Below are 120,719 nucleotides of genomic sequence, written 5' to 3'. Positions count from 1 at the left end.
ATCCCACTCCAAAAGCAATTTCCCAATTTCCAAAATTTTTGAAACATATAAACATTCTCAATCAAATCCTTGACTTGTTCAAAATGAACCCCAACATAGAAAATCTAATCTTTGCACATGCATGTAGGAAAAATAACTTGTCCAAGCTTGAGAAAATCTTAACCTTGGATCGACTCCCTCTATTAATGGTGGTAGAAACGGTCGATCCTCGTACTGATATGTGGGTTCCTTTCTCCTGAAAATCTACTAAACAAAACTTAAATTTTACTGTTTTGCACACTGTTTTTCTTCATCCACACAGTAGCCAGGAACATCGGGTGTGAAAACTTTGAACCAAACCTTTGCATAACAAACAATTCTTTATTGGGTGTCAAAGAAGTTGGGAAGAAGGATGTACCGCTTAAAGTCCAGCTATTACAAAGTCAATTGGCAAACCATCAATGGCTTGAGAACTTCATTGTACACAAAGTATGTGAGTACTTGGCCACAACTTATGCAGCTTTTATAAATCACTATATTTACAGCTTCTTTGTTCAGCAAAAAACTGTACACAAAACTCATTAGGTCACAGTTTGAGTGTGTTGGATCTTTGGTTGACATCACAAATAAAAATGCACTGGATATCCATAGCCTTGATCTAAAAAATGTAGACCATTATGTAATTTTTGTATTTTTGGAATTTAATTTTTCATAGTAACTGACCATCACTTTTTCAAAATAATACAGATTTTGTTGCCAACTCTATGGAAGAAGAAAGCTCATTGGGTGCTCTACATGGTTAATATGGAGCCTTTATTTTTCTGCATTGATATGTGTGATTGGGTGTCATGTTGTAACAGAAAATTTGTCTTTCTTTAGTCGGTTTCCCACTAAAGGTTGGGTTCTAATGTTTGAGCAATCCTTCGAATCATGATTATGCAATGATATTTCCCTGTCATGAAGCAAGTATGATACGTTAGTTCATATTGAACTGTGGTAAATCATTTGGTTTTTTTAAGCTGATCATTCTGGAACACTAACTTTACTTATCTACTGTAAGTTCCATCCCAGCCCTTAGAAACTCATCAAGTAATTTGTTGACGACTTTGAATATCTAGAGTATTATCACATATCATGGTTACTGCAATTTTTTTGTATATTTGGATGTTGAATGCAGTACTTCTCTTAGGGCTGGATAAAATGTAATTTCTTCCTCATCTTTGAGCGATTCTGTGAAGCATAGTGGTGGTCTAGATAAGTTCCAACTAGATTGCGCATGTGTAAGACATTGGATGTTTTAGATAGCGAACCATGAAGCTGGGTTCAAGTTCCGCTAAAATTGGAGCTGTTGGTCAATGTTGGCCTTTTAGATCTATATATTCGACTATGGGTCTGCTAGTTTATATCTTATGGAAGAGGATAAAGCGAGAAACCCATCCTCACACTACAAACAATGATGCTTGGAAAAAGTCACATCGGGCAATGTCAGTGAAATGAAGATTAATTTTCACCGGCATCCAGAGAAACACCGGACCGGTGAAAAGCAACCTTCACCAACACGTGGCGTTAGGATGTCTTTGGCCTTTTACTGACGTTTATATTTCAAACGCCTTACCAATGTCCAGCTCTAGACATCGGTAAAAAGTACTTGTATTGACGTCCAATCCATAGATGTCATAAAAATGAGCTAGTTTTACTACACAAAATCATTCTCGCATCAATCAAATTTTTTGCCGGCAAAAAGTTTCCGATGTTCGACCAATGCGTGGGTATAACTACACTTTATCGATGTGTTACCTCCAGCAAAAAAAAAAATAATCATTTTTGTCAAGAATGTTCTTTCTCCCACTTGTATGGGAAAGCTAAGAATACAATTTACTGGTTCTTTTCATGTGGATGATGACAAATTTTGTTGTTTCTGCAGGTGCCATTATGTCTTCTGTCCATCTTGAAGTACACGAAAAAAATGCAGATGGCTTATTTACATGACAGACAGCCAGGAAAATGCTTTTGGGTCCCTTTAAACCAAGTAATTTCACATGATGAGTTCTCAAAAGTTGCAAGTGGAGGATGATCTATCGTTGTAGTATTATTAAACACCTTAGAGCATATGTTTAGAGTCTAGACAAGAAAGAAAGAGGTGAACACTTTTAAGGAATTTTTAGAAGTAGGTTTTTTGGTCCATCTCATTCCTCAAATGCGGTACTTTATTTCGGGAAGTTTATTTCATTGCCAACACACACACGTTAAAATAGCAAAGCTACTATTTTATATTTTCGAAGAACTGCTGCAATTTTAAAACAGCCACTGGGTACATTTGTAGGTCATGTTTAACATTATTGGGTCATACCAATCTATACAGGATCACCACCGATCTGAGCACTTGAACGTATCTATAACATTACTTATGAGGCCAGAATTTACTGAACGTCACACTTCTCCAAATGATAAAGATACTATCAAATTGATAGGAATGTCAATAAATCCAATTTCGATCAGATGTTTAGTTGAACTACTTCAAGGAAATGGGTAAAGAAATAACATTTGATTAATACACCAGATCAGATTTGTATTTAAGATATGACATCGGTTCAGATTGTGAATTAAGTAAATATTCTGATCTGATTTAATAAAACCTGTATTTTTTTATATAAATCCATATCGAAGGTCAATTTGAACATATTGTAATGTGGTTCAGATTTTGTTTATCGACTTTTACATATCTGATAGAGCGTTTATCGTAAAAAATATATCTGATTCATATACGGCCCATTGCCATCTCCAAATGGATGTAGTAGACAAAGAGTGAGAGAACTGCACAAGCATGAATGTTGCAACAAAAAAAACGTTTTCACCTTGTTTAAAGGACTGAAAAAAATGGTCAACGTTAATGTGGGAAAAGTAATGAACCATTTCCATAAACTTTTATAAGGTTCTTAAATATGATACCCACGATTCAATGAAAGCTGGGCATTGGCCAGGCCAGGCTGGCCCAAAGCTCCACAAAATCGGGATCAAGTGGTCAGAAGCCTAGGGGGTTGCTTAGTTATCGGACCGGGTCCAACCGTCAACTTTATACCCATGGGGTACCCGATTCAATTCCACCCATATTTGAAACCCTTAATATTTTATATTTTAATATATAAGAGACCTTTAATAATGTGCTAAGAGTCTTTAAGGGTGTCATTGATGATACATGAAAAGTTTTTAAGAGAGTCATCCAACACCAAAAGTTTGTAAGTGAGCCGATTGCTAGTATCATATGCTGAAGAATATATATATATATAAAGCGAGAGAGAGAGAGAGAAAAAAAAAGAGAACATAATAAAAAATATGAAGAGATGAGTTCTAATATATATATATATATATTAGAACTCATCTCTTCATATTTTTTATTATGTTCTCTTTCTATATATATATATATATATATATATATATATATATATATAAAAAGTACGTTTGAGAGAAAGAGAGAGAACATAATAAAAAATAATAAAAAATATGGACAGATGAGTATATATATATATATATATCAAACCGAGTTGAGCCCCACTACCCGACTTGGACCAGCTTGGCCTGGCGAATTATTTTAATCGAGTCGGCCCAGATGTCAGAAGACCTACCCAAGCCCGGCTCATCATGAACCGGATGTCGAACTACTCATCGGGTATCTGGCCGGTTGCCCACCTTACATTTTAAAGTATGGCCAACATCCAAATGCTTTGGATCCTTAGTTATCTGTAGCTTTTGTGTTCAGCAGTAGGAAAAGGGAAGACATTAGTAAAAACTCAATTAGTTGCTTTGAACATCATGTCAGATCATCTGCGTTTGCAGTAGAAGAGCATCATGTCAGATCATCTGCGTTTGCAGTAGAAGAGCTGAACCATTTCCTGATATTCTACGACATTTAGACAATGTGTTGCTTGTATGCAGTGCTCTCATCATGGTCATCTCAATGTTGTTCATGTCTGACGACCAATGACATCCCAGTTGGAAGGCGTTGAAAAGAGCATGCCTTGTTGGCTTCACATCACATGTATAACAGCACACAAAAAATTTGGGCTTGTTTGGCTGACCGTAAAAGCTGAGTTAAGCAACTCTTTTCTCCCGTCACAAAAAGAACGTTTTTTTTGTCTGCACGTACAAAATGCGAGAAATAACTCACCCGTTTAAAACTTTAAAAATATTTAAAAGAAGACACCAAATAGAAAAAAGAAACGTGAAAAAGGCATTTTTTCACGTTTTTCATTTTAAGCGTGTTTAATGTCAAATTGCTTGTTTTTATTTTCTAATTTTTATTTGTTGCTTATTTACTTACCTTTTGATGTTTGTGTTATTACTTTCTTATTTATTTTATTTTTTCCTGATTTTTAGGACTTTTGAAAATCTTTAAAAATTTACCATATTGGTTCTTTTCAAGCTCATTGTATTATACCCAACTGTCTAAAACTTAAAAATATTTTTTATAAGGTTGAGACCAAGTTTTTTTGCAAACAAAACTCAGTTTCATCCATGTTTCTTACTGCCGTCAGCTATTAGGCTGCATTTGATTGCAAGGAAGAATTTAACGTGGTAAATTTTTCTGGAAAAAAAAACAGGATGAAATTTAACCCACTTTCGATTTGAGGCCCTGTTTGATTGCAGGAAAGTTTTTTGCAGGGTAAAATTAACTGTGTTTGTTGCACAAGGTAAAATGAAAGAGAGACTTTTTGGTGACCGTTGGAAGATGTGGTTTTTTTGTTTTTCTCTCCATTTTCACGTGGATACACTCGCATTTCTCTATATACCAACAAAACATTAAATTAACAAAGTCATCAGTCATCAAGTTATTTAAACAAACAAATCATTTAAGGAATAAAAGCTTCATGTCAACACCCTTTAACATACCCACATTGTTTTTGCTCACATTCTCTCTAAAGCTGAAATCTCTTCAATTGAGCACCGATGTTTGATAACTCATCATCATCTAACATACTGGACTGTATTTTTAGCCCCTCCATTGAAAGGGCTTCAATTTTATCCATTGCACATGGTCAGTGACCCAATGACGAATAGAAAAAGAGAGAACGCAGAATAGGGAGAGAGAGGTTGGCGTACCTCAATTTCTTCGAAGGACAACAGCGATGGCTGGAGGCAGAGCGGCGGCGGTGGTCCGGGTGAGTAGTGGACCTCTGCTTCCGCCTTCCTCCTCTGTTTCTCCCTTTCCCCTCTGCTTCTCCCTTTCCTTTTCCCCCCTCTGCGTCGTCTGGTCGGGAGCCGTCGAGCGGGTGAAAGTTCACCCGCTCAAAAGTCGGACATGTGAGGTCGGACTTTTGAGCGGGTGAATTTTCACCCGCTCGCTTTAACGAAAAACGGGTGAAAGTTCACCCCGTTTGATACATCGTGAGTACGGGCGGGTGAAATTTCACCGCCCGTACAGTTTTCTCCCTTCCCTCTCGTTTTACCTCTGCAATCAAACGCAGCCTTACTGACGACTTTCTCACTTTTACTCATGTTTTCTCACTTTTACGCAGTGCTTGGAAAAGTCTTTATAGCGGGCTTAGAAATATTTGATGAAGCTCATTTCCCCATGAGATGAAGTTCGTGAAGGCCAAAGAATTGAGTCTCTACCTCCCATGATTATGTTCACTGAGCAACTTCACCTTTCGGCGTTGTTATTTCCGGCAATCAGCCTTCAAATGCAGGAGGCAGAAGACAGTGTGGGGTTCTTCCACACCATCATTTCCTATTTTCAGCAGCCTGAACCACCTGTGAAACTTGTCACTCGCTGAAGTTGTATGCCACCTAGAAGATGTACAGTGAGTTGAGCCAGATCCCACCCATGAATAAATGAGTGGAGCTGGAGTTTGAAACTCGAGTTATAAATTAATCGAGTTCGAGTAACATGAACTCTCATTTAAACTTGACTCCGCTCGCATCTTCCTTATTTGTTAATCTTTAGGAGCATGTCAATATTTTTTTGTAAATTATAACCCTTTTTTTTGTTTTGATTTTTATTTAAAGCTATATATATATATATATATATGAATCAAGCGACAAGCTTAAACAACTCACCCATAAAGCCCAATTCAATCTCCTAGCAATTTGTCTGGCTCCGCCCCTATCTGTGATGAAGTCAACCAAGTGCCAGGTAGGCCATTTACAAAATAGCTGTTTCCTGCTTTAATTGATTGTAGTACCAATAGTCATCAAACTCATGGGGGACCTCTTGGGTTTGTTTTTGAGAAAGCTGAGTCCAATTCCACAAGAGAAAAGGCTGGGATTTACAGAGGTATTAACAAGAGCAGTCAAAGAACGCACAAATAACAGCTTAACATGGTTCACCAAACAAGAAAAGGGCCTACGTCCACGATGCAGGTACTCTCTAAGTCAATGAATTGAGAGAGATACCCATGTTCTTCTTATTGATGTAATTTTTTTTTAGTTCACATTTTTAGGAAATATTGCATCAATAACCTGTTAAATATCCTTGAGAGTCGGTTAGAGTGTTTCTACGATATTGGGAAGTTGGAGTGTAGGTCTTTTACTATTATCTTATTTTGTTTGAACTAATATTGTAATTCTTGTTACCGCCAGTCCTAATCTCTTTAACTTTGAGATTAGAGTTACGTTAAAGATAGTTTTCGAAGTTTCTCTCTCTCTGGTCATAACATGGTATCAGAGCCGAGGGTTCTCTAACTTCAGCGGCGATCTTCTTTTCTCCGGTGACTGCTATTCTTTTTCTGATGACTTGGCGACTTATTTCCCTCGTCTTCTTCCCATCGCCTCTATCTTCCTCTTAATACACCAGCAGGAGGGTGGTAAGAAGATAAGATTTGATTGAGCTGCGTCAAGGAGGACCTAATCATGCCTATGTGGAGAGCATCATCAGATCCTCAAGTGGATCGTGTAGTGCAGAGTTGATTTGCAGATCATGGGTATGAAATCTGTTCGTTGATGCTTCGTGTGTTGTGGACTGCTGCTGATCGTGGGTCTGTTAGTTGATGTTTGGTGCGTTGTGGATTGCAGCTGATCGTGGGTATGAAATTTGTCATTGTTTGAATTGTCCTTGTCTCTATGTTGTGCATTGTGGACTGCTAGTCTTATGTGGGACAGCTGAATTTTGGAGTAGCATAATTGTTGGCAGATTTACAGATTGGAGAAGCATCAGCCTTATGTGATTTACAGATTCTCCTTTATTGCCTTATCTGTGATATTCCTATGATATTTGTGAGTAGAGTAGAGAAACGTTTCAAATTTGTGGTTAACTAATACATCCTATATACTTATATGGACCGTTAGGATTTCTTTTTAAATTTTTATGGCTAATAGTAGTACGTAAATCCGAAGGTTCTACTGAATACAAAATGACTGAAAATTCCTTTTCTTATGAAACCACAATCAAGCTTAATGGTTCCAATTATGAAATCTGGTCTAAGGTGTTCATGATGTTTGCGGTTAGTCATAGAAAGAAATATGTTCTTGAAGAAAATTAACCTACTGAAAAAAGGGTAAATATGCTGCGCGGGATGAAGACAATAACATTGTGATGTCGTGGATTATAAACAGCGTAGAGCCTCATATAGCTCCAATAATTGTATACCACACCAACACCAAAGATATGTAGCCTTTATTGAAGAAGACATATTCGCATGCTACTAATGTTACTAAGATCTTACAAGTAGAAAAGGAATTATACAATATACAGCAAGACTATCAAGACTTGTCCCAGTATTTTGCCAAATTGACTGCTACATATGAACGGTTAAAAGCTCTTTGTCCACCTTGCCAGCATTGCTATGCATCACATTTTGAATCCGCTATGGTGGCAAAATTTCTTTCGGGATTATCTTCAAAGTACTATGTGGCAAAGGCACAAATTCTCACATGCAGCAATGAACTCTCCGACTTAGCAGATACATATGATAAGTTGAGTTGTCTTATAGTCACTCTCTCTCAGCCTACACATGACACACCCATCCCTGCACTTGTGGTCTCAAGAAGACGTGGCCATAGTTCTTATGTTGGAGCTAAGGTACATGGTATAGGCCGGGGTGCGAGTCGTGGTAGATTTCAGTGCACTTATTGTTGCAAATTAGGTCATTTAGAGGACCAATGTTGAAACAAGCATCCTCATCTCCATTCCGCTGGTCCACGAGGATGTGGTGGAGGGAGAAACACTGCAGGAAAAGGGTCTTCTTCATCTCATGCAGCTACCTCATAGACTACAACATCTATGGTTGATTCACTTACTTGTTTTCCTATACCTACAATATATTCTCTTAACTTAAGCAGTGATTAATATGATCTTGTTAGAGATCCTAATCTAATCTACATCTATCAACAATGCTGTAATGGAGTAGGCAAACTTATTTTGGTTTCATTGTCGAAAGTATTCACACTGAAAATGCTTTTGAATTTAAATCTTCTGTTCTACTTCAATTTTATGTCAATCATGAAATTCGACCACAATATACTTGTCCCCACACGTCCCAACAAAATGGTGTTGCCGAATACAAACATCGGCAACTCTTAAATGTGGCCCGCACCCTCATGCTACATTCTCATATGTTTGCCTACTTTTGGGATGATCTATTCTTATTGAATGCTATCTCACTAACAGTTTGCCCTCGTTTGCCATTCAACAAAGCATTTCCATTCAAATATTATATCCAGATCGAACATCTTAAGCCCAAAGAAACGAATTTGCTGCCTAAGCCATCAACTGTGTATTTACTGTACATTCTGCCAATCAAAAAGAATATCGCTGCTTTGATCCCTAGACCAAAAAGAGATTATCAGTGAGATGTTACATTCTTTAAGTCTCGTCCTTACTTTTTCTCTCTAAGTCCCACTATGTCTGAGATGCCAGTTTCTATTCCTCTTCTTATTCTTTCAGTGCCACTTGAGTCTATTCCCCCCTATCCACCTATGTCATGTGAATGTTTCCTTGATACTCTATTAGTCTACACTAGCCATCAAAGTCCCTCTCCAAACCACCCACCAGCATCTTCTTAAGAGGCAAGTTCCACTAATAAGACTGACTCAGGCATAAATGATGACTACTCCACAGATGATCTCCCTATTGCTATTCGCAAGGGCCAGCGACAGTGCACAATGCATTCGATTTCTAACTCTATCTCTACTGATTATTTGAGTATAAGTTTGGTACAGTTTGATCGAGTTATGTCTAATCACATTATCTCGTCTTCTCACCACCAAGGCTTATTAGATTCACAGTGGAGGCAAGCCATGCAGAAGAAAATGGATGCTCTTACTTTTGAGGAGACTTGGGACTTTGTGGATTTATCGATGAATTGCAATGTTCTTGGCTCCAAATGGGTGTTCACCATCAAGTATCATTCTTTCAGTCAAATAGTTCAAAGCATGTTTTGTAGTTAAAGGATATACACAAACTTACGAGGTTGACTTTTTTGAGATTTTTTCGCCTGTGGCACAGTTAGACACTATTTGACTGATTATATCTCTTGTTGTCCAGCATGATTGACCTCTATTTCAGCTTGACATGTTTTTTTATATGGAGATCTCTTTGAAACGGTCTATATGTAGCAACCACATGGTTCTGAACGACAGTGAGAGCGTTCCAAGGTATGCAAACTAAAAAAGGTCATTTATGGACTTAAATAGAACCCCGTGCATGGTTCCATAAGCTAACTGAAGTTACATCTAAGTATGGATTTCAAAGATCTCAACTTGATTACTTGTTGTTTATCAAATGAGATACATCTGGTATAGTGATATTGATTGTGTATGTTAATCATATTATTCTCACCGGAAAAAGTAATCAAGAGATAGCTCAGACAAAGGAATTTCTATAGAAGCACTTTGTCACAAAAGACCTTGGTCAACTCCATTATTTCCTTGGTATTGAAGTGGCTTGTAGTTGTAAAAGGGTTGTAGTGTCTCAAAGAAAATATGTTATTGATCTTTTGTAGGAAACATGTTTATCGGAGGCCAAACCTGCCACACTTCCTATGAATCATCGAGTTTATATTCACGATGATGAATCAAAGACTTTTGATTGTAGATCTTACAGATCTCTGATAGAGAAACTTTTATATTTTACTGTCATTCGACCTCACATTAGCTTTGCTGCGAATAAGCTAAGTCAATTCATGGAAAACCCCATAAAGTTCATTGGGAGGTTGCACTAATTGTGGTAAGATAGTTAAAATCAACTCCGAGAAAGAGGTTATGGTTCAAAAGGAGAGAATGTATTGACATATAAGCATATAGTGATGCTGATTATGTAGGGTCTGTAAATGACAGGAAGTCTACTGTATGTTTTTGAATTTTTGTTGGATGTAATCTTATTTTTTAGAGGAGCAAGAAGCAGAATGTGGTTGCCCGATCTAATGCTGACTCTGAATGTACGGCTATGGCTCAAACTATGGTTGAAATGTCATGAGTCAAATTAGTGCTTCTAGATTTGGGCATTTCAATGAATATCTCAATGAAGATGTATTGTGATAACAAGACAACAACTTATATTACAAACAACCCTACTTTCCATGAGAGGACGAAATACAATGAAGTAGATTGTCATTATGTTCAGGACTTGGTCCAAAAAGGAGTTATTAGCACTATTCATGTCTCTTCTGAAGATCAGGCAACTGATAATTTTACCAAGGCTCTTCCTATAAGAGATTTCTTGAGAGGTTGTAACAAGTTGAACATGAATAATATATATGCTCCAACTTGAAGGGAAGTATAGTTCTTTTAATATGGTCTTATTTTGTTTGAACTAATATTGTAATTCTTGTTATCGTGAGTCCTAGTATCTTTAACTTTGAGATTAGGGTTACGATTTCGAAGTTTCTCTCTCTTTGGTCGTAACATAATCAATCTCCTAGATACACGTAAATTATTTACAAAAAACTGTTCCACACGGCCTCCTTTTATCTTGCTCAACTACAGGTTTGTAATTATCTCCGTCATATATTTTGTTCCATTTTTATCGCCTTCCATTTTCATCTTTAATTCTTCGATCGTTGTCATCTTGGCTTGGGCTGGGATTCGCCTTCTTCTTTAACTTCCACACTCCCTCTCAATCTTATCTCTCTGAGATTAAGATTGTTTCTGAGAGTAACAACAACTTTTAAGGCCTTAGTCGATATGTCGGCAACTTGCCATTCTGATCAGACAAACTTCACCTTTATTTTGTTTGCTGCCACATTTTCTCTAATGAGGCGATAGTTTATCTCAATGTGCGTGGTTCGAGCAATGAACTTTGGTTGCAGTTAAAAATTTTGCTCCTGATTTATCACTCGATAACATAGGAGTGTCCATAATGATGCATCAAGACCAAGTTTGTTTTCATTTAAATAATAACTGGGTTAGGCAGAATAAAAACTAAGTTCGCAATTGTCACCTATAATGAAAACTAAATTTGGGGTCGTCACCGATAGCTCAAAACTCACTGTTACGTTAAGCTAGGGAACCAGGTTGCCGCAAAACCTGGCTTTTATGTAACTGGGTTATGATTCTTATGAACCCTTGACATCCAAACACTACGTAAACCGTTATAATCTGGAACATGAAAAGATCATACCACAGTAACTTTAACCTAATCACCAACGAGAATATACTGCATGGTTTTCCTAGTTAAAAGCAACAAATGTGAATAGTCAAGTAAAAAAAAAAATGAAAACCATCACTTGATAAGCCAAAAAATAACTTACAATTTTGCTAAAATCAGACACCCTATAGAAATTAGTATGTAAACATAGTCGTAAGAAGATGGAGCTGTTCAGGAAGCACAACTTTGGCCACAATTGCCTTCACTCTTATGCCTGCTCAGCTGGCTTTGTACAAATAATATCTGCTTAGCAATCCTTTGAGCATCCCTCAAACAGCACAGAGAGTTTGTATAACTGATGGCATTATAATGCAATGCAGATTGCAAATGACAAAATAGTTCCCGATACAATCTTCCTATCTCACTGCTACGGTCCTTAAATTCATCAATGAAGCACATAGCCGAAGACCTACTTAGAGAGCAAGTTTTGTAATGGCCAGTTCTATCGGAGCCTGTCACGCCATTTTCTTCATGGCAGATGAATTTTACGTCAGAAACTCCACCTGATAAAGTACCTCCTGCTTTACTTTGCACAACTGATTCTAATTTCTTGGCCATTACAGAAGCCTTGGCAATACAAGTGGATGGCAACTGCAAAGCACAAAAGAATGAAAGATTAACTATATATTTTCTGGCTTCATGTAATTTACTATCGTTGCAAATTTTCTTCCTTCTTTTCTTTCCATTCTAGAAGGAATTTCAAACTTTAGCCTCTCAGTCAACGGCACAACTCTACCATCTAGCCCATCAAACCAAAAAAATCACTGTTAAGAGACTATCAGGATCCTGTCTAGGTCAAAATACTGGAAGTCACCTAGTAGGCCTGCCAAGTTTATCATGTCTGATCAAATAGGAAGAATTTACATGAACACACCTTATGTAATGATCTGGTCAAATAGGAAGAATTTACATGAACACACGTCATGCAATGAAATGGCACTTGGTACCCAAGCTTCTCATATAGGCAATACATGGATTTTCTTTACTACCTAGAACCTCAGTCTTATATTCTTCTATTGATACGAGACAAAGAAGGACATACCCATAAAGTTAAAAAAAAAAAAAAGACCATGCGAAGAAGCCTGGAAAGTCTAGAAATTAGAGAAAAAATCTTTACTGCGTTATCTCACACCACTATTACTGCAAGACAACAAACAATTCAGTCAACAATATAGACCTTCTCTGAAAAAGTTACGTTCTATGTTTCTAATAAGGATGAACAAGATGCCGTAACATTTATGTCTGTGAGAAAGTGTGTACATGCATATGTCCTGCGTGCGTGCAACTGTGATTGAGAGAGAGAAAGAGAGTACTTATTTAACCAATAAAGACTAGAGTATAAAAAAATGCATCATAGAGCTCATATTCCACGAAAAGCATTAAGAATCAAATAAGACTATATTGATCATGGTTGAATTTACATAATTTCTTACACAGAGAAAGCAGTTTCCAACTCAATGATGCCCACTTCCGTCTCTCCAAAGAGTAATGACTCAAAGAAAAAATTGCTAACAGAAAAGAGAAATTTCAAAATCAATACGAAGTCTGTTATATAGTGGGTACCAGAGAATGAACAATGTAAGCTAATATTAACATGGACACTTGTAAACAGGTGACACACCCATGTCGACACAACCTGACAAGACTGCAGAGTGGGGCTACCAAACAAGTTGCTTTTTCTTTTCCCCTTTTCATGCTAGCTTGCTATCTGATTTGCCTATTATTGCAGCCGATTATTTGATTTTTTTTCTTGTGTATGTTGCCAAATTTTTGCATTTGCAGTGACTTTGAATGTTGAATTACTGATTATTCTTTCTTGTGCAGATTTGTATGTTCAGCCGATTACATATTTTTTCTTGTGTATGCTACCAGGTTTGCCTGATTGTTGCACCGGGCAGTGACTGTGAATGTCACATTATTTTTCATGTCTACTTATTCACTGGTTGTTATCTAGTAGCATTCTTAGGGTCTTTGACCTGCTATTTATTTCTTATTTCTCTTGATGAAAAACTGCAGACTAGAAGTTATTTTTGTTTATGCAAGCATGTAAGAAACTAAGAAGTTAAGTGTTCCATAAAGTACTCAAATTTTCTTAACTGTATGGTCATTCTGTTAATATGCTTTAGACCTTGAAAGTTCAAGTGTTTTGTTACACTTAGTATTTATATTGTTTCATTCTTTATGTAATTTGTTTGTGTTTTTGCTTTAATTTTATTTTCAAGTTTTTCTTATCAAATACAATGGCTGATAAGGGAAAGGCAAGTACAAGCACTCGTATAGCTAGGTCCAATGGCACGGTATCATTGCTATAATTAGAACAAATCCTTGTTCACCACCTTGGAGGGAGGTGACAATCGAAGAAAAAGCTAGTGGAGGCAGCAGCAATATGCTTTTTGTTTGCAATTTAAATCATGGACAGTTTGGACAATTTACTAGATCCTATACACATGCTAAAACACCTCTTGCAAATCTGTGGCTACGGAATTACAGGAGTTTGAGGAATTGAAAACGAACAAGACACAGATGATTTGAAGAAAGCTTCAGTAAAATTAAGTGAAGTACTTATTCCTCTTAATATTACTTAAAAAAGCGCAAATGTTTCAAGGAAAAGAAAGATGAGCTTGGGACTGTGGACTAATAAGACAAAAGAAGGAACATTCAAAAGTACAGGGAGGGTAGACATGGATAGAATGATTGGCAGCTTTTTTCTTTTTGCAAGTTCAGCTCATTCCAATGTAGCCAAAAGTCTTTATTATGAAGATGTGGTTACAAGTTTTGCTAATAACTATTTTTCTGGTTGTGTCTTCAATCTCAGAGAAGTTGAGAAGAGTAATTATTGCATAAGAAACAGCAAACATTGAAAACTTATTAAAGCAGATTTATTTATTTATTTATTTATTTATTTATTTTATTTTTTATAGAAACAATATGGAGCCTCCCTCATTTCTGATGGGTTACTGATATACTAAGGTGGCTACTGACAAATTTTACTGCTTTTTCATTTCATGGGCCAAGTTCTTTGAACTGCATTGATGCATCTAGGGAGTAAAGATGTTGAGTATTTGAAGGGGTTGTATATACGAGCAATAAAAAGTAGGTGGAAGGCAATGCTGTGCAAGTTATTACTCATAATACTCTAGTTTACAGTCTTACAGGGATGAGTTTAGCGAATGATCCCAAGTCCACAGTATAATCATATATTATAGTCACCATGCAGCATGTAGCTTAAGTCTAGCACTCAAAAGTATTTGCAACTCATTAAAAGAAGATGCAAATGTGTATAATTTGTCTTATATATTAAAGAGATCGACCAAGATGCCAAAAACATGTGAACTTTTTAGAATTCATCATGCTCTCTCAATATTCAATAAGCACTATGATTTAAAATTGTTGAAGGTTGTGGATTCGTTTTGCTTCATGAATAAGATAATTAATCCCACAAAATATGGTCGTACATAACATAAGTAACAAATACGGACCAGAATCTCATGCCTCAAAAGGCGAGACTTGGATAACCCTTCAAACTAGAAAGGAACCTCTGTACTTGACCAAGTCATTTGCTTGCCAATCATTTTACCACCTTTAGTAGAAGGCAAGAAAGAAAGCGACAAATAAGAACACAAATGGAGACAATGGACTAACCTGTGCAAGTGAAGCAACATTAAGGCCAAAGCTCCTGCCTGAAAGACCAGGAATCAACTTGTAGAGAAAAGTGATTTCACTTTCACCATTGTTACCGTGCTTTTCAGTCTGGTTTCTGCCAAGATTGACTATTTCACAAGACTTTATCCTTGTCAAGTAGGACATATGATATACCCCAACAGAAATAGGCAAGTCACGCTTAATGTCTGCAATTTCTGGATAGTGTGTAACAAAGAGGACCATGCACTTTTTTTTCTTGAGAATATAATGCAATGTTGCATAAGCAATTGCAAGACCATCATGCGTGCTTGTGCCACGACCAAGCTCATCGATGATTAAAAGAGAACGGGATGTACAGTTATGAAGTATGGAAGAAGTCTGACTGAGTTCCTCAAAGAAAGTACTTGAGCCATGTTGGATGCTGTCAGAAGCTCCCATTCTGGTGTAAATTGCATCAAGTACATGCAACTTGGCTGATGCAGCCGGTACAAATGAACCAACCTGGATATATCACAACTCACAGGTTTATGTCGGAGATGGACAGTCTGCTAAATATCTTCAACCAGTAACACCAACAAAGCATATACAGTAAGAACAGAGTGACGCCCATGCATGATCGCAGAGAGAGAGAGAGAGAGAGGTCTGGAATGCACCTGATGAAATACTGACATCTAATGGACTATTTAAGATGCACTCTATCTCCAGAAAGAAGTACCAGCATAAACAACAAAAACCATTATCAAGGGCTCATTTACATAGTTAGGCACATAGATACGTCTGAACAGCAGAAAAGCTAAGTATATGCTTCATAGTTTATACTTAACAATATTTTCCATATGCTTCATAGTTTCTACTTAACAATATTTTCCATATTTTCTTGGACAAACTTGGAAATTTTATGGGGGTTTACCTCTATCAATAAACTTTTTAGAATGAGGTAAAAAAACAAAAAAAGCTTTGTTCTTCTCTTTTTTTCTCTTCAGAAAAATTACCACTTTAAGAAACCAAAATTTTAAGTATTTCATTTTAAGAAGATGTGTGGTAGTAGTGTGGCTAAACCACAAAGGATTGTATGTGAACCTCGACTGCATGTATACTCTACATTGTATGCTCTTATACATGTATTGTTCCATATGCTTGTGATTTTCTCTCACTAAAGGATTGCATGTGAACGTAGAGTATGGACTTACATTTAGGGTTAGGACTGTTAAAATATAAATCCTTCACCAGCACGTTGAAGAGGAGTCTCTTAGGATTCCACCTCCTTGTAGAATGTGTTAAGATATTTAATGTCCTTGTAACATGTGAAGAGTCTCCTAGGATTCTATGTTGTAGTTAATATCCTTGTTATATGGGAAGTCTCCTAGGATTCTATGTTGTAGTTAATATCCTTGTAATATGTAAAGTCTCTTAGGTTTCTATGATGTAATTAATGTCCTTGGAGCTTGTGAAATCTCCTAGGATTCTACGATTGGAGACTCTTAGAATTCTGGAAATGGGATTATAAATAGAGGCCGTGCAAACCATTTTGGCTAACAGATATTGTTTCTTCTTGTTTTCATTCTCTCTCTCCCTCTCTCTCTCTCTCTCTCTCTCTCTCTCTATCTCTATCTTCCTGCGTGAGTGCTGTTTTCTGGTTACAGATATTGGTGCTAGATTTCTATCATGGTATCAGAGCGCCAGGTTACGTTATCTCTACCAAACGAAATGCCCAAACAGGTCTGATCTGGTTAGAACTCTTTTTTCATCTTGTCTCTATCCTGAATTTACTTTTCTCTTGCGCAATTCTTGTTCCTTTTTCTTTTTGCTTACCCAAGGACACATCTTGTTATATCGTGTCTTCTTTCCCTCTCATCTTCTACCTATATACCATTTCTTTCTGCTGTCATGGAAAACCTTTCGCATTCTGGTATGTCCTCAAGTTTTCTTCCTCACCTTATTACCGAAAAACTCAACCATGAGAATTATCTGATCTGGAAAAGGCAAATCATGCATTTCATAAGAAGTCAAGGCCTCTTTGGACATCTCGATGGTTCAACAAAGGCTCCACCAATATCCGTCTTACAGGAAATAAAAAATGAGGCAGGAGAAGTTATTGTTGTTCATGAAGACAACAATCCTGAACATGCTATGTGGATGAGACGTGATCAAAGTCTGGTTGCGTATATTTTGTCCACTTTATCTCAACAAGTGTTACTTTCAGTTTCTGATGATTGTACTGCAGAAGAATTATGGGAAACCCTTGCTGATACCTTTTCCCAAATATCAGAAGCTCGAATTATGTACTTAAAGAAAGAATTTCAGAATTTGAGTAAAGGTTCAACGTCTATCATGGATTATTTGGGGCGTATTAAGGCCGTCGCAGACCAACTTGCTGCCTCAGGGAATAACATTTCTGATAAGGAAAAGGTGCAGCAAACCTTGAATGGACTTGGGCATGATTATCATGCTTTTATTACAGCTCTTGAGGTCCTTCCTGTTCTGCCTTCCTTCAACGAACTACAAGGTAAACTTCTCCAACATGAAATGAACATGAAAAGAGTCATTGAAAGGACTGATCAAGGGAACTCCCAAAATGTGTTGGCTATGAATGTAAAGTTTGGTAAGAGCCATGGGAACTCCAACCATGGTGGTCGTGGCATTCTACCAACACCACATAACCAAGGTATGTCTCCTTTGGATACTTCAAGAAAAATACCAATTTGTTTTCAGTGCAACAAGAAAGGACACATGAAGGCACAATGTTGGTTTAATCCTCAAAATAAAAACAAATGGGTAAGACATCATTATAAACAAGGAGGACAAAGTTCTAAATCCACCGCTGAAGATATGCAACAGCTATTGATGACCGCATTCTCAAAGATGACTATAAAGCAAAATGAGCAAGGAGAATGGTTCTTGGATTCAGGTGCAGCTACCCATGTGACAGGAAATGCAGGTAAATTGACTAACTTATCCCCTCATTACGGTAGAAGTTGCATTATAACAGGTGATGGAAAATCTCATCCTATTACACATATTGGAAATGCACATATTCCATTGTCATCCTCGTCTCTATCACTGTCTAATGTTGTTCTTGCTCCCAATATCAAAAAGAACATCATATCCATTTCTAAACTCATTGATGATACAAGCTCTTCTGTTGAATTCACACCTTCTTCTGTCTATGTCAAGGACCTCCAAACGAAGAAAATGTTCGCTAGAGGGGAGCGTCAAGAGAATATGTACGTCCTCAAGGAATGTCTACCCAAGGATTCATCTACTTTTGATATAGGATTGAAGACATTTTCTCTTTCTCATAATGCGTCATCAGTGCCAAGTTCTTGCCATTTTCAATCAAAAGTAAGGGGCCCTAACCAATTTTTGGAGTCTGATTTGTGGCATAGTCGGCTAGGACACTGTGGTCGACATTTCATTGAAAAACTTGTCACAGATAGTCTCATTCCAAGATCAAGTTTACCTCTTACTTCAAGTGTCAAAAAATGTTCAAGTTGTGGACTTTGTAGGAGTCATGTTTTACCTTTCCATAATATAAATCAAAGGGCTTCCAAACCTTTTGAAACTATTTTTTCTGATGTATGGGGGCCAGCCCCTATTGATTCCATGTCTGGGTCAAGATATTATGTCTTATTCATTGACTCTTACTCACGTTTCACCTGGATTTACTTCATGAAACACAAATCAGAAGTACCTCACATATTTCGAAACTTCTATGCCATGATTCAAACTAAATTTTCATCCAATGTGGTGCATTTTCAATGTGATGGAGGGGGAGAATATTCCTCACTTGATTTTATTGAATTTCTACGTGAAAAAGGGATAACTAGACAAATTTCCTGCCCTTACACACCACAACAAAATGGTGTAGTTGAGCGAAAACATCGACATATAGTTGAAAGCGCCATGAGCATGATGCATGATACTAATGTGCCCATTTCCTTGTGGACTGAAGCCTTCCATACTGCTGTATACATAATAAATTGTTTGCCTATGACACTCTTGATGTCTAAATCGCCATATTTTACACTCTTAGGCAAACAACCTGATTACAAGAACTTGAAGGTTTTTGGTTGTGTATGCTATGTTCACGTTGATGCTGCCTTGAGAAACAAGTTTCAAGACAAAGCTATTCAATGTAGATTCGTTGGATATGCTGATGAATATAAAGGTTTTCGATGCTATGATCCAACAACTAAACGTATCAAAACTTCAAGAAATGTCATTTTTGATGAACATAGTTTTGATAATACAAATGAAATGCCTATGACCATTGAATCTTATGATCCCTAGACCAGTACACAGTTATTCAATGCAGATCCTGTTATAGAAAATGATGTGCCTCAAAGTGAAGATTCAGAGAGAGCAATACAACCGTCGGATATGGCTCAAAGTGAAAATCAAGAAGATCCAACACAATCATCAAGTCATAACGAAAACAATAATGAAGAACAGAGCAACGATGCACATCGGTATTCGGGTCTTATCTACAGTCGACGACTAAGGGACAGAGATGCTCACAGTGAAGAAGACAACATGCCCCACCTTAGAAGATCCCAACGCATTCGTCATCCCATTCACAGGTGGGTTAGCTATGATTCTTTATCACTTGATTTTCAGTTATTCATGGCAAAAGTTGGCAAGGAGGAAGAACCTACTTCATTTGATCAAGCATCAAAATCACATCATTGGAGAAAGTCTATGAAAGAAGAAATGGATGCCTTGCATGAATGTGGAACATGGGAGATCGTTCCGAGGCCACACGAAAAGAACGTAGTGGGCTCCAAATGGGTATACAAAATTAAATACAAACCTGACGGCAACATAGAAAGACACAAAGCAAGGTTAGTAGCAAAAGGGTTTACACAACAATATGGAGAAGATTATGATGAGACATTCAGCCCTGTGATCAAAATGGGAACAATTCGCGTGATTATATCATTGGCAGTTGAATATGGATGGAGACTACATCAAATGGACGTGAAGAATGCTTTTCTTCATGGTGATTTAAGGGAGGAAGTATATATGGAACAACCTCCAGGATACACGAAAGGAGACTCTCATGCATGGGTTTGCAAACTAAGAAAATCTATTTATGAACTTAAACAGGCCTCACGTTCGTGGTTTGACAGCTTCTCTTGCAAGATTCAAGAATGTGGTTTTCGGAGATGTCCTCTAGATCACTCTCTTTTCATTTATCGAAAGGAAAACATATTTACTTTACTTCTTATATATGTTGATGATATTGTTATCACAGGCAATTCAGAAAAAGACATAGAAGAAGCTAAAGTTTTGATGATGCAAAACTTCAAAATGAAAGAGCTTGGTGATTTACGATTCTTTCTTGGAGTGGAGATTGATAGGCACAATAATCTCCTCACATTGACACAACAGAAATACACGTTGGATCTGCTGAAAAAGTCAGATATGTCTGATTGTAAGCCTGTTGGAACTCCTAGTGTTCTAAATCAAAGACTAAGTGCTCAAGATGGGGAGTTATATGAAGATCCTACGCAATATCGAAGTATTGTTGGGGCACTTCAATATCTTACATTTACTAGACCAGATATTATATATGTTGTGAATCAAGTATCTCAATTTATGCATGCACCTAGAGATACTCACATGGATGCTGTCAAAAGAATATTAAGATATCTTAAAGGGACAGCAGGAGATGGCTTAGTTTATGGTAAGAGTGAAAATATAACTACTGGACATCAACTTATGACATTCACAGATGCAGATTGGGCTGGAGATCCCGATCAAAGAAAGTTCATTTCTGGTTTTTGTATTTTCATTGGACGTAATCTTGTGTCTTGGAGTTGTCGAAAGCAAAAGGCAGTAGCAAGATCCAGCACTGAAGCTGAATACAGATGCATGGCTGCAGGTACTGCTGAAGTTACATGGGTTAGACATTTGCTAGAAGACATTGGAAAAAAGATTAAAACATCAATGTTAATGTGCGATAATCAAAGCGCTATTAACATTGCCTTTAATCCCGTACAACATGGTCGAACAAAGCACATTGAGATTGATCAACACTTTGTTAGACAAAAGGTGGAAGACAAGGAGATTCAGCCTATTTATGTTCGTACAGATGAACAAGTTGCCGACTTATTTAAAAAAGGATTAACAAAGGAACGATTCTGGTTTCTAAAAGGCAAGTTGTACATGGTGCAAAACCATGCACAACTTGAGGGAGGGTGTTAAAATATAAATCCTTCACCAGCACGTTGAAGAGGAGTCTCTTAGGATTCCACCTCCTTGTAGAATGTGTTAAGATATTTAATGTCCTTGTAACATGTGAAGAGTCTCCTAGGATTCTATGTTGTAGTTAATATCCTTGTTATATGGGAAGTCTCCTAGGATTCTATGTTGTAGTTAATATCCTTGTAATATGTAAAGTCTCTTAGGTTTCTATGATGTAATTAATGTCCTTGGAGCTTGTGAAATCTCCTAGGATTCTACGATTGGAGACTCTTAGAATTCTGGAAATGAGATTATAAATAGAGGCCGTGCAAACCATTTTGGCTACGGCTTCTTCTCCTCAGTTTCTTCTTGTTTTCATTCTCTCTCTCCCTCTCTCTCTCTCTCTCTCTCTCTCTCTCTCTCTATCTCTATCTTCCTGCGTGAGTGCTGTTTTCTGGTTACAGATATTGGTGCTAGATTTCTATCAAGGACATCATGCGTCCTCTTTAATGCAGGAGCTATTCATTTAATATTAGATAATAGATATAGTTTGGATTGGATCCATATTGGATGCGTATATTTGCTTTATTTGTCTATTTTTTTTATTTGTTTGTTTATTAAGTTATACTAGGACTCATTTAGAATTTAGATGGTGGATGGATCCAGTGTGTCTAGGAAAGCCTATTTATAAGGGACGTGTGACTCATTGGGAGTTAGTGAAGGTTACTGAAAACCCTAATTTACTTAACCACAAAGGATTGTATGTGAAACTCAACTGCATGTGTAATCTCCTATTCCGGAAGTAGGAGTGACCCATAGACAGAAACAGCACCACCGATGGAGTCGTTCCTACTGGCGCAGGAGCCCGACAGCCCTGAGGGCCGGCATAGAGACCTCCTTCATCTATTGGTTCATTGTGCTCTTAATCAGCCCATCAGATCTCTCAGATTCTCCTTTTGATGCTTCTCTCCCCCATCCTTGGCCAACTGTTTTTGTTTTGTTTCGTTTTTTTTTTTCTTTGGTGGCCTTCTTCATTCGTAACCAACGGATTCTGGTTTTCATTGGATTTTCTCATCCTGTGTCAATCAGCTGCTCACTCATTTCCAACATACGATTATCACTCTCAAATAATCACCTCATCATTGCAGCCAATATTTGATCCGGTTGTACTTGGCTTTCCTTATTTGCCTTTTCCATCCATGTGTACCTTTCTACCATACATGCTTGACGATCACGTATATCTTCCATGGACTCGAGCAAGTGAAGCATGCGATATCTAAGACTATATTTGGAAGTTTCTTTTTCTCCTTCCTCTTTTCTGTGTTTCTATGCAAAGTTTAACTTTCACATTTGTGATAATGTTGCATCTGATTTTGCATTGGAAATGTGAGTGCATGTGTGTGTGTGAACCCAAACCAAAATGGAATATGTAAAGTCCATACAAAGGGGCTAGTTTTACCAAATCTCAACCAATGGGAAACTGTAGATTTTGTTTAGTGTTGAAGCATGTCAAGTGGGTTTCAGGACCGGGTCTGGATCCAGACCCGATCCATCGTGTAGCCCTTGTTGGGCCTTACTTAAGGGTTGTAACCCTAATTTTAAGAAATTAATGAAATCTTAAGAGAGAGAGAGTCTGGTAGCTAGTGTGCGCCAGTTCCTCCTCGTCCGTGGTTTTTTCCCTCGTGTTGAGGGTTTTTCCACGTTACATCGTGTTCATCATTTTCTTTGTTCTTGATCTACGTGTTTCTACATGGTATCAGAGCCATGAAGTTTCGGCGTGATTGATTCACGTTTTTTTTTTTCTTGTCAACGATACTGTTCCTTGACCATCGCCCGACGGTGCCAATCAAGTGTCGTTACTGTTCACTGCCCGACGTTGGTCCTCGCTTGACACCGTGGAGTTCCGGCGTCTCTTCCAGCGACGCACTCGACACTGTTGGCGCTTTGGCGACGCACTCGACGTCATCTGGAGCTTCGGCGTTTCTCTGTTTCGGTGACTCGCTGTTTCTGTCTTCTTGCCGTTGTAATGTTCTGGTGGACTCAGGCGAAGGCTGCTGTGTCCGACGGTGCACCTTCTGCGCCCGAGAGTTTCTTTCTCTTTGCCCTTCGTAGAGCATCGCACGGGACCGCCGCTGTCGCCTCTGCCAGCGCCTAACGTCGCTACTCTGTGATCTGCTACTACCGCCGCTGCCACTGTCGCCGCCGCTGCTGCTGCCACCGGCTGCCTCACCCGATGTTACTCCATCGCCCGACAGGTTGTTTCTGTTCTGTCCCTGTTTGGCTGTGGTGGAATTCCTGTTTTTTGGCCCGTGTGTTCCCTCTTTTGCTGTCTGTGTTCGGCCGCTGCTGCTGTTCCTTTTTTTTTGCCTGCTTTGTGAGACAGGTCTGCAATTATGGCAGCCTCTTCCTCGTCGACCGTCAACACTGATCAGAATGAAGCAGTGGCTTATAGAACCGCGAGTATTCTTGTTCAGGTCACTACCATTTGCCTTACTAAGGAAAATTATCTTAAGTGGGCTGCCGCCATCACCATGGGAATAGCTGGTCGAGGCCGTATTGCATATGTGAATGGGAGTAAGGTTGAACCTGCTGCAAACAGTAATGCTTGGGATACTTGGTATCTTGAGGACAACCAAGTGAAAACTTGGATTGTAAATTCAGTCTCGTCTGATATTCAATCTCTAATTCTTCGGAAGAAGACTGCGAGAGATATGTGGATCATGTTGGAACAAATGTATGGCCAGAAGAAGAAGAAGGTTCGTGTGTATCAACTGATGAAGGATGTATATGCTCTCAGGCAAGGGGATCTTTCGGTCGCCGATTTCTATGCAGCTCTTAAATCCAAATGGGAGGATCTTGACTATCATTCCGAGACCACTTGGCACTGTCATGATGATCAGATGCAGTATGTTGCCAAAGAATGGGAGAATAGGATATTCCTGTTCTTAGCAGGGCTAAATGACGACTTTGAAAATATCAGGAGTCAGATTCTTAACTCTGAAGAATCCTTCAGTATTGAAGATGTCTACTCCCGTGTTGAAGCTGAAGAATAGAGAAAACTTGTTACCCCGGCGGGGAAGAGGGATCACATACCTTATAATGAGAGATCTGCACTTGTTAGCCGTGGTCCGGGTAGTGCTCCCAAACTTGCACTCATTACAAGAAGACTGGCCATACTGTGGATTTTTGTTGGGATCTTCATCCAGAAAAACGGGGTAACAGGGCGAGATCTTCTAGTGGGAAGACGCCTGTGTCAGAGGATACCAAGTCTAGTGGAGGCAAGGTCTCCATTTCTGCTGAACAGCTTCGTGAACTGCGGCGGGCCTATTTGGGTCGGATCGATGTCAATCCGACCGAGACATCAGATGAGACGAAGGCTAATCATGCTCTTGCCATTGTAGGGGATAAAGGTAATTCCTACTTGGGAGAATGGATTGTTGACAGTGGTGCTACTCACCACATGATAGGTAATCCTAAATTGTTTCATGAGTATAAGTTGGCTTCTGGAAGAGAACGTGTATCTCTCGCAGATGGTTCCTCTACCTCTGTGGCTGGTTCCTTGTTGGACAAATTTTATGTGCGAGGAGCATTACATGTCCCTCAGCTTCCCTTAAATCTCTTATCAGTTAGTAAACTTACTAAAGAGCTGAATTATGAACTCATTTTCTCTGCCAATCGTTGTGTTTTGCAGGACTTGGTGACAGAGAAGAGGATTGAGATTGGTTTGGCGTCTGATGGCTTATATTGTCTTCCCATATGCGTGGCCACGGCTCTTATGACAGCGATCAGCAAGACAAAAAAAAGAAGAGAAGATTGTCTTCAGTCCTTTTTGTATTGGCATGAACGCCTTGGGCATTTACCTTTTGGGATTTTAAAGCAGTTGTTTCCCGATTTGTGTTCCAATCTGAATTTGTCTTTGATTTCCTGTGATGTAAGTCAGTTTGCCAAACATGTGAGGGCTTCGTACCCTATTTCTACTAGTTGTGTTAATGAAGCTTTTTCCTTAGTTCATTTTGATGTGTGGGGGCCTTCGGGAATTCATATCCGTCAAGGGTTTCAATATTTTATTACTTTTATTGATGACTTCTCTAGAACCACCTTTGTGTACTTGTTAAAAGATCGCAGTGAGATACCTCAAATCATAGAGACATTCATTCTTCTTGTGCAAACTCAATATGGTGGAAATGTTAAAACTTTTCGATCGGATAATGCCCGTAAGTATATGTGTCAGTCGGTTGAGGATTTCCTTCGAAGAAGGGGGATTGTACATGAGACGTCCTGCAGTTATACCCCCCCTCAGAACGGGGTGGCTGAGAGGAAGAACCGCCAGCTTCTCAATGTCACCAGAGCCCTTTTGTTTCAGCGAAATCTTCCCAAACACTATTGGGGTGATGCAGTTATTACTAGTGTATACCTCATCAACCGCATGCCCAGTCGTGTACTGAATGGTTGAACTCCTCACTCCTTACTTCCGGGAAGTCGTCAACCTTTTCTTCTCCCCCCTCGTGTGTTTGGCTGTGTGTGTTTTATTCATGATCACAGTCCCAATGTTAAGAAACTTGACCCTCGGTCTATCAAGGGTGTGTTTGTTGGGTATTCTTCCACTCAGAAAGGGTATAGATGTCTTGATCCTACCACTGGTCGAGTTTATGTTACAAGGGATGTTACCTTTTTGGAACATGCCTCTTATTTTTGTGAGAATCCTCTTCAGGGGGAGAAGTCTGTGGTTAGGGAAGAGTATTCTCAGAGTCAAGAGATTCAATTTACAGAGTTTTTGGATTATAAGAAAGAAGAGCCTATCACGGTTGTTGATATGCCGAAGAAGGAGAAAGGGTGTAACACCGGGACTGAGAAGGAAGACCTTCGGTTGTTTGGACAGGTCTACTCTAGACGAGGTGCTCGGACAGAGGAGGTGACTTGTGGTGCGAAATCTACTTCCAATCCCAATGCCACTCATTCCCTGGATGAACCAAGTCCGACCTTGAAGACTCAAGATGAAGTTGAAAAGGAAAATGAAGATCTTCCCATTGCCCTGAGAAAGGGTGTCAGGTCATGTACTCAACACCCTATTGGTAATTTTATATCTTATTCCAGACTTGACAAGGATTACAAGTGTTTTGTTTCTTCTCTTTCTTTGGCTATGATTCCCAGGACCGTTGCGAAAGCTCAAAGTGATTCCAAGTGGGCTGATGCTATGAAAGAAGAAATGGAAGCCTTGAGAAGAAACATGACATGGGAGGTTGTGTAGATTCCTGAGGCGGCTCACTTGGTTAGATCCAAATGGGTGTATACCATCAAGTACAAACCAGATGGGAGTGTTGAAAGTTACAAAGCTCGTCTTGTAGCCAAGGGGTTTAGTAAAAAATATGGAATTGATTACCTAGAGACTTTTGCTCCAGTTGCAAAAATGAAGACAGTTAGAGTTGTTATGTCCCTATCTGTGATGAAGGAGTGGAGGATGTACCAACTCGATGTTAGGAATGCTTTCCTCAATGGTGATCTCGAAGAAGAAGTGTACATGCACATGCCCCCAGGATATGAAGAACCAGAGAAATGTTGTAAGCTGAAAAAGGCACTATATGGCCTCAAGCAATCACCTAGAGCATGGTTCGAATGACTCAGACGAGTGATGCAACACCATGGGTATAATCAAGGAAATGGAGACCACACTCTATTTGTGAAGAAAAAGGAGGGCAGGGTCACTCTTTTACTTGTCTATGTGGATGACATGATTGTCACAGGAGATGATGAGGCGGAGATCATCAAGTTAAAAGTGTTACTGGCTGCTGAATTTGACCTTAAAGATCTTGGCAAACTGAGGTACTTTCTTGGCATTGAAATTGCTAGATCTAGAACTGGCCTGGTGCTGAACCAAAGGAAATACACATTAGATCTGTTGGAGGAGACTGGTAAGCTGGGGTGCAGACCTGCTTCTACCCCACTTGATGTTGGACACAAGTTGAGCCTCAGAGATGGAGGGCTGCTCTGTGAAGAAGCTAAGGGAAGATATCAACGTCTGGTTGGAAAGTTGATTTATCTTACTCTTACAAGACCAGATATCACTTTTGCAGTGAATGTACTGAGTCAATTCATGCATGCACCTACTGATGCACACTTGAAGGCTGTGGACAGAATCCTGTGCTATTTGAAGAGAAATCCTGGCAAGGGACTCTTGTATGTAAAACAAGAGACTGTAGAAATTGAGGGCTATTCCGATGCAGACTGGGCAGGTTGTGCTGACACTAGACGGTCTACCACAGGGTATTGTGTCTACTTGGGAGGAAACCTTGTTGTTTGGAGGAGTAAGAGACAAGATGTGTGTTCTCGGTCTAGTGCAGAGGCAGAGTATAGAGTCATTACTATGGGGGTGTCAGAATTACTATGGCTGAAAATATTACTGACTGATATCGGAATAGATATTGAAGGACCTACGAAGATGTACTGTGACAACAAGTCTACAATCAACCTTGCCAACAACCCTGTACTAAACGACAGAACGAAGCATGTTGAGATTGACCGCCACTTCATCCGTGAAAGGATTGATGCTAAAGAGCTAATCTTACCTTACATGAAGTCTGAAGATCAAACTGCTGATGTTCTGACGAAAGCTCTGTCCTCGACTACATTCGAGAGAAATGTATCCAAGTTGGGCATGTATGATATGTATGCCCAACTTGAGGGGGAGTGTTGAAGCATGTCAAGTGGGTTTCAGGACCGGGTTTGGATCCAGACCCGATCCATCGTGTAGCCCTTGTTGGGCCTTACTTAAGGGTTGTAACCCTAATTTTGAGAAATTAATGAAATCTTAAGAGAGAGAGAGTCTGGTAGCTAGTGTGCGCCAGTTCCTCCTCGTCCGTGGTTTTTTCCCTCGTGTTGAGGGTTTTTCCACGTTACATCGTGTTCATCATTTTCTTTGTTCTTGATCTACGTGTTTCTACATTTAGCAAGGTCCACTGACCACAAATCATCAAGTTCCAACATGCTTTCCTTTTTTTTTACCTCAAATATTCAATTCTAGCAGCAGGCAATCATATACATCATTTACACGATTCGATTTTTCAAAAACTCAAAAGAACAACTTAATGCACTCACTGGCTACATATTTTATTATCCACATCTATATGTATGTGCCTGTGTGTGCACTCATGAGAGAGAGAGAGAAAGAGAGAGACTAGTACTAATTGAACGCAGATAACTATTGAAAAGATGCAAGCTGTATTGAATCAAATCTGAACCCACACATATTCCATGGAACTAGCACAGCAGATTCTTGAGACAAAAACCGAAAATGCAAAATTCCAAAAAGACAATAAATTGAATGTCAAGGATAAGGTCTTATCAGACAAACTGCATACAGTCAAGAAATGCAAAATTCCAGAGACACATAATACATTGAACATTGTCGATGCAGAGGTCACATGAGAGAAATATCAGTCCCCAACCTATCATCTCAATTTAAGCAATAATTGACACCATATTCACAATAAGGCTAGGATTTTTAAGATCTTATATCCTTCAAAGGAAAGAAGTTTTTGGCAGCATATTATACAAGTCCAGAGTAAGGGAAGAATTGTCCTAGCATTTTGTATCGATCAATTTACACACCAAAAAGGCCCAGAATAAAATAATCGGGGAAAATAGGCAGAAGCAAGTAAAACCACAAAGCAGAATCTGAATTGACAAATCAGACAAAAATATGGAAAGCAACAGCAACAGACATAATCCGGTAAATTTTGGAAAGAACTATGCAGCAACTATTACTATCATATTATACCTGGGCCATGAGGGCAACCAGAGCAACCTGGCGAATATAGCAACTTTTCCCACCCATGTTGGGCCCAGTAACAATCTGACAGAACTCTCGTTCTTCATGCAGGTCAGTATCATTTGGGACAAAACAATCCTGCAAAGTAGACTCCAACACCTGCAATGATAAGCCAGAATGATATACCATATAGCCAACAGTTTCACTATGAGATACCTAACTACAATAACAGGTCAGGCCGACTTCATATGCGAAGGTAAAAAGGTTACATCTTCAGAGTTATGGTATAAATGTAACATACCCTAGTTTCTCAAAGAGTGGCATTCAATCTCCAACCGTACTCTTCCAGAGACACAAATATGATATAGAAGCACACCATCTTTGTTAGGACGTCTATATGTATGTCATGAGGAAGCTGTTATACTGGATCTGGATCCAGACTCAGTGCAATTAATATTGCAAATTTGCAATACTGTTTATTTTCTAAATGAAAACTTGGCATTGTTCATTTATTATATAGAAAAAAGGGTAAAATTAGAATTTCACATAGCTATAGAGGTAATCTGGAATATATATGTCTAGAGAACCCTGACACAAAGAACAACAAAATCTTTGAGAGCATTTAATATATACATATATACAGGAAAAGTGAAATCAGCTGGCTACCTCAGTGGCTGGATAGTGTTTTTTTTTTTTTAAAAAAAATTATGCCGCTAAAGCCTGTCCTAAAAAGTGCATTCCATTGCTAAAAACAGAGGAATATATATGTCTAGAGAACCCTGAGACTAAGTTAGAGAAACAAAATACTAGAGGGCATTTAATATATATATATATATAACCAAAAATCATCACAGAAGGTGCATTGGCCACAATTCTTGTTTGGCAACAGTAATTCCAGGCATTTAGCAACAGCTGTTGGTGGTTTTAACGACAGAAAATTAAAAAGAAACTCATCTAGCAATAGAGGTAGCCAGCATATTTCAATCTCTCTCTCTCTCTCTCTCTCTCTCTCTATCTATCTATCTATCTATATATATATATATATATATATATAATATATCAATCCAACAACTCTCTCAGCTGTTCAGCTGCAAAGGAAGATAAAAGATACAATGATAAGAATACAAAAAAAAGAACATAAAAATGACAACAAACTACTTAACAGTTATAACCCACAAACTGTGGGTCCTTTGTTGATTTCCTTTATTCCCACTACAGTACTGTTTTGTCTTTATTTTTGTTGTATTTTCTTTATCATGGACTCTATACCCAACAGGTTCATACTCTCAAAATTTTTCTGCCACTAATGATCTCAGAAAGATTGAATAAATAAGAATTGTCAGATTTGAAAGAATCAAATCATTCCCTTGATAAAGGGTCAAGACCTGTCTAGACACCTGGAATGGTGCTGCTAGGGCAGCTTCTGAATATCATCAGGAATAGAAAGATGGGAAGGCGGCACATTGATTTATGTTAAGAATTAAGAGTCTTTGAATACATGACATGGACGAAGAAGGATCAATACATTGTTGCCCGTCTTACATCCACTTTATCAAAGATTCACAAGAGGCGTTTGTTGGTGTGCCATATGAATGCACAGCCAAAGAACTATGGGAGAATTTAGTCAAGAGTTATTCTACGATTTCCACACCCAGAATAAAATAATCTCACTAGGCAGGACTAATTTAACAATAAATTTTTGTACACAATGTCAAAATTGTTGAGGATGCTTCTGGTGAAACATTTGCCATGTTCTGTGGGCTTCTATTGCATATTTTTCAACTTCTCTAAAAAAGGAGGAAACTTCAAAAACCTTTCACTACACAAACAATGTGGCATATTTAGAACCCTGGCAAAAAATTAACAAATAAATACAGTACTCTCAGTATGCCTACCGGATGACGACCAGAAAGAATGTGCAACTGAATTGGTTCATTCTCTTCCACGAAAATAGGCCGCACATACCCCTGGTTAAGGACAACATTAAAAAACAAAAGATTACTTCAAAATAAACAGTCCACAAACAGCCTTAATCAGAATAGATAGCATCAAAGTAATGTACTGACATACACGTTTGTGAGACAGAGCTGCAAGAGAATATAAGCAATCCAATGTAGCCAGAGCATGCACTGCAGCACAAAAATCAGCACAGTGGTCCTCAAACTGTGCCAAAAAATTGTCCCATGCTGCTTTGCAGGCAACAGCAAGTTCTTCCTTTGCAAGTGCCAATTCATCCAGAGCAGCAAGGACTTCTGGAGGATGATAGCGTGTCAGCTTCATCGTGCTGCTGACCTTCACCCAGTTTGGAGGAACACGAACATTTGATGGTAGCTTCAAGAGAAAATATATAAGAATAAGTTCACTGGACTGAGTTCAGAGTCTCATATGCTTAAGATCACATGCTGCACTATCAACCTTTACAGGCAAGACTTTGATGATTGATCCAACCAGCATTGTTAAAGGTGCATGCTTCATGCCTAGAGTATATACCTCAGAGCAAACTTCATCCAAAGGCGTAAGGGTGAAATAAAGTCTTTCCTGAGGCATGCACCTCACCATGGAGAACTGCACACCTCAACCAGGAGTACACCTCTTACCTGAGGTATATGCTTCCAGCAAAATGTAAAAAAGGTTATTAACATTCGCCCTTAAAAAAAAAAAGAAAAATCATTTGTTACTTTTCCCTCTTCGCCCCTTTCCCTTTCCATACTGTCATCACTGGCCTCAGGCGATTGCTAACCAGCTGTCAGCACCCTCTCTTTCTCTTTTCTTGCATTTTTTGAACTAGGGTTATGCCGGACGAGTGTTATGGTTGATGGGATGTCTCGTCAATAGTCGAGGTTGACTGACAAAATTTTATGCAGTAGGCTGCTGTGACCCTATTTGTGAACTTGCATTGTGGTTAGGCAAGCCTGATCGGCGATCCTGGTGAATTTCTTACCTTAGGTTGGCATTCTGGCATTTGTTTTTGTCTCTGATAACTAGCATTATGCTTGCAGACATGGGTCCACCAGTATATCATGTTCCAGCCTCACACATTGACCCCACTTTGGTTCATTCCACATTCTCCACCACCTGCTGTCTTCTTTTCAGCACCAAATCCTCAATTATGTGCATTGTTAGTTAAGTAGATAGAATACTACTTCAGGTAATCTTAGTTATATTATCTTAATTACTGTCCAATCATTATTGAGCATAATTAAACTTTGCTGCAGCAGGCAAAATTTGTGCAAAGATATATGCTTTAAAAAAAATATGGATGAGCAAGGATGGGTTCTACCTCCATAATTGCAAATTTAAATTGAGTGAGTGGTTTTGGGATTTTTAATATCTGCCTTTCAGAGTTCAGTACCCTGGTTATGGTTAAAATCATAGTTCATGGTTTTGTTGCTCCTAGTATGCTACAAGGTAAAGGTACTTCTGAGTTTGGAAGCTCAAATAGTGCTTGGGGATCCCTTTTCACTCAAGTATAATTTCAGCTGCTTATTTTTGTTGAAGATCTGCATATTAGCTGTGTAATCTAAATTGTTTTTTTGCATGTCTAAAGTGCCCATGCATTTCAGTTTGTTGCTTCATTATTAGTTGAGCCTAGTGCAAGTGATTGCCTGCAAAAACTTAAATGTGAAGGAACAGAGAGGGAGTATGTGTTTTTTCCACCTTTTCTAAATCCTTTTTTTCCATGATCTCAAGGGTTTTTTTTTTTTTTTTGGGACCCTTTGTTGTCTGTTACAGTTACTTTTTCCCTTTGCATGTGGATACTCATGAATAGCAAAATTATCCTACCTTCATATTCTTGGTAACTCATCTTAATGGAGCTTTCTTTGATTGACACATTGCAATACCATTTCCAAATGTCATGTAGTTCATAGTTTGACTAACTTTAGGTAGTCTGGAGTATTTTCTCTTTAGGAATTAGGACAGAATTAAACTTGGGATTAGTAGACAGATTCAAGCTAACTATGAACAATCCACCTCATTGCTATGACCAAAAAAGTTCTTGAAAATGCAAGAAATGGAACTTATAGAAGATTTGAAAAAGACTGGCATGAGTTAAAAGTGTTTTTTAAATTACTATTTAGTATTTACTCGTTATTTTAGTTTTTTTTTTTATTTTCCGTTATATTATGAAGATTATATATTTTACCATCTTGATTAGCACGCTTACGCTTCAATGCCTTGGAGCTTATGCCTCACTTCATGATAGGCTCAATGCCTCACATCACCTCCCAATTGCCAGCTTTGGATTCAATCATATAACATATAAAAAGGTAGTGGCCAAAGGCCACAAAACCACAACCATTATCAGAGGCTGCCAATCAATCCTGTAAAACATACATGTACGAATACAGATGCACATAAGAGTGCACAAGAGCAGACATGCACACAGAATTAGTTGAGAATGTTAACAGGCCATATAATAGACAGCAAATAAGGATATTCATACGTGCCCATCGTACCTCAAGCAAGTGTGTAGACCCTGCAACACTTGAAAATTCCAAATTACGCATTCCAAGTTGTTTACGAAACTGAGTAATTGATGCATCCAATTTGTGTTTACATGATGCAACAGTTGTTTGACCTTTGTTAACCTGAAACCTCAGAAGATGTCAAAAATGTTGTGATAAATTGTTAATGTGCCAGTTGAGAAAGACAGAGCGAAAACCTACCTCAGGGAATTGCCCAGAAGAAACAATGAATAAATTTTCCATATCGCCCTTATCTGCTGCATCCTTGTTCAAGACAGTCAGGAGCTTTGCAGCATGTCCAGTTACACGTGAAGACGATGCTATTGAAATTAATCTCCTTAATAAAGAGGATTTGATAGCTCTTTGTTCGTCAAAATTAACATCCTCCAGTAGAACCTGCTGAAGTTGTTTGCCAGCAGATAACAGGGAGAGGAGAACTGCAATAAACTGTAACTATTCGTTATGCAAACACAAGTTAAATTTATTCTAATTTGTTATAAGTTTAATGATAAAAAATAATGTCCTTCAAAACAAAAACAATAATTTTTATACTTAACTTGCATGAGACTTTGAAAAGAAAGAGATGAAATATCATGCTTTGGAGGTAAGACCAAGCTAAAGAAGATGAAATTATCAAAAGACTTTCCAGAAATCTCATGAAAACCTGATCAAGCAAGATTTTGTAGCTCTTTAACTTTTCTTTGATTACTGAACTTCACAGGCATTTGCAAGTCCCAAAAATGTCCAAAGAAAACAACAAAAATGATGTCAAAATTGCAAACAAGCCATATCAGCTTTTGTCTGAAAGGAATAAAGCCAATTAAACACTGAAATCATTAAAATCATGTTTCTCTGATGTAAAAGCATGAGTCATGGGTCAGTCAAGTTTTTGTACATCAAATCAGCTGATCCTTTGTGCACTCAAGAAATCAGCCAATGTGTTGCAATCAGATGATTAAAATCATTTCCCACTAAACAAATCATACAGATCTCATATGCAAGGCATGACACTAGAAAACACTGTAACGTATGGAAAGAATTACTTCCACTCAGTAGTCCACAGCACAGAATGTTTTTCCATTCCCAAAGATTGCATTCTGAACAGAACCAGTTTTAAAAACCACTTGATACTTGATCCTAGAAATTTTTAGGAAATGAATGTGTGGGAAATCAATTGCGGTTTAAGAAATACGGATTCTTGATTTCTGTCTTGAAAGGTATAAAATCTCCCATTTTTACTGCGCAAAGGTAAAGCAAAGCAACATCGTGTCCTTTTGATAAGCCCACAAACCACTTGCAAAGCATAGGGCTTTGCTCATTTTCATTAAATTAATGCCATCAATTCAAAGATGTGAGTACTTTGTTCCATGTTTCGCTTTGCAAGAGCTTCTTCCTTAAATTTCCATTGTTTCTTGAAAATGCGGTTTCAAATGATCTCGCATGGCAATCGTGCACACTAGTGAGAAAATAATCAACAGAAAATCATCTACAACTAGTGTTAAAAAGATTTATCCGTGGATAATCGGAGATCTCTCAGTTGAAACACCATTTAGGTAGGATGCATGAGAATGTGACTCCATACATTGGGAAAATAATGCCTAGGACTGTAAATTTCTATTGTTGCTTGAAAATGTGGCTTCAAATGACCACGCATGGCAGTCGTGCACACTAGTGACTAGTGAGAAAATAATCAACTGAAAATCATTTGCAACTACTGTTAAAAAAGACTTTTACATGGAGACCTTTCGGTTGAGACACCATTTAGCTCGTAGACATGAAAATGTGACTCCATACATTGGGAAAATAATGCCAAATCTATGGTTACTTGAATATGTGGCTTCAAATGACCTGACATGGCAATTGTGCACACTAGTGAGAACACAATCAATAGAAAATCATTTGCAACTATTTTTAAAAGAGAATATCTGTGGAGATCTCTCAGTTGTAACACCATTTAGCTGGGATGCATGAGAATGTGACTCCATAAACTGGGAAAATAATGCCAAGGACTGTTAATTTCTATTGTTTCTTGAAAATGTGGCTTCAAGTGACCTTGCATGACAATTGTGCACATCAATGAGAGAAAATCAACTGAAAATCATTTGCAACTATTGTTAAAAAAGATCTATCTGTAGAGATCTCTCAGTTGAAACACCATTTAGATGGGATGCATGAGAATGTGACTCCATACATTGGGAAAGTAATGCCAAACACCAAGGCCACCATTTGTGCAAGAAAAATGCATGGACATGATTAATGCTCTACAAGTACGAATATTGGAAAGAGATACAGACGATGCAAAAATAGACTACTGATGCCTCGGAAGTGGAGGATGAGGTCAATTAATGTGAACCTGAGCTGCCTACTTTCAATCCTATTGATGCTAGTGTAAGATCAGATGTAGCTAGTTCAAGGGCAAAAGGAAAAGGAGTCATGTATGCAAGAGGTAGTTTTAACAGAAATAGAAGATAAGGAGCAAGTTACAAGTTTTGTGCTAGAGCATCGAGTGGCAAATTGAGTGCTTCTGTCTCAATCAAAAGCTCTTTCCCTTCCTATATTGCTCCAAGTTTTCAACCTAAAATTTCGACACTCCCAATGACATGATAGAAGATGCAAATAATGCAGTTGACACATGGTTCTATGATGGATTTATTCAATTTAATGTGACAAACTCATTTCACTTCCAGTGTGGGAGATGCAATTACTTATATAGTCGCTAGCATAAATACCCTTTTATTGATAGTTGAAAAGCAAAAATTCTGGATGCAAATGTGAAATAGATAAATGCATATTGTGATGAATTGAGCTTGAATTAGAGAGTGTCATGGTAGATGGACCGATATGAGAACAAAAATACTGACAAATTTTCTTGTATATTGTCCTAAAAGAATTACGTTTTCGAAATACATTGATTTGTTAGATTTTCCAAAGACTACTCATGTTTGTTTTCCTGCTTTTGTCATGTTTTTAATGATATTAGACCTGGGAATATCATGCACTTTATCACAGATAATGCAGCAAATCATAGAGCTACAGGAATAGGTTTCCCAATTGTGGTTATGGTGGAATAGGTTTGTCTGTGATTACTTAAACCTTAAAACTTTTGCAATCAAAGTCTTTGGTCAATATGCAGTGCAAGTATGTGCTTAATGTTGAATTTAAGAGAACTAATCTTTGATTAACCTCGAAAGAATCCCTAACTCCTCTTTATATAGACTAGAGGAGAGGGAAAAGTTACAAGAAAGTCATTAAAAAGAAACATTATTACACAAGTGCCCTATCAAGCCTAATACTGAATATAAACACGTCTTAACACTCCCCCTCAAGTTGGAGCGTATATGTCAAACAAGCTCAACTTGGAACAACAACTTTGGAATGGTCCTCTTGCAAGAGCTTTAGTAAAAATATCAGCAATTTGCCCTGTAGTTGAAATATGGGAGGTACTTACAAACCCCTTTTGAATCATGTCTCTGGTATAGTGACAATCTACTTCAACATGCTTGGTTCTCTCATGAAAAGCAGGATTATTAGCAATAAACAGAGCAGCTCTGTTATCACCTAACAATTGCATAGGAAGAGGCACTTCCACAGTAAGATCCAACATCAGAGATCTAACCCACATAACTTCAGCAGTAGCCTGAGCCATAGCTCTATACTCAGATTTTGCACTTGATCTGGCAACCACTGTCTGCTTCTTACTCTTCCATGTGACCAAGTTGGATCCAATAAACACACAAAATCCAGTAGTGGATTTTCTGTCAAGGTGACATCCCGCATAATCAGCATCAACATACACAGATATAGTGAGAGATGTACCATTTTGAAAGAAGAGTCCCATTCCTGGTGAATTTTTTAGATACCTGAGAATCATCATAGCAGCATCCCAATGGACTTTCTTGGGCTTATCCATAAATTGATTCACTCTGCTGACAGCATAGGCAATATCAGGTCGAGTAACAGTGATATATAGGAGCTTCCCAACAATCCCACTATATTGTCTAGCATCAACATCTTCAGTATCATCATCATACAAGCGAGTATTGATGTCCATGGGTGTAGAGGCAGGTCGACATCCTAGCATACCTGTCTCTTGCAAAACATCAGTAACGTATTTCCTTTGGCACATGATAAGACCGTTCTGATTTCTGGCAAACTCAATACCTAGGAAATAGCGTAGCTCACCAAGATCCTTGGTGACAAAGTGTCGTCCAAGGATGTCCTTGATGTTGGAAATCCCCTGAATATCATCCCTTGTAACAATGATATCATCAACATAGACAAGAACTATCACTGTACCTGTAGAAGTTTTCTTGACAAAAAGGGAATGATCGGCCGAAGAACGTCTGAAGCCCTCATTCTCAATATTCTCTGATAATTTTTGGAACCAAGCTCGAGGCAGACCATAAATGGCCTTTCTCAATCTGCACACTTTCTGACACTCCCCCTCAGCAACAAACCCTGGTGGTTGCTGCATATACACTTCTTCATGTAGGTCACCATACAGAAAGGCATTTTTGACATCAAGCTGTGATAGAGACCAATTCTTGCTGACTGCAACAGCGAGAAGAACCCGTAAAGAAGCATGTCGTGCCACAGGAGAGAAGGTATCATAATAATCAACCCCATAAGTCTGAGTATAGCCTTTAGCCAATGTTGTAAAACGCGTATCATAAGCCGTATCGGTCGGGCTTTAAGATACGCCGTATCGTAACGTATCGTAACGTATCGTAACCGTATCGTAAATTTTTTAAAAAAATTATTAATAAATCAGAAAAAATTTAAAAAAATTCGGAAAATTCATAAAAAAAATCAAAAAAAATTAAAAATAATAAATTGTTCATAGAAAACATGTTTGAGACGCGTTCATCATTCATAAACATCAAAATTCATAACAATAATACAATATCATTTAACAAAGCATAAGGCCATAAGCCATAAAGTGATAAAGTCATAAATGATAAAACATTCAATCAAGTGTTCAACAACCATAGATTCATAACGCTTAAGTTTTTGATACATATAAAATGAAAGCACTCTTGACTTGACTCTCATTCATGATTCATCATTCATAATCTTCATCATCTTCATCTTCATCTTCTTCTTCTTCTTCATCGTCAAGAATTGGAAGATCTTCACCAACATATTCAGCACCAGCACCAGCAGTAGCAAACTCTCCTTCATCAACAAAGCCTTCTGTTGCTTCAACTTCAAGGTTGAAGCATTCAAGATCTTCATCATCAAATATTGTAGTTGGTTCTTCTTCAATCCATGGCTCTAGATCGTCAAAATTTTCCAAGCTGATAGGATCGAACTGAGATGTGTGCTTCCTTGCTAATGATTTTTCTAATTCTCTACATTAAATAAGAGAAAATTTGTTAGTATATAATTTCATATAAATATATTGTACATAAAAATGTAAACATTAATTAAGGTATATGCCTATATTACCTTTGTTTCAACCTCATATTATATCGAACAAAGACAAGGTCATTCAACCTTTTATGTTCGAGCCTATTCCTTTTTTTGCTATGGATATGTTGGAACACACTCCAGTTCCTTTCGCATCCACTAGCACTGCATGTCTGGCTGAGGACTTTGACTGCAAAACGTGCTAGGTTTGGACAATCAAACCCATACCTATTCCACCACAAATCTAAACAAAAATATAACAAATCAATGTGAAAGTTTTAAAAGAATCAAATGTAACAAATGCAAAGTAAATTAAAAATTTCTATGTATTTACCTGGACGCATCGTTGTCCTGGCTCGAACGGCGGCAGGTAGTCCCATGTTCCGAAAACAACTATCATATAGATCCAACTCATTGTGCACAGCATCTTGTTCTGTAGAATCTTCCACTAACACATTAATACAATCTAACAAACCATGCATGACTTCTCTGTCCTTCTTAAATGTAGGAGAAAATCTAATTGCAGGATTTAGATAATAAGCTGCTGCATGAAGAGGTTGATGAAGCTGTCCAGTCCACCTTTTATCTATAATCTTCCATATGGGCATATATAATTTTTTCTTTTCCTTTAAGTTGTCTCGAATTGCCTCTTTTGCTTTGTCCATAGCCTCATATAAGTACCCTATAGAAGGTCTGTCCTCGCTGTCAGCCAACCTGAGAACCTTAACTAATGGAACACAAACCTTCAATAGCTTCACACATGATTCCCAAAATACGTTATTGAATATAATATCCACAACTAAAGAAGCATTTCTTTTATGAGCATGTGGATATGCAGCCTATTCTTCACTAGCAAACATCTGTCTCAAAGGAGTTCTTTGTTTCACCACACTCTGCACAGTCAATACATTTGTGGCAAATCTAGTTTGTGCAGGTCGTATTAATTCAACTCCTTTTGTAAATTTTCTCATCAAACTCAATACATATGCATGATTATAGATAAATTTTGTTACCTCTTGACATTGGTCAATGGCTGATTTCATATCATGCATCTCATTAAGATCTTGAAGCATTAGATTAACACAATGAGTGGCACATGGACTCCAATAAAATGTTCTATACTTTTGAAATAACAAATCTCCTGCAGCTCTATAATTTGCAGCATTATCTGTAATAAACTGTACAATGTTTGCAGGTCCAACTTCTTGTACAACATTATCAAAAACATTGAATAAAATCTCAGCAGTCTTAGGAACATCAGACAAGTCAAGAGATTTCAAGAACATTGTACCTTTAGGGCAATACACAAGAAAATTTACAAGTGTTCTTGACCTTGTATCAGTCCAACCATCTGACATAATGGAGCAACCTGTTTCCTTCCAACATAATTTCAACTCATCGCAATGCTCAGACACTTCTTTGACTGTATCCTGAAGAATTTTGCCTCTCAACTGATGATATGATGGCATTTTGAATCCGGGGCCTATAGAAGCAATTGCATCTGCCATGGCTTGGAATTGAAAAGAATTAGCTGCATTGAATGGAATACAGGCATCATAAAACCATTTCCCTACCTGCTTTTGTGCATGATATAGCATATCTTTAGATGTCATAGCAGCACGAATCTGCGGCTGACCACCTGGGCTGGTATATGAAGGGAAAAAACTCTTAATAGAGCCAACACTAGACCTACCAGTAGGAACTCTACCACTAGGTGGTCGCATACCACGCCTGGCCCTAACATCTGTTGTGCCTCTCCTCTTCCTTCCCGTTATGCCAGATCGACCTCCTTCATACATAATCCCTTTTCCTCTACGATCTCTACCTCTTGAGGTCTCCAAATCTGTTCTTAGACTGCTATCGTCTTCATCATCACATTCATAAGCTTCATCCTCTTCTTCTTCATCTTCCAAAGGCACATTATAGCCTACATCTGCATCTTCAATTTCTTTTTGTATTCTCTTTTGACGTAAAGCATGAAGCATATCTAAACATTGTTGACGCACAAATGGAGGCAAAGGTTTGTTTGGTCCTCCAACACAAGGAGACGCATCTTTGGAGGTCCCTGCCAAATGGTGTTTCATTCTAATAATCCCTCCTGAAAGTGTATTCCCACAGAAGCCACATTTGAGTTTCAAACGGTTATTCTCCTTCACCCTTTCGCACCATTGCCATGTAGGATCCATATCTTCAAAAAAAAAACGAAATCCTATGGTAAACTTAATGAAAAACACTCAAAGTCTTCAAATCTACGATTATACGGTAAAAAATTAAGAATACATGGTAAGAACATGAGATTTCATACCTTACGAAGAAGAAATGTCTGAAATGAAGAAAACCCCTTTCCTTCCCACGAAAATCAAGCACCCACGCACAAATCGACCGCTTAATCTTCGATTTGACGATGAAAATCAAGTTCTTCACGGTCAAAATGAACGATCGCCCTCCCTCACGGCACTATCCAAGCGTTAGAAATGAAGAACGGAAGAAAAATTTGAAAAAGAAGCCGAATAAGTAGGTCTCGGCCCCCTTTTGCGTTTTTAAGCCGTATCGTACGATACGGGGTGTATCGCCCCGTATCGTACGATACGGGCCCTGTATCGTACGATACGTGCGATACAGGGCCGATACAACCCCTTTTTACGATACGAGGGGTGTATCGTATCGTTTTCTTCAAACGATACGATACGTATCGTACGATACGGGGTCGTATCGTACGATACGTACAACATTGCCTTTAGCAACCAGGCGCGCCTTATATCTCTCAATGCTGCCATCTGCTCTGTATTTAACAGTAAATACCCATCTGCAACCAACAATAGCTGCATCAGATGAAGGAGTAACTAGTGTCCATGTGCCTCTAGACTGAAGAGCATCCATCTCTTCTTGCATTGCTGCGGCCCATTTGGGATCAGAAAGAGCGTCCATGGGAGTCTGTGGAAGAGCTACAGCCGACAGTCCCTTGACAAACTGTCGGTAAATAGGAGTGAGTCTATCCATGGATAAATGACCAGAGAGAGGATGCAAAGTGCAACTGCGTTTGCCTTTCCTTTGAGCAATGGGCATATCAAGTTCATTAATATGAGGACTAGGAGCATGCTCTGGAGAGTCCCCTGTGTCATCATCACATAAAGAATTGTCAGCAAGATTTGTGTGTTCAGGAAGTACCTTGGGCGTGCTGGGTGAAGGCACAGGAGCACAGTGGGCAGGTTGAACAGGTTTAGTGCGACGTTGGTAGATAGCCCCAAAACGCGAAGCAACGGGTTGTGGATAACTCATGAGAGGTAAAGGAAGGTGGACTTCGTCACTAAATTCAGGCACCCTCAATTGAGTTCCATTTGGAGAGAAATAAGAGGTTGACTCAAAAAATGTAACATCAGCACTCACATAATATCGACGAGTAGAAGGATCATAACAGCGATATCCCTTTTGAGTGCGGGAATAACCAACAAAGATTGTTTTGATAGCCCGAGGGGATAACTTATCTCTCCCAGGACCAACCAACTGAACAAAGGCAACACATCCAAAAATACGAGGTGCAACAGAAAACAATTCTCTGTCAGGAAAAAGAACAGAGAAAGGAATAAGATCTCCCAACACAGATGACGGCATGCGATTAATAAGATAGCATGCTGTAAGAACAGCATCTCCCCAGTAAGAATGGGGGACATGGTTGTGTATGATAATGGTTCTGGCGACATCAAGAATATGGCGGTGTTTTCTTTCAGCAACCCCATTTTGTTGAGAGGTATAGGCACAAGAAGTTTGGTGAATGATACCCTTATCCCTGAAAAATTGTTCTAAAGAGGAAGCATAGAACTCAAGAGCATTGTCAGAGCGCACAATCTTGACACAAGTATCAAACTGAGTCAGAATTTCATTGATAAAATTTTTTATTACATGACCCGCTTCAGATTTGTGTTTCATAAGAAAAACCCAACTAACACGACTGTAATCATCAACAGCAACAAGATAATACCGATGACCCTGAAGGTCAGGAGTACGACTCGGGCCCCAAACATCAAAATGAAGTAACTCAAACACAGAGTGGCTACTTCTACTGGACCGCGGAGGAAAGGATGACCGATGGTGTTTGCCTAACTGACAAGACTCACATTGAAAAGACGACTTATGAGACAACTGAGGGAGAACATGCAGCAGTTTCTGAAACGGGAGATGTCCAAAACGTAAATGCCAAGTATAAGCCGAGGATGAGGACGACCCCGACGAGGTAGATCCAGCAAAGGGAAAGGAATGCACTAGCCTGTAGAGACCTCCCTGTTCACGGCCACTGCCAATCACCCTGCCCGTCAGTGAAGAGTCAAATATAGCACGACAATTTAATTCTCTGGTAATCTGACTGATAGAAAGTAGGCTATGGGGGAATTCTGGTGCATGAAGAACGTGCTGCAGCGGCAATGATGAAGTAAGTTGGACCTCTCCATGTCCAACAACTGGTGAATATTTTCCATCTGCGAGAATAACCGAACGACCAGGTGGAGTAGGGACGTAAGAGGTGAATTGGGCCTTATCCCCACAGAGATGTGTCGATGCACCAGAATCAATAAGCCAATCTGTAGTGTCAGTAGCAGAGCAGACTGTACAGGCAGAATACATACCAGATGAAGAAGCACTCGCAGCGGTAGGAACAGTAGAAGTGGTCGGACCAGGGGCTTGATGGGCGCTGTCGCCAATCAAGTTCCTCAACCGAGAGAGAATGTCATCTACATGCAGCTCACTGGAGGAGGCAGTGTGCTGAGGCTTAGGCTGCTCAGGAGAATCAGTAGATACAGTCTGATTTGCAAAAGCTGGACGGCCATGTTTCTGCCAACACTTATCCACAGTATGACCAATGCGGTGACAAAACTGACATACAGGGCGCGAAGGGGTATTGCCACGGCCACGGCCCCCTCGTCCTCTAGCAAAAAAGGGTCCACCTCTGCCACGAGTAGCAAGCATAGCAGAAGTGGTATCAGGAACAGTCGATGCAGAGATCGGAATTCTGCTGAGCCTACTGTAAGCCTCATCAATAGGAGGAATCAAGGGACTAGTAAGCATTTGGTTCTTTGCGGATTCATAAACAGAGTCTAAACCAGAAAGAAAGACCCCTACCATAAGCATATCTCTGTATGCCTTTTGTTGTTCACACTTGCATGCGGGAAAGTAGCTATTCAGTCTCTCAAACATGGACTTGAGACTAGAATAATAAGTGTGAAGAGGTCGGCCATCTTGTCGCATCTGATGAATATCATGATGAAGCTGCATAATGCGCGTTTCATTTCTTGCCTGTGAATACGTGGCAGCAAGGGAATCCCACATATCCTTTGCACTGTCCTTGTGCAAGACTTCATTTGCAATTTCTTGAGAGAGAGTACCAACAATCCATACCATAACCAACGAATTATCTTTAAACCAAGTAGTATATTTTCCTACCTTCTGTACGGGCTCGGGCTCCAATATGAGATGTTCCTTCTCATGAGCGATCAAGGTTCTTTTTACTTGCATGGCCCACATCTCGTAATTACCCCCATCCATTTTGGTGATAATGCTGGAAAATGGGGAACTCTTCATCTCTCCCGACGATACAAAGGAAGAGGTATTAGCGCCACTGCTAATTTCAGACATCTTTCAACACAAAGGAGGAAACCGAGCCACGGAATAGGATGTGCAGGCAAAAAGAATACAATCACATATCGAAAGACAACATGCTGATCATGAAGCAATATGCAGTTAACGCATGTAGCAATCCATAAGTCTGATCGGCTGGAAGAGGCAACAGCAGAGCTGAACGAAGAGAGATACCAGAGACAGCGCTGAGAAGAAAATCAGCGTGCAGAACCACGGGCAGAGCAGCGGCGGAGCAGCGTGCAGTGGAGGAGCAGCGTGCAGAGCAGCGGCGGAGCAGCATGCAGAGCAGCGTGCAGCAGAAAGACGCTGAGAGGGAAAAAAAAAAATCAGCGTGCAGGCAGAGCAGCAGCGGCAGGAATTAGGTCAGGCGGCAGGCAGCGGCAAAGATGACAGCGACGGGGGGCGGCGGCGAAGATGACAGGCGAAGCAGCAACGGGCGCAGGCGTTCAGTCTGCTGGGCGGAGCAACGGCAGAGTGCACACTCGGCGGCGGCGCAGGCGGAGCAGGCGGCAATGGGTAGGGCGACGAGGGGCAGCAGGGATGGGTCGGGCGGCGGTAGCTGACGCCGATCAGGCGGCGGCTGGCGCCGCTCAGTCGGCGACAACTCGCTGAGGAGGAGACGGCTGGTGCTCTGATACCATGTTCAATTTAAGAGAACTAATCTTTGATTAACCTCGAAAGAATCCCTAACTCCTCTTTATATAGACTAGAGGAGAGGGAAAAGTTACAAGAAAGTCATTAAAAAGAAACATTATTACACAAGTGCCCTCTCAAGCCTAATACTGAATATAAACACGTCTTAACACTTAAGAAATTAAAGTGGTCATCCTACAAATGCACACTAAGAAGAGAAACAGACTAGAACATAAAAGATTGAATTGCCTTATTTGTGTTTGATATAACATGAAATTGAGACAAAGGTAGTACCTAATGTAGAGTTGTTTTATAAGTTGATTGTTGACCCATTAGTATTACTTGTTTTATAATATACATTAACAAGTTTTCCTTTACTTAGGCACTTAGAAAGAACTTCAACAAGAAAGTGTAGAACTCGAATCGATCATACCAAAATGATGCAAATCAATGATAAGAACGAAGATGAAAATAATGAATTATCATATGTACTTCAATTGGTATGCACAAAAAATAAGCCGATTCAGCAGCTTTTTGTTCAATTTCTCGTGGAGTAAAATTCTCATCAATAAAAATAATGAATTACCATATTTTCAATGGTTAGTTGCATTGAACACGTTGACTTTGTGATGTATAAGATTTTAACTAATTGTGTTATGAGATTATGTTATGTTAAATTAATGACTGTTCATTGTTATGTTTATGTGACAAGTTTTTTATAGAAAACATATTTTTCTGAAGACATGAGTAATTTTTGCATTAGCATACGACATTGCCACGGTGCCCAAGAAAAGGTAGTGATTACAGTCTAATAGTTTGAGTTGATTACCTAAACAGCATTGAGTTTGTTACTAAGAACTGCATACAAAAATATTCATTTGTTACCTCAGCTGCACTAACTGTTCGGTGGAGAATTCTGGTGATTCCGCGTTGAACATCAGGTGCCCTGCCTAGTGCCCCCAAAACTGATGCAATTAGATCACCAAACCCAGTCTGGCGGCTTGTGTTACTTGACATCGTCTCACCAAAATCAGTTACACCGCACGAGGATCCACATGCCCTCAAAGAGTTGGCAATTTCTGAAACTGCATCAAGGCGAGCTGATATCGCGTTTTTATCACATAGTGGATGTGTTATCTGTAACCAATTGATATTCCAAATGAAAACACTAGATAAACAATTGAATATGAAGACAACAAATCATGTACAAGTTAATTTGATTGTGGAGACTGCTTCACTAGCTTGGAAGCTATGCCACATTGACATGGATGCAGTAGATAGACTTCTGCACACCAATCAACCAAGTGCATTCTAGTGGTTCCTGTAAGTATTGATGTGATGTATATGATATGCGTGCAGCACCTAAAAGGCGGCATCCAACCATAGATGGCTATGACATATATATATATATATATATATATAACTTACCTAAAAGGCGGCATCCAACCATAGATGGCTATGACATATATATAACTTAGGTTCTTTCCTTTTTTTTGAAAAGGGAGGGGGGGGGGGGTGCGCGGCGGAATGCTATACCATTGTTGACATACATTTAAAGCCAAAAAGCTTTTATTTTTCATTCCTTACAAGTTCTTTCTACTCATTAACAGCTTCTTAGATTGTAAGGGACCCCAATTTTCACCAGCACTAGCAACAAGGAAAAGCTCAATCACATACCCAGCGTTTCAGAAGCCTAGCACCAAATGCAGTAAGGGTATTGTTTACCAGGTGCAGCAATGAACCATTTTCAGAGCCATCAAAATTGTTCCTAAGTACCTGCATAAACAAGTTGCAAGGCTATTAGGTGCAGAAAGACTGCACATTGAAAAGCTATTCCACATAGGTACTTATGTAGTTATGTTATTAAAAGCACCAGGGCAACCCAAGGGCTGAGTTGAGTGCAACCCAGGTGATGATAAACCTCGAGCCTAAGCAACACTAGTCATATTATGCAGTTCTGAAAGAAACGATAAGCTCACAAAATGAAACATTAATTTCTAAACTTGAAGAGAACTTGATTTATTTCTCAATGGAAGACCTACCTATGTCAACTTAAAATAAAAGAGCAATTAAAATGCATGATAAGACACTCAACCAGACACTCCATAACATGATAACAAACATAATTAAGAGTTTGAAAGAGAAAATTTCAATAAAGATAGACAATTAAAAAGTTTAAAGGTTGTACAGCATAAAAAGAGTATGTTCACAATCTAAAATCAGTAGTTGCAATCCTTTAAAGCATGCAAAATCTTCTAATTTCCTAAACTGTCTACCTCTAGTTTCTAGACATTAAAAGCCTAATCTAAAGGGTAAAATTGCTTTAAAACAAAAAGAAGGAACATAAGTCCTCAACATAATCACAGTGTCCACGTTAATCTTGCTCAACGTAAAACAGCCTACTAGTGTAATCTTAAACAAGAAATTTTTCTAAGAACATAAAATTCTAAAGCATAAAAATATATAGAAGTATATATATATATATATATATATATATTAAACCGTACCTGTAGTTACAATACATTACATGCACATGCACATAAAGGTACACATATATACATCTATATTCTAAGGCAAACTACAGGCAACAAAGAAAAGAATGAGGTAAAGAGAATCTATATAATACCACACAAACTATGAAACTGCAACTATACATGATAAGCATAGAAACGGCTAGATGCAAATTGCATGCAACTTCAGAAAGATTGAGGAAAAGAAAATTTGAAAAAAAAAAAAAAGAAAAAAAAAAGTGGGAATAAAACTGCCTCAGACAGCCAAAATTAAGGGGGGGAAATGAAGAAGAAAAGAGGGAAAAAGAAAAAAAAATTAGGTGGTTGAAGAGAAAAGGCCTAGTCTCTGAGTCCCCGTATGGCTATAAGTGCCCTAGGCAAAAGTTAGAAAATGATAGCACATATCTTATGATGAAATGCAGGAAACCATCCAGTTGCTCTATGAAACAAATAAATGCACTTTTCTGAAAGTATAAAAGAAAAGGTTTCTATGAGGTAAGGGGTCACTAAGACTTAGATATACAAATGAATAAACTAATGAAATCAGGTTAATTGCTTTAAGAAAACAAAGACTATTTTATGGAACCAAAATGAAGAAACAATTAACAGTAGAGACTTAGAATGAAGCTAGACTTGACAAAGATATTCCACAAAAAAATTGAACAAAACAAAAAAGAAGAAGGAAAACTATACAATTTTATACTTTCATGCTCAATTAGAACGCCTTGAAACTCACAGAATAGACCAAATCTCCCAAATTTCAAAAATAAAAAATACCTCAAGTTGTTGAAGGGTGTTAGACGATAATGACATCTCAATGCTGCTAAATAGTGGTTGAAATGTTGCTCCTGTGCATAATATTCTCTGCAAGCCGAACTGTCTTAGGTGACGTATAACAAGCGTCAACGCTTGGACAGGCAATTCAGGCATTGAGAGAACAGCCTGTCATGAATGACAAACACAGTTACATAGAATGTAAAGCCACATCAGAAGTATTCAATTGTGTAAAATTCAGTCAGATACCAAAATGTTACTGTATTTCAAGAGAAAAAAACAAAATAAATCCAAAAGCAAAAGCAAAATCTAATATTCTGACAGCTGGATAAAGAAAGTCAACTGAACTGACCTGCAGTATACAGGTCAACACACTACAACCTTTTTTGTTTACTTTTGTGGAGTGTTCAACAGTGAAGAAAAATTTCACCTCACTAATAGTTTATCTTCACTAGAATGTGGTTTGAAGCTGCCTATCAAACGCGATGGGAAACATCTTGGATAAGAAAGGCTGGGGGTCACAACCTGCCTTATGTGATGTGGTTGGAAAAGTTTGGACTCAAGGGATCTAATTTAAACATTTGACATTTCTCATAGTTAATGGATAATCCACCAAGCATTATCACTTAGACAATGACTAAATGCTATCAACATCTCAAACCCACATTCTTCTAGTTTTACATAGCTATGCTCTAGGTTCAGATTGGGCATATCTCAACTTGATGGAGTCTTCAGTTTAACAATGGTCAGTACTAAGAAGATGAAGGGTGAAGACAAGGACATTGAGAAGGATTTGATGCTAGTCTAAGATCAGAAGTGTGTCACACGAGAGGAAAAGGAAAAAGAGTCATGCATGCAAGAGGCAGTGCACCAGGTGGTAGTTCCAGTGGCAGACTGCATCTAGTGGCTGGTCAGTGGTCAAATGTCGGTTTTAGATCAATCAAAAACTTATTTTCTTCTTGTACTGCTTCAAGTTCTCAGCCCAACATCCATACTGTTACAACCACAAAAGACATGATAGCAGAGGTGGATATGGCAATTAGGAAATAGTTTTATGATGCATGTTTTTCCCTTTAGTGCAGCTATTTCATTTTATTTCCTGGTAGATGCCACCACTTTTATAGGTCCTGGATGCCTTCACATCTAAGTCACATGGGTACTTCAGTAAGGTCCACGTACCCGTGTTGCCGTAACCGTACCCAAAATGGGTACTTTGACACTTGGGTACCTATAAATCCAAACTGCTTAATTTTACTTTGATTTAATTTTTTCCACCTTACTTTTTATTTTATTCTTTAGATGTGAAAATTTGATTGATGTTCATATTTGACTAGAGAGCTGCTTGGTTGTTCATATGTTTAAAGTTTTTCATAGGTTTCTTAAACACACTGCTGCAAGAGCCGATGATATATATTTTCTATGTTATTTATTTGTTTATGTTTAGGTATATTCTTTATTTTGATACATATTTTCTAAGTATTTCTTATTGTTTATATATATACATACGGCCGTACCTCTGCACTCAAGTTTTTTGAAAATGGTTAGTACCCGTACCCGCACCGGTACCTGCACCGGCTCCCGTACCCGTACCTATGTGACATAGCTTGACATCATCAAATGAAAGGTAAAATTCTTGATGCAACAGTTAAAGAAGCATAGAGTATTGCACAGAAATAAGAATGAGCTACAAAGAAATAAAATTGCACACAGCTGACAGATGGTGTAACATACAATTTCTTCGCATCTGAAACAGTTTATGAATTATAGTTTTAGCCCTAGAAGTTCTTGAACCGTACTGTGTTTCTGTGTGGGTATTACTAAGACATGACATCAGAATTTGAAACTAATAATACATATAGAAAGTACATGATTGAGTCTCACTCGTGTTTCGAACCAGGCAGAAAATGGATGTCCAGTGGTTAAGAAATTTGCAGTCAAACTAGGAGACTAAAATAGTCCAAGACCCAATAAGACCGGGTATTATGGTCATTGGTCAGTGGCAAACTTGTAATTTCAGCCATGACCATGAGTAGATTAATAATTCACTCATCGATGTTAAATTGTGTTAACCATGATTAAGTTTAGCTAATGATAGTTTAAGAGCTTAAACACTCAATTAATGATGGATTAGAGCTCTTAAGCTAAGATTAAACACTAAGTTAAACCAGAACTGAAACTAATCATTCAAATCTAATTAATTAAACAAACCTCCTCAAAATATATTATCATTTTTCTAAACCTCCTCAAGATAGAATAATAAAATACAAGATTAAACACTAAGTTAAACCGGAACTGAAACTAATCATTCAAATCTAATTAATTAAACAAACCTCCTCAAAATATATTATCATTTTTCTAAACCTCCTCAAGATAGAATAATAAAATACAATATAATAAGTAATAAAAAACTAATAATTTTTTGCTATAAATAAGGGTTGCCACCTCCCTTTGGGATGCAACGTGAGAGAGAAGAGGAGAACCGTCACACCAGTTGAACCGCGCACTAGTTTGATGTATAGTGAAACTTGATAGTTGGCTAGGCTAGGCCGTGAGACTCAGCTAGCCTTAATCGGCTATGATTACTAGTAAATCTTATCGGTTACGATCCAGCTTTGGTTAGATTACCTTGACCATACCCCAGGATCGAGATAAGGCTGGGGGCGCTATTAACCACACGGAGTTTATGTTAAGGTTCATTAATCATAATACATAATTAGATTAATCACGTGGTTTACAGATTGAAGAGACTAGCAAAGTTGAGATTTAGCAACTTGAACTAAGTCGCAAGTGTAAGTGATTGGCTTAAGAAAATTGAGTTCAGTTTGATTCTTTAAATACATGTTCATGCATACATGCATGTTATCTAGTTGTATCTGATTTTGGAATCACAAGCAACAGTCAAATAGGCAACTTGAGTTGTGTTGATGATACAGGCTCGTATTGAGTTTCCAAGAATGAGTTGTTTAATGATAATCCCGTGTTTTAGCTCCAAGATGAGCGCAATTGATATAGAAAGTCAGGCAGTGATGATAGATGTAAAAATATGCTTATGAATTGAATTGATTGAGCATGATGGTTGTTTATTCATTTCACGCAATATTTGCTCATGGCTTGAGTTATCATTTAGATGCCGGCAACGGCTTATGGCCGGTTTTATATTCCTGGGTTTTGATAAAGTGCTCCTCCGAGAGCGGCCCAGTATACCGAAAATGAAAAGTCTAAGATCAGCACATGTTGCGACTATAAAGAGTTGAACCCAACTGTAAAACATAGAAAGGGCTAGGTTGGGTGGCACAGGGGTCCAAGGACCCGTGAATGGAACCTTCCCTGAATGCAGGTTTTGATAAAGTGCTCCTTTCTAGGACTACTTAGAGCCTACCGTGAAATATCATTCTGATCGTTCTATTAGAAAGATAAAAAGCAAGGTTGGTTGCTAAGGCCTACACGCAGGCCTATGGTATTGATTTCTTTGAGACTTTTTCTCCTGTTGCCCGGTTGGAAACCATTCGTCTTATTATCTCCATGGTTGTCCACCATGACTGGCACATGTATCAGTTTGATGTCAAAAAAATGACTTTTTGTATTGTAAAAGTATGGCCTTATTAGATCCCCTCTTGATCATTCTCTGTTTATCAAGAAGAATTCCAGGGGTATGACCTTTCTAGTAGTTTATGTTGATGATATTATCCTGACAGGTGCCTCCGATCAAGAAATTTTTGATACAAAGTTGTTTCTTCAGAAACACTTTGTGACGAAAGATCTTGGTCAACTCCGATATTTCCTAAGAATAGAGGTTGCTCGCAACAGGGAAGGTGTAGTTCTATCTCAACGAAAGTACTTTCTTGATTTATTGCAGGACATCGGGATGCTAGGAGCTAAGCCAGCCACTGTACCTATGAATCCATGCATATATCTTCATGATGACCAATCTGAATTAGTGGATTCTCGATCATACAGATCTCTTATTGGGAAGCTCCTTTATATTATTGTGACCAGACATTAGCTTTGTAGTGAGAAAACTAAGTTAATTAATGAAAAGACCCAAGAAAGTTCATTAGGATGCAGTTTTATAAGGGTGGTCAAATATTTAAAATTGTCTCCAGGTAAATGACTTTTGCACAAAAGGCAAGACCTTAGAAGTGGAAGCCTATAGTGATGCTGACTATGCTGACTCAGTCGAGAACAGAAAGTCTATCACAAAATTTTGTGTATTTGTGGGAGGCAACCTAGAGAAGCAAAAAACAAGGTGTGGTCAGTGGTGTCAATATAGAGCTATGGCTCAAACTACCGCTGAAATGACTTGGGCTAAATCTATCTAACCTAAGTGTGTCAATTCTTCTTTCCATGTGGATGTATTGTGACAATAGAGCAGCCGCATACATCGCAAACAATCCAGTTTTCCATGAGAAAACTAAACATATTGAAGTGAACTACCATTACATTTGGAACCTTGTTCAAAGAGGAAACATAACCACTATTCATGTATCATCAGAAGATCAAACTGCAGATGTCTTCACCAAAGCTCTTCTTATTGGTGATTTCTCTAGGGTAGTGTTTGATGGCCAGAAACATATTTCTGGAAACAAGTTTCCAGAAATATGTTTCTGGAATTGGTTTTCTAGAAATAAAATTCTAGGATTTCCAAAAGTATGTTGCGTTTGATGGCAAGAGGGGAAGAGGGGAAGAATAGATGGAAATGGGAAAGTAGCAGCTCCGCCTCCGCCCCTTTCTTCCTTCTCCCTCCTTCCCCTCTCCTCTTCCCTCCTTCCGTTCTTCCCCTTTCCTCCTCCCCTCTTCCTCCTCCCTTCTTCCACGATCCCTCATTCCCCTTTCCTCCTCCCCTTTTCTTCCTCCCTCCTTCCTTCCGTTCTTCCCCTTTCCTCCTCCCTCTTTCTCCTCCCTCCTTCCCCTTTCCTCCTCCCTCCTTCCACGATCCCTCCTTCTTCCCCTTTCCTCCTCCCTCCTTCCGCTTTCGCCCTCCCCTCTTCCTCCTCTCTCCTTCCCCTCTCCTCCTCCCTCCTTCCGCTTTCCCCCTCTCCTCCTTCCTCCTTCCGTTCTTCCCCTTTCCTCCTCCCCTCTTTCTCCTTCCTCCTTCCTCCCTCCTCCTCCCTTCTTCTCTTCTTCTTCCTCCTCCCTCTTTCCCTTTTCCTCCTTCTTCCTCCTCCCTCCCCGCCCCTTCTTCCTCCCCAACGGTAAAAAAAAGAAAACCGGAAATATTATTCCGTCTCTCAGCTGGAATAATATTTCCGGAAATATTATTTCGATTTCAGCCCCAACGGTAAAAAAAAATAATTCCATGTTTGATGAAACTGGAAAAATTTTAAAAATTTGAATTATTTTTCCTGTGCTACAGTAAAATTCCTGCTTATCAAACGCTACCTAGATATTGTGACAAACTGAGCATGGTTAATATGTGTGCTCCAGCTTGAGGGGAAGTGTTGAATTAGAAGACGTTAAGTTTCTAGGTGGTCCTTTGCAATATTTAATAGTTAGGAGTTCTCTTTAAACATTTCTCTATTTTTGTTGATGTTACATGTAAGACTCTACCTCTGCTCTAATCTATTTATTATTGAGATTAGGGTTAGTAAATAAGATGTTTTTCTCTCTTTAAGACTGCCAGTTGTAACATATATATATATATATATATATATATACATAGATTGACTTATTTATGGGAATTTGATCCTGACAACCCACATAACGCTCCAGTGTTTAGGACATTGGACACTAAATCCAGTAGCTCTCTCTCTCTCTCTCTCTCTCTCTCTCTCACACACACACACACACACACACACACAAATAAATAAATAAATAAACAAGCAACATATATGAACATACCTCCATAGCTGAGGTTATTTCTCCTTGCTTCTCACCATGCACCACATGTGAACCATCGTCCCCCATGTTTTTATACGATTCCATTATTTCTTTAAGTGCACCTCCGACTTCTAAGCAGGCCCGAGATGTACGCTCCACACGAATGTTGGATGCAGAGCCAGCATATGCTAAGAGTAACTAAGCAGGAAAAAAAATTCCAAATATCAGGAGAAAAAAAGGAAGCCTTACCCTCAGCACATGAGAGACTCTATGAACCAAAGCGTATATAGCCAGTGAGATTAATATCATAGTCACTAACTAATATGCGGCTAACTTCTTCAAGCTTGTCGGCGAGATCATTACAGAGAGTGCATGAATAAAACCCATCAATTGCTAGCAATGTAAATGAGAAGCGTTTTCTGAACTGCTTAACAAAATAACCGGGCAGAATGTAGTCCATAAGCCACTGAATCATAGTCTGCCAACCCGGAATGTAGGCCTGGAGTAACAATTGGGAGAGAAAAAAAAAAAGGAACCATTTTCCGAACCGTCCAGCAAAGAGTCTCCATCGGAACAAGAAAAATGCAAGAAGTGGGTGAAAAAATACAGCGAACCTTCTCCGTCTGCCGGGAGAGAGGATCTCCCAAGAGCAACTCGGCCGGTGAGATGCTCAGCAGCACCGCTTCAAGGCCCGCCCTGGTCGCCCCGTCATTGAATTCCCCAAACATCACCTCCCCCGTTGAGACCTCCACCACTAACACCCCGACGGTCGTGTCCAAGCTACTGCTGCTGCACAAGTCATCCCTTTCGACGACGCACATGAGGAAATTTCCGGTTCCGCAATCGTTCCCAACCTCAGGTCCGCCGCCCATATCCTCTGCCGCTTCTAGTGTTGCCTTCGTGTACAGTGCCGAGAGCTCCCTCGAGAAGGGGCCCATCCTGTTGTCGCCGTGAGCCTTCATAGCTGCCGTCTCCATCTGCTTCACAACTCCAACCTTGTACCCGGAATTCACGAGCCTCCTCACGTGGACGTTCAACCTGAAGGTTGGGATACTCGCCGTCAAGAAGTTGTGGTCCCTGTGGACGAAGATCCCCAGAATCCTAGCGGCCACCTCAGCGTCCTCGCCGAAGAACCTGTACCTATACCCGACCTCCACCATCAACAGGACGTCGGGGTACTTGGCCTTGAGTACCGCTACCTGCTGCTCCAGCGGCGTGTACTTCCGGCCGCTTCCCTCAGCCTCCGGCGGCGTCTCATCCTCCGGCTTCTTGTAGGGGTCATCGAGGAGCTTGTTGACGAACCTCTGGTGGAGAGAGGGGTTCACGGAGGGAATGGAGATTGGCGGTGCTTGTGTCGGTGCGGGCGTTGAGGTTTTGGGACGCTTGGCGGGAGGGGGGAGAGTAGTTGTAAGCTTGGACTGAGGTGACCAGGAGACGGTGGTGGCAGTGCGGGGTGGAGGAGAAGGGCATGCTGGCTGAGAGGCGGAGGGATGAGAATCCGAGAATGGGTTGGAGGAGGAGGGAGAGCTGGGGTCTGCAGGCTTCGGTTTGGGGGCGAAGAAGCGAGAGATCACCTGCTGCCGTTGCTTGCCCATCGCTGCGCAGGCCGAGGAGACGGTGTAATAGGGAAGGTGGTTATATGCATTACCACCCCGTACGGAGCGTCATACGTGAGGCCGGCAAAATAAAAATTGCAGTCCATTCGAACATCTAGGTGGTTTTCGGATGTCTCGCATTAAAATATCAAGAGCCCCTTTGAATGGCTGGTAGGAAGTTTCCAGTTTAAATACTGGCAGCAACTAACGGAACTAATGTTAACAAAAGTTGTTAAGTGCATCTGATACCGTAAGACCAGCATTAAACGCTTAAAACTGCATTCTCTCCATTCTCATTTTCTCTACTCTAGGCATCGGGCCGGCCCAGCAGCAGATAACGAGTAGGGAGCGGGCTCGACATTTAAAACTCGGGCCCGAGCGAGCTCGACATTTAAAACTCGAGCCCCGGTTCGACCCGACTCAAAAACCCAAGGTCAGCCCAATTAAATTAAAAAGATATTTTTAATATAAAATAATACCTAACAATAATTCATGGCAATAAAATATTATAAATATATATATAAATTAATAAAAAAATTTAAAAAAAATCATTATCGAGCTCGAGCCGGACTTATCAAGGCCACCAGAGCCGGCCCGATAACAAGCCCAGCCGGCCCGAGCCCGGGCCCAAGATGGACTGGGTATTGGGTACCTGACGGCAACACAGCCCGGTGCTCAGGCTTACCCATACATCAGCTTGCCCAGTGTTTTCTTCTCTTTTCCGCATCAGCTTAACCAACATCGTCCGTTTTCTTCTCTCTCCTGCATCAGCATGCCTAGCATCAACTCTCAGCCATGGCAGCCTAGCGTTGTCTCTCACCACAACAGCTCTCACCACAACAGCAAGGACGAAGGGAGGGGGGCGCTGGCCCTACCCCAGTGTATATATATATATATAAATAAAAAGTGAAAATTTTTAGTTTGGCCCGCCATCTCTTTCGCGCCCTCTCTGTCGCTCGCTCTGGCCCACCCTCTCTCTCACTCGCGCCCTCTCTCTCACTTGCTCCCTCCCTAGTCCCTGGCCCACAGCCAGGCGATCGCCCCTTTGCCTCTGAGCCGTCCTCCCCTGCCCAAACCTGCTTTAAAATGGACTGGCTAAGAAGACGTTGGAACACTCTGCGTTTTGCGATGCGACTACAGTCTCCGAGACTCTCTCTCTCTCTCTCTCTCTCTCTCTCTTTCTCTATTTGTGTGTGTGCATCCACCCTTTGTGACGAAGTAGATTCCCTGATTGCTTTAGATTTCCTGCCACTAGTTGATTGTGATTTTAATCCTCAAACATTAGTTTTTTGTTTAGCGAGGTTGAGATCCCTGATTTCTTCTGCTTTTTGTTTTGTATCGACGTGTTTTTTAAGGGTTTTTATTTTTTGTGACCGAAAAATGGTGTTTTTGTTTTCTGGCGACCGTTTTTGAGATTACACTACGTTCCAGGAATGAAATGCCACAAGGTATAATGCCTAATCTTGATCATGGAACTCTTCTTTTGAACTCAATTAATGCAAGAAGCCATAAAAGAGATAAAGAAAAAAAAATAAGGGAAGAAAAGAGGAAGGATTATAAAAAGAAGAAGGATTAGAGAAAAAAGAAATGGAGATTCTTGTTGACCATGCCTTATTACTGCAGTTACAATCTATTTTATAATGTAGCTTTATCGGGTCCATTTTCAAGAGAACTGGAGGATCTCTTCTCAGCCTGGGGTTGTCTTTTTTTATGGACTCGACTTACTTGATGTATGATGGTCAAACTATGACCTCATCTGTATTTCCAACTATAGGTGTACGTTGTATGATGTGGCTGTCTGGAATTCTTTTTTCTTGAAAAGCAATGCAGATGGGTGGTTGAACAGTATGCAGATGGTTTATTTGGTGCACTAGATAAATCTCTTGCTTAGATAGCATCTTGGGGTTTGACTCTTCCTTGAGTATTCTATTGGTTGAGTGAAGAGTCAGGAATATGAGAGGATGAACAATCAATATCAAAGAGTTCAAGAGATGATGATAAACTTAATAAATACAGGAAACATGACCTTAATATAGATGAAAATTCAAAAAATTATGTCCAACCCTTATGAACTACTGATATGCATCTTGTAGGTTGCTCCATGAACGTCAGATATTTCTCCTTCCATGTCTTTAGGATTCAATTGTAACACTATTCATTTATTTGTTCACAAGATGGAATGAGAAGTACTTCCTTTTGTTGATAAATAACATGTGGAAAGTTTCTCCTGAATGTGCATCCTTTTACCTGAACAGTTTAAAAAGTTGTGAGCCTGAATTCCTAATTTGCACTCCTAGAAGGCTTTTGGAGATCATTTCTTTAAAATCCCTTGAGATATCTCATGTTTCTTTACTGGTAAGAAACTGTTACACTTTCTATAGCATTAGCTAATTCATTTACTCAATTATGAACTTTACAACTATTTTCATGCTTATGCTATTCAATATAAATAGTTTTATCTCCATAGCTTTTAGCTCAAAGATGTTTATTATATTTTAATAAGATTATGTTGCTTGAACGTTTTACACTTTGTTTTCCTTCTTGAAGTTGTTATCAGAAAATACATTCTTCACGTGTCTTGAAGTACTGGAAAATGCACTTTTGATGTTGGACTGAAATTACTGAAAGCAAGACAGAATGGTGTTCTTTGTAATTTATACTCAATACATCATGAAGAGTGTGTGTGTGTGTGTATGTAGTGGCTCCATGTTGTATTTGTTAGACTGATAGAGAATTCTGCATGTGAAAATTTGTTTAGTTTTCATTTAGAATTGTGCACCTCTGATAACTACATGTACTTATATCCAAATTATTGTTCTAAGTTTTCTTATACTAATATACAAATCAGTATCAAAACCTTGATTTTTCACATATAGTTGTAAACTTTGACATAGGAAACACTTAAGATACTTATATCCAAATTATTGTGCAGGTGAATGAATGATAATATGTAACTATTTTCAATAAAAACATAACCAAAAATTGATTGTGTTACATAGAAAGAATGCAAAACTGCTAGTTTTAGGTAAGTAATATTTATTTTTTTAGTTTTGGAGTTTATATATGTATTTGTTTGTTTATTTTGAGTTGTAATATTTGTATGTTCACCTTATGCTCATTGCTCACACTTACCTCTCTGTAATAAAAATAGAACACCTTATCTGTTTAGGATAGATCGCACTTTGTGCTAATGACACAAGCAATTATTAAATATGTCGTAGGATAGGTCGCGCTTCACGTTCCTGACGTGGGCAATTATATAGGACATATGCTCATTTTCTATTATATATTATATATATAATATATTATAGTTCGTTGGACCGTTTGTCTTGCCCCTGAAAAAAATCTCGGCTCCACCCCTACAACAGCCTATCATCGTCTCTCTATCCATAGCAAGCTCCAACCAGGTAAGACACTCTCCCTCCCATTTTTCTTTGTCTTTGGGGTTTGCTTTGGCGGTCCATTAGCAGGAAAAGAGAAAGAAGAAAATGACATTGAGGGCAAACGATGCCTAGAGTCACTGCCCTCTCTCTCTCTCTCAGGTGCAGGGGAATGGGGTACAGGATCGTCTCTTTGCTGTGATAGTCTTGGCCTTTTTTGCAAACTATCTGTAGTGTTGTAGCATGGAATCGTTTTTCAATAAGTGGTGGGCTACCATCCACCAGCAAGGAACAAGGATCTAGAAATCCACGTCTAGGGCAGACATTGTCTAGGATTATCTCTCCATGAGAGTTTCAATTGGAGGAGATCGTATCTAGGATGAACGTCCCTGGCGTCGACGGATCTCCCTAGAGATGCGGAGAGACGAGATGAGAATTAGAAGAGAGAATGAAGCTACAATGCTACTCCTGACATTCCCATTCCACAACCCTTTGGGTGTGAGCCTAACCCAAATGCCTTCTTCGGCTTGCAGTTCCCTATAGCTGTTTTTGTTGTGGGGGGTAATTTGTATTTGATAGTTTGCAAGGTAATTTTAAACACAAGTAGGTTTGGATGAGATCTCACCTTCAAGTGCCTTGACCCAGATGTGCAAGTGTGTACAAATTATATGGTTGTGAGTCGTAGATGCTTGTTAGTATAGTTGTATGTGGAAGTATTAATTTGCTATAGCGTGTGACAATGGATGTTGTAGCAGAAATATCTAGGGAGGCAGAACTTCAAAAATGTTAATCAATGAAAATATTACAAGATTGGTTGATATATTTGGAAGCTTTACTGTCAATGGCAACAACAAACATATAGCATCCTACTTGTTTGACAATAGTGCTAGATTTAATGTTGATACAGACTCCAGCCATGACAGTCTTTCACACTTATGTTAAATGTTCAAAGTCTCCAACCATCACCAACACCTCAATTTTATGTTGGCCAAGCTCCTTGGCCTTCAACTAACGTGAACAATTTGAATAAGAAAAAAACAAAATGAAATTTTGATGAGGAAATTCACGAGATGATGAAAGCCAGAGTAGATAATGTCAAGGGTCTATATGAAGCTTTTAGGACTTGAAAATTTATAAATGATTGTACATTTATACTCCATGAGAGAGTGAAGAAGGTGAAATAGATGACCATTTGCTAGAACTTGCTTTCGACTTTTGGACTAACCTTTATCCTCAAGCAAGAGTTTCTTGATTGCTTCGTAAATTTGGATGATTATGTATTTTATCAAATGTCATACATTTATTGTTCTTGTTTTTTCCATTCATGCCTTCCATAGTCATCTTATATCAACATCATTATTGTTGACCTTTGTTTTGGTGAATTATATTTATTAATTTCTTAATGATTGTCTATGAGCAGTTCACATGTATTTAATCATAGTTGCATTATATAATTGGATATCTTTTCAATTTTACATGCAATTGTGCATTCATGGCATCAGAAGAAGAAACTGAGGAAATGTTAGTTCAACCAATCCCCATAAAAACGTACTTGACCATTCGACTCTTAATAAGGAAACATACTCGAATTGTTCATCCATGCAGGGATACGGGGTCTATGTTCATTTAAAACATAATAAATGGTCATCCTAGGAATTACTTAGATCTACTGGCATATTTCTTTTAGCAGTTGGACGCAACGTGTGCAATCGTGCTTGTCAAAATACATTTCAACATTCAGGATGAACAATAAGTAAGCATTTCAATCTTGCATTTATTGCTTGTCAAATAGGAGGTCGATATGTTCGATGGCTAGACAATGACATCCTAAGTAAAATTCATACGACAATCATTTCGATCCATTCATGTCTTCCTTAGTAATCTTATGTCAACATACAACAATAAGACATCTTTGCAAGCAATATTTGAAAATTTTGGAAAGCTAACGTTGATATTTTGAAAAATTCTTTGAAATTAATTAGTATTACTACCTAGCTAGAATTTTATCTCATCTTTATATATATATATATATATATATATATATATATATATATTATATTTCCCCTCTTTCTAAAATCTATATCTCTCTGTAATATTTTTCTCTCATTTTTTATTTAAAATTCCTCTTTTTACAAATTTTAATAAATATATGAAAATTAAAATCAAGAGATAACTTGGAGCCTTTTCGACTTCGAGTTTTTTTATGCAGGCCGAAAAGAAACTTGCTATACAAGAACCTAGGCTAAGTCTCCAATGTTTTATTGAGAAGGTTTTTATTTTTAAATTTTTTTAAATAAAATTCAAAAATATTCTCATATAATATGTAAAACATTGATTATTTTATTTATTACAAAGAAACTTACTTCTCCCACCATTGGGTATGAGAGAAAATCAAGTATAGCAAGTTAATAACATAAGAAAACTCTCTTCGGGATCCTTAATCGGGTGATTAGAAGAAATACTAAATGTAATGCATTTTAATATATACACATTCGTAGGGGTTTTCTTGGGTTAGGCAAATCCCAGCCTCAACAATTAACATAACGATAAAAAAATATCAATCCAAGCACTCATTCTTACCATTTGTTCATAGATTAATTGAAAAATCAATCAACTTATGCATGAAACATCATTTCAAACATAAACTACATGCATTCAATGAACAAAGAGAAAAAGGAAACATATTTCAATCCTAAAAAGAAAAATAAAATTTTATTTTACCTTGCTCAGGCTCCTGATGCACTCAAGCATAGTTTTTGACACTGAAGAAAAGATTTTAAAACTATCTTGTGTAGTTATGTGGAAATGAATAAACTAGAAAGAAATAAAAGAAAAAATGATTGAGATATTGACTACATATATCTAAATAGACTAGTTGGAAAGAGTGAAATTTCTTCTCTGAATGATCCTGAAGCCTTCCCAAGTGAGCTTCCACGGTGTTAAGGATGTCTCCCTAAGAGGTCTTCTCATGATCCCTTGAAGAGTGAAAGTTGAAATAGTTTGCTCCCAAGTTTGGAGAAGAAGACAAGAAAAGAATGAGAAAATGAGAGAAATAGAGAGAGATCTAGGAGAAAAATTCTAAGTCTTCAAGTGAGAAAATTATAGAAGTTCCTTAAGGTTTAGCTCATCATACCCGAGAGAAAAGATTTGAAGGTATAAAGAGTTTTAGAGCCAAAACTCAAAATTTTATTTTTTTTTAAATTTGACAAGTTTTTCATATGAATTTCAAGTCTTTTAGAATTATTTTTTATTTTTTTTATATAGGCCTTGACCAAAGGAGGTTGACACTTAACTCTACAAACACTCTTTCTAGGGTGTTGGCAGGGCTAGTGCCCACCCAACATGCCAAAAACCACCCTCAACAGGGCGGTTTTAGCCCAAAATTGGCCTACATAGGTGTGCGCATCTCAAATTTTGGTTTTTGGAGTGCTCCAGAAAATTGAGTTTTTGTTTTGAAAAATAGAGAGAAATAGACTCTCCCATCAGTATGAGGATCGACCGTTTCCAGCTCCTATACTCGGGTAATCAATCCAAGAACTAGGCTTATACTTGATGCATTTCGTTTTGGTTTAAACATTTTTTTCAATGTTTGAGAAAATATTGAAGATTTGATGTTTCAAATTTTTGAGAAAGTTTTGAATAATCTTTTGAGAGGGTAAAACATTTTGATTTGAGAAATTTTGAATTGAAAACTCTTTATAAATATTTGGAAAACTTTAGAGATCACTTTTAAAGTCACTTTATTGTTCTCCTAAGACTTTAATTAAGCTTAAGATTTTGCTAATTTGTTAGAGCTCTATCTCATCTTACTTAAGTTCTTTGGAGAAGTGTTTGTGATCATAAGTGATATTAAGTAGGTGTGAATGCATCAATGTATTGGTCCTATATGATTAGAAGAAAATAATTTACTCATACCATAATATTTCTCTAAAAGCATTCCAACAATAACATACATCTAAAATTTTTGTTTTTATAATTATCATAAATATTTTTATAAAGAAAAAAAAAGTTTTTGAAAATAGATTGAGGCTGTAGACCATCAAACATAATTCTAATATTGGGTCATTACTTGAATTTTGGTCTTGATGAAGTCGATAAATAAAAGGATCTTGAGAAAAAAATGTCCAAAAGAATGAAAAAGATGAAATACTCCCAAAAAAAGAAAGAGATTTCAAAGATCACCAAATGAAAGATTTTAAAAGAAGGGAGATATATATCTTTTATATTCTTATACCTATGCAAACTTTTGAAAATGAAGTCTTACAATAAATAGAGAGAAAAAAAAGAAATTCTTAAAAGAAAGAGAGAAAGGTAGAAAGAGAGAGATAGAAAAAGATGTACATGTACATATTATCAAATACACACGTATATGACAGTTTATAAAAGGAGATATTAATTTGAAGAAAAAGAGAGATTTTAGAGGATATATATGTATATATATATATATGAAATTTGTAGGAAAAGACATTTGACTTGAAAAGAGAAATTAAAGATTCTAGAAAGAGAAAATAAAACACATATATATATGCATTCATGTTCATGTGTATATGAAAATTTGAAAAATAATTGTAGAAACATAAAGAAAGAATGATGAAAAAAATCATCATGTATATATATATGTATATATATATATATATATATATATATGTTTTCATGAAGTTAAAAATCAAGAAATAACTAAAAATATTTCGACTTCACTTTTTATGTAGGCCGGAGAGGAGCTTGGGCTCATGCATGAGCCTAAGCTAAGTCTCCAAAGCCACTTAAGAAAGGGTTCTTGCTTTCAAAAATCTTTTGAAAAACATGATTTCAAATATTGTATATGTTATCATAAAAAATATTATTATTTTGTTTGTTACAAAAGAATACTTTCACAATTGGGTATGAAAGAAAATCAAGCCACATAATAAGACACTCACTAGGATTTCTAATTGAATGATTAAAAAAGAAACTAAAGGCAAGAATGACATGAAAATGCATATTAACATGTATATATTCGTGAAGGTTTTTTCAAGTTGAACAAACCTCAACCTCAAAAATTAACATAAGAATAAAGAAAAAATCTCAAATCATCTCATTCTCGCTATGCATTCACATATAAATAGGAAAAATTAATTGACTATGCGTGAATAATATCTCAAAACAAAGCAACCTTCATGCAAAAGAGATGACATATTTCAATCATAAAATGAAATATCATGTCATCTTGTCATGCTCCTGCTACACTCAAAAATATCTTCTTGACTCCAAAAAAAAGATTTTAAAGCTATCTCATATAGCCATGGGGTGATAAAAAAGAGAGAAAATAAAGGAAAGAAATTAAATGAGATATTGGTCACATACCTCTAATGAGAATGATATAGAAGATGAACTCTTATTTCGAAAGATCTTAGAGCGGTCACCGGTGACTAGGGATATTGTTGAAAAAGCAGCGCCTCTCGTCCACCGGTTTACCTAGGATGCCGAGGAGAGATAGCAACAGGGTCGGGCAAAGTGGGGAATGTAGCACCAGCTGAGACAATAGTCACCGCAGGTCGGGAGGTTGCCTGAGATGCCTAGGCGAAATTCGCAACAGAGTCTGCAATAGAACTCCTTCCACAGAGCTCGGATCTAGATGCACTTAGGCTCATTGGAATCATGAGGACGTTTGCTCTCATGCATGGCAGTTAGTTGCTTGGAATAGGGACTGTGTTGTATGACAGTGGCCACGAAACAGGATGTATCCTTAGTTGTCGCAGGCGTCACGGTCTGAGATTACCGGTAGACAGGTTCTATTCACAGGCTCGTTTCTCCCAGCTCACAACTCGGATTTAGATGTGTTATAGCTCGTTGAAAACGTGGAGAAGTCAGGCACGTGTGGAACGAACGAGAGAGTGAAACCTTGGTGGGTATGGATGGAAATGTCTGTGGACCAGGGACTATTTCTGTGGCTGTCACAGAACCCGCAGTCTGAACCTGCCAAAAGACAGGGTCTGCGTTGCATATCTACAGATTTTTATTCCCTTCTCGAATCTTCACGTACTATGGCTCGTTGGGACCATGAGGAAGTCAGAAAGACATAAAGCCCATTCTTGTGAATACCGAACAACGAGATTCGAAGATATGGCCGTAGAGCTGTATCCTGCTGTAATAGGGACAACGGTCACAAAAATAGGTAGCTGAAAAACTTGCTATTCCAGCCGACTCTGGCCACTTCTCCGGTCAAGCTCCAGTCCAATGGAACCGTAACACACTGCCGGTGCAGTCTGTGCAATATCACAACGATTGGTTGTCGGAGGTAACAGTGCCACTCAGATGATCAGTCACGGGAGGTGGAACTCTTTGCCTTGTGTGAATAGGGGAAGGGTTCTACAGGAAGCAGATCGGCGGCAGGAGATCTGATGGTTCCGCCCAATAGAAGTCAGAGCACCAATCGAGCTTGGGGCTCATCAGAACCACAAGAAAATGAGGAACTGACATGAGCACTTTGGTGGCATTTGGATGTTGGTGGTAACCATGGCGTCTGTTTGAACAGAGCTGTCGGGATACTCTGTTTCAGAGCAACGGCAGCCGAAGATCGAGAGATTCCGACCGACGGAGCTCTGTAAGTTTTTAAGATGATCGAATGCTGCTCATTTCTTCGTTGATGGGGGTTTAAATGGAACAAGGGAGATCCGCTCGCGTGTTGCTGTCCATTGGAGAGGGAATGAGCTAACACCTTGACCGAATGATTTCAGTCCGCCGGTTGTTCACGCCCTCCGTCACATGGGGCGCATGTTGGATAGTGGCCATTGAGCCCTATCTGGATATCTTGCAGTTACAAGCTTAAATAAGGAAACTGCCACTAATTAAGAGAATTAATTTCTTAGCCATAACTGTCCATTGCTGGGCATTGGGAAACCCTAGGAGGCGGTCTATAAAAGCTCAGCTTATTCTCTGCTTAGGGAGAAATTGTAAGATTAACTTAACCTGCGCCTCCTAGAAGCAAACCCATGAAAATCTTTGTTCTTGGTTCCTTTTTCTTCTCTCTCTCGTTTTTGTTGTTTTTGTTGTTGTGCAGGATTAAGTTGCAGGCAAGCCTCTGCGTTGAGATCCTAGGTGAGCGTTGAGATCCTGGGTGGAACGTCACAGTTCCAACATTGGTATCAGAGCGCAGGATTGACGAATCAAAGTAAGTTGTGTCTGGCTTTTTGATGTCTGTAATCTGCACATAAAAATATTGTCAATCCCCTTGAGCATGCTATTTTAGATCTATGACAATTTGTCGTTCTAAGTCATGGCACTTGATCTCTTCAACATGCTAGACAGTTTTAGAAACTGTACGCTAATGTCGCCAGTTTCAAGGTTCTATTCCTCCCCGATTGATCTAAGGTTCTGAAAAAAAAAACAGAACCTGTAAACCCTACGAGGGGAAGGCACAATCAAGTCGGGGGTGCGGAGAAGAAGGGGACAGGGATTTTAAAAAAAAAAAGAAAGAGAGGAATCAGCCCTTCATCGAGTGTCTGACTAGAAATTGTGCACGCCGGAGTATTTGTAGTTGTTCCTTTGAAAAATCGCCTGCTATTGCCGGCTCTACCGTGGGGCTGGAGGGGCTTGTTGAAGGAAGTGGGATCACTGGTCGACGCTGGGAGGAGTGGGCGAGAGCTGAGAGAGGGAGAGACTCTGTTCAGGAGGTAGTAGAACGAGGAGGAGGTGCGAGAGAGGGAGAGACCTGTTTGATGTGTTCGGGATTGGTGATCAGGCAGGAGGTGCTTCACAATGGGTCGTTGATATTAGCGCCACGCCATGGTGTTCCAGCCAGGTGGCAAACCCTCTCTCCACCACCGCGCATCCGCCTGCCCACTCTATCAGGTCCTCCAGCACCCTCGCCGCCCTAGCGTCCCTCCTTCCTTCTTCACCATTTTTTTTTTCAGACCGAAGTTGATCCCACAGAAGAAGTGCGAGAGAGACACAGAAAGCAAGTTCCTGGAAGAGAGAAGAACAGATTGTAACAGAGGGGCGGCACGGCGGGCGAAACCCTAGTAGAAGGGTTTTTTTGCGTGAAGAGGGGAGAGAAGTTCGTGAGAAGAGAGATAGGATCAGACGGTGAAATGGGAAAAACTCGTTTGGAGGGGTATTTATACTTAAGACCTAAAATTACAAAAATAGTCCATCTCTTTCATCAGTTTTCCAAAAGGGAGGTCAAATTTATTGAAAATTAAAGCTGCAAAACTTTTGCTGAAAACTTTTTCAAAAAAAAGCTTGCAAAAGTTAATTTCAACAAAAACCGGAATCTTTATAGAAATTGCGTAGCAATACCCTCAAATTTATTAAAATTTCTGAAAGAGGGTTCTAGGAAAACTTTTGCAATTTATGCAGAAAACCAAAGATTTATGTACAATTATGTGCTGGTACCCTTAGGCTTGTTAAATTGCCGGAAAAGAGTTCTGAAAATATAGTTTGAAAAGCAAAGGGAAATTGAGGTTCTAGGCATGCTTTAAAATATTATTGTCCTTGTATGATATCATTTATGTTGTTCTCCATATAGCAACGACTTCAAGAGTGGGAGCCTCAGAACAGGCGAAAACTGAAAAATGGTTAGCAACATGTTTGTATGATTATGCAATTTTGTTATTTTGTCCATACATGACCTAATGGCAGTATAAAACTAGTGTTTCTGCACAGACTAAAATCATATTTTGATATGGATATGATGTTGAAACATGTTTATATTGGATTTGAATTTGGATCCTCTTATTGATATTATTGTGTGTGGATCCACATTCGTAAGATCTGAATCTAAATAATCATTTGGAATTTTACTTTGGATCTGATTGTTGCTTAAGATCCATATTTGTATTCAGTTTGAATCATGACATATTCATATCTAAATTTGTTTGGATATTGGTCAACAATCCATATCATGTTTATGTTGGTTCAAATATATGTTATTATCCTTGCTTTACGGATATTCAGTCATTTTGGGTCCATGTTGATATTAGAAGTGATCAAAAACTTATCCATTTAGTTGTTGAATTTTTGGATCTCACATCAAACGTTGCACTCTTTTGGAGCATGATCTGATTTGACTTGTTCAAGATCTATATCTTGTTTATATTAGATATAAACATATTATGATGTGCATTGATTTTTAGATCTAATGGTTTTACAAGTTGTACATTTTCAATGTGAGAAGCACTATAGTGCTATAAGATGAGTTTCTATTGCTCCTTTATAAAACAATGTTCTTGGGGTAAAGTTTATATTACTATGGGTTTATCCTAGTTAAAAAGAATGAATATATCATTGTATGTTGGTATGCTAAGAGGATAAATCAATACTCTTAGACGTGATGAGATCCATATAGAATTGTGATTAGCTCATGACGGACTTGGATCTAGATTAATTTGTTTGGATCATTGGCTTCAGATATATGTACTAACATTGAGTCCAATATATCATGAAATATTTTCATTTGAAGCTTGTACTATAAGTTCTAGTACATGAAATTGTATTTGCGTTTAGCAGATATGAATTCAAATCATTCTAGAGTGCTATTGAACAAGGCTTTATTTACTATGTTGTTGAGGTAAACTTGTTTAAATGTACTTTCAAGAGGCGTAATGTAACACTCTTGAACTGAAACTCATATGAGTTTGGAATGTCTTTATTTGGAGACTTGTTTTATTTTGGTGATGAATTAGTATGGATATAAACGTGTATTATCACAAGGTAAAGAAATTTTTCTTGTTTCACCTTGTTCAAGAATTGGATTATTGTTTGGATCCAAATATGGTTATTAAAATCATGTTGTACAATACTTCATATGGATCATTTGTGTTTTGAAATTCAGATTAGTTGTATTGTGGATATTGCTAGTTTGATCCAATTTTTCACATTTGAACTAATGAAATCCACATTACATAAAGTTCAGCTTCAGACCTAAACTGACTTGTTTGGATATATGAAAAAAAAAATTAATATCCTATTTGTTTGGTTCCAATAAATGTTATCATGTTTGCCTTTGAATATGGTCATATTGTAATATGTGTTGTTATTCTAGATTCAAAGGTTATTATGGAGAATTATTGAATAAAACTTCATTTGCTTCTCTTTCTTAATAAAATGAATTTAATTTTTTAATGCATGTTTAAGAGATGTAATGTAACACTCTTGAATCAAAATTCATATTGGCAAGAATGTATTTATTTCAAACTTTATAGCACTAAAGTACTAGTACATGATAACTTGTTTTTCCGCAAAAGAGAGAAGAGTTAGTAATTATACAAATAATGTTGTTGAATCGTATTGTATAATATTTCAATGAGGATCATGCGTTTTAAAAACATATCAGTGGTATTGTTGATATTACTAGTTTGGATCTATGTTGATATAATCTGAATTCATGTGACTTTTGGGACTGAATCTTTTTATTGCTTGAGATCCACTTTACAGATTTGAATATATATATTTGGATATACCATTAAACATCCATATCCTATTTCTATTAGATCCAAGCATGTTATGTTATTTGTTCATTTGTGGATCGAACTATGTTAGCATGCTACTAAGCAAGTTCATGTTTGAGAATGAATTTGATTTTAATATTTGCCATGAGGTGTAATATAACAGTCATGAATATCATGAAATCCACACCGATTAGATCCATATTGAGATCTTTGGAGATCAAAATGCAAGTCAAATGCAGATCTAGAAATTAAAGAATATGTTTGCGAATACATATGTATTGAATACCTAAATGAAAGAATGGTATATGATGTTTTTTATGCATGAGATTGAGGTGTTTGAATAATAATAACAAAGATAATAATCCAGTGAGAGATCATAACGATCTACAGGAGGATCTGATTTATTCAGATGATCAGTCTGGCAATGAACCGACTGAGGAACAGTTTGACAATGAACCAACTGAGTAACAGTCTGGCAATGAACCGACTGAGGAACAATTTGGCAATGAACCAATTGAGTAGCAGTCTGGTAATGAACCGACTGGAGAATAGTTTGATAATGAACAAACTGAACATGATTCACATGAAAAACAGTCTGGCAATGAACCGAATAGGGAATAGTTTGGTAATAAACTAACTGAACATGATTCATATGAGGATCAGTCTGGCACTGAACCGACTGAGGAACAGTTTGACAATGAACCAACTGGGTATCAGTTTGGCAATGAACCAACTGAGCAAGATGCGTTCGATGATCAGTCTGGTAATGAATCGGCTGGAGGTCAGTGTGGTAATAAACCAACTGAACAGGAAACGTCTGAGGAACAGTCAGGTAATGAACCGACTGAAGATTAGTTAGACAATGAACCAACTGATCCGAATACCTCGTCATCTCGTTATCAGGTCATAAAAGACCTAAAGCTCTTCCTTCATATTTGAATGATTATTATGTATATCTGGCATAGGAGCTATGCTATTTAGCAGATATTGATGAAATGTCTGACAATCTGACATATGACGAAGCCATAAGCTCGCATGAATCGTCGGATTGGGTGAATGATATAAATGAAGAAATTGAATCCATAAAAAAAGAATAAAGTCTATGAATTAGTAGATCTTCCTAATGATAGAAAACCCATTAGATGTAAATGGGTGGTAAGGAAGAATTATACAGCCGACGGATTAGTCGAAAAATTCAAGTTTAATCGATTGAATATGCTAATAAGCGGTCAGGTAATGAACCGACTAAGAATCAGTTTCGTATTAAACGTCCGACTGAAGCTTATTAGTGATCTTAATGATCATCTTGAGGAATACATGAATGGAGATATTTGAATTATTGTTGCATGCATGTGTTGTCGAAGCTATGTATTGACCTCAATGGATTAAATGAAGCTCTTTATATAAGAAAGTACATTGATAAAAACTATAAAAGATGAGAAGTGCTTGTATAATAGACTATAAGCTAATTGCTCTTTCTGTTAACTAGTCATAATAAAGATTATGAGTTGTTAATCAGGTTGATGACTATGTAAATATTTGATAAGTGGGAGCACACTTGAATATGCTCTTTGCTATCTTACAAAGCTTTATATTGTTTGTCACATCTTAATGCATTGCATAAATGCTTTGGAACTCTTATTGTTAAAGGAGTTAAGTAATTGTGAAAAACAATAAAAGAAAAATATATCATGTGCTTTCAATGTATATTCATTTATGTTTTGGACTTGATACAAGCTCTTAATTTGGCTTGTAAGTACACATTAAAAATGTCTAAGTTGGCCTTGTTTTAAGGTAGTTAATTGTTTTCGGATTCATGAATGAAACAGAGAAGTATTTATATGTTTGCTAGCATTTTTAGTAAAAAGAATTACTATTGATTTATTTGCCAAGCATGTAGCCCATATGGGGCTAAGAAAATCCTGGTTTGTCTTTTTGTGAGATGGTCAAAAAGTATCCAGGTTGTTTTAATTGTTGAACAAGAAATTGTTGAACAAGAAGAGAATATGCAAGTACGTTTAAAATGCTTACAGGATTGCTAGCATTATTATCAAGAGAATTCTTGATGTTTTTGATGTAAAGTTTGGTTCATATGCGACTAAGTTTTAACATGTTACGATGAAAATACTTGTGCATGGAGAAAACCTTGTAACTAATGTACAATATATTGAATACTTGAAAGGATGCGAAGGAAAAACCATTGAATGAAAAACCTCGCTATAACACTTGAATAAAGTTTGTGTTATAATGATGGAAAACCATATAACTAGTTAAATAAAGAAAACCCACATATAGTGAAAACAAACTGGCGGTCTCATGGTCAAGTGGGAGATGTTGGATAGTAGTCATTGAGCCCTATCTGGATATCTTGCAGTTACAAGATTAAATAAGGAAACTGCCCAATAATTAAGAGAATTAATCTCTTGGCCATAACCGTCCATTGCTGGGCATTGAGAAACCCTAGGAGGCGGTCTATAAAAGCCTAGCTTATTCTCTGCTTAGGGAGAAATTGTAAAATTAACTTAACCTGCACCTCCTAGAAGCAAACTTGTGAAAATCTTTGTTCTTGTTCCTTTTTCTTCTCTCTCTCATTTTTGTTGTTGTGCAGGATTAAGTAGCAAGCAATCCTGAGCGTTGAGATCCTGGGTGGAACGTCACAATTCCAACAACGCATGCGGCTAGCACGACAGCGCCTATCGCACCACGATTATACACGACAACACTTGGCGCGATAGCACAATGTTGCACATCCATGAGCTGCTCGGCCAGGCACGTGGCAACGCTGCCTTTTCCCCCTTATTGGTCCATTTTTGGGCCAATGTGGAGGGTTGCGACCTCCTTGACCTCTTTAGCTGGGGCAAAATGATCTTTTGTAAAAAAACACGAGTCCGGCTCCATTTTGGGTGGTTCTTGTTTTGTCTGAGATCCAGATTGTGTTCGCTCAGTTGCGAAAGTATTCTGATTGATCCCTAAGGCTCGGATCAAGAATTAGATGAATGTTTTGGGCTTAGAACACATTTTTAAGGTTTTGGGCGCAAGATTGAAACACAAAACAAAGGGGGGGGGTTTATGTGCCCTCGTGTGCCACTAAATAGGGTTTGAAAATTGTTATTTTAGTCTAAACTTGGGATTTTGAGTTGAAATTCTTGATTTGGATCCAAACTTTAATTTTGGATCTAATTTGAGTCCGAGAGCAGCATTATGGATCCATTTTCCCAATTCAAACCCGATTTCGCTTGTTAGGCTCAATTGCGGACTTTGGCTTCATATTTTTGGATCAAGGTGTGAATTGTGGATCTAAGATGTGGATTTGGATTAATTCTGGATCTAAAGTTGGATTTTGGATTTAAACAGTGCATTTGGATTCAGATATGGGTCTACAAGTCAATTTTGGATATAGGGTTGAGGTTTGAATTTGGATATGGATCTAAAGGTCTGTTTTGGATTTATGGTCAAGATTTGGATTTGGGTAGGATCTAGAGGTCTTTTGGGGTGAGGATTGTATTTGGATATGGATCTAGAGTAGGGGCCTGTAAAACTCAGGCTCGGGCCGAGCTCGGTTACAATAAAAAATATTTTTTAAATTATAAATTATAAAATATATTTTAAATAATAAAATATATATTATTAAATTTTAAAAATAATAAAAAAATATTTTTTAAATATTACTGGGCCCGTTATGGTATGGGCTGGGTACCAGGCCCCTGCCGGCGGCCGGCGGCCCAGCCTGGCAGGCACCCATAATCTAGAGGTTTCTTTTTGGGTGAGATTGGGCACAAGATCCCAATTTAGATCCAAATTGCTGTACAAACGATTGAAGTCACTGAAAACCTTTTGAAAAAATTACAATGTTGGTGTTACTTCTATAATTTCATCAGATCTCAAATTGTGTATATATATATATATATATATATATATATATATATATATTGTGGGCGTGGAATTAAACATACAGATTCCAAAAATGGCTTCTATGTGATGGGCCAAAATAATTATATTTGGTATTTTACTCCCCTGTTGGGTGTCATGAAGTTTTATTCCATGCAATTTTTTTGTTTGTTTGTTTGGACTGTTGCTCAGCGTGTCCATTCGATGGTTATAAGTTCAAAACTTCACCGCGGTTCAAATCTGGTTTTAGGATTTTGTTTGAGCTTTTAGCTTATCGAATCAAATTATCGAATCCCTATTTATAAAATTTTTACTGTATGGGGTTCGATTCATTTGCAACCAATTCGTCTTTGAGGCTGCTTGAGTTGAACATATTTCAGCCAGCAGTGCAGGCAGTAAATCTCAACATATTTCACCCATCTTTATTCAAAAGGAACAAGGACAAACACAAAAAAGAATCAGGATATACAGAATCACAAAAAAGAAGATGCCAAGCATCAAACACTTACCCAGTCCCTCTAACCGCTTGTGATGCCTAATAACAAGACCAAAAAAATAAAACATCAAAAAACCTCCTTCAACTTGTTGCATATCCAAAATGCCTTCGAGTCTTCTATACCAACTTTTATGCTTGGTTTGGTTGCCAACCCATCCAAGCTGTTTTCCACTCCATTGCAACAAGTCAAATCCAGCCTCATCGCCACTACCCACTACCATACCTTGCCTGAAAATCAAATGCCCCTGGGCCTTGAGAGGCAACACCCAACTGAATTGCTTTGCATTCTTGCCTTGGTCCTTCTTTGCTGGCCAAAAGGTGAATTCTATCCATCAAGTTCCAGCACAAAGAAGCCCCTGTCCTTGTCTCTCTTGACCACAATTTGAGAAATTAAGCATTTGGGTCATCCTTTCCATCGCTTTTTCCCTACCCACTTGACAAAATCGCCAAGAGTTAAAGAGTAAAACTGCCTTATAAGAGTTGAATGAAGGGAACGATTTAACCATTCGGCAACATGAACAAACAACCCTCATCATGTGATCAAATACAACAAACCACCCTTGAATAGCCGTTTAACTTCAGAAATCGTGAAATCCTCATTCCCTTAAATCCCCAAAATCTTTGCCGACGCATATTCCCCTCTTATGTTTTTTGAAATTAGGCATTTCTTTCACTACAAAATCTAAGTCCTCCACTTGGTTGGCAGTGGCCAAAGCAGGAGAAGTCGATGGACCCCTTGAAATCATATTGCCAAGTTGCCAACACCAGCATAAATGAGCTTTCTCTCTATCTTGTTGCTCTCCAGCCACTCTTTCAATTCCATGATCGTCTCCCTTGTTGATCAAACATTATAAGAAGGGAGGAAGTATGAAGGGGTTGGAGGGAGGGAGGGGGGGGGGCCTGGGCACCGGGCCAGGCCACCGATGGATACCTGGTACCCAGCACAACATGGGCCCGGGCCCAAATATTGTAGCAGACTTGGTAGGCTTTCGCCGTCGAGCCTGGCCCACCCCGACAAAATAACAGGTCGGGACCGGATAGCAAAACCAGGCTGTTGGACACCCATTCGGCCAATTACGTCGAATCAAGTTACCAAATATCGACTCGACCAATCTCCACTCTTCACTTTCACTCTTCAGGGAAAGGAAAGGAACGATGGCCGCCGACTCCTCTGCCTCAAGCTGTTGCCTGCTGTCACCTTCACTGCTTGCCAATTGCTGCGGCCTGACTGCCTGTTGTCCCTTCACTTCTTGCCAATCGGTTTGTGATGAATGCAACTTGTATGAAGTGTAAGATGTTCATCGTTCAATCTAATTTGTTAAATATATTAACATCGTAATATGTTTACATTGATATGTGTTACAATTCTCATGACGATCAGCAAAATTTTGACGAGGAGTGCTGATCCAATATATGATTATCGTGGTAAATTTTTTTATTTTGTACTACTTTGTATTTATGTAATTTGTGGACTAACTATTGAAACTCTTTTACAGGTAAAATATCTTTCGTCATGCGAAGGAAGTCTTGGTGTCTGGTGATTCTTTGGTATGGAGGATGTGTTGATTATAACAACCTATAAAACTATTGAAACTCTTGGATATACAAAACTATTGACACTCTTGTTGATTTCTTCATTATGGAGGGAGTCTTTGGATTAATGTTATTATTTTCATGTTGGCATTTGTTGATGTTCGTATTTAGGACTGATAGTCTAATAGCAAGTTATTTTGATGGCAATGAGTAAAGTTTTCTATAGTTAGATTGAACAAGAATGAAATTGTTTTACTTTTTCCTTAATGTCTTGTGTTATTAAATAGATTTATGAGGCAGGAAGTAGAGGTCTTCCAATTGGCCATCCCTAATCGATAGGTTATGCTAATTCTACTCTCTTTTCTACATGATTTTGTTGAATTAGAGAATTTTTACATCCTTTCCCACACATAACATTTTGTTAATCACCTAGCAGCTGTTCGATGAGAAAAATGTTGGGTAGTGGCCCTGAGCCCTATCCTTTGTCTCTGTAACTGCAAAGGAGTTTCCGCAGTTACAGATTTAAAAAAGGAAATAAATCACAATATTAAAGTTTTCGTTTTAATGCTTACCATAATCTCCTTGTCATAACCGTAGCTGGGATTGGGGAAATCCTGAGAGGCGGTCTATAAAACCCAGCCTCTATTCATCTAATGGTTGATGATTGGGTAATCAACCCGTGCCTCTCAGAAGCAAACCCCCAAAATCAATTTCTCTCTTGCTTCTTTCTTTTCTCTTCTATTTTGTCAGAGGTGCTGCTGCTGAGTCGTGGCTGAAGGATCGCTGAAGTTTCCGCTGCTTTAGTTATACTCTGTTCCTTCAAAAAAGGGGAAAAACAGCGCGACCTACATCTAGGCAATCCAATTAATGAATCGGAATCAATTACCAGTTAATGAATCAGGAAAGGAATGCTCAACTAAGATAGAATTAGAACAATTGCTTATTTCAAGGAGGATGCATAATAACAGTCCGGCATGGCCCGGCACGGCCCGGCCCGCTTAGCCATTTGTAAACAGGCTGGGAGGGCCTTGCATAGCATGATCCTGGCCGGTACCCAGCCCGGCCTGTTTAAAGGTGGGCTGGATAGCAGGCTGGCCCAGTAAGTGCCCAGGCATTAAACAGGCAATCATGTTCCAGGCCAGCATCACTTGGCCCAATGCCTAGGCCTACTTGGTACAATAGGTGTATGTCTAGGATTGCACATGAGTAGAGTCAAGCTCGGCTCGAACTTAAGTGGAGCTCCATAAAACAGGCATGAGCTCGACTCGTTTAAGCTTTCTTTTTTTTGACGCATTTAACTCGTTTAGTTGCTATTTGTTTAACTATTTTCTCATTGTATTCAATATTCATTATGTAGTCAAGTTGAATTGAGTTCTTAGAACTTGAATTCAAGTCGTTTAATTTTTGAGCATGCATTTGAACTCGAGCACGACTTGTTTGTATACTATTCGTGTTTGAATCAAGTTATGAGGAGCGAGTTCAAGTCCAGTTCCAGATAGCTTGGAATGCTGTGCAGCCCTAATCACACCTCTGTGATACTCACATGGGACTAAGCACCTTGCAGGCATTTCAGGTTAAGTAGGCCGAAGGGGCCTGAGACGAGAAAAGGAGAAGAGATACAATGGTAACAAATACAACGTCAGCACTAAAGCCACACATCAATGGATGGAATTTTATTTCTGGTATTTTAATTCCACATCCGTCCAAGAAACTTGGTCTTTCCTTTCACGTTTGTCGGAGCATGTAACCTTTGTAAAATTTTAAATTTTAATTCAACCTCTACAGTGGAGTACCATGCATTCAAATGCCCCCTAGGGTTTGAGAGCTGGTATGTGGGATGAAGAAGAAAAAGGAAGCATATATCTTTGTTAATTTCTGCATTTTCTCCCTTTATTTTAGCAAATTATTTTCCCTTTTCAATTTGACATATGTTTATCAAATGTCATTTCATATTCCTTCACTCCTTTCACCCTACCCAGCTAATCAAAAGAAGCATCCAACCATTAGGGAGGTGAAAGCGACTAAATATTCAACCTTCTAGGCTTTATATTCAACAACTTAATGCACATCTTCCTATACAAAAAGAATCAGGTATGCAATGTATTGACCTTACGCACAACAACAATCTAGTGCATATAATTCTATTTTATTTTGATTCAATAATATAGGAGAGGATCCTGTTTCTTATTGAGCTAAAAAACTTCCACAATGTCAGTATTAATAGAAATACACAACAAAAGGTTTCTCCAATGCTAAAATTGGTCTAGTATTTCTAGTTTTATCAAACGAATTCTAGCGTTCGGGTCTCCATTCAAATTGAATGCATTTTCTCAGCAAATGATTGGCTCACATTTCATGCCCAGATTGGAGATGCATCACCTAATAGATTAAATCCAATCTTGCAAGCTTTGGAGTTCCTTAAGGTTGGCAGGTGATGACATGTTAATAAGGGCCCTAGCTTTAGCTGTCTCAATGCCTTTTTTTACTGACCATAACTCCTACTAAGTTGTCTTACTCTGCCCAAATATACATTTCCACCATTGGAGCCAAAGTTTATAAAGTATTAGCCACTTAAAGACCTTTGAGAGTGTGCCAATGTGATGCTATTTAAGTTTTTGATTTGAGCAAATGCCATCTAAATAGGTGTCCATAAACTTACTCATGTGGTCGTGAAAAATGGTTGCCATTGCATTCTAAGATGCTTTTCCAACATTCTTTAAGCAAAAATTCGTGATTATATAATAAATTGTCCCCCATGGAATGGTTAAGAAAGTTTTTCGCTAGTCACCTTGATCTGATTATAGCTGAAGAAGCCATCATAAATGAAAATAATATGTGTTTGACTATATTGAAAAGCAATAAGTCAAGGTTTAACAAAGGGTAGTTACTACTTAGGCTGCCAAAACCTATGGAAATTCACAGGCATGCCATTCTTTTTAGAGATTATCATGTGCAATTTTACTAGAAACTCCAAGTAGTCACTTGCTCTATTGAGTCCTACCCTTAATAAATCTTTGAAGCATTCATTTACTATTTTCTCGAGACTCTTATTGCGCTGTATTGAACTCCTGGACATAACAGGGGATAACAGGTTTTGCTCAAGAAAAGGCATTCTCATGAAAATTGTGACATAATAGACAATGCCAATGCAGAAGAGAAGTATGACAGAGAAGATTTCTCGAAAAATATGAATCTTTATTGAATAACTGAATTTAATAAGGTGGATCACATGATATTATGGTAGTGTTTGAGTGCTTAGAAATAAGATTCTTGCCTTAGTTTCATAATCTTAATTTGGCATGAGTGGAATAGGGAACACAATGCCATTTTTCAAAATGGAGTTTGGTTTGATTTATATGGGTTTCCTTGGAACGATGATCTTGTGTTTGATGGGCATCCAAAGAGAAAATTTTCAGCTATTAGGATTTTGTCTTCTTTTTGAACTTTTCATAAAACCTCTAGGATAGTGTTATAAAAGAGCATTACCACTCTTAAAATTTCTAAAAAGCTTAGGGGCATTGAAGCAATTGTCTAAAAATGTAAAATCACTTTTTAAAAATCATGGAAATCATTGGGGCACGCACGAAATTTTTCTTAAACGGGAATAAAAGTCCATTCAACATTTTTGTCGTCTTCATTTTCATTTATTCTTTCTTCTCTCTACCATTCCGGGGTTTCATTGTTCATACCACGAGTTTCAACCTGCATTGGCGATAGGCGACATGTTAGAACATGATCAAACGATCGGTGGCTTCCCACAAGCATTCTTCAGTGACCGGCAGCACATCGGAGCAAGGCTAAAACAACCGTCAGAAGAAAATTCTATGCGTCTTTAGGTTTTTGTTTACTTTTTGCCGCCACAAAAAAAAAAACTAATCAATGGGGCTATTTCAGGAGCCCTAGTGCCCGAGATAGCTATGTTGGATATCAATGATCGTGTTGTTTGTTGTTTTCTTTCATTGTCTTTTGCTGATGAAATAGTCATAGTGCCCATCATTGTTTGTCAGGTCTCGTCAATGCTTTAATTTTTTGAGATGTTGCTACATCGGGCATAGTTGTTGTTTCCTGTTTCTTTATTTGCCCTTCTCCTCCATCACAAGCATCGTTGACGATCAATTGTTGGGAGCTGAGATGGTGAAGGTGTTCTCCATCAGGTTTGCAAGCACTATGCAGATGGGTCTGTGAAATTGTTGGCCTTCAGGAGGAAGGCTGTTGATGGATTTATGGGAGTCACAGCGGAAGTCGGTGCAGAAGAATCTCCCACGGCTCCAGTGTGCAACGAATATCCCTGTGAAACCAACAAGACAAAAGAAAGAGAAAGAAGAAGAAAACTGATTTAGGGGTTTCCTTCTCAGGGGTTCCTCACTGATGATGTGTTAGAGAGTTACTCAAACTCTGGATCTGCTAGGAATATATAGTCCAGCCCCTTAGGTTTTCCCCAACCCTAGCAGCGGTTACGTAAGTGAGAGATTTTAGGTGAGCATTAAAGCTCGTAACTGGAAGTGGGCTCCCCTTACAGTTACGATATGAATGGGTAGGGCTCATGGCCACTACCACTACCCAACATCTCCCACTTGGCCATGAGACCGCCAGTTTGCTTCCACTCTATGTGGGTTTTCTTTATTCAATTTGTTACGTGGTTTTTCATAATTGGCTTTTCCAACGCAACCTAACCTTTTTCAAGGTTTACAGCGAGGTTTTCCATTCAATGGTTTTTCCTTTGCAACCTTTCAAATATTCAATATATATCACATTATATCATATTAAAACTTAGTCCCATCAAGAATTCTCTTGATTATAATACTAGCAATCATATAAGCATTTGGAACGTGCATGCATATTTTCTTCTTATTCAACAATGAAATCAACCTGAATATTTTTCAACCACCTCACAAAGAGGCAAACCAGGAATTTCTTAGCCTCATACGGGCTACATGCTTGACAAATCATTTAGAATTCCTTTTGTTAAAAAATGCTAACAATCACTTGAATATATCATTTGTTTCATTCATGTATCTCAAACATTTAACTGCCATAAAACAAGGGTCAGCCTGGACTTTTTTAATGTATACTTACAAGCCAAATTAGAAGCTTGTACCAAGTCCAGCACACAAACTAATATGCATTAAAACACATGGAATATTTTCCTTTACTGTATTCCATAATTACTTAACTCCTTTAACAACAGGAGTTCCATAGCATTTATGCAATGCATTATATCATATGGCAAAGCAATATTAGCTTTTCAACATAGTAAATGGCATATTCAAGTGTGCTCCTACTTATCAAATATTTACATAGTCATCAACTTGATTAGCGACACCTAATCTTTATTTATTTAAGGGAATGAGCAATCAACCCATAGTCTATTATACAAGCACTTTTCATCTTGTATAATTTTCATCAATGTACTCTCTCATACAATGAGTTTCATTTAACTCATCAAGGTCAATACATAATTTTGACAACTCATGCATGCAATATACAATTCACATATCTCTACATATGTATACCACAAGATAATCAATAAGATCACTAATAAGCTTCAGTTAGACGTTTAATACCAAACTGATCTTAGTCGGTTCATTACCTGACCGCTTATTAGCATATTCAATCAAGTAAACTTGATCACCAAATAAATAGTCAGTTTTTGTACATGCAACAATTATTCACATATAATCATGGAGCTCAGTACCCAGTCGGTTCATTACCAGACTGATCATCATAAGAATCGTACACAATTGATTCATTATTAAATTGTTTCACAGTCGGTTCATTGCCAGACTGTTATCCAGTTGGTTCATTGCCAAACTGTTCCTCAGTCGGTTCATTGTCAGACTGATTATCTGAATAAATCAGATCCTCCAATAGATCGTTATGATCTCCCACTGGATTATTGTATTCAGTATTCTTATTCGAACACTTCAAACTCATGCATAAAAAGAAAATGTCATATACCATACTTTCATTTGGGTATCCAATATATATGTATTTGCAAACACATCGTTTCATTTTTAGATATGCATTTAGCATGCATTATAGATCTCCAAGGATCTCAATATGGATCTAATTAGTGTGGATCTCATTATTTTCATGAGTATTATTTTATACCTCATGGAAAATTTAAAATTAAATTGGTCCTCAAACAGAAACTTGCTTAATAGCAAGCTAGCTTTGTTTGATCCTCAAACGAACAAATAACATAATATGCTTGGATCTAATATAAACAAGATATGGATGTTTAACCATATATCCAAATATATATTCAAATCTGAATCAATGGTGTATATAAGGTGGATCTCAAACAATGAATAGATCCAATTCCAAAAGCCACATGAATATAAAGATTCAGATTATATTAGTGTAGATCCAAACCAGAAACATCCACAATACAATTAATATGAGTTTAAAACACATGATCCTCATTGAAATATTATACAATATGATTCAACAACCATATTTGGATCATTGCTAACCCATCTCTCTTTTGAGAAAAACAAGTTATCATGTATTAACACTTTAGTTCTACAAAGCTTCAAACAAATGCATTCTTGCCAATATTAATTTTGGTCCAAGAGTATTATATTACATCTCTTGAGTATGCATTAAAACAAATTCATTTTCCTAAGAAAGAAAGGCAAATGAAGCTTTATTCAATGATTTTCAAAAATAACCTTTGGATCTAGAATGACAACACGTATTGCAGTATGATCATATCCAAAGGCAACCATGATAACATATATTGGAACTAAAACAACAGGATATATGAATTATTCTCACATATCCAAACAAGTTAGTTTAGATCTGCAGCTAAACTTTACGTAATGTGGATTTTATTAGTTCAAATATGGAAATTCAGATCCAACTAGCAATATCCACAATACAATAGTCTGAATTTAAAAAACACAAATGATCCATATGAAGTATTGTGCACTATGATTTCAATAACCATGCTTGGATCTAAACAATAGTCCAACTTTTGAACAAGGTGAAAACAAGAAAAATTCCTCTACCTTGAGATGATGCATGTTTGTACCCAAACTAATCCATCACCCTTAAGAGCAAATAAAGCAAGTCTTTAAATCAAGACATTCAAATTTATACGGGTTTCAGTCCAAGAGTGTTACATTACACCTCTTGAATATATATTTTAAAACAAGTTGACTTCATTAATGGAGTAAATAAAGCCTTGTTCAATAGCACTCTAGAATGATTTGAATCTAAAAGGACAACAAATATCACAATATCATTGGATCCAAAAAGCAAACATGATATATTGTGTTTAGTAACAGTACGAGAATTTGGATCCAATGATTCAACCAAGTTAATTTGGATCTTAATGTATCACGACCCAACATAATGTTATAAGGATCTCACCATGTCTAAGAGTGTTGATTTACACCTCTTAGCATATCAACATGTAATAACATAATCATTCCTTCTAACTGGAATTCATCTTTAGCACTCTAGTGTTACACATTGAAAATGTACAACTTGTAAAACTATTAGCTCTAAAAATCAATGTTCATCATAATATGTTTAGATCTAATATAAGCAATATATAGATCTTGAACAAGTCAAATTAGATCATGCTCCAAAAGAGTGCAACGTTTAGTGTGAGATCCAAATTCAACAACTAAATGGATATTTAAAACAAAACTTTGGTCATATCTAATATATGCATAGACCCAAAATGACGAAGAATATTCATAAATCAAGTATAATAACATATACTTGAACCAACATAAACATGATATAGATTTTTAACCAATAACCAAACAAATTTAGATCTGAATATGTCATGATTCAAACTGAATCCAAATATGGATTTAAGCAACAATCAGATCCAAAGCACAAAATTCAAATATTGATTTAGTTTCAGATCTTACCCATGTCGATCCACACACAATAATATCAATACTAATTGATATGTGTTTAAACAAATAAAGAGGATCAAAATCCAAAATGAATGTGTTTCAACACCATATCCATATCCAAATAAGATTTTAGTTAGTGTACAAGCATAGAGTTTATACCGCCATTTGATCATGCATCCATAAATAACAAAACTGCATAAATACATGTTATAAACCATGTAGTTTTTTGTTTTTGACCAATTTTGAGGCTCCCACTCTAAAAGCCATTACCAAATTAATTCCATGACAAATATAGAACAATAATACATGGAAATCAATAAGGAGAATAATATATCAAATATCTCCAAAACCAGGTATCACTTAAATAAGGAAAAGTCATATTAAAATTTTAGACCGAGAGTTTCCTTTCTCATTTTCAAAATTGCCTTTAGAACTCTTTTCTGTAATTTTAATAAGCCTGAGTGGTACTTGTATGCAATTTTACAATATAGCTCGGTCTTTCACCGAAATTGCAAAACAATCTTCTGGAACCCTCTTTTAGAAAATTATAATAAGTCTGTGGGTATTACGACGCAATTTCATATAAAATCACGGACTTCTACTGAAATTGTAAAATAATTTATCGGAACCCTCTTTTAGAAATTTATAATAACTCAGGGGGTACCCTACGCAATTTCATATAAATTTCTAGGTTTTCACCAAAATTAAGTTTCGCAAACCTCTTTCTGAAAAAGTTTTTATCAAAAACGTTGCGGCATTAATTTATCAAAATTGTAACAACTTTTTTGAAAATTATGCAAAACTGGTGGACTGATTTTGTAATTTTCACACTTTTGGTATAAATACCCCTCCGAACCGTTTTTCACTCATTTTTCTGCTCGATACTCTCTCTCCTCTCGCGTGAACCCTTTCTCCTCTTGCGAGAGCTGCGCGAGGGTTTCACATTGCAGCTTCTTCCTGCCCACCGATGCCTTCAGCCGCCGCCTCCTCCTTCTCTGCCCTCGCTCTTTCTCTGTTGACACCTTGAGGAAGACAACTTCCCCAAACCAGAAGCTTTAAAAAATGGCTTCCTCAGTCTCGCTTTCGCTGAGACAACGGTGAACCGGCAGACTACAGAGGAACGACAGGAGGAGGTTTCCAAGGCGTAACGCTGTCTTCCCCTTTACCCAAGTCGCCTCCTTGCTTTCAGCAAGAGATCTGTGCTTCTCGCACGAGGAAGACGACTGTCTTCCAGTCGATCGGGCGACTGCTACTTTTCATCGGTAGAGAAGGCGGGCAGACAGGTCGAGATCAAGAAAGGATTTTAAGTCCCAACAAAAAACAGTAACTGTTCCTCCGGTTTTGACAGACAGGAGAATCCCGGCTCTTTTCCAGGTAGCCGTTGGGTCAGTTTCTCAAACAAGAGCAAAGGTTCTGTGTTCCATTTCCTCCTTATTCTTTATTTATTTTATATTGGCTCTGTTGTATGTCGAGCAGAGCAGGCTCTGCCTCCTTTGCTACCGTTTGGCAGAGACGCAGGTCAAAAAAAATTTACTTGAAGTAGTGGAGATCTTTGTGGACAGATCTTCTACGAGGGTCCTGATCTAGAAAAGTATTGACAGAGCCGATGTGCTCAGTCCTGGTTTCAGTCTCTCGCAGACACAGGAAAAAAAAACTACATAATATGTAAAGCAGAGGATTCCATACCCTTACAATACTATCATGCTTCATGCTTGAACTCACTTTTGCCTAGCATGCTTTATTTTCAGCATGATACACGCATGATGCACAGATGACACATGTTTCACAGTAGTATAATCTGCACAGGCACAGGCACCATCGAAAACACTTACTGGTGTTCGATAAACCTGTCTCTGATACAACTGATGGATTTATGGGAGTCGCAGCGGAAGTCGGTGCAGAAGAATCTCCCACGGCTCCAGTGTGTAACGAATATCCCTGTGAAACCAACAAGACAAAAGAAAGAGAAAGAAGAAGAAAACTAATTTAGGGGTTTCCTTCTCAAGGGCTCCTCACGGATGATGTGTTAGAGAGTTACTCAAACTCTGGATAGGCTAGGAATATATAGTCCAGCCCCTTAGGATTTCCCCAACCCTAGCAGCGGTTACGTAAGTGAGAGATTTTAGGTGAGCATTAAAGCTCGTAACTGCAAGTGGCCCCCCTTACAGTTAGGGCTCATGGCCACTACCACTACCCAACAGCTGTGATGCCAGTGACTATCAATGTTGGCATCATCCATCTGAAAGAAAAAGGACTAATCCATGCATGTTCATCACACCCCTCTAGGTTCGATGGGATTGCCAGAAGACTGACCCCAAATTAAGGTGCTAATGATCGATAAAACTGTGCCATGTTTGCTTGAAATCAAGAATAAGTGGAATTTGGAATTCTCATTCCTAATCCACAGTGCAATTCTTGGTTAACAAACACGCCCTATATGTTCAGACCACTACAACTGGCTCGGCAAATGTCATTTTGTTTCTGGAACTTTTCCCTTTGTAGTCGAGTGCCATCTTTCTGATTTGTCTTGGTGGCTTCAAGGGCTCAAGGCCGTCATGTTCATTAACCTTTAAAGGGTTAACACCTGTGTTTAAGGCTCAAGTGGTAACTCTTCTTCATCTTCATGAAATTTGTTCGCAATGGATGGCTGTTGATGTTCCAGCCATTATTCCACCTTCAAGTTTAAATATCATCGGCCCTTGCCATAATAACATCATAGAATTGTTTGCTCCATGGCTTACCTCAATTTGAGCTTCTCCATGCTCTTAGAGAGATTTCATTCTCGTGCATGATGCTTGGAATCTCAACCACACATGCCAATTACACGATCATCAATTGAGGTAGCCTTTCTTCCAGGTGTTCTACTAATACCACGACTCTTTATCTACTCAACTTTCTGCATTAATGGGACATTGAAGTCATCACCACGTTTGTAGAGTAGATCCATAGTTGCTCAAGTAATAGGTTGTAAAAGCGCGGCACATTGACCACATAAAACAAGATATGGTGAAATGTAAATGTTATCACCCCAAATTTTTCAAAAAAGACTATATTCAACATATTTGACAAATTTACAACAACTTTTAATGATGTAATTTGGGTCTCAAGCACTTCAATTTCCCTTCATTTTGATCAATTTCTCTTCCGATTTGATGATCGGTCACTTGTGACTCGTTTGGATCTAATTTCAAACTTTGGACCGCCAAGCTCAACCCCAATTTAGACTTGTTCCATGCTTTGAATCCAAAATCAAATATAGGTCTAGTACACAAATCACAGCTCTACATCCAAAACAGATCCATAGAACCATATCTGAACCCAAATTCCAGCTCTAAATCCAAAACAGATTCTTAGATCCATCTGAACCCAAATTCTAGCTATAGATCCAAAACAAATCTTTAGATCCATATCTGAACCCAAATTCCAGCTCTAGATCCAAAAAAATCCTTAGATCCTTGTCTAAATCCAAATTCCAGCTCTATATCCAAAGCAGATCCTTAAGTCCATATCCAAACCCATATTGCAGCTCTAGATCCAAAACAGATCCTTAGATCCATATCTGAATCCAAATCTTAGCTCTAAATCCAAAATAGAACTATATCTGAACCCAAATTCAAGGCTTAGATCCAGATCTAAATCTAAATCTGAGTCCCAGATCCAAAATCATACCCCAAACTGAAAAAACAAAGTCAAAATCTGTAATTAAACCCAAAAAGCAAAATCAGACCCAAAATAGGAAATAGATCCAATAAACCACCATACATCCAAAGTAGATCCAAAAACCAAAAGATCTGGATCCAAATTAAGATTCCAACTCAAAATCCAAAATCGAGTCCGAGAATCAATTCCAACAATGTTCAAATCTCTGTACGTGCATGAGCCTCACCTTTACTTATCAACTCAACCTCGCCTCAAAAAATTTAAAATTGCACTTAAAATATGTTTTTAGCCTGAAACACCTATCCAATCCATAATTTAAGCCTTCGACGTCATCAGGAAGCTTCCCCAACCAAAAAAAATGATCTGGATAGAAATCGAACTCGAAATCACCTAAAAATGGATCTGGACCCACCTTATAAAAAGACAATTTTGCCCTTATATATATATATATATATATATATTTTAGAGGGCGGCATTTTGCCCCCTTGCACAGTGGCCCGACAGCATTGGTGTGCTCCCGAGTGCTCTGGCCATGCCCAGGGCTCCACCTCGACATGTACTATTGCGGTTTTGCCTCTCATAGATGGGCTTTAGCCAAAGGGTACTTGCAGCGCTAAAGACTAATCCACTTTAGTCAATGGCTATAAAAAAAAAATCAAAAAATTCACAAAAAAAACTTGAGAAGTTCAAAAAAATTCAAATTTTGATGTTGAGCTTCAAGTTCCTTTATAAATACTCCAAGTATCGTCATCATTGGATATAAGCCCTACAACTAGGAGTTCTAGAAGTTTCCCTTTAGCTCATTCCCTTCATTTATTCTTCTCTCCTTCTAACACTTAGGCTTCTTCAACCTTGGACTTCATCATCTTCTTCAACCTTCATCTTCAAGGGAGCACATGGAAGACCCTTGGAGAGATTCAACAATATGTTGAAGTTCTCGCTTTGGAGGCCTCCTTGCTAGTTCTAATCAATGGATTCATCCCCTCTTCAACTATAATGTGTAGAGGTATGTAGTCATTTTCTCTCTTACATTTCTCTTAGCATCAATCCATGACCATGCAAGCATGGATGTCAATATATCTGATTTGAATCTAATGTTGACTAAACCAATTCAAAAAAATTAGGTAAGGAAAAAAAATTAATATTCGATTAAGAAATTGGATCAGATTCAGATTTAAGAAATAACATCCGACCAGATTTAGATTCGGATATACATATATATGAGTGGATTCAAATACATATTTGGATCTGATTTTTTTAGACAAGTATCCTATATCAAATGTTGAAAATTGATAAAATTTGATTCATAATTCAGATTTGGTTTCAGATATAAATATAAAAATCTTACTCGGATCGGATTCATATTGTAAAATCAGATTTCAAATTCGGATTCAGATATGACTTTTCTTTATTATTTGAATCCAAATTCAAGTCCAAGTATGTGGATATCCAAAAAAACAGATATCATTAAAGATATATCTGATCTGAATCTGATCCATTGACATCCCTACATGCAAGAAAGAAATAAAAATGTCCACTTTAGAACCAAGAGTCACTCTTGAGTGCACCAGAACAGGATGAAGTAAAATTTTGTTGCCATCTTTTATTATCAATATGAATAGGCACAACCTATGTTTCTTTTACATTTATTCTCATTGAATGTATGCATTGGCTATGGCTTTACAATAATATGCATGCATGACTAGTTCATTTTCTGATTCATATAAAAATGAATGGTGAGAATGAAAACTCGGGTTGGGATGTTCTCCATTTTATATTGATTTTGATATTGGGGCATGTTCAATCCAAGAAAACCCTACATCATCATATGGTTAGTGTTGACTACTTCTTTATTCTCTAGATAAATCACTTGTTAATCATTCGATTAATAATCTTAAGATGACCTCTCTTTGTTACTATTTTTTTTCTTTTGTAGTTAGTTTCTCTTCCATACCCAATGGTAGGAGAAACATGCTTTCTTGTGTGTATATATATATTTATATATGTTAAAGGAATTTAAAAAATAAAGACCTCTCTAAAGAGGCTACGAAGAGGTCTATGGAGACTTACCTTAAGCTCTCTCATGATCTCAAGTTCTTCTTTGGCCTGCATAGAAAGATTGAAGTCAAAAAATCCTTAAAATTAACTCTTGAATCTTAGTTTCTATACAACAAAAAAGATAGAGATTAAAATATCTCATTGTTTGGCATTTTTTCTTGTCTTGAATCTTTCTCTCTCCCTCTTACTAATTTTTTTCTCTTTTTACATCTTTTTCTCTCTTAAAATTTCTATCTCTCTCATTTGATTTTTCTTTTAACATCTTTTTCTCTTTCTTTAATTTTACAATATCTATCTTTCTTACAAGTTTTTTTATTTCTATTTTTTCCCTTAAATTTCTTTCTCTCTCTTTCTTGTAAGTTTTTCTATTTCTATTTCTTTCTCTCTCTAATTTTTCCTTTAAAATTTCTTATTCATTAGTCTCTTACTAATTTTTCCCTCTATATTTCCTTCTTTCTCTTAAAATCTTCGTTCTCTTTTTTCTTTCCCTTAAGATCTCTCTTGCTTATAAGTTTTTCTCTATTTATTTCTTTTCTATTCTTTTAAAATCTTTGTCTTTCTGTTTAAAAATTCTATTGGAATCTCTTCCTCATTAACTTTTTATATCTCTCTCTCTCTCTCTTTCTCTCTCTTTCTCTCTATCATTGTTAACAAGCATCTCTTTCCAATTTATTTTTCTTTACTAACATCTTTTTCTTTTTTTTCAAATGTCTTTTCTCCAAAATCTAAAATATCAATTTTTATTTATTGACTTCAAAAAGCCAAAACTCAATTAATGCATCCAACATTGGAGTAATGCTTGGTAGCCTATAATTCAAATCTATTCCCAAATCTTTTCTTTGAAAAGTATTATGATAATAAGATTTTTCAATAGTGAACATACACCAAATTAAGGAAAGTTTAGATGTTTGTGATGGTAAGAATGTTCTTAAATGAATGTTATGGTATAAATGAACAATTTGTTTTCAAGCATATAAAATCATTGTAATCATGCATTCACAACTCATTTATGAAATTCACAAATGATACAAACACTTTTTTAAAGAATTTAAGTAAGATGAGGTAGAGTTCTAATTCAATGGTAATCAAATTAGAACAATATATTGTACTTACTTAAGATTTCAAGAAAACATTAATCGTTTCAAAAAAAAAAATATCAAGGTTAGTTTTCAAAATGTGAACAACTACTTGCAAAAGATTTCTTAATTTTAAAATATTTTCCCAAATCAAAATGATTTATTAAATCAAAATTACTTCAAAATTTTCTCATAAAAGATATCTATCTTTGAAAGAATTTCCTTACCAAACACCGCACCACATTTAGGTTGAAGAAGAAGTTCAACTTGAAGGACAACTTCACCTTGTCTAGGGTAGAAACATTGGATAGCAAGGTTATGGACTTGGTTTCTTCCCTCTCTTTGACAGCTTTAGAACTCGGCTTGTCTTCTTTGTCCCTCCGTTGGATTTCTGAAATTATGAAGAAGCAGGTAATGATAGAAATGCTCTTTGTCTTATAGGCAAAATTTGATTACTTCCTTAAGGTTCCTACCTTGCCTTTGCGGCAATAACTTTTTTGGCTTTGACATTGATGAAATCTGTGTATCTTCTCCAATTTTGTCTCGTAAATTCATGCAAATGGCATGAATGAAATTTCTTATGGGAGGTATATGTGAATTCATTTGTGAAAACCATAGCACAAAGTGGGTGATTATGCATGAACATGTTAGGAATGATAAGTAAGATATGCAATGCATAAGATGCCGGTTGAATAGTGGCTGAATGAAGATGCGTTTGCAGGAATTGGGTGCAGGTTAGGAGATATGCTTTGAAGGTAATTGATTGGGGAGCAGCTAGCTGGAATTGCATTTGCTGTAGGTGAATGCATATTGAAGTCACGTTCAGTTAAAGACTGATGCATGCTGAAGCAACTTGAAGATTGCAGCAGCAGATGAGCTACTGAATTGAAACGGGCACATACTGCTGAACTATATTGGCTGAGTAGAGACTTAGGTGACTGCATCTACTGATTGTGGCAAGTTGGGATGAGAGCCCAACTGCAATGGACAACACAGACTGGGCTTATTTCTATTTTAGATAGTAGCTGATTGATGCTGCACTTGTGAAAATTGATGCATGCTGGCGCTGGGTTGGTTAAGATTTGAAAATAGAAGAACACACCCACATGGGCTGATTTTAATTGATGTTTTTAAAAGCGGTCAGCTTTAATTAGGCTGGTCTGGTTCTTCCTTAGAAACTTAAGATTCTTTTGCCAAAACGAAACAACTTAAAGAAAAAATTGAGTAGAGTGGTGACTTTGAGATGAAAGATCTCAGGGCAGCAAAGAATATTTTGGGCATGGATTGTACCTATCATAGAAAAAGTATGTGGAGAAGGTGGTAAAGCAGTTCGGCATGAAAGATTGCAAAGCCATTAGTGATCCATTAACAGCTTACTTCAGATTGCCTGAGAAACATAGTACGCATTCGACCGGATATTTCTCAAGCTATAAGTGTTGTTAGCATCTACATGGGAAATCTAGGGAAGGTCCATTGGGAGGCTTTAAAGTGGATTCTTTGTTATCTCAAAGGTGCTTCTAACAAGAGTCCGGTGTTTCAAAATAGGAGTAGTAATGCTAGTTAGCTAGCTGGTTATATTGATTCAGATTATACTGGTGATCTGGATATGAGATCTTTGACAGGTTTTCTGTTTGTTTGCTCGGGTTGTGCTGTTAGTTGGAAAGTAGTATTATGATAGTCACAGTCTCATACATTTGTTTAAAATACAATGCATCAAGAAATAACCAAACATATTGACATCAGTTATCACTTTGTTTGTGATGTCGTGTTGCAGGACACAATGGTTGTTCAAAAGATCTCTACAATGGAGACCCAACGGACCTGTTGATGAAATCTATTCCTTCATAAAAGTTCAGGAATTGCTTGGACTTAATTCACTTGCACGGCAGGTAATGCGGGCCTTAACATAGCACATGTGCAATGATGGTGATCAGGATGAAGCTTGATGCTGGATGCGGCTTATGAAGAAGAACCAAGAGAAGAATTTGTTGTTTTATGGCTCATCTTCCTTGTTGAACATAGGTTAGTGGTTTCCATCTTCCATGGGACATGGGGAATAAATAGTTTCAGTCTCCACTTTTCATGGGAACATAAGAGTGGGTAGTCAGCAACTTCGTAATTAAGACTGAGGTGAAGGGAAAGAGTGAGTGAGTTTTTGTAAAGAGAATTTGTTTGTCTTGGGTTAAGTGTTCTACTCTTGTGTAATTCTTCATATTCAGTAAAGTTCTTCTGATCGTTGTTGCCTATGGATGTAGGAAGGCACCCTTCTTCTCAATCACGTAAATCATGTCTTATTTTAACACATACAACCAGAGTGAAGGATGTGTGAAACCAGTGATTTTGATTGGAGTAAAGACTTGTGATTGATTCTTAGTTGAAATATAGCTTTTAGTGGATTGAATTGAGCATTAAAGTATGAAACTGGTCCGTGATAATGGGTCCAGCACTACCAGGGAAGAGCCAAGAATTTTTTTTTTTTTCCTTTTAGGTGGGAGAAGAGATCGAGTAACCACACACCCACATACATGATATATTTAGTTATATGTCGCTAGAAAAGCTGAGAGGGAGGTAGGCTGGGAAAAAAAGCTTCGGGGGATAGGGAAGGCCCTACGGCACCGGTGATGCCTGGCAAGGCGTCGCCGGCCACCCAGAACGGCTGACCCCGGTGGCGACCGGGGGCGGCGACCGCTTCCCCTAAGGCAAACAAAAAAAAGGGGTGGCGGTTGCCGCCCCCCGCGGTAAAAAAATTTGTGCCGATGCCGCCATTGATGGCCAGCAGAGGCGTCACCGGTCATCCGGCCGTCCAGCCATCCTGACAGCCAGCGACACCCGAGCCGGCCGCCGGGGGAGGCCGTCGCTTTCCCTTTGCGGTGCCGGCGATCCCCGCCGGCGCCTCACCGGCGGACCTGGAGTCATCCAAGTCTGCCGGTGAGGCCCTGGTCGAGGAGCCTTTTTTTAATTTATTTTTAAAAAAAAAAAAAAATGTTGAGCGTTCGGTGCATCTGAGATGAATGTTGCAACTGAACAACAGTGGGGATTAACATTATAAGACAAATAAAGCTATAATGGCTTACCAAAAGCCAACAAGGTACAGCAAATTACCAATGCAATCCGATATGGAGATTTATCAATGTAAAAAAAAAAAAGATAATGCGGCAGTTAACGCGTGTTCATACAACGTATATCTATGGTAAATATGAAGGAAGTAAAAGATCTATGCGTGCATAAAATAATCTAAAACTAATTATGTAAATATTACTACCCCATAGTGGCGGAGCCACTGCCCACACCAGCCCCTCAAGATTTCTTTATTTTCAATCAATATCTTTAGATATTTGGCTTAATTGTTGACGTCTTCTTTTCCAATCTTTGTAACCAAGTGAAATTATTAACAGTTTCAACAGCTTCTGCCACATCTCTAACTATGTCATTTGGTCATTTAAAATGGCCTTTTAGACTGATAATAACAATATGACATTGTTAGCTATGAGATATTTTTTGGACAACAACATGTCGACATTGACAAGCATCCACACCTAGTTATTGGTGCAATTTTTTGTTTATTTTTTCAACATGACTTTCTATATGTATATTTTTTCTGTTTGATGGCTTTTTGTAATTAGGCATAATAATTTGAGCGACCATCCTATCTATCTTCTTGAAACTCACATCTGCTTTACCAATATGTGTCTACTCCCTAGTACGATTGATTCAATAAAAGCAAATCATTTTGATCGTTCACTCCGTGAAGCGAGAAACGTTTCTTTTTGAAATTTTATCATGTTCTTCACTAAAACAAGCCAATCATTCAGTGCAATTGATCAATTTCTCCACTAAGGCAGAACAGATCCATCATTTACTAAGGCAGAAACAAAGTGTCTTGGCGAGAAACGTCTATAACAGGTGCTACCAGCGTTTAGTTAAGAGCATGAAAATGAAAACATGTATAGCGATGTCTTCAAGAATATTTAAGTAAAAGTACAAAAACTGTGATGGGTGTGATTTATTAATAGTCTTCCCTGACCCCACTTAAAAGTCGGGCTTGGGCTGGGCCACAGCTTATAGTGCTCTGTTCAAAACTCAAAACTTGTTTCCCAAGTTTTGGTCTTATTAGAATAAAAATATATATTTTTATTATAATAATATTAAAAAATAAGTTAATTAAGATAGCCTAGCTTGGGCCGATAAGTTACTGGGTCAATTGAAACTCAATTTTAAGGTCGAACTCAAAGTCGAGCTAAGTACTGAGAATAGTAAGACACCCAGCACGCCGAGTTGAGCTCGAGCTTAGCCAGATTGAGTTCGACTCGGCTCAAAAAACTTAAGTTCAAGCTTGGTTCGAACTCAAGTCGAGCTCCTTATAGCAAGCTCAAGCTCGATACTACAAAAAATCGAGTTCGACCTCGACTCCTTTAACCTATTTAATTCGTTTGGGTGTTAACTCGTTTAGTGTTAACTTGTGTAAGTATTAACTCGTTTAACTCATGTAAACATTACCTCATGTAACTCGTTTAACTCGTGTAAGCATTTAACTAGTAAAACTTTTATCCAAAAAATTAAAACTCAGTTATAGAGTAGTGGTTTGGTATAAACGAGTAGAGTTTTTAAAATACAAATTTAACTCATTTATCATTTTGTCAAACTTACTAGTTTATAAAAAGTTGCCGAGTTTTTTTGGAGCAAGTTCGAGTGGGCTCGTTGTGTGGCCCCGGCTCTATGCCACCCTTAAAAGCATTCAGGCCCAAACACGTTATTTAGGCTTCATTGATCATTTTACAAAATAGATTTTCCTAAGCACACACAGCCGCGTGTTATGAACCTAACACGCACGGCCCTTACCCTTATTGGCTCAAATGAGTTTTTTTCTATCTTTTTAAAATCTTTCGTTTTTTAAGGCTGTGAAATAAATGCTAACTCTCTGCAACTCAATCAACAGCAGCTCATTTAATGCGTGCCTGACAACATCACAGCGTATAACCCGCCTGCCTGGCGCACCCCTTCATTCAATTCATTGCATTTGCTCCTTCTCTCTCGCTTCAGTGTAAGAAGGGTCGAGCTCTTCGATCTCAACTCAAGCGCCTTTGTTTTCATGCTGCTTCCTCTGATCATTTTGCCTTCAGAGGAAGAAAGGATACAGAGGACAGCTGCAGCGACGGCAAAGGAAGCCCGGGGAAGGCCACAGCCCCACTGCATCCCATCTCTTCTCTGCCTCACTTTCGCGCCCCTCGTTCCGGTGCTTTCCGCCTTTTTCCCACCCGACATCGCGCATTAAATTCCCGGCCATTGACCCTCTCTCTCACTCGTCTCTTCCTTCTCTAATTGTACGGAGTATCTCAAGTATTTAGAGCTAAAGCAGTCGATTATAGACAACTCCGTCTGTTTCGAAATTCAGTCTCTGCGCCCTTGTCACGGAGAAGGAGGGAGATGGGAAGAGCTCCTTGCTGTGAGAAGCAAGGCCTGAAGAAGGGGCCGTGGACGCCGGAAGAAGACGAGATCCTGATCGACTATATCAAGAAGAACGGCCATGGAAGCTGGCGCGCTCTCCCTAAACTTGCTGGTAAGACCTTCCTCCTTTTCCCCATTTTCTTCTTCTGCTGGGCTCGCCTCCCTTTTCCCCTTCTTGCCTTCCACCTGTAACGCTTTCTTCCCTAATTGTTGTTAGACTAAACCCTTCCTGTTATTTTGTAGTCTATTGCTTTTTCCTCACTCTTCCTGTTAAACACCTTATTGCTGCACTGATGTGAGTTGGGTTTTGACCGCATCCAAGCCTTTGAACTCCTTAAAACCCGTCAAAGTCTAAATTCTGCATAACAGATGCGAGTTCGGTATGTAGAAGCTCCTTATCTTGCTGATCATGGTGCTGTTACTTTGTCAAGTAGCGGATCGAGATGCCAATCCTATACTTTCTTTAATTTGAATTCTGATAGATAAGGTCGAGGTCGATTTGGCTTTAAGCCCTCTGAGGAGGCTTTATCTTCTGCTTAGATCCTTGGCACTGTCAGAGTTAAGGCGTAATTCTTTCTTATGATGGCATGCTTCATGAGGCTCACACTACTGTGAAAAGCACTACACCTTGTCCCTGTTCATACCCCATTGAACACGTACATAGGCACAGACACGAGCACCACGCCTTTTTCATATGATCAGCTCCATGGAGTTGAAAAGGGCAATTTATGGACATATTTTGAGAGCTATACAGTGGTGGAGAGCATGATGCCATGTTTCTGTGTCCTGAGTCGTATCAGACTTTGGTTCTGTAGTGGCTTTTGAGTTTGAAAAGTTTCAGTGGTCTTGGTTTTGGCTCCTGTAGAACTTTCAAGGGAAGGTAGCAGAACTCTATTGGCTACCATTTTCTTTACATTATACCAGTCAGATCATTTCTGGGAGGTGGGGTTTATGACAGGAGGTGGCTTGTCAAAAACCTCACCTCCTCTCCCTGGTCTATAAAATTTACAAGGTAAGATGCAGGATCACCTTTGGAGATATCTTGTACAATCCTCATTAATTACCAAAAGAATTTAAAACCATTCATTTGCCTCGATGAATTCAAGCCGCAGAAAGATAAACTTTAATGTCTACCGTCAAAAACCTGTAAAAATTCCTAAAAGGAGGGCCTGGTGCTTTCTTAAATTATGGAATTTATTGTTCCTATATCATTTTGGTGTTGCAGTACCTCATACAGTAATCATGAGAATAACATGTCATTTTCGGGAGATTTATTGTGAGAAGCCGATCCAGTTCTGTTGTTCATCTCCGTCTATAATCTGTCCTTTTTCTCCTTTCCTTCCACCTTGCGTCATGGCTGGGGTTTTTCACCAAATGGTGCTGTTTTTTTTCTGTACTGATCACGCGGGCCTGTTCGAGTTCTATTAAGCTTTCTCTGTTCGCTGCTTCCATCTCGCATTAAGTGAGACCCGCGTGGGTTCCACCACAATGCTTGACAGAATCTCTATCGGTTACTGTATCGGATATCGGTTTTCTGTCAATAAGATACACATTCTTCAGTACTGTGCTCGAATGGGTCTTTCAATAAAATAATTTATTTTCTGAACTACTACAAATGAAGTGAGTGCACTTAAGATAAGGTTCCTACTTAATTCAAACGATTCTTTGTGCCTTTCTTCCTGCATGGTTCGCCATTAACCCGATTCCCAAGTCTGGAATGTTTTCTGCACTTTCTGGTGCATATATGTGCTCTTTGTTTCCTTTGGATGTATAAACCAAACGTTAAATACTTAATTTTCAGGTGGATGGTTTGATCTTTGTGAATAACTCATACACATTCTTCAAGATTTATTATTTTGGACGTGAATTGGAGTAAGAAATGGGAGCTTAAATAGTTATTGGATCTACAAACTAGGGGCGGAATAACATATGAGCATATGTCGGCAATTGGCCATAAGTTCAATTTTTTGCATGTTTACATATAAAATGCACATTAAACATACACAGCTTGGCTCCGCTACTGCTAAAAACTGTTTACGATCTAAAGTGTCGGCATTAGTATGAAAAGATGGCTGCGCATATGCATATGTGCTTCGCGCGCGCGCGCACACACACACACCATTTATGCGAGATAATTAAATGTTGGAATCTCTGTATTGGTGGTAACTTTTAGGTTTGCTACGGTGTGGTAAGAGTTGTCGCCTACGGTGGACCAACTATTTGAGGCCAGACATTAAGAGGGGGCCCTTTACTCCTGAAGAGGAGAAGACCATCATTCAATTGCATGGCATCCTTGGAAACAGGTATTGCATTCTTTTCTCTTCTCATGATGATTTTCAAGTCGTTGACTTAATTTAGGCCAGATCCTAATCCTACCTATTGTAAGTTACGGGAATAAGTAGATTATATATAGGTAGGGCTGCACAGGAGCCGAGCCAAGCTTGAGTTGAGCCAACTCGACTCAACAAACTGGAGCTCGAGCTCAGCTTGAACTCAATCGACGACTCAACAAACTGGAGCTCGAGCTCAGCTTGAACTCAATCGAGCTCTATAGAGTAGGCTTGAGCTTGACTCGACTATACAATGTCGATTTTGATCTCAACTCGCTTAACTCGTTCAGCTTATCTTGTTTATTTGAACTTGTCAACTTGTTTAACTCGTGACCTCATTTAGCTAGTTCAACTATGATGAACCAGTTTTACGCAGTCAAGCCGAGCCAAGTTTAAACGACTAAAATTCCTACAACTCAAACTTGACTTGTTTAACATTTCAAGTATAAATTTAAACTGAGAGCTTGAGTCAAGTTTTTTTTTCAAGCGAGTTAGAGTCGAACCTGAGTTGGCTGGACTCTCACTGTGCAACCCTAGATCCAAGGTGAGGTCTGAGACTGACTGTCCATATATTTATCTGGATCTGGATCTGGATCAGTTCCGTTTGTGCGTCTACTTGCAATAAGTAGGATCTCAATGTGTATCCGCAATTGTTGAACCCAAACTAAAATTTCCAGCATTAATGGAGTCCACATGCTGCTAGTGAAGGCCGAAGATTGTGACCGATCTAGAATCCGACACTGGGACCATGTTTGAGTTGGCAAATAGGACCTGAGCTGGGAAAACGTTGATCCATCACGCTGTCAAACGAGGACTACCACTCAATGACATGAAACTTGGACTTCACCACAGTGGTCCCATGAATCACTGTAATTCAATGTTCGGCATTCAGCAATTATTCTGTGTTAATGGCACACTCCACTTGCTTATTATGAAATAACAAAATTTTGGGAGTCTTTAAAGAGTCTTGAGTTTTTACTCCTCTGTGTATCTTGTTCTCTGTCAAAACTTAAATGTGATCGATCATCTTCATCTTCAACACGAGTATGATTCTGATTGATCTGCGTTTAGGTGGTCTTCCATAGCATCTCAATTGCCCGGCCGCACCGACAACGAGATCAAGAATCTCTGGAACACTCACCTTAAGAAACGCTTGATCAGGATGGGCCTTGATCCCATGACTCATGCTCCTCCTCCTGGACCTGCCATTAGCTCTCCTTCACGACCCTTGGAGGCCACGGCGATGCGTCACATGGCCCAGTGGGAAAATGCGAGGCTGGAAGCAGAAGCAAGGCTGTCCAAAGAGTCACTGCTCTTCTCCGGCTCTCAGACCACGTCCGACGCCAAACTGCCCGCCGGCACCAGTTCAGACTATTTCATGAAGATGTGGAACTCAGATGTTGGGGAGTCGTTCCGGAAGCTGGGCAGGAACAGCAACAGCCACAGCAGCAACAGCCAAGTCTCCTCCACATCGTCCTCGACCAAGCATGGCTCGGAGACCATGATGGCCATAGTCAGGGCCAAGGTTGAAGAACTGGAGAGTGCTTCAGACCACGACGTCGAGATGGTTGCAGCGAATGAGTGCAAGGACGACGGCTCGTCGAGCTCGAACGAGATCGACGAATCAACCGTTTCGTTCTCCGGCCTCTTGGGGAGCGAATTGCTCATGGATTTCACACAGGCCATGGGAGAGTCGGCCAGTCTCGGCGGTGCTCCACACCATGCCTGGCCGTGGGGCGACTTGAGATCTGATTTCTGATCCGACACTTGAATTAGCTTTTCGTGTCTTTGTTCGTGTTTGTTTAGGTGTCTATAGTTGGCAAAAGTCACAAACAAATCCCTGGCTTTGGAAATGAGATTGGATGATGACTTCTTGTCCATTTTGTGGGAGACCTTCGGTCGGTTGCTTTCTCCCACTGCTCTGTGAGAAACGGGAGGTGTTTGTACTTGTGCATTTATAATTTTTGTCTCGGGGAAGAGGGAAGGGAAAGTACAGTTGTAGGCCTCAATCAAAGTGTGCACATCTCTTTGACCTCTCTTTTGGACTTATGTGTAAAAATTATGGGCAAGGATCTTTGGCGAATGGTTCTTTCTATTCTTGTCTTTCTTGGTGTCCGATGGCCCAGTTTTTGGTATTACTTGGTGCATTTTGTGGCCCATGTTTGGCCATTGGCTATATGGTCTGTATTGATAAACTGTACATTCAATATTCTGGTCTTTGATTTGGTGTTCACACTCTTCATCATCTGATCGACTTGAGTTTTGGAACAATCTGGTTAGAGGGAAATGTAATGTGAAGTGTGTCTTAAGTTAAAAACCCTGTATTAGCTAGCTTCTTAGGCTTCTTGGTGGTCAAGGCTAAACTTCATTAGTGGAAAAACACATGCTTGTTAACAGTAAAAGCATCTGGCTAAGTATATAGCAATCCTATAATTAGGGTTCGCAACCAATTGGTTTTGGTTCAAAGAGAATTCAAGAATTACTCAATTTTAATCATATCCATCCATTTCAACCCTTGCCACTACTGGTTTCGAGTGAGCGGAAGCCACCCAAAGAAGGGCCAAAGCCTTCTCCCATTCGGCTTTGGGGACTTGAGTAGACCTGTGGTATACTTGTCAACTAGAATGTCGCGCTACCATTGTTTATAATTTAGAAGAGCAACATCCGCAGAAATCAAATTGACAACCAGATTTTTATTGATCCGTCAATCTGATGAGTTACGCTATGCCCTTGGGAGCACCCCTGCCATTAATGGTTAATTGGCTTTGTGTAGTTTGACTGGTTGTAGACTACATCTTGTCAGCCAAAAAGCTAATGGTGGATATGATAGCATGCATTCAATGTTTCATAAATCTGCTTCAATATTTGCCACAGATGCATGAAATACCATGTTAGCATTCCTGTTGGTCGAGAGTGGTTAATTGGCAATGTTTAGGCATCCTTAATTAGCAATCAGGAGCGGCCCGGTTAAAAAATTCAATAGCTCGAGTCAACTTAAGTACAACAGGATACAGGTGATCGGACCCAAGCTCAAGGCAAGCACAACCATCTGTAGCTCCCAACCAAGTGGAGACTGCACTCGTTTCCTGGGTTACTATATCTATGGTGACTTTCTGGTGTCCATTCAAACGTGAAAATGGGGCAATGTTCATGTGCGCCAGCGTAAATAAACAACTTTTGCAGTTACATTTGATAGGTCAATTTTTTACGATATTTATCAAAATAATAACCCTAATGTACGTAGTTTTTTTTCAATTACATTTGATAAATCAATTTTCAAGATATTTATGAAGATAATAACCATACGGTGCTTGGGATACTTCTCTGGATGTATACATAATTTAGGAGATTCTATACCTACAAAGTTTTAAAAAATTTATGTTGGTGAATTTTTAGTTTCAATAACATTCTACTTTGAACATCAAAGTAAACCGATTTAAACTCCAGTTTTAAGTTCGGATGTGTAGATAAATGTGTTTCAGCCTGAACCAGCAAAAATAGAAATACAGCAAAGGGAAGGGCCGTGGGCTGGCAGCCGGGAGGGGCCATGGCCCTCTTTATATTGTGGAAAAAATTATGCTTATATATTTTAATAATTTTAATTTGGCATTTGTAAATATTTTGAGAAATATCATTTGACCCATGTACAAATTTTAGAAATAATTACTCGACCGGCATATAAATACTATTCACAAAAAAAAATCTCAATAAAGAAAAGATATTTACAAAACTGACAAAAGTAATGGTTATGGAACAAGCTATGCTGAAAAGAACAAACTCTTTGCTAGTTTATGTATCATATCAAGGAACACCGATGGGATGAGATGTGTGCACCATGCATAATACCAAGGAACACCGATGGGATGAGATGTGTGCACCATGCATAATACCAAGGAACACCGATAGGATGAGATGTGTGCACCATGCAAAATACCAAGGAACACCGATGGGATGTGGGATGAGATATGTGCACCACGCATAATACCAAGGAACACTGATGGGATGAGATGTGTGCACCATGCATAATACCAAGGAACACCCATGGAATGAGATGTGTGCACCATGCATGGCCCTTAGTGCACCATGATAGTTTTGTGGTTCACTTAGCTTATGACCTACAACAAAGATATAGTATAACCAGCTTGAATGAAGGTGTTCCCTCAAATGTAGGATATGTAGTCATACACAAAAGTGTGCGCGTATATATAGCGAGCATAGAAAGTATTCCCTCAAATGTGGGGCATCTAACGTGGCACAAATGGCAGGCCAACTGACATGCGGAACTCGGGTTCATGGTACAATGACCATGCTTTACGTGGATTGTCCGCTTCGTTCCACGCAAACGAAACGCAGCACTGGCCAAACACACGCGTTTTGCATGGGACCTCCACCCTATTATGTGCAGACACAGCCGCGGGACTACCGTCTCCCTTTTCTAGGAACCATAAAGCGAGTCAAAGCTTCACTTTAAATGAGCAGTCGCTGTCATTAGAGTCCAACGTCGAACACACGTATTCTTTTTTTCTTTTTGCACTTTTCTAGAGTGCGTTTGCCCGATGAAATATCTTTCTTCTTTCTCTTATTTCTACAGCGCTTGATGAAATAAGAATGCGTTTGGGAGAAAAATGATGCGTATTTTTCTTCCTCCATCAAATGCCTAGAAATCTACCCAGTGAAAATAGGGATTCCTGCGCGAATAGTTACTTTTTAACCCGCCCTTCTTCGCCGGGTTCAAACGACATGTTTCAAGACCTTATGGCCAAGGAAAGTAGTGCATTGGTCTTTGTGTTCTTAAGTGTTCTTAAGAAGATTAGCACAATGGATGGGAAAGAAGTTGCTAGCTAGTTAGGTTTCATTTTGAATCCTCAAGTATTAACGCTCCATGCTGTGAAATAAATAAGGCACCGAAAATGAGCCCTATATTATAAGAAAAAATAACGGATTAAATAGGAGTTAAAGCAGTAAGTCTCTTCCAATCACTCGGTAGTGATAGTGATCAAGGTTTCATGACATCAAACCCTTGCTATTTTTTCATTTCTTTTTTGGCTTTTCAGTCTTATGTAGAGTACACTAGAAAGAGAGTCGTTTGGACCTTCCACCTCTTCTTATTATTATATTAAAACTATTGCTTGAAGTATTGAATACGCTCAATAGGAAGCCTTCCAATCTTTCACAACTTTTGTCTCCAAATCTTTTTTTCATGATGATAACTTGATCTGCACTGATGAAAATTCAAGATGTTATTTAATATGAAAAAGTTGAAGGTTTCTCAACACGTTGCTTAATATGACAAAATAGAAGCTCTGTCAGCATAACTTCGGAGCCCTCAACACGTGACTAGATGTTTAGTTGGTATCCAAAGTTTTTTTTTTCCCATTAAGGGATGTTTCATAGCCTTGGATCCTATATCCAACTTAAGAATTGCCACAGGTCCAGGATTCAATCAAGCATCAAATTTTGATATCAACGGGTTTTAGAATTGAGAAGCAAAATCAGAGAATATAACGTGATAAGGCATGCAAGAAGCCTTGGTGGGTGAGAAAATCAGGAGAGAGAAAAAGCACAAGGTAATCTATGCAAGAAGCTCTCACACGCACAACAAAAGAGACACAAGACAAACAATTTCTTCAGCCATATCTATCTAGACCCAAGATTTGGGCTTCTGATTGATGCACAACTTAAATGCTTTCCTTCTAGAACTGATTCTCATATCTTTGTGTACATGTTGCTGACCTGATCTCCTTTCCATTATATAACGTGATAATCATTGAACTCTCCTTTCTTCAGTTAGCATTGCATGTCAATCAGCAGATATGGACGTGCACGATACATGCCCCCTCAATCCAAGCTCCATCTCAAACATATTCAACCGACTCTTGAGAGCATGAAATGTCAGTTCCGGTAAAGCTTTAGTGAATATATATGCAAGCAGCCCGTGCGAGTGTATGTGTTGGATCTAACTTGATTGTCAGGAACTCTTTCTCTCACAAAATGATAATCTCTCTCTACCTCTCTCCCCCCCTCTCTCTCTCTCTCTCTTTACGTGTGTGTGTGTGCCTTGGCCTCTCATTCACTCTCTTAGACTCCCTCCCATCTTCTCTACTCCGGTCTCTCTCTCTTCTTTAGGACTATGCTGCTTCGTCTATCCACTCACTCTCCATTCCTCTTATTTTGTTTTATTATGTTGCTATCTTATATAATTTGTGGGGAAATTGATTTTTCCCTCTCCATGGGGCTGCACATTTGGGCTTCAGAGTCCAAAAGGTTTGGGGGCAATGGCAACTGACCATCATTGGCAATTGGTGGCTGTCCGAGCACTTGACAGCTAGAGTGCTGTAAGAGGGTGAATAAGGCCAAACAAGCCTAATTTTAATGGATTTCTACCATAAGAATATTGATAATTATCTTGTTAATATGATGTGCTTATATTTGAAGTGTTTAGGGTGTATGATAGAGATTTTATTATGTTAAGGAAGATTTAGGTCTGTTTTAGCAGACTCTTAATCCATACTATCTTTGATATTAATATTGCATCGCTTGTGGGGAAAGAGAAACATGTGTTGATATGCATGTGGAACTTGCATTTTGGTAGTAGACGGCATTTGCAATTTATTGAAGAGTGAACATGAATTTTTATTACGGACATGCATGAGTTTTTATTACGGACATGCTTTAGCACATGAGAGGTTTTCTTGTTTGTTCGATTAATTTTATGCTCTTGCTAGTAAACTAAATTTGCATCATCATCTGATTCTTAAGGGAGAAACATAATTACAATGGTGATGCTTCAGCAGGGTGTTAGCTGTCTAGATAGGCGTGTCTAATTATTTGGCTTAAATTGTAGTAGTGTAATTGGGCAGATTCATACCTAGCGGCCCCAATTGAACGGTTCCATAGTCGGTTGGGACTAGAAAGTCAATGGTGCGAACAATGGTTAATGACATGAGAGTGTACTCGCGATTGATAGAATTACGGTAAATCATGCTTGATTTTAAGTTTTTACGAAAACTCTTGAATGCATGCAATAGTTAGTCGGGGTGTGACTAGTGGTAGAACCAAAAAAAATTGGTTGGAGAGGCAATCACTTAAAAATACTCATATCTAGTGTGACACTTCTTATATATTTAAAGATGCTCATTTAAAAATAAAGAAATTTTAAAAGACTGGTGTCGGCAACTGCCCACATCAGTCACCATGAGGCTCCGCCACTGGGTGTGACAGTATCATTTTCAAGTTTCTCTCCATTATGTTTGGATAATAGGACATTAGGCACAACTGGCGTAATGCATGGTTTGGCATTTGCCATGTTCACGTGAAAATGGGGCCATGTTCATGTAAGCCAGCGTAAATAATTTTTGCAGTTACATTTGATAAGTCAATTTTTAAGACATTTATCAAAATAATAACTGTATTATACTTGGGTTTTCTTTTTTTTGCAATTAAATTTGATAAATCAAATATATTTATCATGGTAATAACCACATGATGCTTGGGATGCTTTTCAAGATGTATACATAAATTAGGAGATTCTATAACCTACAAAGTTTCTCCAAGGTTGTTGGTGCAACAGTCGGAGCGAAAGCCAGTAGGCGGCTGGTCTCCGTTTTGAATTCATATGGCATCAACCATCTGTGCTATAAAAAGGGAATCATTGCCATGCAAGTGGGGGTGACGCCTCTATGTACCGAAAGTATGCCTTATACGATAGGGTAATAAGGGGTTGGGCGGAAGCTTTGGACTTCTGCCGGGTGGTGGGAAACCCCACTCACCCAAAAATATAATTTACAAAGTCTCAAAAATTGTATGTTTGTGGATTTTTAATTTCAATAACACTGTACTTGGACATCAAACCAATTTAAGTTTAGATGTGTAGATAAAGAGCCTGAGCCAATAAATTTAATTAATATATGTCTTAGTTTAAAAATAGAAATACATGCATGTAACAGCTATTTATTAAAAAAGGTGCATATCAGGAGAAGACATTTACAACACTGACTAAGTAATGCTTAAGGAATAAGCCATGTGAGAAGAACAACCTTTTGGGCTTGTTTTATAGTTCCCTCAGACGTGGGACATATGGCATGGCCCGAACGGCAGGTCAAAGCGTAATTGGCAAACTTGTGACTAGGATTGGGACCAATTGATGATTGGGTCAGTGAGTCAACAAGTTGACTCATCGACTCAGTTGATTTTTAAATAACCTGAATTGGGCTATTGAAAGCTGAGTCAGGCCGAGTTGGGGCGAGCCGGGTGGAGTAAGAGGCAAGCCAGGCCAACCTTGACTCATTTGGCAAAGTTTTCAAGCGAGCTGACTTAGGATCAAAGAACATGCAGAACTGATCCCTGTCCAATACATCTACTAGATGTAGGGTTAATGCTATCACCAGGCTTTATGTGGATTGTCTCCTACAGTCCACGGCACTAAGCCAAACATGCCGTGTTTTGTATGGGCTCCACTTTAAATGAGCAGTCGCCGTCATCAGTCCAACGTTGAACACACGTTACACCAAGCGGTAACTCTTTTTCTCTCTTTTCTCTTGGAGGACGAGTGATTATTTTTTTACTGTCTTTGGTGTTTCAACTCTTTCTTTGGGTTCACAAAATATGTTGTATGACTTTATGATATCAAAAAGTTCTTGATAACAACCATTGTTCAGCGACACAAATCTTTTCTTTTCTTTTGAGCTTTTCACACTACACAAAAAGAGGTTTTTACCGATGAAAGAAAAACATCAATAAAAATAAGCAAAACGTCACAATTATCTTTACTATCGTGCACATCAATAAAGGTAGTGTTGCATACTTTTGTTGACGTTTTGACACCATGTCAGTAAAAATTAACCGAAAAGAATAAATTTCACTCAAAATTGATTTTGATATTTTATACTTATCATTTTCCTACCAAGTTGTACTATTGAATTCACCAGGAAGAAAGTCCTTTAGATGACCATCATCACCATTTGCGGAGCCACATAAATGTTGATGCAGTTACTGTTCACATCAGCCCTATAAATTTTTTATTTTAGTATTAATGTCTTTAGTAGTTTGCTTTTTTTTATATGTATTAGTGCCCCTAATGACAAAAAAATGCTTTCAAATTAGTGTAACTCCAAACATAATTCCTGGCTCCACCATTAATCGTCACCTTCCACCTCATATTATTATTATTTTAAAAAGATTGTTTAAAGTATTGAATGTGCTCAATAGGAAGCTTGCTGAATCTTTTTCACAAAGTGTGTCTCAAAATCTTTTAGTCAAAATAGATGAACATTGCTTCATCTGCAACTTGGTTTGATAGTCAAAATATTAGTCGGCATTCTTGGACGAAGGGATTTTTTTTTTTTCTTTTGTGGACACCGCCTACTGTAGAGCACTTTGACGTTTTACTGACGGCTGGAAAACGGCGGTAAAAGAGGAAGCAACGTTGGTAAAACTTTAAACTTTTACTAACATTTAATAACAAAAGAGAGAGAGAGAGAGCCAGGTGTAAGCATCCCAAATTTTCCACTCCAGTCTTGTCGAGGCTTTAACTATGTACTTTCTTTTTTTAGGATATTTCTAAACTGTTTCCAAAAAATTTTTCAATAACCTTTTGAGCCCATGTCAGCTCCTCGACCTAAAAACTGGCTCAACCCATCCAATCCAGGGGCCAATAACACCTAGGATCCCAGTAGAGTGTCAATTCACTGGAGTTTCCCTATGCAACTTTTACCATTTTGCCTCACTCCTTATCAAGTCCCATGAAGACATAGGAATTAACCAATTATCCTCTTAGTGTTGTTTACATGAGTGTCAGAGCCCCATTTTTTTTTTGGCATTTAGGGATGTCAATATATTCAATTTAAATTGGATATCCGACCGATTTGATTTGGAAAAAATCGATATAGAAAAAAAATATTAATATCTTATTAAGAAATCGAATCGGGTTCGGATTTAATAAAAGACATCATATCGGATTCAGATTCAGATATACATAAATATTCAATCAGATTCATTTTTAAACAAACATTTTGTATCTAATGCTATTCAAATTTCAAAATTGGCAAAGTCCAATTCAATATTCAGATTCAGATATAAATATAAAACAAGGATTCAAATCGGATTCAGATTGTAAAATCGGATTTCAGATTTGGATATGACTTTTTTTATTCAAATTCGAATCTAAATATGTGAATATTCGAAAAAACTGATATGATTAAGGATATATCCAATCCGAATCTGATTCGTTGACATCCTTAAGAGGTCGTTTGATTGCTGTCCATTGTTTCGTGTATGTCTGTTATGTCTGTGCTGTCTGACGTTTGTTTGTGTCCTGTCTGAACTATCTGTTATGTCTGATGTTTGTGTCTTCTTTGGTTAGTTCTGTCTGTCCTCTGTAGTGTTTGTTTATGACATTATATTTGTTTTGTCCACTATAATATCTTATTTTTTAAACATGTTATATATGAGATGGGGATGAGGTTTGTCAACTCCAAAGTGTGCTCTAGAATGTCTTAATGTCCTATAGAAAACCGATTATTGTCAGCCACACAGGATTTGTTTGTTCTTAATAAAGAGAACGAAAGCTTCATCTTTTGAAGAATTCAATGAAGTGCCAATAAAACCTTCCTCCGTATTGTTGAGAGAAATGTTACCAAGATTGGTATCGGCATCATATCAGTTTGTTGATCGATATTGGTAGCTGCCGATCAGCCTGCATTGGCCTATATTCCTCTTTTTATATTAGAAATTAAATCGATCTGAAAAACGAAACATATAGGCTTGTAAGGGACAACATAGTGTGGATCGGCGATATGTTCTGATTGTAATAACAAACGCAAGGAGTTCTAGTTGTGATTGTAATAACAAACGCAAGGAGTTCTAGTTGAAGAAGATCAGAAGTTCAATATCAAGGTGTGCCCTTTTGAGACTAATAATGGTATGGAGCCTCAAGCTGGAACGAGAGAAAATGATGCAAATATTAGTAGTTTTGAAACGTAGACAACGAAAAATATATCCCAATTCCTCCGATTAGATGTAGCTCGATGCAGCTCAGAACTCTACCCGTTTGTAAAACGATTTACTTCTGATACTGATACCAACAACACACCGATATTGATAAAAAACCAATATAAGTTGTGCTATCACATGCAAATTTCATACAACTTGTCAACCGTGAAGGTAAAAAACCATCGGCTAACAGAAAATTTCATGGAAAAAAAGACACAGGGCAAGGACAAAAGAGAATCACTCTCCAGTGTGACCTGTTTTATCATTGACCTTCAAATGGATCCAGTAACCCAATCGTTGCCATTTGCAACACATCTCAATAGACAATGCAAAATGGGCTTTAGCTACCATTGACAATAGAATCAAACAATAGAGAGAGGCAAAGTGTTATGTCTTGTTCTGTTCTGAGGGTTAGCTTAGAACGGAATGAAACAAAAAAACAATTTATATTTGTGTCTAGCTGTTCATCTTATCCAGCCTATCCGGTAGCCAATGTTTGATGAAAATTTTGATTAGACAGGACACACGGTGGTCATCAAACGACCTCTAAGGGCACTCTAGTCACCAACACAGGTCTGGTATAAGCTTATGTAATTTTTGGAACATTATAGTGTAATTTCAAGTTCTTCAATTAAAAGAAATTTTTTATTGGCTGGCCCACACCATGCATCGTATTGTGAATCCATGTTTTTTTTTGTAGTGTCCGCCACTGGCCCCCAGCTCCCTCTCCTGGTCTTTGTCTTAGTTCAGACTCAATTGAGCTGAAACAAGTCTATTTCTTATAAAATGATCTAATTCTAACTTCATTTTGCATCCTCGCTCTAGACCAAATGTCAAATCAAGTTTTTTATAGTTTGTTGATTTCTCGCACCCTTAATTATTACTTCTATAGCAGACATCCTATTACTAGTCAAGCATAAGTGTTCAAATAAATAATATTCATGCATCATACAAAGAACACCCAGTCAATCCAAATAAGAGAGAAAACAAATTCTAAACTAGAAAAAGCTCCTAAGCTATGCTTGACACATCAAATCCTGTGCTCAACTTTGAATTATTCAACATGGAACACTGAACCCGGGTATAAGATCAACAACCTTGAAAAGCTTAAAAATAAAGTCAGTATATTACTCAAGATAATAAAAACTAAAATAATTAATCAAATAAATTAGTCGACTAACCTTGAGACCTTATGAACTCACCACACTAAGCCAACCCAAATAAACATGGAACATACAGAGAATTTGAACCAAACAAATTATCACATGGATGAAATATAGGATAATAATTAAATGAACTAATTATAACTTAATTCTACATTGACCGTACTCTGATAAGAGAGCTACCTCTCTGGTATACAAAAAAGCAATAAATAAAACCAATAAAAAAAGACTAAAGTACCTCATATGCGACATCACTTAGGTGGGCTTGGGGTGCCTTATCTAAAATTAAATAAAGTTAATTACATGAAGTTTTGTAAAATAATCTTTTAGTCCCACATAGGACGTCTACACTACAAAAAATAAACCTATTACTGACCAGCCAAAAAAATGTCAGTAGAGGTGACGTAAATGTCGGTAAACCTTTTACTGATGTTGCCCTCGGATGTTGGTGAACAAATTTTCACGGTGAAAACTATCACCGACATTTCCACTGCATGCGTTGGTGTAGATTGTGTTCATGGCTGACACGTGATGAACATAGTTGAATATATTATTACTGACAGCTATCAGACGTCCATAATAGTATTAGCAACGAATGTACAAACGTCGATGATGATCCTTACCCAGGTGAAAGTTGTGCAGAACTTTCAACAACATGTACTCAACGTCAATGAAAGTTGCTTTCGTCCACAAGCACAAGCCATCTGTAAAGAGGTACGTTATACTAAAGCAACATCTCGGCGTCGGTAATCTGTCGCTGGAATAACACCTTCACCAATGCATGGAGTCTCAGGTGTTCGTAAACTAAAATCATTATTTTTACTGACGGCAACTTTCCAGCCGTTGGTAAAACTGAACTTTCATCAACATGTAGTCTGGACACGTTGGTGAAAGCCAATGTTCATTGACACCATTATCTGCACGTCGGTGAAAGTCCATCTTCATGGACACTTCAAGTTGAATGTCAGTAAAAATTGACTTTCACAGACAAGTGATCCACGCGTCAGTGTTTCCTTTTTTTTTTTTTGTAATGCCAGCTGAGATGGTGGATCCCAGTGGATGCCTGGTCATTATGCCACGTCACTTAGTGAGGGCCACTAGGGTGTCACTTACAACGTCAACCGAGACCACTTGAAATTTTCTACTCACCTCTTGATGATCACCAGTCAAAGGACAACGCAGGATGATCCCTCTCTTGCCTCTTCCCCTATAATTTCTGCTGATCAACTCGCCATGCCATAAGTAATTAAATCATCTAAAACTTATGTAAGCCTAAGGAATTAAATGGCCAAAAGCTACGATAAATAAGCAACAGAAGAGACTACCATGCATAATAAACCAGAGTATTTGGATCCTGTCCATATGCAAGCATGAGATGATATAGAAAAGATAAATCTGACTCTATTTGTTTGTTTACCATCTCTAACAAATATGTAAAACTTCATATGGTCATACTGATGAGCAAATTAATCATAATACACCATATAATGAAAACATGTATCATATGAGAAGTACCAAACCGTAGGGTTTTACAATGATCATCTTTTGATGTGCAAAATTTGATTCACAAAAATATGATAAAAGTCACTAGCAAGAATATAGTCTTTTTCTACAGCATAGTTCTAGTTGCCTAGTTTCTTCCAGTCTAACTAAAAGGAGTTGATATAACTAACATGACATGTAAGAGCATTCACACAGCAACACATACATCAACTTTGGTGGAAGCCATAAAAAACTTGATGCTCATTCATATTTACACAATAATGTGATCCAAAACTAGCACCTTTTCCATTATCTGCTCTTAGAATACACCTGCCAAAATAACTCATGAGGCCACACTCGATTGACTCTTTTGGTTTGTCGCTTGCTGCAAAACTTTGCAAGCATAGGAATACCCCTGGAAATAGAGTCTCCAACACCATAACCTCTACAACTACCTCTATAATCCCCTATGATGTTTGTCACTTCAAAACAAATTCTATGGATTAAGAATAAATCAAAGTCAAGCAACTATTTTGGCAGTCAGCATTTCAATCTGACATGAACAATTTGCCAAGGGATTTGAATCAGTGGCAACGCCTCTTCTTGCTTAGACAAACAACCAGAAAATAGAAAACTAGAACAAGATAAAGGAAGAAAGAAACACAATACATGTGGTAGAGGTGGGACACCGATGGAGGCCTGCTTCATTGCAGCTGAATGGGTGCACTCATCACTGACAATGGCTGGTGGAGATGTATCACCACCAGGGGAGGAGGGAGGGGGGGCCCACCTAAGCCATGGCCCCACCCCAACTATTTGAAAAAAAAAAATTACATTACAAAAATTGAAAATGCGTAACGAATTTTTTAGATTCAGGTTTAGTTTAGCCCTACCTAGATAAGTTTGTTGAACCGTTTGGCTTGCTCCTGAAAAAAATCTTAGGTTCGCCCTTGATCACCACTGCAGATCAGCTACATTGCCGTTGGGCAGCTATGTCACTAGTAGTGCCTAGGTGAACGAGGAAGAAGCAAAAGGGGAAGAACAAGCAGAAGGGGGGAAAGGGAGACTGATGGGAGAAAATAAGGTTTAATTTTCATTGATGAGATGAAAAAGCCGTCACTAAAATATAAACATGCAGTGACGGTCTGTAAATCGTCAATCATATAAAGGGAGACTGATGGGAGAAAATAAAGTTTAATGTTCATTGATGAGATGAAAAAGCCATCACTAAAATATAAACACGCAGTGACGGTCCGTAAATCGTTAATCATATATCCATAAATGCTGATGGCTCACTTATGTATGTCACTGATAATCAGTTCATTATCGAAGGTAGTAGAAACCATTAGTGATACTCAACAAATACTGATGGGTGGCAAAAACAATCAATAATTAGCTTTACTAATGGTCTAGAAACGTCAGTGAAAACATCAATATTGGGTTAAAATAATACTGACAAGAGAAGTACCTGTCAGTAATAACCGAAACTTTTACTAAGTGGTCTCACAGGTCAGTAAAAACCTATATTGATGAGTTGACTTTTTGTTCACACAGATTGTAGATCATTGTTTATTATTGACGGTTCTTGTAAGTAGCGCCAATAATAAGTCATTTTTTGTAGTGAACTCATAAACTACTTATGTAATGACATGAAATAAATCAACCAAAATTGAAATTGGACTTTAACTGCACGGAGTTGGAACTCTATAACCTATGACAAAAATTTTTTAAATTTAAAAAGAAAAACAATTGAAATTCCTAAACTGTGATTTGTTATGCATAATACAATGTTTTAGAAAAATTTATGGGAATAATCCAAAAAGAGGGCAAATGGTATCTAATTCTGGTGGAAATTATATCCAGACACTTCAAAGAAAACAACCCAAGCTACATAATTGACAAATCATTTATATTTTGAGAGAAACAAACATTACAAGTTATGAGAACTTCAATTTTTTTCTATCCCGGTTCCATGAAATACAAAAAATTAGTGGGCAAAATAGCCAAAAAAAATTATATCAAATGAAATCAATTTTCCATCTAATCCCTCCCTTCCCCCTGATTGTCTTGCCTCTAAAAGGGAATGGCCCATGGACAATGCACAAGTGATGGTGGTCTGCAATCCGCAGTGGAAATAATGATGAAAAAATGAAAAATAAGTACAATGAAAGCACTCGCAACTTCAAATTCCTATCACGTCCTCTTTATGAGCAAAACACAAAAAGCCCTCTTAACTTGCAATGGTGTGAGGAATGTCACGTCATATCACAAGCAATTTTCAAAGTAAAGGTAAGCATATATGTAAGCATACATGACTTTGCTTTTCATTTCATTAAAGTTGCTCAAGACTTTTGACAGTCAAAGCGAAGTCAGATTTTGTGGCAGGCACTAATGCCATTCAATTAAAAGTTTCTAGTGTTTTATTAAAGAATGGGAACTCAACAAGGTTTGATTTATGTAGAGACTCTACAAAAATTGACCAAGATAGTATAAAATTTTATATTCAAATTCTTTGTAGAACCGTTCAAAATGTATTTGCAGATCTTCTCAAAATCCGGTTTTCGCAAAACTGAAGCAAAATGAAACTAATTTTGACTTGTACACTACATCACATAACAGGTTCCAACAAGCAATTAATTAACAAAATTTAAATCAATTTAGACTCATGTAAACACAGCCACATGATGGAACATAAAAAATTAACAGAGTAATAACTAAAACAAATGCAGTCTAAGTGAATCAAATCTAAAACACTACTTTCTTTAGAAAGTGACACTCACTATAATCTTCATGAAAACATTTAAACTAAATCTTAATGCATGTACCAATATTTTAAAACACATCATCAAACATTGAAAGAGCTCATGTTCATACTGAATTAGAATTAAAGAACCACCAAATGAAACCAATTAATGAGTACATGAAAAACCCTAATTATTTCTATGTGAAGCACCAATTACCTAAAACCTGACACTGTCTAATGCATGATTTTCGTGAAATGATTATTGACGAACATTTCTAAAGGATGAACTTGTAAACTATGCATGAAACAGATTCATGGTTGTTGTAAAAGTTAACAGAGGAAAAACCAAGGAAAAGAAGAGACATCTATTTAACGAGGTTCAGTTGTAAAAACCTACATCGATGATAGTGGCACCTCTCTCTACTGTCACATATTTTCTACAATCACCAAAGGGAGGTGCATTAACTTTTGATTTACTATTGTTATTGCAATTGAGATCTACATTTGGTGGGTCAAGATTACAACGAGAATGGCAGATTCTTTTAACCACATCTTTGATTTTAGGCAATAGATCCTTATCATTATCTTATTTAGTTGGCTTGTCTTGGAGATATGGAACCATGGCCAGCAATGGGCTTAGTTAATATGTCCACAAGCTGTACTTCTGAGCACAAAAACTCCATCCATATTTCTTGGCATGCAACCTTCTCCCTAACAAAATGACAGTCGATCTCAATGTGCTTTGTGCAGATGTGAAAAACAGGATTTGCAGCCAGGTTGTTCCCAGTTAGTCACACTTTAAAATAGGTATGCCTTCTTATAAAGGTCTTCAAGAAGATGTCAAAACCAAATCAACTCTACCCTAGTTCTGCTCACAACTCTATATTCTGCCTTTGTACTAGATTGAACGAAAATGTGTTGCTTAGTAGTGCCTCATGATATAATATATCATCCCATTATAGTGACAAAACCATTAGTGTCAATCATCCGAACATGAAACCCAATCTACATCAAGAAAAGCATCAAGCTTCCAATGTGAAGTTGGTTGAAGCTTGAGACCATGTCAGTGAGTGCCCAATAAATACTCCACAATTATTTTCAGATGAGCTCAATGAATGTCAGTAGGATCATACATGAATTCCATGCTTTGTTCACAGAAGCAATGTCATTGTAAATGTTATATACTGGGAAAGGACCCACAATGGTTCGATAGGATGTGGTATCTTTATGTTTCTCTCCATCAAATCTTGATAACGACATTTTGTCCCACATCATGAATACCTAGTGTGTCTCTTGAGTAGAGTCTTTTGTCAAAATGATATCATCAGCATAAGTTAAGATGCAAAATTTGGAGGTTGATGATAATAAATAAAAAGGAATCTGATATGGATCGATGGAACCCTATGTCAACAGATACGTATTGAGGCTCCCTTGGGGTTTGCTCGAGTCAATACAAAGATTTTTTTTTTTATTTGCAGATGTGATTAGAACAACTCTTATATTCAAAACTAGGTGGTTGGCTCATAATGACTTCTTGTTTTAGATGACCATGGAGGGAAGCATTATTGATGTTGTGACTTGGGAGACGAGTGGTTGGTTTTATGGCCGGACTAAACATGTCAACATAGTTGATGCCTTCTCCTTGACTATACCTTTTTTGTAATAAGTCTAGCTTTAAATATAACTTTAGTCCCATCTATGTGCTGCTTGATTTTATAAATCCACCGACATTCAACAATATTAGATTGAAGTTGATGAGATATATAATCCCCTGTATTATTTTTGTGAAGGGCATCAATCTCACTTTACAAAGCTTCAATCTATCTTGGATCCTATTGAGCTTTTTCCAATGTGATTGACTCAATTTCACCTAAGGATTTAGTAAGTTGACAAGAATAGGAAAAAAGCCTTTGGTCTTTAGAATCCTTCTTGAGGCCTCGTGATCATGGAATGGGGACCAGGAGCACTGGTTTGGATAGGAACAACAGCAAGTTCTTGAATAGGTTCAAATGGGTCATGACTCTGACGTGCAGTGGCGTAGCAACAAGTGACTGGTGTGGGCAGTTGCCCACACTAGTCTCCTAAAAGTTTTTTACTTTTAAATGGAAATCTTAAATATTTGTTCTTATATATATATATATATATATATATATATATATATATATATAAGTGCCCCTCCAGCGATTTTTTTTTGGCTCCACTACTATTGACGTGGGGTGCTGCTTAAGATTGATATTGCCATTTCGTGTAACAGTTAATCTGGAACTTGAAAAGTGTTCATGCTGCTGGTCAACAATGTCAATGCTTGGATTAGGAAGAGTAATAAGAGGTTGAGTTGTGGGTGGTGGGTTAGTGGTCTTGTCCTCATATGTGAGCCAATTAATGATAGTATGTGTAGCAGTGAGAAGATATCTACCGAAGTATAAGAATGTTCCTTAATCAAATATAAAGTGGCAAGAAATAATAGTATGACGGTCAACCAGATTGTAGCAGATGTATCCCTTGTGGCACTTTGCGTAGCCAACAAAAATACACACTTGAGACTCCGGCACAATCTTAGACTTTTGTGAGGCCCTGATAGAGAATATGCAGTGCAAAAGAATACCTTTAAGTGATTAATTTAAGGTGATTTTTCAAGAAGCATTTCATAAGGAGTTATTTTCTCAGCTGACAATTAATAACATGAACAAATGCCTTGAAAGCATATGTCCAAAAATGTGCTGGTAAATTGGCATAGAATGCTCAAACCTATCTCTACTATATGATGATGATTTTGTTCCACTACTCCATGTTGTTGAGGCATATGTGGACATAAAACCCCATTATTCAATTCCACATAAGCAAGATAAGCAGAAAAATATGACTTATGAACTTCTCCCAGTCACTATAGAAGATTTTAATTTTATGATATAGTTATCACTCAACTATTTTGTGAAAAATTTAAAAGCAACCGAAGGCCTCAGACTTCTTTTTTAGTGTAAAAGTCCATGAGAACCGTAAGCAACCAGCGTAGTGCTAGCCTCCATAGATCGGCATGAAAAAGTTGTAAAGGTGAAGATGCATGAAAATCAACATTAATGAAATGGAGTTTATGGATTTTTGTAAGAGCACATACAACAAAAACTAGATTTATCAAGTGGTACTATATGAATAATTTTGTTCATCAACAAACAATTTACATGTCCAAGTCAAAAATGCCACAAACCAACAAAATTACTTAAGTTCTTAGAAACATTAGCAGAACAGTGCATTGACTTGCTACTATCTAACACCTTATTGGTGCCATTATCTAACTTAGGTGGCACTTTATTCTTGGCAGAAACTTTGTGAAAATCAGCTCTCATCCAAGGCTACATGCCTTCTTTATCTGGACCCATGTGAATCGTGACCCTCATCTGCATATTTTTAATAGTGCAACCATTAGATGAAACTCCATCTTCCAGCCATTACCTTTGGTAAACTTGGAAACAGATAAGGTTTTTCTTAATAGTGGGCACATGGGACACATTCTTCAAAAAAGTGAACTTGTTTGTGAAGAATAACATTTAACACATAAGTAAGACTTAATTTCTTATTGTTGCCAATAGACAACAAGCACAGAATTGGATCCAAAGTGGGGAACTTTACCTTGTATGGATGCTCATTGTTAATCATGTGATGGGTTGTCCCCTACATCCAGATACCAGTATGCATTAGCCTCAGTATTCATAGGTCTCACTTCCATGCTTGAGGACTGTTTTGCTCTAGCTTGAGGTCTCACATAAAAGCTTTGGGTATATGTCATGGCACTGGTGTGAAATGTAGTTCTTGTGACTACAATAGTGGCAGGATAACCCTTGGTTGGGGTGGGAACTAAAGATCCATTGGAAGACCCACAACCATTATCCCACCTCTTGCCTTGTCCACCATTAGAATTGCCACGGCTGCAGCGAGGTAGCAGCAAGAAATTGAGCATATTTTCTTTAGCAATCAATAAATCATAAAGCTCCGAAATTTTGGTAGTTTTAAACATAGTAATGGTGGTAATGAAAAGCCTCATATACTTGCTAGGCCATAGAAGCCAAAGAGTCACTAAGAAACTTAACATGCTGTAGATAATCAGTCGTAGACATATCTTGATTTTTGATAGTTTTGCAAGTCATGTATTAGTATATTGATGAGTAAATTTGATTTAGTTGCATATTGTTGCTCAAGCATAATCCAAACACCACAGATAGAGATACATGAGATAAGTTGAACAAGGATCGGTTTAGAAACAGTAGCTTTAATCCAACCTAAGACTAATTGATCAACATGCAACCATGAATCAAATGCCGGATTAAAGCTTTGTGACAACACAATCAATATTTTCAGGTACTGTGCAATAGATGATCCATTAACATACCTTAAGAAGTTTCTAGCTTAGCATGATGTTGGTAGTCTGAGAATGCAACGTTAGTAGTTGTTGTGATCCAATTTGCTGGACATGACGTTGGGAAAAGCATTCTGCTAACATACCTTAAGAAGTTTCTAGCTTAGCATGATGTTGGTAGTCTGAGAATGCAACGTTAGTAGTTGTTGTGATCCAATTTGCTGGACATGACGTTGGGAAAAGCATTCTGCTAGATTGATGGAGTGGAAACAGTGTCGGTGATAGTAACATTGGCTGATGAGGAAGATTATGAACTTGTAGAAGCCATTAAACATGCCCAAAACATAGATCATACATCTCACCACAACCAAAGAAGAGATCGGTCAAAGAACATAGACCTTCAAACACACTGATAGAGGCAGCATAGAACACCATAGATTAGACCCACAAGGGCTCTGATACCATGTAAAAGTTAGAGGAAAAAGCAAGGAGAAGATGAGACAATGAGTTAATGTGGTTCAATTGTAAACACATACATCCATGATAATCACCTCTCTCTACTCGCACAAGCTTTATTGAGTATTGCTTTTACAATTGAGATCTACGTTTGGTGGATCTAGATTACAAGAAGCACGACAGTTTCCTTGAATCACATCCTTGATTTTAGGCAACCAATCCTTAGCAATATCTTCATTATCTGGCGCATCCAAGTCTTGAATCTTAACGTTACCTCTCTCGTATAGGGTGTATGATGAATGTCTTACTACATGAAATGAATGAATGTACGAATGATAGATGGAAGTCCTAGCCTACACATGGACTCCAGTTAGCCACCTAGGAAGGATAGACATGAGTTTTGATGCCATGTGCACACTTGAATTATATGAAATGAATGTGAATTGCACCACATGGCATGAGGTGTAAATGTATGTTAAGTATAACCTATATAAAATGACATGAACATGTAATGTATAATCTGCAACTACTGTAGGTTAATGATGCATAAAATATGAGGCATGATCCTAGGTTAGAATTAGGGTATGTTTGGATGGATGGAAAGGAAAGAATTTTAATGGATGGAAAGAAAACGAGAAGAAAGGGAAGGAAAATAATAAGAAAGGAAAGGAAAAAAAAAAGGAAAGGAAAGGAAAGAAAAGAAAAGTAACTAGTATAAACTTTTTTGGATAGAAAGGAAAGGAAATGTCAAAAGTTATCTTTGTTTTATCGTATAAAGGAAAGAAAAGGAAAATATATATCTTTGTTTACAATACTACCCCTAACACCTTTATTTTGATTGTAATTCTTTTCTCTCTCTCTCTCTCTTTTCAATTTATCTCTTTGTCTTCCCGTGTTTCTACAATATAAGATCGCCAATGTAAAGAATACCCTTTCAGATTCTAGCAGCAAATGGTGCTACAAATTTCTGTTGCAAAGTGTTGAAAAATTTGACATACCTATACATCACAAATTAATCATGTTGGATTATGGTTTACCAAATCAAGCTTAGGCTCGCCTTATAAAGCAAGAAAACTTTATTGATTTATTAATTTCTGATGCTGACACCTATGCTGGTGAACTTTGACAGTTTTTATTCCATAAAAAAATTAATATTTTCATTATTGTATTTAATATAGTCAGTTTCAAAATCATTCAACTTTAATGCAATGTGAGATGCTGATTTTGTCACCCAATAATCTACCCTTTATAATTAACACCGACCAGATCAGAATAGCATTTTGTTGACAATTCATTGGCCACTCCCTTTCTCTAGAGGGACCTTATAATATTTTAATGTTCTTAAAAGAGAAAACTTTTGTCTTTTTTACTGGCCCCTGTTGT

At 38.1% G+C, this 120,719-nt stretch overlaps 3 protein-coding genes and 3 long non-coding RNA genes across 8 annotated transcripts; 2 read left to right on the top strand and 4 right to left on the bottom strand.

Annotated features, from left to right (window-relative positions):
* Positions 1–11,546: 11,546 nt before the first annotated feature.
* LOC116265976 (DNA mismatch repair protein MSH3) lies at positions 11,547–57,577 on the bottom strand. Its single transcript, XM_031646996.2, has 12 exons — positions 55,002–57,577; positions 54,409–54,585; positions 48,574–48,738; positions 46,964–47,062; positions 46,172–46,423; positions 33,818–34,063; positions 33,608–33,739; positions 31,221–31,481; positions 31,046–31,117; positions 29,160–29,309; positions 15,200–15,700; positions 11,547–12,148 (listed from the first exon to the last, which is right to left on the bottom strand). Exons 1-12 carry the CDS (start codon positions 55,980–55,982, stop codon positions 11,729–11,731), a joined length of 3,456 nt encoding a protein of 1,151 aa, XP_031502856.1. The 5' UTR covers positions 55,983–57,577; the 3' UTR covers positions 11,547–11,728.
* On the bottom strand, positions 38,866–41,558 carry LOC126410593 (uncharacterized). Of its 2 annotated transcripts, XM_050080737.1 has the most exons (4): positions 41,331–41,558; positions 39,360–41,213; positions 39,065–39,269; positions 38,866–38,967 (listed from the first exon to the last, which is right to left on the bottom strand). In XM_050080737.1, exon 2 carries the CDS (start codon positions 41,209–41,211, stop codon positions 39,865–39,867), a length of 1,347 nt encoding a protein of 448 aa, XP_049936694.1. In that variant the 5' UTR covers positions 41,212–41,213; positions 41,331–41,558; the 3' UTR covers positions 38,866–38,967; positions 39,065–39,269; positions 39,360–39,864. The 2 variants fall into 2 exon arrangements, with proteins under 2 accessions (XP_049936694.1, XP_049936693.1); XM_050080736.1 differs by having other exon boundaries at positions 39,360–41,558.
* A 4,361-nt stretch (positions 57,578–61,938) lies between the features above and the next one.
* LOC116265345 (uncharacterized) lies at positions 61,939–67,933 on the bottom strand. The gene is made up of 3 exons (XR_004175027.2): positions 67,053–67,933; positions 64,706–66,545; positions 61,939–62,337 (listed from the first exon to the last, which is right to left on the bottom strand). It is a non-coding gene; the product is annotated as an uncharacterized LOC116265345 (long non-coding RNA).
* Positions 67,934–79,504: 11,571 nt separating this feature from the next.
* LOC126410613 (uncharacterized) lies at positions 79,505–87,672 on the bottom strand. Its single transcript, XR_007575018.1, has 2 exons — positions 85,416–87,672; positions 79,505–79,994 (listed from the first exon to the last, which is right to left on the bottom strand). It is a non-coding gene; the product is annotated as an uncharacterized LOC126410613 (long non-coding RNA).
* Positions 79,989–92,684, top strand: LOC116265746 (uncharacterized). Of its 2 annotated transcripts, none has more exons than XR_004175180.2 (3): positions 79,989–84,993; positions 91,099–91,888; positions 92,152–92,684. It is a non-coding gene; the product is annotated as an uncharacterized LOC116265746 (long non-coding RNA). The 2 variants fall into 2 exon arrangements; XR_007575017.1 differs by lacking the exon at positions 79,989–84,993 and adding an exon at positions 87,919–88,249.
* A 2,636-nt stretch (positions 92,685–95,320) lies between these two features.
* Positions 95,321–100,385, top strand: LOC116266093 (transcription factor MYB17-like). The gene is made up of 3 exons (XM_031647186.2): positions 95,321–95,934; positions 97,996–98,125; positions 99,224–100,385. Exons 1-3 carry the CDS (start codon positions 95,802–95,804, stop codon positions 99,909–99,911), a joined length of 951 nt encoding a protein of 316 aa, XP_031503046.1. The 5' UTR covers positions 95,321–95,801; the 3' UTR covers positions 99,912–100,385.
* Positions 100,386–120,719: the final 20,334 nt, after the last annotated feature.

Source organism: Nymphaea colorata, chromosome 12, assembly GCF_008831285.2.
Source record: "Nymphaea colorata isolate Beijing-Zhang1983 chromosome 12, ASM883128v2, whole genome shotgun sequence".
Taxonomy (NCBI): domain Eukaryota; kingdom Viridiplantae; phylum Streptophyta; class Magnoliopsida; order Nymphaeales; family Nymphaeaceae; genus Nymphaea; species Nymphaea colorata.
This window is presented reverse-complemented; position numbering and strand designations above follow the sequence as displayed.

Bases quoted from the DNA above. Each gene is read 5' to 3' on its own strand.
- LOC126410593 (XM_050080736.1), bottom strand. From the start codon at position 41,211: ATGGATCCTACATGGCAATGGTGCGAAAGGGTGAAGGAGAATAACCGT.
- LOC116265976 (XM_031646996.2), bottom strand. From the start codon at position 55,982: ATGGGCAAGCAACGGCAGCAGGTGATCTCTCGCTTCTTCGCCCCCAAA. The intron at 33,740-33,817 runs GTAGGTTTTCGC...CTGAGGTTTCAG, and splicing joins CTTCTGGGCAATTCCCTGAG to GTTAACAAAGGTCAAACAAC. The intron at 15,701-29,159 runs GTATAATATGAT...TGATATATCCAG, and splicing joins TGGTTGCCCTCATGGCCCAG to GTTGGTTCATTTGTACCGGC.
- LOC116266093 (XM_031647186.2), top strand. From the start codon at position 95,802: ATGGGAAGAGCTCCTTGCTGTGAGAAGCAAGGCCTGAAGAAGGGGCCG. The intron at 95,935-97,995 runs GTAAGACCTTCC...GGTAACTTTTAG, and splicing joins CGCTCTCCCTAAACTTGCTG to GTTTGCTACGGTGTGGTAAG. The intron at 98,126-99,223 runs GTATTGCATTCT...ATCTGCGTTTAG, and splicing joins CATGGCATCCTTGGAAACAG to GTGGTCTTCCATAGCATCTC.